The sequence below is a fragment of the Nelumbo nucifera genome, chromosome 3 (genome assembly GCF_055504915.1).
Source record: "Nelumbo nucifera cultivar China Antique chromosome 3, China Antique-T2T, whole genome shotgun sequence".
NCBI lineage: Eukaryota > Viridiplantae > Streptophyta > Magnoliopsida > Proteales > Nelumbonaceae > Nelumbo > Nelumbo nucifera.
Window position 1 is genome coordinate 81,070,369 of NC_142651.1, and position 144,179 is coordinate 81,214,547.

A 144,179-nucleotide genomic window follows, 5' to 3' on the forward strand; every position below is an offset into this window, starting at 1 on the left:
TGCGGAACACTAACCATTTAGGAACCATTTAAATCTAGCTTTGAGAAAGTCAGTGGGAGAGCCACTTTGGTTTGACCTAAATAAAATTAGGGCTTAATTATTCGTTCATCATTAGCATGAAGATGGGTCCTTGAGTAATGAGGAGATGCATCATAAAATTGGGCTATCCATTTGCTGTTGGATCTGTTGGATTGTTTCATAAGATGATAGGGGCGTCATAGACCGATGTGCGAGGGGCCTATCCTAAAATGGAAGACTCTCTCACAGTACCTTGGCATTCACGAATATGATGGGTAAGCACTTACTGGACAGAAAGGTTTAACCTAAAATGGCAATGAACCTTGTCTGACAGAGGCCAAAGGGAAAGCACATAAGATGAGTGGATATGATCCTTCATAGAAGGTGGTGGGGTTATGCAGATAAAACAGTTTGCTCCATGCACTATACGTGGTTTCCCACATTTCTAGAGACATATTTCGCAGTTTTCGTTATTGAGATAGGAGGGAAATCTCAAATATGAACAAATGGAAATGGAACATAGATTAAAAGCCATATCTATGTAGATAACATGAATCAAATAAGGTTATGGACTTATATTTGCTTTGCCTTTTATCAGAAATGGCAAACAGACAATTCACCAAATTGTTAGACAATAATAAGCTTAAGGGCCCAAACTATGCTGAGTGGTTTCGTAACCTTATGCTGGTTCTGATGCCCGAGAAATTGGAAAAAGTTGCTAAGAACCTTGCTTTGGATCATCCGGGTGATAGGGCTTTTGAGGCCCACAAGAGGGAATATCAAGAATGAGAGGAGAAAAACTCTCTTGCCCAGTGCTACATCATAGCCTCCTTAGACAATAAGATACAGTGATAGTTTGATCAGATCGAAGTGTCCAAGGATATCTTGGATAGTCTAAGGACCATGTACAAAGAGCATAATCGTTCTTCTCGTCAAAAAGTCTTAAACCAGTTTATGACCACTCAAATGTCCAAAAACCAGCTAGTTCATGACCATTGTCTTAAGATGATGGGATACATTAATGAATTGGAGGCTCTTGGATCTGGGCTAGATCATATCACCAAAGTTGATGCCATCTTGAACTCTTTGCCTTATTCCTTCAATCAGTTCATAATGAATTATAATATGAATAAGCTAAATGTTAACTTTCAGGAACTCAACAATATGTTGTAGAGGGCCGAAGAACTGATAAAGAAAGATGAGCCCATGACCATGCTTGTTAGAGGTGGTAAATCGGACAAGAAGAAGAGGAAGGAAAAGAAGAAACCTTAGAAGAAGGACAAGGCATTAGATGCCTGTCACTTCTGCAAGCAAACCGGCAACTAGAAGAGGAATTGTCCTCAATACCTAGAGACCAAGAAACAAGGTAATTTTGAATCCTTTGTCATAGAGACCAATATATTGGTCACTTCTACTTCTTGGTGTATTGACTCTAGGGCTTCTACTCATGCATGTAATACATTGCAGGGGTTCAGGACAAGTAGAAGACTGAGTAACGGAGAATTGATTCTTTACTTAGGGACTTCTGCAAGTGTTGCAGCTACAACCATAGGAACAATAGAATTGTACTTTAGAAAAAGAACTATTACATTAAAAGAATGTCTTTATGTACCCAATTTGAGAAGGAATTTGATTTCTGTTTCAAAACTGTGTGTGTATGGTCATTCTGTTCTTTTTAGTAATGTGGTTACTATCAAAAGGAATAACAAATTCCTCGTATGTGGAGAACTTGAGAATGGTCTCTATGTTCTCCATCCTTCTCTGGAAACAAATGTAACTGAAACTACGTCGGATAATATCCCCAAGAAAAGAACTCGTGATACAATTAATCCCACGTGCATGTGGCATTACCGACTTAGCCACATTAACATAGGTCATATAACAAGGTTGGTAAAGGATGGTCCTTTGGATTTTCTAACTATAGAACATCTTTTAACCTGTGAACCTTACCTTCAAGGTAAGATGACGAAACGACCATTCACCAGTAAGCCTGAAAGATCAACAGGCACGCTTGACCTTATACATACTGATGTATGTGGTCCCATGAATGTTAGGACACGTAACCAACATGTTTATTTCATAACATTTACCGATGATTACTCACGGTATGGTTACATGTACCTAATAAGACACAAGTCTGAATCTTTTGAAAAGTTCAAAGAGTTTAGACAAGAGGTCGATAAATAGTTAGGGAGACACATTAAGGCCCTGTGATCAGATCGATGAGGCGAATATCTCTCTAACAAATTCAGGGACTACTTAAAGAAAAATGGGATAGTATTACAACTGGCTCCCCCTGCTACACCACAATAAAACTGTGTGTTAGAGAGGAGGAACCAGACTTTATTGGATATGGTCCAATCACTTCTCGTCTACTTAGAATTACCTACATCCTTTTGGGGATACGCATTAGAGACTGCGATATACATGCTGAATCAGGTTCCAACCAAATACGTTCTGAAGACTCCCTATGAGCTTTGGACCGGTAAGAAACCAAGCGTGAGACACTTGAAGATTTGGGGTTGTCTAGCACATGTTAAAAGAACAAGTGCTAACAAATTGGAATCTAAGACCAACCATTGCCTATTTGTAGGTTACCCTAAAGGCTTTGTAGGGTATTTATTCTATGACCCAAGAGACCAGAAAGTGTTCTATAGTCGAAATGCCCATTTCTTGGAGGAAGATTACATCTTGAACAATCACCGTCAGGAAGTTGTTCTTGATGAGGAGAGCTCAAGGGTAGTGGGAGATGTCCCACAAGCTCTAGTTAATAACCAAATTAGGAGATCTACCCAGGTATCCAGGCCTCTAGTTCATTACGGCTATGACCAAGAAAGTTACTTGGTGGAAGCCACGACAAGTGAGGAGGACCCCGTGACTTATACGGAAGCTATGTTGGACATAGATTCCTTGAAATGGGTAGATTCCATGAGAGCTGAGATGGACTCAATGGAGGCTAATGGAGTCTAGACTCTAGTAGATCCGCCCCGTAGGGTTAAAGCAATTGGTTGCAAATGGATTTATAAGAGGAAGAAGGGCTCCGATGGTAAGGTTGAGACCTACAAGGCTCAGAAAGAGGCAATCGACTATGAAAAAACCTTTTCGTCCGTGGCCATGTTTAAATCCATTAAGATCCTGCTAGCTGTAGTAGCATACCATGACTATGAGATTTCGCAAATGGATGTCAAAACTGTATTCCTGAATGGAGATCTTACTGATGATATCTATATGCAGCAACCACAAGGTCTCATAGTTGCAGGTCAAGAATACATGGTATGTAAACTTAATCGATCCATATATTGATTTAAGCAAGCTTCTAGGAGTTGGAACATCCGGTTTGACTCTACTGTCAAACAATTTGACTTTGAGAAGAATCCAGATGAACCCTGTGTTTACAGGAAGACCAGTGGAGATAAGGTGATGTTCTTAGTTCTGTATGTAGATGACATTCTACTCATTGGGAATGATGTAGGAATGTTGACTACGGTGGAATTATGGCTTTCACAGCAATTCTCCATGAAAGATCTTGGAGAAGCCTCTTATATCTTGGGACTTTGACTCTATAGAGATAGATCAAAGAGGATAATAAGATTATCCCAGTCTACTTACATTGACAAGATTGTCAAAAGGTATAGTGTGGAGAACTCCAAAAAAAGAAATGTTCCTTTAAGGAACGGAGTCACTCTCTCCAATGGTATGTCTCCCAAGACTCCCCAAGGAGATTGAGGGCATGAGAAAGGGTCCCCATGCCTCAGCCGTAGGTAACATCATGTATGCCATGTTGTGCACTCATCCTGACATTGCTCAGGTAGTGAGTGCGGTAAGAAGATAATAATATAACCCAGGTCAAGAGCACTAGACAGTTGTGAAAACATACTGAGATACCTTTAAAGGTCAAAAGGAGTTTTGTCTAGTATTCGATGGTAGTTCACTGCAGATCATCGGGTATACTGATACCGACTGGCAGTCAGATCTAGTTGGTAGAATGTCTACATCTGGTTACATCTTCACGATGGGATCCTGAGTAATAAAAATAGCAGATTCCACAACCCAAGACGGGCACATTGCTGTAAGTGAGGTTGCCTAATGAATAAAGGGTTTCATTCTAGAATTTGGAATGCAGCACATCACCCAATCCATTGTAGTGTGACAACACTGGATCTACGGGAGATTGATGTTAAAAGGTAGCAACAACGGAGAATGTGGCAAACCCATTGACTAAGGCACTGACATAGAAAGTGTTTGAGACACACGTGGAAAGTCTGGGACTCCAGCTTATACCCGATTGGACGGAAGTGCAAGTGGGAGCTGTTAGACAGTATTTGCCCTTAGCTCCAATTAGCATGATGTACATTATGACATTTATTGTAAAAGAATAAAGTACATATTTGATTCATGTTATTGTGGTGTGTTTCTGTGTACTACCCTTAAACTAGACACTTATGAGACTCGTGTTTGTTTAGAATCTTTATCTTGCCAAGGATGGCATTGATGTGCCACCAAGTTGGTTGGGGTGGATTGTCTCAACTATCAGGGTGAGACCTGAGGTACATGCAGTGTGGGTTTCTTGAAACCCTGAACCGGACCAAATTCTAGAAGTACCCTGGACCTTAGAGACAGATAGGCAAAACTGGAATGTTACACCTAACCCCTAGACTCGATTATGATACTACACTAGGTGTCGAATTGGGTTGTCTTTGATGTGCCAATCAGTGAGATCCTTAAAGGGGGTCAACACTTGGGTATGTTGGGACAGCCTGAGAATTCTTCTGAATGGGTGATCATAGTGACAAGATCAGCCCCTTTGTCAGACAAAGTGAATGATCAGGGAAATGCACTCTCTCTGATGGAAACCTAAACTGCCGGAAGTGGATTTCAAATGTGTTTAAAATTTGGCTTTGCAAAATTTATTTATATAGAGATATATATTATGGTTTCAAAAATTGTTGGCAAAAGGTTTTAATTCCCGGGATCCATGTGAGTAGAGAATGTAGCACTGTACCTTGCAGCCGAGGGAGAGGTCCTCTCTTATCAGGCAATGTTTGATCATTAAGGGTTGAGAGGTTAAGTGTAAGAACATTGACGGTTATACCTGATGGGTTAATCTTGCATCTACCCACAGTCCTTGGGCCTTCATAAAATGGCTGGACTCAAGAACCATTTAGTGTAAATGTTGGGCCCGTTTAGAGCCCATGGTGATGGACTCGGGGGTTCTTTGTATTCAGCAGTGAATTTGGCCAAGCCTTGTAACAGAGACTAGGTTGAACCCATGTGGCTGATGTGTATATCAATGATTGAGTCTCATGCCATACAAAGAGGGCCAAGCTAGCCAACATTAAAAGCAAGTGAGCATGAAAGCTTAATGGGCCTAAAGCCCATTTCGAACTAGGTTAATTGGATTAATTAATTAAATATGAGGTGAATATGGGTGTGGATCAGCAGATAAGGATAAGAGGGTAACTCTTATCCACTTAAAGAGTTCAAATCCAAATAGAGATTTGGATCAGGGAACTCCTAATTTGATTAGGAGATCATCTCTTTAAGGCAAAAAATAGAAGGTAGGGCGGATATGAAAAAGACAGACATACACAACACAGAAGACAATTCAGTTTGACTATTTCTGCCATCAGTTCTTTTTCTCCCTGCTCTTGCTGCCCTACCCTGTTCAATCTCCATTTTCTTGGAACTGATCAAGATTAGATCTTGATATTGTTTCTTGTTAGAAGAAATAATTCTAAAGTTGTGCCCACTATCCCATTTGATTCTTGCTGAAGAATCAGAGGTTCTTGTGAATAACTACCTACTGATCCTGCCTCATCCTAAGTTGTGTCATCTTCAGTGGAGGGAGGATTTGGTACACTCTTTGGGCGTGAACACCTGCGTTGGGAAGAACTTATTGCGTGGAATCCGTATCAGGTATATCCCTCCCTAATCTTGGTTTAAGATTTGGTTTGGTTTGGTTATAAGAATGAACCTTGAAAATGCAGTTTTCTAAATTGGGAATACGATTTTCGGATGTGAGTAAAGAAATTGTTTGAAATTTCGCCCAACCTTCATGTAGGGTTCGGCCATCCATATGATGGATCTCCCATCCCTTTAAAATAACAATCTCCATCAGATTAATCTCTTTCCAAAGATATTTCAACATAAAGAAGTAGACTATTAAGGGCTTTTCTCCCTGTCTAACATTATTCACATCATGTTTCAATTTGTAGGCCCAAGCAACATTAAATTTTTGGGAATAGCTCTCTATGACACTATCCCACACTTCTTTTATAGTTTCCATCCACAAGTAATGCTGACTAATGTGTGGTTTCATAGAATCCACTAACTAACCCATTACTATGTAGTTTTCCTACATCCACCTTTCATAAGTAAGATCGTCATCCTTCAGTTTCTTCTTACTCCTAGTAATATAACCCAATTTTTCTCTACTACACACATGTATCTTAATATATTGAGACCAAGCTAAATAATTGGTCCCATCTAGCTTCATAGTAGTCACAACCCCAAAAAGATTCTCCACTAACCCCCCATGTCTAAACCTAGAATCTATGGAATATTTGTTTTTTCCTCCAATTTGCTCCATTGAGTAAACGGATGCAAACAAAAATCAAATTAGGGCTTTACCTGGCTAGATTTATTGTTCTAAGCAAAGAACAACCTTTCAACCCCCCAATATTAGGGTTTCACAGGGTCCTACAAGATAGGGAGAAAGTGAGAAACTTCAATTGCCCCTTCCAGAGGTTCTAGAATTAAATCCAACAAAAACTGCCCCTAATAGAAATCAAAAGGCTTACCTCTGATCTCCAAGTGCCTGGTTCGAACTGTCTCTATGACCTGTAACAATGTTTCTCTAGTTATCTAGAGTTTTTGGTAAAAATCTCCAAGAACCTACCCTGGGCTTCAACTAAGGATGAAAAACCTCCACAAAAGTCTCCAAAAACCTTCCTAATTGGGATGCATAAGTAGCTGATAGATCAATTGATCAGTTCTCCATACACACCATGTATGGGCAAAGAAAGGAGAAAAAAGTTGAAAGTGAGAACGTTCTTTGATACCAAGTTGAAAATTACACATACAATAATTTAGATAATGCAAGAAAAGAAGAAAAGAGAGAAAGTGAAAGAAGAAGAAAGAAGTTTCAGCAATAGGTTGTGGAAGAAGAAAAGAAGGGAAGAGAGGAAATAGGAATTTGAACCTCTCTCTAGCCTCCTTTCATCACTTTTATTAATAATTTTAAGTCTGGGTACAATTACTTGGATACCCTTAATGGGGCGGCCAACACTAAAGAAATAATTAAAGAAAATAAAATAAGGTCCATAACTAAGGCTCATAACTAAGAAACATAAATTTTAAATACTACTTAGAAGAAATAAAGAACACTAAGGCCTATTTGGCCCATTCTCACTACAGCTCGTTGCTAGAGGAGGGTCATGTGCAAGCACCTTGAAATAGCCGTTTCCATAGAGCAATATGGTCCCTTTAATGCCGAGGTGCTGCCAGCTACACAGTCAGCCCTGAACGACATTGTGGCTACTCCCAAGGAGGTGAACCCTATGGATAGCATAGCTGGCCTGGATTAATGCTCTTTTCTTCTTCTAAGTTGCTCCGCTTTAGAATTAGGTTGGTCAGCAGGGTCCATAGGTCGTGCTTCTATACTTGTTCTTAGGCTAGTTTGGGTTTCGGACTTGATAATGTGGTTGGGGTCCTTGACTCTATGGCCTTAGTCTCATGTTGGCCGAGGTCTTGAGCTTGATGCTAGATGGTCAGGGTCTTCAACTTCATGGCCTTGGTCTCAATTGGCTGAGATCTTGGGTTTGTCAAGGTCTTTGGCTTCGTCGTTTCTGTTTTATGCTAGCTGAGGTCTTTGGCTTTGTGGTCGCGGTTTTACATTGGCCAAGGTCTTTGGCTCTGATTCTCGTCGGATGAGGTTTTTGGCTTTGATTCTCGTCAGACGAGGTCTTTGTCTTAGTGCCCTCGGTCTTATGCTGGCTGAGGTGCTTCCAAGCTCTCGACGTTGTTGGGGAGCTCGATGCCACCTGGTCTTGGAGAGGGTTACGCTCTTCGATTGGTCTAGCTGTGGTCCTCGGTTAGCTCTACTTTGACTGCAAGTTGAGAGGGAGCACGAAGTTCGATGGTCATCCTCTTGCCATTTTGTGGCGTGGATGTCGTTTTCAAGGTGCCCATCGAGGGCTTGTTTTGGCTTCAATCAGGTCTTTCATGTGATGGCTATCGAGCCTTAGCCATTATAGGTCGGTCGGGTCTTTGACGAGGTTGCCATGTGTTGTGACCGTTGGTCAGCGTAGAGTTTGGCCAAACTCTATGCGGTGTTTGGTCATTTGTGCTTGAAGAAAATTCTTTATTTGTTGAGTTTGTACAGCCCAGTTGCCATTAGTGCTAAGCGCCAATCGTCATCAGTGCATCTTAGTCCTGGCACTCCAGCTCCTTGGAGTAGGTCTTCCCCACCTAGTTTCACTCCCTTTAAGGGTTATCTCACTCGAGATGACGACAATGACCCCGACTTCTAGGTGCGTGCAGCTCTTTTCTAGGTTTATGCTCTTTGATATCGATGAACCCATAGAGGTGTCCACATCAGACGAGGTCTTCTAGGTGGTGGCGAATGCTGTGGCAGCTTTTAGTGTTATGGCCGTGGTTTTGGTGGAAATCACAATACATGTCTTGATTCCTCTTATTGCCTTGAGTTTTCATCTTTTCGGGCTACTTGATGAAGTTGCAGTCGCAGATCTACATTTAGGGGAGTAAAGTTCCTATACATCGGTGGTGGGGTCCTCAGTCTACAGTTAGGTCGGTGATCTTTTCTCTTGCTATCTCTATTTGATTTGCACTCATCATGGTCCTTCCACTTCCGATCATGTTGGTCCTCTTCATTCCTTCATAGTGCCTGGGCTTCCTCAACATTCATGTACTTCTGTGCATGCTTCATGAGCGCAGTCAGGTTGGGTGGAGGGTTCTTTTGTAGCGAGAAGCTGAACATTGAGGACCGCAACCCACTCATTATGGTTATCACACTGGTATAGAGCTTGATAGGGGTGTAAACGAATCAAATTCGAATTGGATTATGCAATATCCGAATTTGAATCCGATTAGAAAATCCAATATCTGATTTCGATTCGATATCCGACGGATATTGAAAATTAATATCCGAGTTTGAATTCAATTAAATATTTGAATATTTGATTCGATTAGTTAATTATTTTAGATAAATAATAAATATATAAAATAAATATTTTATTAATATAAAGTATATAAATATATAACTATTCAGTATGAATAGGATATCCGAATTCGATCGATTAGATATTTGAATTATCTGAATTTGATTCAATTATATCGAATATCGAATTCGAAATCGGATGTTCAAATATCGTTGTCACCCCTAGTGCTCAGACACGAAGGGCTTCAGCATTGAACCTTACCAAGTATTCCCTCAAGGTTTCTCCTTTCCTCTATTGTACTTGCATGAGGTTGGCTGACGTCTTCTAGTGCCTTTGGCTAGTAGTGAACTACGCTAGGAACTATGTCTCCAATTGTTCCCAAGAGGATATGGAATGTGGTGGAAGGGAGGCTTACCAAGTTTTGAAGACTCCATGGATGGTGGCGAGAAAGGCCTCGCACATGAGACCCTTAAGGGAGCCGTGCAACATCATTGTCGCCTTGAACCCCTCAATGTGATGGTCGGGGTCTAAGGCTCCATCGTACTTCTCGAACTGAGGGGGTCACCAGTCGGATGGGGGAAGTTCATCAATGATCTCCTAGATGAAGATGGGTTCCTTTGCGAGCTGGTTGTGGTGCTGCTCTGAGGGCCGAGTTGTCGGAGGAGCTGTGCTTCTATCTACTTGGCTACATTCTAGTTTGGCCAAGCGCTTTATTAGTTCTTTGATTTTGACGTCTTTGTTGGCTAGGACCATGTTTATGGACTTTTCTCCTTTCGGGATTGCAGGTCAGTCTTGGATTGAGATGGATTTGACTATCGAGATCAGTGACTACAGACATTGGTTGAGTTGTGCATGCGAGGCCGGGCTGAGGAGTTCGATCTTCTGGATGGATGCGGTCGTTCGCATTCGGATTGGGCCTTGTTCTTGTCTGCGTAGCGCTTTTTACAGTCCTTGGTGCGAGGATCGGCTATAGTAGGCACCTATATGGCAACTTAAGTAGATTGGGGGGCATGTGTCGATTGCCCCAGCATCTCCATCATGGCTAGGACATGATTGATCTTCTATTGCATGGCTTGGAACTACGTAGGGTCGACTGTTGCCAAATACTGGGGCTCCCAAGGTAAGGAGCTAAGAAGTGAACGGGATCCCCGAGATAGAGAACAAGCTCCGAAGTGGTCGGATGTGTTCTTAGGCATGGTTTCTTTTAGTGCACGAAAAGGGATTTGGGAAATGAATTTTTTGTATGTTTCCTACAGATAACTCCAATTTGATGTTGTCTGATCCGAGGTGTTCCGAACTGATGACATAATCAGATAGTCTTGCCAACCGGACGAGGCCGAGGTGGAAGGATGAAGCCACGCATCGAGATTTGCAACCAAGAGAAAGGTCAAAGGCCCAAGGAGTTGTTGCTCGGGTAGGTACTCCGACACTCAAGTCAATAGGATCGAGAAGGATGTGGTCAGGGCGAGCAGGATGAAATAGTGTTGGTCTGTGCCGAAGAGATAGTGCAAAGAGGTATTCAAAGAGTGCAGTTCCAAAAGTCCCTTACCTTGAGCGGGAAATACCTATTTATACTTGGGTGTTCGTCTCCCAGATGAATAGGGCTTCCGGGTTTATCGAGATGAGAGCATCCACTGAGATTTTTGGGAGTTTTCCTCTTCCCCGGTAGAATTCGCTTCCTTGTTCGTGAGGGACACTCCTTCTTAGTCATTCTCTTCCATTATGCATGGCATCAACCTGTCCTGAGAGGGGTGCGGCCGCGAAGATAGCCACGTGGCATCCTTGACCAACTCAACCATCACCCGAGCAAATAGTTCTATAGATTTATTAGTAATGTGGTTAGACTAGAGCCCCCTATTGATTCAGGAAATAGCATTTCAGAAGTGGTTTGTTCTCATTTTTAAATAGAACTCAAAAAACTCTAAAAAAGTTGAGTGGTTTACTCCATTTTCAATTAGGAGGCTTCAAGTAGTCACGTGTCATACCGTTCTCTCAAAAGTAAGGTTAATTAAATAAAAATAACTAAATTTCCATTTCTCATCTCTATAAAATAAAACTTAATTTAATCTCTTAAATTAAATAATAAAAATGGGTGTTAAACAAAAATGATAAGCATAAATGAGTAAAAATATGTCAGAATACTAGCCCGTAGTAAGGGGTCATGCCTAGTATACTATCAATTGATGGAAAAAAGACAAGGTAATTCGTGTCAGATTTTCAAGCTTAATTATTTTTAAATTTTCAGAAGAAGGATATAAATAATCAATTAAAATCTCTTCTTGAAATAAACCAGTATTTTATTTTTTTTCTTGGGCATGAAAAGCTTTAAAACGTTATAGGACTCCTTTGTCTATTTCATTTAACAAAGCCTGTGCATCGCACTAGTCCAACTAATATTCTCTTGAGGCTTAGTTTGGAAGGAGTGGAAATACAAATATCTACAGTGCAAAACCTTGTATTTTTTATTATTTTATATGTATATGCGCTGTACATATTTGTATTTGTATCCTTTCCAAATTGAGCCTAAAGAAAATAACATAAACAAAATAGGGTAAATTACTTATACTTCATATTCTTATGGGGTTTAAATAATTACTTACTCCCTTATTGCGTGGTTTGGAGTTAATTATTCTACCCCTCCCCTAAACATTCTTTCAGTTTTAATGACTCAAAGTGTTTACATGATGATAATATCATCTAAGCCTTGTCCCAACCATATGGGGTTGGTTACATTAATTCTTTTCACCATTTCATGCTATCTAGTGTCCTATTCATCATTAAATTATTGGTGCTTGAATCATTTCTTATTATTTTTAACTAAATTCTTTTAGGTCTGATCTTAGATCTTTTAGCCCCTTCAACTTATAACAAATCTCTTGAAAAATATACCTTTATTTATATTTCTTGAAGCGATAAACCTTTTTTTTTTTACATAACTTTAAGTTAGGGATGAAACATTTAAATCGGGATTAAAAAATAAAAATTTGAGATGAGAAAACTTTTATCCATTTCAAAATGTGTTTTGGAGGTAAAATTAATGGCAATGTTTGGCTTTATAGAAAATAAGAGAGAGAAAAACCATAAACAAAGAAGAATGACACTTCATGAGATAAGAACACTAACAACCTATTTAGTTGGTGCAACCGAGAAGAGAAAATGGGAATATTCTCCTTAGATTCCCATTTTCATTCGTTTGTTTTGTAAGACAGAACGGGAAATAGTGAGACGTGGTTTTCCAGAACTTGGAACACGGGGTTTCACTGAAATGGTGCAACCCCAGTGAGAAAGGAAACTATACGTGAAAAATACAAGTCAAGTTGATCGAGATCCAGTGAAGGCGCACTGAAACGGTCGCACTGAAATAGTAGTGGCGTCGTCAAAGATGGAGACAGGTCCGATGGAGGCGCAAGTGATGATAGTCCGGTAGAGGCACAAGTGATGAGGTGGCGAACACACGAAAAATACAAGTCAAGCCGATCGATATCCGGTGGAGGCGCACTGAAACGGTTGCACTGAAATAGTAGTGGCGTCGTCAGAGATGTAGAGAGGTCCAGTGGAGGTGCAAGTGATGAAAGTCTGGTAGAGGCGCAAGCGATGAGGCGGCGAACAGGGTAAAACAGGGGTGGCTGAAATCAAGGAAAACGGGAGGGATAGAGGTCTTGCTATCGTTACTAGTTCAAGTAGCAGAGGCAAGCGAAGAAAAAGATGAAGAAGAGGAAAAAAAAAAGAAAGAGGGAGAGGAGGAAAAAGACGATATATATATATATATATATATGTGTGTGTGTGGGGAGACTGGAACTCACCTCATCGGTGCCACTAGTTTTGAGTTCGAAGGGAGGAAGACGATGAACAGTATGATAAATCGAAAAATAAGAGGAGAGAGAGAGAAATTAGGGGAGATTGGAACTCATCTTGTCCACGCCACTGGTTTGAGTTTAAAGGAAGATGATGCACAGTATAATAAATCAAATGAAAAACTTAGTTTCGTAAATAAGGGTATTTTTGTGAAAATATAAAAAAACAAGCAAAAAGTTTTCTCAGCAATCAAACACCAGAATGCAAAATAAATTTTCCCTTCTCAGCAACCAAAGAACAAGAGAAAATAAGAAGATATCTGTTATAAATATCTTGTCAAGAATATCATTTTGCAAAGAGAGAGGGGGAAGAAGAAATCAAGAAATATCATAGCAAAGACGATATATGTTCAAAGAAAAAGATCTAGGGTTTGGACAATCCTTATTATTGCATGCATGCATGTTCGATATAATCATAATGCATATGTTTATAGCTAGATGCAAAAAAATAAAATAAAATAAAAAGAAAGAAAGAGAGAAAGAAAGAAAGAAGAAACAAATTTCAAACAAGTTGGATGTCTCATCTGTCAAAGTTCTTTTTCTTGGCTAGAACCTTTTGGGCTTTTCCTTAACCTCTTCCCATCGAACATTAAATTCTCCATGTTCTGAGATAGACAAGTGACATACAAAAGGTCAAGCTTCACATGTGAAGGCAATCAAAAATCAGTGGTTAAAAGTTGTATTTTGTCCTCTATCTTATAGATATTTTATTTTTCTTATAGATAGATCATGGGATTTGTTGATAACCTATTTCCTCTGGAAGTAGTGGAGTTTGGTTTCGGTCAGTGCAAAGTCCATTTGAGCAGCTTGTGGAAACGGTGTAGACACAGGTTTGCCCTGATGTAAGTTTTACCTCCTGGAAGTGGAGGTGCGGAGTCATGTGATTTGTGGTAAGGTTAATGGACCTCACGTACATTCTCTTTTGTGTCCACTTGAATCTCTTGTAATATGCGTTATATTGGGTAAATTACAAAAAACCACTCTGTACTTGGGGTGGGTGGGTAGTCATACTTAGCCTCTCAAACTTCTTCGTTTTGCCATAAAGACCTTTAGATTTTTGGGTTCCAGCATTTTTTCCTTTTCCATCATTCCATCGATTAACTTTACTAAATATTCCATTAAACATTTCTAAGCCCCCAAACCATCCTTTTAACTCTTATTTTCTGAAATCCTAACTTTAACATATTTCTCTCAACTTTCTTTCAACAAAGATCATCTTGAAACACCTTGCGTTTGTTTGGCATCATTGCCATTTCTCCAGAAAACGGCACCACATCAGTGTCATGTCGGAAAAAACGGTGTTTCAGGAAATGGGCGTTTGTTTGAAACTGTTTTTTCATAAAAACGATGCTCCAGCATTTTTTCTATTTCCATCATTCCATCAATTAACTTTATTAAATATTCCATTAAACATTACTAAACCCCAAACCACCCTTTTAATCTTTATTTTCTGAAACCCTAACTTTCACATATTTCTCTCAACTTTCTTTCAACAAAGATCATCTTGAAACACCTTGCGTCTGTTTGGCATCGTTGCCGTTGCTCCAAAAAATGGCACCACATCAGCATCATGTCGGAAAAAACGGTGCTCCAGGAAATGGGCGTTTATTTGGAACTGTTTTTCCATAAAAACGATGCTCCAAGCCACGTCTTGAAAATCAAGAAGGCATGGCTTGGAGCAATGCCAAATTTGGTATTTCCTAGAGAAGCCGCTCGTTGCTGCTAATAGGGATGTGAGGTGGCAGTGATGTGGCACTGGATAATGGGTACCAGTGTTGAAAACGTTTCCTAGAGCATTGGTACCAAACAAAAAAAAGTTGTTGTTGCTCCAAAAAAAGGTATTACCTAGCAGCAACGATTCCAAAAAAAAAAGACACCGTTTTCTGAAAATTATGCTTCCAACCCACACATCAGCAACACCATTTTCTCATCTGCAGCATCGATGCCAAACATATACCTTGAGAATGATTGATTCATCAATACCTTGTAATGATTTATACTTTAATGGTTATACATATTTACTAAAACCCACCCTCTATTTTGTGTATTTTACTTTCACTGTTAACCCGTTAGTGGGTAGGAGGTAAAGTGTAGGAATCTAGAAGTTCAGGGGTATTTGTCACAAAACAAAGTTTAGGGGGGCGAATATTATCACCTCTAAGTACAGGATGGTTTATCCGTAATTACCCTATTATATAACACCCAAAATAATTGGATTTTGAAATTTCTTGTGAAGATTAATTGTTCCTCGAAATTAACCAGCTAAAAACCCTATCTTACATTTCTTTAATGATATCAAATCAGAATTCATTGCCTCAAACAATCAGTGTGTCTAGTCGTTTTAATATTTTTGTTTTTGGACTCACTCTTCAACTATTTAGCTACTTGGTCTAGTAAATTTAGGGCCAGGGGTTTGGAATTGGAATGGAATGATTCATTCCGATTCCAAGGGTGGAATGGGAATCCCATTCCTATTGCTGTTGGAATAGCATTCTCCCATCTGAGGGAATGGCCATTCCCTACCCCTAGGGGTGTTAATGGACTGGTTTTGGGTTGGACTCTGTCCAAATCAAAATTCATTTGGATGGATTGGACAGACCAATAAGACATATTGAATTTGGACGGACTGGAAGGACCAATATGACATATTGGATTGGACTTGGTCCATCCATAATGAATTTATATTGGATTGAGCCAATCTGATCCATTGATAGAAGATAAGAACATAGGTGTCAATGGACCAAGTTTGAATTGAAACCAATCTAAATTAACAGAAATTTGAACAGATTAGACAATCTCTGGACCGATCCAAAATAGTCCAAACAAATTAGACAATCTCTGGACAATCTCCAAGCCATCAGTAGGGTTGCCTGTGCATTTGTTGATCTGTTCTAGCTTCATCACTTGCTAAAATTATCTCTATAAATCAGCAACGGCCAGTACTATTTTCATGCCTATGCTTAGGGGTGCAACTTGGTTGGCTCAAGTTAGAATTTTACGCTGCTTTGGCTTGGGCCTTCGGACTGGGCCTATTCAAATTTCAACAAAAGTCCAATCTGTCCGCCCAAATCTGGCGTGCAAGTCCGATGCTTAATTTCTAATAATATGTATCTTTAGTTTGTTGAGTCATGCATTGAACATTCTCAAATCTCATGCATTTAATCGGTAGTTGCATTAATTCTTGCTCAATAAGTTAACCAACCAATGGCTCTTTTGTAGTATAATGGGTTAGAGGTTGATCGAACTGAAATTGTGACCAAATTATTGGTTCAACTGGCCAAATCAATGACGGGTTGATAACATTGAATTTCTAGCTTGTAAGGTCTTTAAATAGTTTAATCTTCAATGGGATCTCTTGAAAGAAAAAAAAAAAAAAAAAAAAAAAATCATGCAGACACCCTGAGAGCACTTCATCTAATCGTACATCAGGAATATCTCCTGTAACTTATATGTTAAATTCATAAGGAAATATTACCAATGTGTGACTGGATGTTATGCTTGTACACAAGTTTTGCTTTAAGGAGATCCAAGTCTCCCATTTGACTCCCTTTTAAAGAGGATGGCTACCTTATGTTAGTATTGTCGTAATTAACCCTTAATCTGATTTAATCATTTAAGTGGTGATAGGTTTGCTAATAAATCACACACCTAGCCAAAATAGAGGGCATGTATATGATCCCGGCCCTCTCTGCCCTCGATTCATAAGAAAAGTTCTAGCCAAACAGCCCCCACAAAAACAAGAGCTAGCTTTCCCCTACAATTTTCTTCCCTCCTTTTCGATGTTGGTTAATTAATAAAATTTTAAGATGGCCACCCCTTCACTTGGAAGTATTAGTGCTAGCTAGCTTGGAAAAAGGCCCCACACATTGGAGAACAAATTGGCTGTGGGACCAATTATTTTGCTCAATACACCAGCCATAAATGTAAAGTGAGAGTGATTGCATATGTACTCTTTCTGACCTGAGCCTAATGAATTTGATGATGTGGAGCAAAATGATTGATCCTACAACTAGTAAAACAGCTATCAAATTCAACTAATCCTTCTCCACACATGGTGCAGTATGTAATTGAAGAAGCAAATGCATCTCCTATCTAATGGATGGTCTGAATTGAACATTTCATCTCTTTCTCTCCATACTGCTCAGACAGGAAGCTAGAAGAACTGCCACCAATTTGTTTGGAATTATTAAATCAAACAACCAAATTATCTGCACTCTTATTAGCTATTTAATTCTCTACTTTTTTTCTTTCTATCTGTATATTGTTCAAAATAGTAACTCTTACCAAACTGATTCAAAACACTTTAAGCAAAACATTAAAAAGAAATGCAGCATAAGCCCATAATTAGGGGACGGGATTTAGTTGACACAATAAAGTAAACATTTTAAATGAGCATTCGATAAATATTTTGACAACTGTTAAAAGTGGGTATTAATCTTTTTCTAAGCGCTCATTTATCGTTGTGCCTAGTGCTTAGGATTAACATCATATTGTTAGGCTTACACAGAAGATCTGTTTGGCACATGTGTGCACACATAACAACAATAAAAGCTTTTTTAACTTTATGAATTTGGACATATATATATATATATAGGAGCTGCATCTGCATGCGTACGTGAATCTCCGGTGAAAATGACAACTCTTCTTCCAACTTGTAAGGCGTAGTAGGGTAGCTGATGGATGGTCCCCTTCCAAAACCTCTGTGTCTCATTAATCATTATTGCACAAACTCGGTGGGTTCCCACGTTGTAGACAAGGTACTTTTTGGCTCCTAGCGTCGCAAAAAATGACTTTGGCGACTGCCTAGAAGCCAGATTGGAATAAGTGTGCTTGTGAGCCCCATTATTTATTGCTATCCAAAGGTTGTGGATTAAGTTTTCACATGGGCCAATCAGCAATCACCCGTGGGTTAATGTCCCTGAGGTGATCACGAGGACTGGGCAAACAATTTTTTTCAAAATCTAACCCGGAAACAAAACTGCTTTGTCCACTAGTTTTTTTAGGTTGACTGTTCGATTTAAATGGATGAGCCCCTGATATTATAATCGACTTAAGTGCATTTTTACTATCCCTATTATTTTTTACAATTAACTAACTCTACCCTTATCGTTAGATTTTGTTAACGTTCGTATACAATTTTTTCCTCCACCTCCCACCTCTCCCCTTTTCTCTCTCCAATACCCAATGTTACCCTCGTCCCTTTCCTCCTCTGACTGCTCTCTATCTTCCTTTGACCGTTTCTGTCAATACCAGATCATCATCGGTTTTGAACCTTGCAAATCATCAAATCATGGCCTGACTCTAAGCTCTCTTCGACCCAACAGCGGAAGTCATTGATGTCTAAGCAGTGCCATCAGAGAGACCAACGGAAACGGTGTTCTCTGTCTCTCTCTCTCTTTCTCCTTCTCAAGTAAAATCAACGCTAAACATGGCTCTGATACCAGTGATGAACCACCCAATGAATCACCCATTTCGATCCGCTCGTCAGCCGTTCCAATCTTCAATCTGCAAGAATAAAGAAATCCTCCAATAATCCAGATAAGCTCAATCTGCGCCAGACGATTCCTCCGATAATCCATTGATTGAGAGAGACCCCTATTCAACCTTGATCTGTGCCAGACGACTCCTCCGATAATCTTTGATTTGATAAATGGGATCTCCATTATCGAAAACAAGGTTCGCACAACTAAGGTAGGTTCTGTTTCTTCACCAAAAAAAGGTAAGTTCACATAATATTGGGAGGCGCGTATTTAGGAAGCCATGCATGAATTTAGGAATGTATTTAGATTCTTTCGCTAGCTGTAATTAGGAGTTCTCTAGATTTCTTTGGCCAGCTGTAATTAGTAGTTTCCCACTACAACTGAATCTCCTAAATTCAGACGTAGGAGTTGTATATATATACAATGTAATATAGACAGAATCTTCCACAAATTTTTTCATGGTATCATAGTCACCATAGCCCGTCGACCAGCGAACCAGAAGGCATATCGACAAATTTTTCACCATGTCCGGTGGAGATGAAGACAGCAGAAAAGGTGCAGGGAAGGACATGGCCATCTTCTCGCCATACTACTTGCATCCGTCTAACAACCCTGGAATGATCATCTCACCTGTCCAATTGAAAGGTGAGAACTATGAGGAATGGGCGAGATCTATGAGGAACGCCCTTAGAGCAAAGAGAAAGCTCGAGTTCGTTGACAGAAAGTTGGGTAAACCAACAGATGACTCGACCGATATCGAAGATTGGTGGATGGTGAATTCAATGCTAGTTGTATGGATTTTTAATACTATCGAACCAACCTTGCGATCTACTATATCATATACGGAGAGCGTGAGAGACTTGTGGGAGGACCTCCAACAGAAATTTTCTATCGGAAATGGACCTCGGGTCCATCAATTGAAGGCTGACTTGGCTACTTGTAAACAACAAGGACAAGCAGTGATGGTTTACTACGGGAAGCTGAAGATCATGTGGGACGAACTGGTAGATTATGATCCAGTACCCGCATGTCGTTGTGGCAATTGCAAATGCAATATTGCGACCGTACTTGAAAAGAAGTGTGAAGATGAGAGGGTACATCAATTCTTGATGGGACTTGACGATACAAAGTATGGCACCGTGCGTTCGAATATTTTGAGCATGGAGCCGTTGTCGAGTTTGAACCGTGTCTATGCAATTGTCATTCAAGAGGAAAGGCATCAGAATATAGCCAAGAGCAAAGAAGAACGGAGTGATGCCGTGGGATTTGCAGTACATATGGGTGCTGGTGCGAAAGCAGCTGCTGCACGTACGAATGATAAAAACGTGAGTTGTACACACTGTGGAAAATCTGGACATGAAGCAAAGGACTGCTTTCAGGTCATCGGATATCCGGAATGATGGGGTGATAGACCACGCTCAACCAGGAAAGGAGCAGGTCATGGGCGAGGTGGTTCGAGCACAAGTACCGGTGGACATGGACGAGGGAACAATGCAAGAGCAAATGTTGCCCAAGCAGCGATGAGTGAGACTGGAGGACAGAAGGCTGGAACCATGAATGATCATGATCGTAGCGGATTTTCTGAGCTGAGTGGAGATCAATGGATAACACTTCTTGATATTCAAAATTCTCAAAAATCTGGTGGAGTAGAAAGACTTTCTGGTAAGAAAAATTCTACCGATTGGATAATTGATTCCGGGGCGTCGCACCATATGACTGGAGAAATTAACTTATTGATTGATGTTCGGAATATTACACTGTGTCCAGTGGGACTTTCCAATGGAAAGCAAACCACTGCAGTGAAGGAAGGGACTTTACATTTGGGTGGAAATATTTATTTACATCATGTGCTTTTCGTACCAAGGATGAACTGCACCCTTATTTCTGTAGCAAAATTATTGAAGGAGATAAATTGTACTGTCACTTTTACTGACAAGCTGTGTGTGATACAGGATCGAACCTCGAGGATTTTGATTGGAACGGGTGAGCAGTGTGATGGGGTCTATCATTTTAGAGGAGCAGCACTGGTTCGGGCAAATAGAACAAGTGGTATGAATGAATGGGAGTTATGGCATCACAGATTAGGGCATCTGTCTAGACAGATATTATCTTTTCTTCCTAAAGTAGATAAAGTAAATAGTAGAACTGAAGGAGATAAGCCATGTGATATTTGTTATAGAGCAAAACAAACTCAGGAAATTTTTCCTGAAACTAAACACAGAGCTGGTGATTGTTTTTCTCTAATCCATTGTGATACATGGGGTGCTCATAAAGTACCTGCCTCTTGTGGTGCTGTTTACTTTCTAACCATTGTTGATGATTATTCTCGTGCTGTGTGGGTTTACTTGTTACTTGAAAAAAGTGAATTAGCACATATTATTGAGAAATTTTGTGCCATGGTAGAACGCCAATTTGGCAAGCAAGTCAAGACTGTTCGAAGTGATAATGGAACAAAATTTAAAAGCTTGAAATCATACTTTAAGACTTATGGCATTCTGCATCAAATTTCGTGTGTTGAAACACCTCAACAAAATTGTCGGGTGGAGAGAAAACACAGGCATATCTTGAATGTTGCGAGAGCATTGAGATTTCAAGCAGGTTTGCCCATTTGTTTTTGGGGGGAGTGTGTCTTAATTGTCAGATACTTAATAAACAGGACACCTTCTTCTGTACTTGGCGGAAAGACTCCGTATGAGGTACTATTTGGGACGCCACCTCAATATGAGCAAATGAAAGTATTTGGTTGTCTTTGCTATGCTCATTGGAATCCTCGAGACAAGGATAAGTTTGGAGAGAGGAGTAGGAAGTGTATTTTTGTAAGTTATCCCTACGGAAAGAAAGGTTGGCACGTATATGATGTTGAAAGAGGTGAATATTTCGTCTCCCATGATGTAGTCTTCCATGAAAATGTATTTCCATATGTCGCTAATTTAGAAGTAACTCTGGAAAAACAACCCTAGCCCAACCATTCCTAACAGGGGGAGTGACGAAGATGATATTTGTGTGAATGATAGGGGGAGCCTTGAAAATATTGATGATGGACAAGAGGAGGAGCAAGGAGATGGAGGGGGTGTGTAGGAAGTGGAAATTAATGGCGGTGAGAATCCAGCACCACAAACAGCACCAGAGAAGCAACTTGGCAAGGGACATCGACATCGCACATCGTCTGTTTTGTTAAAGCCCTACGTGACCTGCACTGCTCGATGTTTGAAAGACCCCATTCACGCTCAAGCCAACTCTGAATCAAAGTCCTCAGGTACGACTCCCTATCCCATAGCGTATTATGTGACATGTACTAACTTCTTTGCTAGACATCAAGCTTTCTTAGCTGCAGTTACTGCAGGAGCCGAACCCACCAGCTTTTCTGAGGCAATAAAAAGTGAGAAATGGAGAGAAGCTATGAGGAAGGAAGTCCAGGCTTTAGAGGATAATGGTACTTGGACATTGGAGAATCTACCTCCCGGGAAAAAGGCAATAGGGAGTAAATGGGTTTATAAGATCAAATATAATTCAGATGGGACGGTTGAATGGCATAAGGCGCGCCTAGTTATTCTCGGGAATAGACAGGTTGAGGGGTTAGATTACAATGAGACTTTTGCTCCTGTGGCCAAAATGATGACAGTTCGAACCTTCTTAGCCATGGCAGCCGCTAGGAACTGGGAGTTGCATCAGATGGATGTACATAATGCATTCTTGCATGGGGATTTGAATGAGGAGGTATACATGCAGTTGCCTCCAGGCTTTACATCTAAGGATCGAACAAGAGTGTGCAAACTGAAGAAATCTCTCTATGGATTACGTCAAGCTCCTAGATGTTGGTTCTCGAAGTTAACAGCAGCATTGATACAATTCGGGTTTGTTCAATCGTATCCTGGCTACTCCTTGTTCACCTATTGCAAACACAATGTTCATTTGCATGTGCTGATATATGTTGATGACTTGATTGTTGGGGGAAATGATACTGTAGCCATTATGAAATTCAAAGAGTATCTAAATCAATGCTTCCATATGAAAGATCTGGGTCCTCTCAAATATTTCCTAAGTATTGAAGTGGCTCGTGGCCCTGAGGGAATATTATGGTCTCAACGGAATTATGCCCTGGACATCATCTCGGAATGTGGACTATTGGAAGCCAAACCAACACCCGTGCCCATTGAACAGAATCATCATCTTGCGTTGGCAGAGGGCGCTCTAATGGAAAATCCGAATCAATATCGACGATTAGTGGGACGGTTGATATACTTAACCATCACACAACCCGAACTATGTTATTGTGTTCATATTCTAGCTCAGTTCATGCAAAGTCCATGGCAAGAACATGGGGAGGCCGCTCTGCGAGTAATGCGATATATGAAAGAATATCCTGGACAAGGTATATTGTTACGTTCTGATAGCGAGTTGCGTCTGTATGCTTATTGCGACTGATTGGGCAAGCTGCCCGCTAACGCGGTGTTCATTGATTGGCTATTTTGCCCTGCTGGGGCAGTCACTGGTTGGAAAACGAAAAAAGAACATACTGTGTCGCGCTCCTCTGCAGAAGCAGAATATCGTTCGATGGCCGCGACAAGCTGTGAGTTGAAGTGGATGAAGAAACTTCTATTGTCCCTAGGAGTAGCGCATGATGAACTATTGTGATAATTAGGCAGCTCTGCATGTAGCCGCAAATCCAGTGTTTCACGAGAGAACAAAGCATATTGAAGTCGACTGTCATTTTGTGCGAGATGAGATACGGCGTGGGAACATTGCTACTCGCCATGTTCGAACCACATAACAGTTGGCTGACATCTTGAAAAAGGCACTTGGAAAAGAGAAATTCACATATTTCCTTGACAAATTGAGCATTTGAAATCTTCATGCGCCAATTTGAGGGGGAGTATTGGGAGGCGTGTATTTAGGAAGCCATGCATGTATTTAGGAATGTATTTAGTTTCTTTTGCTAGCTGTAATTAGGAGTTCTCTAGATTTCTTTGGACGGCTGTAATTAGTAGTTTTGTATATATATACGATGTATCTTGCATAATATAGACACAGAATTTTCCACAAATTTTCTCACATAACTAATGGGAACTCCGTCAGCTTTGCTATCGTCCATCTCTGTAAAGGGAAGAAGAAATGGAACAAACAACCATGTTGCCAGGATTGAGTCAGTGCCGCTCGAATATCTCTTACTAGTCACCCCCGTTCAAGTCTATGACCAGACCCGCAATCCATTCCTTTTGTATTTCCTTCTATATTTAGTATTCGAGATTAGGGAAGAAGGCTGACGGAGATGGTTCTATCGAAATGGAACAACAAATCATGTTGCTGGTGTCGAGTCAAGTGCTACTCGAACATCTCCTTACCGGTCACCGCCGTCCAAGTCTGCGACCAAATCCACTCAGGTTCGCTATTGTTCAAAGCTCCTTCGAATCCATTCAAAGGTCCCGCCCATCCAAGTTTGTGATCAGATCCGCTCATATTTGCTACTGTTCAAAGCTCCTCCGAATCTGTTCATAGGTCTTGCCCCGTCCAAGTCTCCTTCTTCCCATTCATTTTGTTACTCTGCCAAATCCGCTCAGATATGCTATTGATCAAACCTCCTCCATAGCTGCCCACCTAATCTCAGATAAGGAACTTGAGATGGAATTGTATACAGGGGAGGTGGAGGGGGAAAATGAAGAGGGGAAGGGAGTGGAGGAAAAAGATCACAAGCAGAAGTTGCAGGGCGGCGGTGATTTTGATCGATGAAGACCAAATTGGACCTGGGTGGTGAAGACCAAACTGAAGAATAATTGGAAGAGCTCTCAAGGGTAAAAAAGACATTTAAGCCTTTTGTTAATATTTTATTAACAAATGCAAACAATAAGGGTAGAGCTAGTCAATTGTTAGAAATAGTAGGGGTAATGTCAATCAATTTTCAAATAGTAGGGGTACACTTATTAATTAGCTAAACCATAAAGGGAGTTTAAGAAATTTACCCTATTTTAAAAATTAAAAATAAAAAATTGGCCCAAAAATTATGAACTAGTTGATGATTTGACTGCGTAAGTAGGGGTGTCAATTGGACTAGATTTGGTCCAGTCCTATGTGACAGGTCTAATCCAATCCAATGACTATTTTGGACCAGTCTAATTCAATGTTTGGATTGTCCAATCTGTTCAAATTTGTTTTGATTTAGATTGGTTTCAACCCAAACCTAGTCCATCACACCTGTATTCTTATCTTATATCAATGGGTTAGATATTGGCTTAATCCAATCCAATCCAATATAAATTTATTATGGACGGACCAGGTCCAATCCAATCTAATAAATATTTTGGACTAGATTGGTCCAATCCAACATGTATCGTTGGTCTGTCCAATCCGTCCAAACTGATTTTGGACTAGGCGGGGTCCAATCTAAAACCGATCCATTGACACCCTTATGCCCAAGTCAATAAATTGTTGATCAATTCAATAATTTTTGGGAAAATAATGATTCGGGGCTTAAACGAAATTGGTACCCTGGTCAAATTTTGGGCTCAATAGTTTGAACTATGGTTTTAAAGCCTTGGTCTGCATAGGAGTGTCAATTGGACTAGATTTGGTCCAATGCCATCCAATTCAATGTGAATCTATTACAAATGGACTAAGGTCCAATTCAATCCAATCCAATAAATATTTTGAACCATTTTGGCTGGTTCAATTCAATGTCTGGACCATTCGGTCTGTTCAAATTCGTTTTAATTTAAATTGGTTTCAACCCAGACCAGGTCATTGACACCTATATTCTTATCTTATATCAATAGATCAGATATTGGCTCAATCTAACCCAATCCATTATAAATTCATTATGGACCGACCAGGTCCAATCCAGACCTATAAATACCTTGGACCATTAAGTCTGGATTGGTTTTGATTTGGATGGGATCCTATCCAAAAATCGATCCATTGACACCATTGGGTTCTGCCCATAAATTCAATAATATATAGCTGATGAGGAGATGTTCCCATTATATGGCTGAATGTCATGTTGTTGGTATGTTAACATTCTTTTTTCTACCATCACTATGGGTCTGGGCTTGAAAACTTAGGCTTGATTAAAATATGGAAGGTTGGCCAATGGTAACATTGAGAACATCTCCCTATGAATGGTAACAGGTAAATAGAAAAGATATTCCCATTGTACAGCTGTAATGTCCTATGGGTAGGAGATCCAAGCTCGTGAAACCTAACTTGGAAGGTATATTGAATTGAGACATATAAGGTTATCATTACTCAATGTTGTCTCAATTATTTGGGGATCCTGGAACTGGTAGGGTAGACTAGATATTCGCTCCTACTTTTGTCCAAAATATTAACACTATTGTCCATGTCTTTTATTTGTCATGTCAGATTAATGAATGATGATTATACTTTACAAACAGTGTTATGAAAGACTTCAGATTTGCTACTAACAGATGCTCCCAACAAGGAATTACAATCACAGATCAGGAACATCTCCCCATGAATGACAAGGGAACGCTTCCATGTATGGATTCAGTGGACCATTATTATAGTGTTGGGAGCATTGCAGATCCCTTCATGTTAGGAGTTCATATCTGCTACCAACAAATGCTCCCAATACTGTCCCAACAAGCAATTTCAATCACACATTGGGAACATCTCCCCATGAATGAAAAGGGAACCCCATAAGCCTTCCTCTTCTCTTCCCATCTCTTTTCTCATTAATCAACATGACTAGGGTATAATCAGCTCTTCTCACCGATAAACACTTGGGGGCTCCTCTTCATTTTCTTCTATCGCTCTCTTCTCCCTTTCACCGATGTGATAATCCAAGGTTTTGCATCACTAACTCAGAACTTGCTTCTAGATCTCATCACCAATTGCAATCATGAAACAAATACTTAAACACAATCCTCCCTCTTTGATTCTATTGAAGGAGAACCTGCAATCCTCCCTTTGGTAACGCCTTTTCTTTTATTTTGTACTAGTAAATGTGTTTGTCTGTGTGTGTTGCAAGTGATAATTTTAGATAATAATAATAATAATAAATAGTCCTCCCTCTTGTGATGCTTACATTAGATCTTGTCAATCAGTGTTCTATCCCATATATGTGTTATTCCAGTGTTTGATGGAAAATAGCGTACGCCTTCAGCTACTCGTACTCAACCTCCCATGACTCAAAGGCGTCGGAGTGCACAAAGACAATCGAAAAGACTGACGATCGAGTAGACAGACTGCAAAACACCAAGTCATCAATACGGGGAAAGAAAAGCAATAAACGACAACAAAAGAAGTAAAACTCACCACAATGGCCTGGTGCATTGTCGCACCCTCCAAGAAGTCACTGGTATAAACTGCCAACCTCCTGCCTAATGTCGGGGAGCATCAGACCCGAGCAAGTTTCTCGGACACCCCCTCTAACTCCAAGGTGTCCTACAGCCGAACAGACCATTGCGACACTTATACTCTGGCCGAACTCTTCACAGTGGCATGTTCCAGCGACAAACGATTGAACTGAGCTGCAGCTTCCTCAATTCTGACGACAATGACTTCCTCTAGGAACCTCAACCTCTTCCCCTGCCGAGGTGTGTGCTCAGTCGAACTCCCCTACTGCTCCAAACCCTAGGCTGCGCACTCGGAACCTTAGCTGCTTGCATTCTCCTCTCTGTTGTGGCCCTCATGTGCCTAGTCAATTCCTCAGCACCAGCCATGTCCACTCCTGCACAGTTCGTCACAAAGTCAGTACAAAGTAAAGAGTTCAAAGAATAAAGAAAAGGAAGACCGCATAACCCATGGATCAGACAGGTAGTGCTCGGCTGTATTGCTCATTAGAATGGATCAGCATCGAGAGCTACGTGTATTCCTGCACATCAATCCTCTCTACCCTCCATATGGTCGTCGACTCCTCCCTTGACAGCTCGGCCTCAGTCGGTGCGTTAACCTTGGTCCTTAGGACGTACAGCTGCATAGGGAAGGGCCAACCCCCCGACGAGCACCTTATTGTGCTACCAAGCCGAGAAATAATAGTAACCCCGCTGGTGCTTCTTCAACTGCAGGAAGTAGGCAAGCATCAGTAGGGTGATGTCGATATCATGGACCGAACAGTAGCACAAAAGGCCAACTAGGTACCTAAAGGAATTGGGCATTAGTTGAACCGACTTGATGTGGTACCACCCCAGCACCACAACAATACCATCACTTAAAGGAAATCATAGCCTGACCATCAGGCTGTGCTCATAAATATAGAGGTCATCAGACCAAGCCGAGGTAGCTCGCTCACCAGCGCTTGGGCACCTCATCTCATACTCTGCGGGAATGTAGTATAGGGCCTTGATTCGAGCCAAGCCCCTCGAAGTCAAATAGCAAGGAGTGGATGCAAAGTGACAGCCGAGCCGCACAAGGGCATTGGGCCCCTCATCTGACCCAATCTCTACTTCGGCGTCGTCGACCTCGGTCCCCCAAACTGTGGCCTCCTCCACTGCTTCAACCTCACCACCAAGTTTGTCGACCTCGGCCCTGTGGCCATCGGTCTCACAAATCATGAGTGCAGTAGCCTCGGCATGAAATCCCAGCTCGGACTCACTACTCGACAAACCAGATGAAGAGGAGGAACAAGAAGAACAAGAAAATGAAGAAGATGAAGACATCTTACTAGGAAGAATGAAGGGATTACATCGTGGAATTACCAAAGCACCAACTAAGGACTATTTCTTGCCAAACTTTAGAGAGAAAACTCTTTGCAAATGACAAAGAGAAATGGCTCTTCACCCCCCCCCCCCCCCCCCCCCCCCCGCTTCTTTATAAGACCAACCAATGGCCTAGATCAAGTCAAATCAACAGTGTCAATTCAGCGCCACACTCTGCACTGCGTGACCTCGAGAAGACAAAACGATGCATCTGCCAACCTGCCTCAGAAATGGCATAAGCACTGAATTAGAATTCCTCAACCACTCAACCCAAGGAAAATTTTTTTAAGTTCCTCAACCAAAAACTACAGAGCTCTTCCACGCCTAACCGCGGCCAAGCACTACACTCCTCAACTTCGGAACTAGGGGAGTGGTGTTTGGGTTATAGTTGAACTGGATTAGAATTCCACATAGCGGCCTCCGCGACCATAGTCTCTCTCCATCCACGTCAGTGCCATGCATGACAGATAATCATAACTAAGGAGTGTCCTGCACGGACCGTGAACTTAACTCTGCTAAGGAAGAGGAGTTATCCTGAAGACCTTGGCGGAGGACCTCATCCCAACAACCCTAAAAGGCTCATCTAACTAAAAAAACAAACATCCAGCTATAAATAAGGAATCTCCACTCAAGGTAAAGGACTTTTGGACTTAGTATTCTGGCACTCATCTCTTTTGCTCGAACCAACACTATTCTCACTTGCTTGACCCGACCATATACCCTTCCATTCAACTAACTTAAGCGTCGGAGTGCCTATGCAGGGAACAACTCCTCAGGCCTCTAGCTTTCCCTCTTGGTTGCAGATCCCAGTGCGCGATTTCATCATTCCACCTCAACCTCGTCCAGTTGGCAGGATTATCTGACCGGGTCCTCGGTTCGAAACACCTCGGATTGAATAACATCAAGATTCTATGCAAGAGCTTCACTATGATTGTATGCAAACATTTAGTTTGTTTTCAGGTTAGCAAATTAATTTCATGAAATCTTCAATTTTATTCAGTACCAATGTGCATGAAGAATCAGAAGAATTCTCTCTTCCAATTTGGGAGTGAAAGAGATGGGAAAGAAAGAGAAGTACTTGAGCTCATATTTTGACTCCTTTCACTCTAATAGAGTAGAGTGAAGGAAGAGTTCTGAAAAAAAAAAACAAAGAAAATGCAAAATCGGTGTGCTCTTGCAATGAGAAATATCAATTTGGACAATATTCAAGGTTCAAAGTATTGATACACCTTAGGTGTATCGGAGTGTATCGATAGTTGTTTCTTTATTTTTTTTGTTTTTTTTTTTTCAAATCTGATTCAGAGGGGTCAGTTTAAGGGGGCGCCCCACAATGCCCCCTTAATAAAGTGAGTTCAGATCTGTGCCCCATAATGCCCCATAGCACATCCTGACCTTGTATTGGGAACATCTCTCAATAACAAGTACGGGAGATGATGAGACATCATTGAGAGATGTTCCCAATACAAGGTTGGGATGTGCTGTGGGGCAACCCCTTGTGAGGCGCAGATGTGAACTCTAATAAAGTAAAATTTAATTGAAAACTCAATAAATTTATAACACTCTCACCTTGTGAACTCCCTATAAAGCAGGGCCCCTTTATTAGTTGTAACAGCAATAATCATATCTAAGATGTGCAGTCCTTTTTTAATTTCTTCTATAATCTTTTATATCTAATTTGAAAACTTTATTAGTCAATTATGACACTTATTTTTGTATAATATGATCAATGTATATTAGTAAAGATGTCTCCTAATTTTTCTATAAACATTTTCTATTTTTTTCTATAGATTTTAGTATTTTTATCTATTTTGTATTATTTACTTGTTACATCGAAAACTAGAATATTGAATTCTTGAACCATTCCTTAAATAGAAAACATTTTCCTTTTTGAGACAATTTTAAATTTTGTATTCTATTTCAACCATCAATTTAAATATTATTTTTTCCAATAAAAATAATTCTTATAAGCTGTAGGGCTTGATAATGTGTTGTTTACATAGCATTTCATTTTTTTTTATTATTATTCAAGAGCACAAAGCAAAATATCAAAGTGGTTCAAGATTGTTTTGCCTATAGAGAGGTACTCTATATAATCATAGAACAATGAAATACCAATACATATAAAATAGGTCGAGTAGCCATGACCTTCTTTCTGCCTACTTTCTTGGATGTATTATTGATTGGATATTATTCATCTCCACAAAGCATGAGATCTTCTGCTACATGTTATGTTATTGTGCTGATCATTTAAATGAACATATTCCACTAAACTCTAGAGTATCTAATTGGTCTGCTGATCAAATTTCGATAATAGAACCCAAAATAAATAGTTAGTAGTCTCTCTGCATACCACATTTTGATTTATCTTAATATCCTTAGGCCCAAATTCTAATATGCTAAACAGTTAAAATATCCAAATGGGTCTATTCTTATTGGAGGCCATCATGCTTAGTTATCTTAGTTTCCTTGAGGTAAGACCAACTAAATTGGTTGTATACATTATTCTACTTTTTGGGTGTTAATTTTACAACCATGCAATAAGTTGGTGAGTTTGGCATAGTAATCTAATTTTTTTCCATTAGTTGTTTTTGTTGCATATAGAGTCAAATAGTTTCTCACCACTTGGTTGCTATTTTTCTTTTTTTTTTTTTGCAGATTAATAAAGGTAGAGTACTCAGAGAGGGAATTAGTCATAAAGGCAACAACAAACAACTTCTATTTACTCTACATGCAACTTCACCATGCCTATGAAAATTGTATGTTATTTGTAAACGTTTTGTCCAAATACAAATCTTGCACCAACCAAGCTAATTTTTAATTTTATTTGATCATTTCTTAGTTTCAACCTCACTAGTTTCAATTAATTGTGCATTTATTAGTCTTCGAAATAGCGATTGGATCGGATGCTGAAAGTTGCGAGATCTTCAGGTGAGTCCATTTGTTGGCATATAGAGCTGTGGTACCAGAGCTATACAAGATCAAGTGTAAGTGTACCGGCTGCATGCACCCAAGAAAATTTTCATCAGGTAAGTTTTATTTTGAAAATATGAGAAATAGTGGAGGATAAATTCAACATTTCATTTTTTTCATTAGTATTTAACGGCGATATCAATTATCAAAAAATTTGGAGATATTTTAAGATAATATGTAAACGGTAAAGATAGAATTAGTCAAATCCCAAACCATACAGGTGCTTTCTAGATTTAAAACTTATCACTAAAGATTCAACAAGGATCTCCCGAATGGCCTCAGATTTTCAATCTCTTATCAAAGCTTCAATATAGAAGCATGAGCATGGCAGATGTATGGTTGTTCACGTTTCCAATCTGAAAGGTTTTCAATATGTTTTCCTTCATGGAAATGGAAACATGAGACATGATTCTATTCCAAAGCTAAAGCTTCATGAGATGCATATTTGTGGGTCGGGTTCAGCATAGGTTTATATATTAATGCATAATATATCATGCATTAATCAAAACCTGATCAAAGCCAAGTGTTACCACTTAACCCAACTCAATAACATCATGTATATATAATATATCTCTTATCTGTTATAGGGTCTACATGTTCCCCCTTCTACATTCTATTCATAGAGATTAAATCATCTAAAGTTCCCCCTCCACCCTCTCCACCACATTAGTTTGACATATGCGGGTTCCATATATCAGGTTGACATGGCATATCATGATTGGCCAAATATCACCCAGGAATTGTAGAGGATTCTGTGTCCTGGCAACTTTGGAGTAACATGGTAAAGTTACTAAAGTATATATTTAATGTGGGTTGGTAATGAAGTAAAGACATCCCCTACACAATGGATGGTCTGAGTTGAACTTGGACCCTGGTTGAGCCAGTGATGTGGCCCGATGATCTCTCTGTATCCTGGTTAAATGATGCTTTTATTTATGCTTTGAATGGGTTAATTAGTAAGATCATGACCACAGTGACCATTTTGGTTTTTTAATCTAACAGAGAGAGAGATTGTGGTGGTGGTGGTAAAAAAACTAACCACATGCTTGATTAGCTGCTTTAACTGTAGCCACGGTTTTTTTTGAGTCGTGAGATAAATGCCTTAAAACAAGGTACACAGATTTTGATCTAATGCTCGGGTCTTTGTCAGGCATAAGTCTCATGGTTTCGCTTATAATTTAATGAATTAGGATCTGTTTCTCACAGAATGCATCTCACACCGGCCTCACAGGAACATCCAATCATGTTTTGGGAACATAAGCACGGGAAATATTTCCAATACATGGTGGGATGTACCTACCTACTATAATCATATATTGTATTTTAAGTGTGTTGATATGCCTACTCTAGAAGGCCCCAAATTGTCCGAACTTTTGTTGATTCAAGCATCAAATACAAGTATAAACATGGTAGATAGATGGTTGTTCACGTGCTCAAACTAAAAGGTTGTCAATTAGTTTTCCCTCACGGCTGGGGAAGCATGAGATGAGATAGGAGTAAGACTGTCCACTGAAGCTTCGAGGAAAGGTTTTGGTTAATTTGCACAGGGGTTTTGATTAATGCATAAGTTGATTGAGGGAGGCATCTTAATTATGAAAACCTACATATTATTTTGTTGTACCAGCAGAACCCAAACCAAATCAAAACTAAAACTCAAAACATGGATATCTTTGTAGACTTGGAAGAGTCTCTTGATTGAGACCTTGCAGAGTTAAATTTTTTTGGATAAATTACAGGGGTGGTAACATTTAGCCCCCCTGTACTTTGTTATGCAACAAAGACTGAAAGACCCCCCTCCAGAATTTGTTAGATTTCAGCACTTTACCCCCTGATGAAAATAAAATTACAAATTGTCCAATTGAGATTCTATGGATTCACAAAAACAAATATTAAAATGAAGAAAGTTGAGAAAACCATGCCAGTTAGAATTTTAGAAAAACTATTAGGGCTCGTTTGGTAAGTCTTTCCGCGTCGTCTTCATCTGTTTAAAAGTCTAGAAGACCATTTTTCGATCTATTTCCATTTGGTTCACGAAAGATCTAACCGTCAAAAGCCAGAGCGCCAAAAAGACACGAAAAGCCCATTTTGGGCTGATTTCGGGAAGCTCCAAATGGAGATTTTCATGTTTTTTTCACTTTATTCTCGCACAGAAAAATGCAGTAGCCAAACTAGCTTCGAGCTTCTCAGATCTTCAAGCAAAAGCTCAATGCGTCTTTTGACCAAATCTAAAGTGCAAAACCTTACAGCAGTGGCAAAGTGCTGGAATCTAGAAGGTGAGGGGGGTCTACACTCTCATTGCAAAACAAAGCTTGAGGAGCTGTGTCACTAGGGCCCCTAAATACAGGGTGGCTGTCTGAATCAATGTTTTCAAAACCAGACCAGACTGGATGGTCCGATCAGAAAAACTGGGAACCGATCACCTGATCAGTTTCATTTCAGCCTAGAACTGCTTTTTGGTGAAAAACCACTGATTTGGTCAGTAAACCGCTGACCCAGGCGGTTGAACTGTCAACTCATCAAGCCGGACAACAGTTTTTTTGCCACTCTTTACATTTTTTTATTTTTTATTTTTTTGTCAGAACAGGCTGTCCGTTCGATTTGAACGGTCAGACTGTTCAACCCAGGAACCAGACCCTAGAACGGTTCCCTATCTGATTCGGTTTTAAAAATCTTGGTCGGATTTTATCCTTTTTAATTTTCTTTTTTAATAAAAAATAAAAACACAGATCTTTTGACAAAGTTGATAGTAGATCTGCATTGATTCCACACCGTCACATAAAGTTAAGGCTATGTTCGGTTTGAAGGAAAATGTAGAGAAAGGAAGGGAAATACAAAACCATTATATGGTTTGCAAAGGTTTCCTACATTTCCTTCAAACCAAACATAACTAAGGAAAATTGTATTGGAATGTTGACAGAACCCAAAATCAATGAATGAAAAAAAAGAACACCCATGAAATCAGAACAGAGAATAGTGATTACTCTTTCTATATGTAGTGAAAAAAAGAACACCACGGATGTGGTGTCCACAGTCCACACCAACCTTGCATAGGCTGCACAAAAACTTGGAAAGCAAGGAACCAGAGACAAAAGTAGATCACTCTATGAAAAGAAATGTTTCTAATCTCATCACAACATGTGGCTCCCTAGAGTTTCCCTCAAATGGACGGCAATTTCAAGCAATAAATGCAAAAAGTGAAAGGAAAGCGTCTAAATAGAATTCAACTTTTAATATGTGTGAGCAAGTATAGACCGCCCGTAATAAATTGTGTGGAGGAACGCACAAGTCTATAAATTGTGTGGAAAAATAACTCCTTGCAATTCATTCTCTCTCTCTGAGTTCTTTCCTTCTCCTTGGAAATACTTTGTGCTGTTAGTTTTCTATCCTATCTTCATCTTTCAATCTAAACACAGACGAGAAAATGGCAAATTCAAGAATTACAAGGTTCGTAACAGAGGTTGCACCACCACAATTTCTCTATAATGAGGCATCGACTATCAAAGATGTTAGATACGATCGTTGAAGTGGAGAGGGATGTTGACATCAGCGAAAGCCTCTCATCCTTCAACTTCAAGGGTTTTTCTTCCCCAAAAAGCTGATGATGTGTTCTCGACCAACAGCTGGGAACAGTTTTCAGCCCAACAGTACAACTTCGTAATTCATATACTTGTCTTTCACGACAAGATCGAGATCGGCTTCAGTCAGTGCAACGTCCATTCCAACAGCTTTTACAGCCTTGCATTGGGAATATCTCCATACTGACGTGTTTTATTTCATGGGGAGATATTCCCAATGCAATGCTGCAGGAGGCTGTTCGAAGGGTGTGAGCATGGACTAGCACTGACTGAAGCCGAACTAGACAAGATCAGAGCAGTGAATTCCTTCCAGGGAGAGGAGCCAGCTTAAGGCTTAAGCACATGTAAAATCCGGTTTTGGCTGTAGTCTATAGCTGTAAATTTTTCATTTTTGCTGATGCAATAAAAGTTAAAGCCTGACATTTTCCCTACCAAACCAAAAAAACAATGTCAGCTCCTCACGGAAACTGGATAAGTTAACAATTTTAATTGAACTGAAACCAACTGAATTTTCACTTTTGTGGGCAACATTAATCCTGACTCAACTAAAGCAAACTTAATTCAATGCAAATAATCTGTTTATTTATTTAAACTAAATGCCCACCATTGTAAGATCATTAATCCTAATATAACACTTCCTCACCATGGTCTGACAAAACATCATCCTTAATGAAGATTCACAAAGATAAAACAAAGCAAATTTCCTGCAATTTCATTGATCCATCAAACACTCTTTACAGAATACAGGGTTCAGATTTTATGTGTTATAAAGGGTTAATACCCCTCCTAAACAAAATCGTAACTGACCAGTTATTACTATAATAAGGATACATGGAAGCTTAAAAACTCGGACACTTGAGTAAACTTCCCTGAATACATAGAAAATGAAAATAAAAGAAATAAAAATGGACATCACCTGGCTTAAAAAAAATAAATAAAAAAAAAAAGAAAACCATCACCCAATGCTGGTCGCATGCATCTGGAAAATAAAAGCAACCGACTAACAAAGTGGTGTTGGACCCATAGAAATAAGTTCCAAAAATTCACCCAGTAAAGGATCCATGAGAACCTAGAAACCAGGCTTGCACGACCAAGAGAGATTTGACCCAGGCTGGCACACTATATATGCCACTCAGGCTTTGTGAAACTTCACTTAGATCCTTCTCGGTTTTACATTGACTTCTAGAACTTATTTCTCTCTTCAGTTTAGTTCCTGCATCAGTCAGTGAGCCTATTATCCCACAAACTCTAGTTAAAACAAAGTACGAAGAAGAAACCCACTGACAATAAGAATCAGCAAGATAATCAGAAGATATGGAGAACAATGTCAGCCTTGTCAATAACGAGTCAACTCAGCTCAAATGCAGAACCATAGCCAAGCTAAAGGAAGTTCAAGAGCAAGCTGACCAAAGAAAAATAAAGTGAAATAGATGTTTCTTATGTATGAGGATGGGCCTTGGCACAATGGTTGGATTGCTCCATTGCAACCTGGGTGACCAGGGTTCAAATCTGGGAAACAGCCTCTCTGTATGTGCAGGGGTAAGGCAGCACACATCTGTCCCTCCCCAGACCCCACATTGGAAGGGGCCTCGTGCACTGGGCTGCCTCTTTTTTATACTTCTTTTGTATACCCTACACCTCTACACCTCTGATGTTTTCATAATAATTATGATCATTTTGTTTCTTTAATGCATATCCTGTTCCTACAATCCAGACTGAAAAAAAGAAAATACTATTATACTCTTGGAAATATTTTCTGTACATTTCTCGTATGTTAAGACCCAGAATGACCTCCCAAGACACAATAGAAAATAGAGGAAGGCTTGAGGTTATAGAGCTTGAATTGTAAGGTCCTGAGACAAAATGGGGGAAGGTTTCGTCACAAGGATCATGTTGTTCAAGCAACAGTGCAAGTAGGTGGAATATTTTACGATAGACTGAAGATCTAGTAGGAAGATCTGTTAGTTCTAATCCATATATGCCAGTAAGGTGGAGGAATGGGCGGCATCTGAATAGGATAAGGAAAGAGTTTTTGGGGTTCAAAGCTTAAATGGTGGTTTGTTCTGTTCATGTTCCATAACAGGGATGCAACAGATTGGGTTCTTCAATTGGAAAGAGAACAAAGTCAAAAGCCTGAAGTAACATTGAGCAAATGGCTTCCTGATTTAGGGGCAGTTCATGAGGCAGAAGAGTGATCTGGGTAGGAGTTCAAGGCACTCCCCTTCATGCCTGGTGTTCAAATACATTCAAGATAGTGGGTTGGCGATGTGGGAAATTTTCAAAATTTGACTACATGAACAGAAACTGGGAGAAGATAGATGTAGCTAGGATCTGATTCAAGTGTAGAATACTTTCTGTATTCCACATTTTTTTATTTGGGACTTATGGCATAAACTTTTGGGTCATATACATGCTGAGAAATTAAAATTTTTGTTTGATTCAGGCCTTATTAAGAATAGAGTTCCTTCATTGCAGACCTTTGATACATCTTGTGTTTCCTGTTGTTTAAGTAAGAGTCATACTTAACCATCTCCTCATGTGTCTGAGCATGCTACCTCTCCCTTTGAGCTTATACATAGTGATGTCTATAGACTGCATCCGTCAATTCTCGTCTTGGATACAAATATTTTGTGTCGTTCATTAATGATTGTACTAGGTACACGTGTATATACTTTCTCCACCACAAGTCAGAGGTGTTCCCAACATTTAACTAAGTACAGGTTCAGTTTCAATCCCAAGTGCGTATTCTCCATTCGGATTCAAGGGGAGAATACATTAATGGAGATTTTTTGTTCTATTTGATAAATCATGGAATACAAGTGCAACGAAGTTGTCCAGATACTCCTCAGCAGAATGGTGTGGTTGAGTGCAAGAATGGACATATCCTTAGTGTTGTGAGGATATTATTACAGGAGTCCCATACTCCACCTTTTTGGGTAAAGGCAGCCAATACAGCTGTGTTTTTAATCAACTATATACCTTCCTTTGTTCTTGGTAATATGTCTCCCTTTCAAAAGTTGTTTGGTTGTTCTCCAGATTTATCTATGCTTCATGTTTTTGGGTGTGTGTGCTTTGTTCATCTTCCCCCTCGTGAACGTTCTAAATTGTCTGCACAGTTTGTCATGTGTGCCTTTGTGGGTTACAGTCCTAACCACAAAGGATTTCTTTGTTATGATCCCTTTATTCATCGCATTTGTACATCACATAGTGTTGTTTTCCTTGAGCACATTTCTTTTTTTGCCAGAATTGCTAGACTGTTTGCACCGTTTGTTTCTGTTTTGCCAGACTTTGACTCATAGGATGCTCCATCTCCTTCTACTAAGAAGGGCCTTCTCGTCTTCTCTCACAAGCGGTTACATGCTCCAGCCCTTGTGCCTATGACTCTCCTTCCTCCCGGTTCAGATCATCATCTTACCACTTCTCCTATAAGTGATACCTCTATTTCAGATACTCATCATACTTTTGTTCCCCTTCATCGTTCTACTCGTAAATCTTGACCTCCTGACTGTTATGATTTCCCTTTAAACCATAACTCTTTGTCTACTGTTCTATCTTCCACAGATATTCCTCACTCTTACTAGGAAGCCAATAGTAGTCCTAATTGGAAGGAAGCCATGGATGCAGAGATTCATGCTTTACATGAAAATGACACCTGGGACCTTGGGCCTACTCCAGATGCCTCCATTGTTGGGAGTCGTTGGGTTTAACAACATTAAGCTAAAATTTGATGGATCTCTTGCTCGATACAAGGCCCGTTTAGTTGCCCGATGATATAGTCAAGAGTATGGCATCGACTACGAAGAAATCTTTGCTCCTGTTTCAAAGATCACCATTGTCCGTGTTATGTTAGCTTTGTTTACTACCCAATCTTTGACCATATGCCAGTTTAATGTGAAGAATGACTTTCTTCATGGTCAGTTGAAGGAGATGGTATACATGAAGCCCCCTCCTGGATACTGCAGTGATTCTTCTTTCGTATGTCGCCTCAAAAAATTTCTATATGGTCTAAAACAGGCTCCCCAGGCATGATTCAAACGCTTTCGAGATGTTGTAGTTGCTACTGGATATAGCCAGAGTTCCTCTTATCACTCTCTCATTGTTAGGCGACAACCTCAGGATATTACCATTCTCCCACTGTATGTTGATTACATGTTGTTGACTAGGAGAAGGTATTCGTGAATTGAAATTGTTACTTCATAATTCCTTTCACATGAAGGACTTGGGTCCTCTCACCTATTTCCTGGGATTGGAAGTTCATCGTAGTGATCAAGGGAATTTTATTTGTCAGCAAAAATATGCATCTAACCTTGTTAAACTTGCTGGTAAAAGCGCAAGGCGCAAAAAAGGCACAGGGATTAATTTGCGCCTGAGGCGCAAGGCGAAAGGCAAGGCGTGCGCCTTTTTGAAGCAAGGTGCAAAAATATAAAATAAAATGCTAAAAGTAAAAAAAAATGCGAAAAAATCAAAAAAAATATTGAACATAATATTACTAAAAAATATAAACTTAAATTTTAAAATAATGTTTTAAAAACCTATTATTTAAAATTAAAATACATAAACATAAGATGTAAAGCATATTCAAATGAGAATTTAAAAATAAAATCATATAAAACATTTTCAAGCATGTAAAACCTCTAATCTCTTTTTTCACTCAATTGCGGTACTTCACATAGCTAATGTAATGTAATGTAACTTGGATAGGTCTGTCTCTAACTTCTTCCTTGGTACAGCCTTGGTGAGGATATCCGCGAGCTGCATATTAGATGTGATGTACGGAAGACACTTCTTGTGATGTGACCCTCTCTCGCACAAAATGTCGATCAACTTCGATATGTTTAGTTCTGTCATGCTGCACTGGGTTGTGGGCTATATTAATAGCTGCCTGATTATCACAATACAGCATTAAGGGCTTTTCATAGTCAATACCCAACTCTTCAAGTAGTGATCTCAGCCATAAGATTTCAGCCACTCCGTTAGCCATTGACCTGTATTCCACTTCAGCACTGGAGCAGGAAACAACACTCTGCTTCTTACTCCTCCAAGAGACAAGGTTACCTCCCACAAGGGCACAATATCCAAAGGTAGACCTTCTGTCATCAACACTCCCAGCCCAATCGGCATCTGTATAAACTTCCACCCTCATGTGATTATTGTTCTTGAGCAGTATACCTCTACCCGGGCATCTCTTCAAGTATGCTAATATTCTCTCTGCCGCAAGAAGATGAGAAGTTCTAGGGGAGTGCATGTACTGGCTAACAACACTAACTGTATAGCTGATATCTAGCCGAGTGAGGCAGAGATAAAGGAGCTTTCCAACCAACCGTTGGAACATAACTTTGTCTTCAAGAGGCTCCCCGCCCTCTGCACTAATCTTGTGATTTTGTTCGATGGGTGTATCAATCAGATTAACACCCAACTTTTCAGTTTCCGCCAACAGATCTAGAACATATTCTCTGAGAGATAAAAATCCCCTGCTTGGATCTAACAACCTCAATACCCAAAAAGTACCGTAGTGCACCAAGATCTTTCACCTCAAACTCTTGATGAAGGAGCTGTTTGAGGGACTCAATCTCATGGCTGTCATTTCCTGTCACCACAATATCATCAACATATACTGCAAGTAGTGTCAGAGAGGACTCCACCCTCTTGATGAATAGTGTATGATCTGACTGGGCCTGTACATAGCCAAACTTTCCAAGAGCTAATCTGAACCTATCAAACCAGGCTCTAGGTGGCTGCTTCAAACCATACAATGCCTTGTTCAGTCGGCAAACCTTCTTACCTGTCTCTGTATCATAGAATCCAGGAGGCAACTGCATGTAGACCTCTTCCTGTAAGTCTCCATTCAAAAAGGCATTTTTAACATCCATCTGAAACAAGGGCCAAGAATGATTTGCTGCAAGGGATAACAGAACTCGGATGGTGGTCATCTTGGCTACTGGGGCAAAGGTCTCCAAGTAGTCTATACCATAGGTCTGAGTGAACCCCTTTGCAAGCAGCCGGGCTTTGTACCTTTCAATAGAGCCATCAGCATTATGCTTCACAGTGAACACCCATCTGCATCCCACCGGTTTCTTTCCTTTTGGTGGGTCAACCAGTGCCCAAGTATTATTCTTCAACAGGGCATCCATTTCGACTTGCATTGCATCTTTCCATTCTGGAACTGATAAGGCTTCTTGCACTGTTCTTGGGAGAGGGACATCAGCAATGGAAGTGAGATAGGACTGGTAAGATGGAGATAGACGATCATAGGATAAGAACTGTGAGATGCTGTGAGCTGTAGAAGTGGTGCAATGTCGTTTCCCTTTGCGAATGGCAATAGGGAGATCAAGGTCATCCACAAGAGGGGAAGTGGCAACAGTGGGAGGTGTCTCAGTAGGCTCTGGATCTGGAGACGTAGAAGGAACTGGAGCTGGCCGGGACTGCCGATGACTAGGATCAACCTGCCTGCATCGCCTGTGATAGACTCTCAACTCCGGCTCCCTCTAACCACCCTCACCACTACAGCCTTCATTACCCAGTGGAATAGGTAAAGGAACAGCCCCACTCAAAACAGCCCCACTTCCACTCTCACTGCTCTCCCCCTGAGGAGAAACCCTAGGATAATAGGGTGTCTCCTCAAAGAAGGTGACATCCATGGAGACAAACCTTTTCCCTAAAACCGGATCATAGCAGCAATAACCCTTTTGAGTTTGTGCATAACCGAGGAAAATGCATTTGGAGGCCTTAGGTTCAAACTTGGAATGATGAGGCCCGAGAAGCTGAACGAAACAGGTACAACCAAAGGTTTTAAGGGGAACAACGAACAACTCCTCGTCGGAGTATAGAAGGGAAAAAGGGGTTTTCATATCAAGAACCCGGGAAGGAACTCGATTAATGAGATAAACTACCGTGAGGATAGCATCACCCCAGAAGCGAATAGGTACATTGGAGGTAAACATAATGCTTCTAGCCACCTCCAAGATATGCCTATTCTTCCTTTCGGCAACGCCGTTCTGCTGTGGTGTATAAGGGCAAGTGCTCTGGTGAATAACTCCATGGCTAAGAAGGTAGGAGGTCAATGGTTGAGCAAAGTATTCCTTTGCATTATCAGATCTAAGGACTTTGATTTTGGCCCCAAACTGAATGAGAATCATCTGATGGAAGTTTTGGGTCAGAGCATGAACCTCATCCCGAAAACGCATAAGATAGACCCAAGAAAAGCAAGTATGGTCATCAACAAACAGTAGAAAATATCTGTACCCACCCATAGAAGAGATATGATATGGCCCCCAAACATCAGTATGCACAATATCAAAAGAGGAATTACTCCTTTTATAACTTAAAGAATAAGAGGTTCTACAATGTTTGGCAAACTCACAACTCTCACACCTCAACTTTGATAACTCAACAGACTCAAATAAAGCAGGAAACAGACTCTTCAAAGACTTAAAAGACAAATGACCTAATCGGTTATGCCAAAGCATAACCGAACTCACAGATTGGGAAACAAAAGACTTCTTATCCACTGACTCCTCCCAACGAGAACTCTCTCCAAGCAGATAGATACCGTTCGTCTCACGGCCAGTCCCAATCACCTTCCTCGTCTCCAAATCCTGAAAAACACATCGGTCAGGGAAAAAGGTTACTAAACAGTTCATGTGTTTGGTAATACTACTAACTGAAAGCAGGTTAGTATCAAGCTTAGGAACATGCAAGACAGAAGATAAAGAGATAGTATCCGAGAGCTTGATGTCCCCCTTGCCCGAAATGGGAACAAGAGAGCCATCAGCAATGGATACTCTATCTCGGCCAGAGGACAAGTGATAAGAGGTGAACAATGATGGCAAGCTAGTCATATGGTCGGATGCACCTGAATCTATTACCCAGCAGTGGTCAGTATTACCTGGAGCTGAAGCATGGTAAGCTGAGGCTCGAGTACCTGAATGTGCAAATGCAGATGTGGCAGGAGCTGATGGTGACTAAGATGGCTGAGCTGAACTCCCAACTTCCTTTTCCAACTGTATGAGGGCAGCCCGAACAACAGCTAAAGTCTCTAGGAATGTGCCTGATGAGGATGCTGAATTAGTGTTCACGGCCACATGAGCATTACCCTTCTTATTTCTTAGTTTTGCTGGGACCAAGTGAGGATGTAGCTTCCAACAAGTATCTTTTGTGTACTTGGGTTTCTTGCAATGTTCACATACCAGATCCCGTTTATCTTCCTTCTTCCGGTCCCTTTCTGGATCACCCCCTGGCTTAGGTTTAATAGCTGTCAAGGCTGGGAAAGGGGGCTGAGGCTACATCATGACTTTCCTCCTAGTCTCTTCACTATGCACCAGGGAGTATGCTTGAGAAAGGGTCATACTATCTCTTGTCAATATTTGTTGTCACACAATGTCATATTCTGGATTCAAACCAGCCAAAAACTCAAATACCCTATTCGTCTCGACTTGCTTTCTGTGAGTCTATGCATCTTTGGGACTCTCCCACTCAAGGGTCTCTAGATGGTCAATCTCATGCCACAAGGATTTCAAGGTAGAGAAGTAGACAGAAACTGGATTCTCTCCTTGTTTAAGGCTGTTCACCTCACACTTCAGTTCATAGGCTCTGGCAACATTAAGGGGTTGGGAATAGGTTTCTTTCACAACATCCCATATCTCTTTGGCTGTCTTTGCCCACAAGTAATTTCGACTTATATGTGGCTGCATAGAATTACACAGCCATGCCATAACCAAATAGTTCTCTTGAACCCACTTGGTGTATGTTGGGTCCTCCTTGGAAGGTTCTTTCACATCTCCCAAGAGGTAACCCAGTTTTCCCCTTCCTCCAATAGCCATCATGGCTGATTGAACCCACTCCAAGTAATTTGACCCATCAAATCTCATAGTTGTAATCTGAAACCCGGTTTCAGATACACTACCATAACTGTTGTTTCCAAAACTACTTTCTCCCTGACCCTTAAACTCCATCTTTGATCAAGAATCAGTGGCTACAAACTGGTAGAGCCACTAAACCAGAAAACAGAGTAAAACAAGCAGGTCTAAAATCTGATCTGAAACCAACACAAATCGGATCTGAAATCTGATCTGATCTGATCTGAAACCAACCCAAATCTGATCTGAAATCAATCGCCTATCACAGTATATGCAAGAAATCAACTCAAATCTGATCTGAAATCAATCGGCATGCACAGTACCAGGCAGCCTGTCAATCTGAGATGCTATTTTTCTGAAATCACTGCTGTGGGGCCCACTGCTGCGAGAGCAAAATTAGGGTTTCAATTGTAGGTCTGAAATAAGTGCTTAGCTGCACTCTCCAAGCAGTCCGCACAAGTGGGACTTGTCATAGGGCAATATGAAACCCTAAAAACTGATCACCTCAAAGAGGGGGGGGGGGGGGGGGGGGGTTCGGCCCAACAGTTAAACCCTAGAAACAAACTTAAAAACAGTTCGGCCTCTCCTTCTAGATAGGTCCAACCTATCTCGACTGATTGCAGTCTCTGGAACTCAATAATAAAAAAAACTTACTTATGGATTTCGGTTTACTACCTTCCAGGGTTACCTGAACCCTAACCTTCGCTGCTGCTTCCTGATTACCAGCTCTCTGCAAGCCACGGCAAGTCTTCAACTACTACGAACCTCTTCTGGTAATTTCCAAGATTCAGGCACCGAATACTTCTTCATAAGCTTCCAGCCCTAGCTAGTCCTCATGTGGTCAGCTGGACTAGACACACATGAGAAGCCCTAGATAGGCTCTGATACCAAGTAGAAGATCAAGACTATAATTAGTCTTGAATCCTAATAGGTTTTAGGTTTACAAAACAGAAGAAAAGTGAGAGAAAGGAGAAGGAATAGAAGAGAAACAGGAGAACACAAGGGGTTGAAAGGAGGGACAGATTCTAACAGATCTGCCGCCGCCACTCTCTTATTATTTATAGGTTATGTTCAGTACATAATGGAAAGGACACATCTGCCCTTAGTACTTACATGATAAATAAAGTAAATAAAAACTGAAATAAATAACAACTGACTTAAAACTGAGACTACTATAACTGAAACAAATAACTACACATGCTGTCCTACAAACACAGTGGGGACCACTGCAGTGAGGCCCACATCAGTGTTCTCTACACAATGAGATTGTTTGGTTACGATCTCTCTTTATGGATCTTGGCATTCAACTTCCTACTCCTATTCTTCTCTATGCAGACAACACGAGTGCTATCAAGGTTGCATCTAAGCCTGTCTTCCATGAGAGGACCAAGCACATCGAGGTGGACTGCCACTTAATCCGAGATCTTTTCACTACTGGGTCTATATCGCTTCCTTATGTAGCCTCAGACATGCAGATTGCTGATATTTTCACCAAGGCTATGACTAGAGTTTGACATCTCTTTCTTATAAGACCATAGTTGTCAAGGCGACGCCTAGCCGGGCACCTAGGCAAATAGGCGGTTTTTCATGGTCGTCTCGCCCAAACGCCACAAGTTTTGCACATTAGGCGCCCACTCAGAGACTTAAGAGGGTGCCTACATTCATCTAAAAAATTATTTCTTTTTAATTTATTGATATTTTTATTGGATGTTTTATTCTTTTAACATAAATCTGGTTACATGATATCATATTAGTATTAAGACCACATATACAGCCTTTTTTTTCTTTATGTCATAAAGGTGTTTTTGGTTCGATTGGAGAGGGAAGACAACCGAAGACTTCAAGCCCCAGCCCAACTCCATCGCACCTCAGATCCAGCAGGTAAGTTCTTCTTCTTCTTCTTCTTCTTCTTCTCTTTTCCAGATTTCAGTCAAATCAGTCCTGAGTTCTCTCTTCTCAGCTCAGACATTTTTTCATTTTTTCGAAAAAACAGGGGCTCCGCCCCTATACTCCTCAGTCCTCCCTTTCTCCACTCATCATCATCATCTTCCGCCCCATGAGTCCATGATTGTTCGCAGTCGTCAGTAGTCACTCTAAGTCGTCAGTCGTCCACCCCATGAGTCCATTTTTTTGCTTTTTTTTTTTTTTGAAAAAACAGGGGCTCCGCCCTATACTCCTCTCCTCCCTTCACTAATTCAGTCATTGTTCTCACTTCTCACTTCAGTTTTTAACAGCCGAACCTATCATTAATATATATATATGAATATGATTATATGGTTGAAATCTATAGATTTAATATTTATAGATTCCATCACCTAGGCACCTAGGTGCCGGGCGCCCCATGGTCGCCTAGCCTCGCCTAGTCGCCTTGACAACTATGTTATAGACAAACTAATGCTTATGTCTAGGCATCAGTTTGAGGGGGAGTGTGGAGATTTTGTGACTTGATGTATCTTATTAGTATAGTCCCTGTTGTATATTACTTATATATCTTATTCTTTTTCTCTTTCAGCCCTATATGGGCATTCTTCTAATTGTATATATCTATAAGATTATTTTTGTTTCAGCCAAGGGTGTTGATACAAGCAAGGCCAGCTGAGAAAAAGGTTGCCGACTTGGAAGGCTGCAGATGTTGATGTACAGAAGATTGAAGATAGTCGTGGTCTAGGGGGCTATTCTGGTTTTTAGAGAATATGTTTTGCTGTGGTTTTGCAGGAGTTTGGGTCTGGGGTTTGTTTCAGTTGATGTTTTTGTATTTTGTGGGGGACTTTCTGCTTGGTTCCCTTGAGACGGTGATTTGTTTTTGATCTGTTTTTTCTCTAGATGATATCTTCCATGGTTCCACCTTGTAATGTTTTTCTTTCTTAATAAATTTTCTTTTAGCTATTAAAAAAAGAGTTTTAAACCTCTAAATGCCAGCTTTCTTGTGGAAGCAATTACGTGGTTGTATTTATAAGCCCCCAGTGATTTAGCAACTAATTTTACTATCGCAAACAAGATACATATATGAAATTAGAAGTTTAGAACAGTTATTAAAATAATAAAACTCACCATTTGTACATGGTATAAAGAACCCATGCATGTTGAAGGGAAGAAGTACCACCTGCTTGGACATCTCTATTGCTTTTGGTTGTTCACTCCACTCACTTTGCCTGCCCGTGAGGACTTAGAAATAGTTCTATGATGCTTTGATTTCTCAGATTCGATACACTCTTTCAGTTTCCCCAAAGCTGATACAAATTGAAAGAACAATGAGCTCCAAGTCCATTGAAAACCTAATTAGTTCATTATGGAAGAAAACCAAGGTACTAATTCATCAGGCAGATCATAATAGTAATCTGCCAATTGATTGGCAACAAAGGAGGTTCACATGCAACATGGAGAAATCCATCATTTAATGGGTCTCGTCTATGAGATAAACAAAGCCAAAAAAAATCAGCTTGATTAGGTGATCTTTTACCTTTGCTTTCAACAATCTTTTTCCTCCCAGACAAACAAAAAATAGAAGTTTCAAAATGAAGGGCAAGAAAAAACAGGGACCATCTGATGTTCAGAGAAAGTTTGCTAGATGAAAAAAGTTTTTAAAGTTTTTTCTCATTTTCTAAAATTAGAACAATTAGTGGATCATTATTAGCAAGAATGTGGCATGGCAGAAAATGGTGCTACTGTGCTGGACATAATCTGAATCCAAAAATAAGACAGACAAGAAAAAGGTAAGAAAATATGAAAAAGGTTTTACAAGAAAAAGATAAGAAAATATGACAAAGGTTTAACAAGAAAAACAGTGAAGAAACTAGGAATCCTATAGATTTAGTACAATTTGCAAAATGTCAGCATGATCATAGCAAACATTCTTTCAACAAAATAGGCTAAAAAGTATGGTTTAATTAGGAAAAGGAGAATTACATCTACCATCTTTCTTATGTATCACAAAACATTGGGGGAAGGGAAGATTTTATTTAGAAAAGCTAGATGTATTTTTTATTTCTCCTAGAAACACTTTAGCTTTTTAATGAATAGATAAACACTTCTGTTTCAAAACATTACCATTTAAATTGATCAAAAAATTTTTCCATTTTCTATTTAGAAAATAAAATTTTGAGTTTACATAGTGTTGTTGACAAAGATATGGATAAACCAATTAGGAATTTAGGACAAACTATCTAAAAGACATCCCTAGTGAGACCCATCCAAAACACCTCCATTGATACTGGAAAACCTCATCAACAGTCTATTAAAAGGATACCTTGGGCTTTCCCTTTTACAAGGATAAGACGGCATATTACCAGAAGAATAGAATGGGCGAAGTGATTCAATTGATTCAGAGGGTAGACAGTGAAGAGGACACGAGTTGTTATCAGCTTTCTGTAGAAGTTTCTTGAACCGTTTGACCTGACACATAAAAAGTAAGCATTATAGTCTATACAAGCTAGATATGGATGAATACTAGTATGCCCAAAATAAATGTTTTCAAAGTAACAGTAAGAAAATTTAAAAAAAAAAGAATCTCTTGAAGACATATTATAAGAAACTTATTTATGCCTTTTCTTTTCCTTGCTTCAAACTGATTATTGCTTTTTCATTTCAATTTGTCAAAGAGAAACACAGTATAAAAGAATGAATGTAAATTGTAACATAAGAAACCTCTACTGCAGTACTGCTCAAAATAAGATTCATTAATTTCATTTGCACCACCTCCAGTTGGTAAACCTTTAAAGTTCACAATACTGAGTGACTTAGTGAATACAGGCTAGTCATTCATTGCAAGTTTATTGATTCATAGATAGCAAGTTGTAGTGAAATAATTATCCCTAGCACAAAGAATCACGAAGCTCAGCACGAATAGGGTTTTTTTTTAACTTCAGGGAATTCAGGGCCATTGAGAATAGGTGCAAGATTAACATACAGGTGAGATTACCATAGTATGCTCAGGGCAAAAAGACCATGGAGATGCTCTAATAAAGATCATGTGTTACTTCAGTAAGTCAGATTGATGTGCTTATTTGGATTTGAGAAGAGATCAAGAAGAAGGGTACTTCCAAATAACCATTAGATGGATGTGAGGCTGGAGCCTCAAGGCAAGAACCTACCAAAATCCACCAATTTAATGGCACTTGGTCACACTAGGGAAGGGTTTCTGAAGAGTGAGTTGTATCAGGAATGATGTGAGCTGCACTATTCTCGCTTCTTTGTTGACCAGTATGATCATTTCCTGGGAGCTACTGTTGACAACTCAACCTAGATAGCACTCCAATTACTTATTTTAGTGGAGGAGATGTGCACTCTGTGAAAAAAGACAATACATAGATTACCTACCATAATGTTTTCTCTATTGTGTTTAATGCAGCTTACTTATTGCATAGTTTTTTTTTTTTTTGATAAATGAGTAAAAGTTTTATTAATCCAACAGATAAGATACAGGAAACCCAATGAAAGGCACGGAATGCGACCTTTCCTTTAAAATTCATCACAGAATTACAATTTCCGAATGAACAGAAGTTACAAGGTACCCCAAAATAAAGAATCCCGAGAGACCCCCTATTTAGCAAACGAGTCAGCCATCGAGTTTGCTGATCTGCCTAACTACTGGACTCTAACTGTCATATTCCTTGTTAGCCATTTGGCTTTCTTAAGGAGATCTCTATAGCCCCAGACCACATAATCCAGATTTGGCAACCATCCCACAACCACCTGAGAGTCCCCTTCAATAAGCAAATGCTCTATCCCTAGCTGGTTTGCAAGCTGGATTCCTTGTATAGCAGCAAGAAGTTCAGCCCTTGTAGAGTCTCCCAGACCCACCAGACCTGAATATAAAGAGATGATACTACTGTCTTTAGTTCTCAGAACTCCTCCCATGCCCGAAGATCCAGGGTTACCTTGCTTAATAAAATCCTCCCCAAGTGGCATCCATTCTACCAAATATTTGTTCTTCCTGGTAGAAGTATTAGCCACTACTAACCAACTCCTCCAAAGATCATCAAAGGAATAGGTATCAAAAAGGTTTAATGTTTTCATCCACTGAATTGCCCTTGTTAGAATACAATCTTTAACTTCCAAAAAGCTTCTTTCCTTTTCTGAAACAATTCTGGTGTTCCTTTCTTCCCAAACAATCCACAAGATAGCTGCTCCGATGCACTCCCACATGATTCTCCCTCTCTTTGTGTGCCATTCAAAGGTAGACGGACTAAACAAGCTAATATCAGATGGCAGATTCCACCTACACTCAAACAACATAAAAATCCAATTCCATAAAGCTGCAGCAAACGAACAAGATATCAGTAAGTGGTAACAATCCTTATTTTGAGCTTTACAAAGAACAAGCCAACTAGGGGATAAACACCAACTAGGTCTCTTCCTTTGCAAGTTTTCAAAGGTATTAGTCTTACCATAGTAGACTTCCCAACAGAAAACAGCAACCTTTGGGGGAATGGATCTAGTCCAGACTTCTTTAACTAGGAAACCCTGGGGTGCAGGAGTAGAGCAAAGGGATTTGAAAAAAAAAGGAGCAAGTAAAGTAGCCTGTCGGAGTAGGGGTCCAAATTCTTAAGTCAGGTTTGAGAGGATCCAAGAAAGCAGACTCAAATGATAGCAATAGCTCCAAGACACAAGTAAACTCATCATCACATAGCCCTATTCAGAAACCAAAATCCCAATTTAATGCCAAGAGAGAAATCGAGGAAGAAATAAACATGGAAATCGGCTCATTTTTATAAAGGTAAAGAGAGTAAATGGGGGTTGGTCACCCACCAAAATGTCTTCCCAAAAAAGAACATTATTTCCAAAGTAGACATCATACCTCACCAATCTGAGGAATTGAGGAAGGATCCCATGTATACCCTTCCAGGGTGTTACAAGAGTCGCCCATTGAGATACCCCAACATCCCAATCATTCTCCAAACCAGTGTTTTAAAAGGTGTGGGAGGTGTATGCCTGGAGGCATGCCTCCAAGCAAGGCACCCCCAAAATTCCTTGAGGCGTACGCTAGAGGCGTTGACACCTCTGAGGCATACGCCTCATGTAAAACGACAGAAACAAAAAAAAAAAAGAAAAGAAAAAGAAAGAAGAGGGAAGGGAAGGAAAGATAAGGGGAAGAATGTGGGTCGGGGGGACCCCTTGGCTAGGGGGCTTACCCCCCCCCCCCCAACTAATGTTATGCATCTTCATTTTTATTAAAAATAAAGAAAAATGAGATTTTTCTTCCTCTTCTTCCTCCTCATACCCCCATCCTTAAGGAGGCTTGCGCCTCCTTGTGTTCGGGGAGGCTTATGCCTCTTACATTATGAACCAACTATGCCTCACACCTCTAGGTAGTGGAACGCCTCGTGTCACACCTTCGCGTTATAAAGCATTGCTCCAAACAGCCATGAATTTCACCACCTTGTGCCACAACCTCTCGCTCTCTCTCTCTCCAAAGGTCATCTCCATAACCACTTCCCTAGTATAGCTTCATTCTTAAGAAATAGGTTACCTAATCCTAATCCCCCTTCTTCCTTTTTTCTGCTAACTATCCCCCACTTAATCATATGATCCTTCTTTGCTTCCCCTGGCTCCTACAAAAAGTCCCTCATCACCTTTTCTAACTTCTTAGCTTCCCTTGAGGGTATCCTGAACACCAAGAGAAAATTAATCAAAAGACTAGCAAGTGTAGCCCTAATTAAGGTCACTCTACCCCCTAATGAAATGTAACTTTTCTTCCAAGTCACCAACCTCTTTTCAAACTTTTCCACAATTGGATACCAGAAACGGCTCTATTGGGTTAGCATCTAGAGGAAGATCCAGGTAGGTTAAGGGCCAAGAGGACATGGAATACTCTAAGCAACCTGTAATAGCCTCTATCTCCCAATTCTCTAAATTGATTCCAACCACGCAACTTTTATCAAAGTTAATTGTCAAACTAGAGGCAGCTAGAAGGATTTTATAAGATTCTTGATATTTCTCACTTCCTTAGGTCTCTCCCCACACAGAAAATGATAATATCATCAACAAACTGAAGATGGGTCACCGGGACATAATTCTTGCCTATCCTCCAACTGCTTATTAGCTCCTCCCTGCCTCCTTTAGAAATCATTCTACTAAACACATCTGCCACAAGTGTAAACAGGAAAAGTTTAAGTGAATCGCCTTGTTTTAACCCTCTACATTATGGGAAAAAAATCCTTAACCCTTCCATTAACTAGAACTGAAAAATGACAAGGGGTTATACATCCACTCACCCAACTGCACCACCTATTCCCAATTCCAGTCCACCAAGTCATAGGCCTTCTCAATATCCAACTTACGAACAAAACCTTGATTGGTGGATGTCCTCACCTCCTCCACACATTCATTTGCTATAAGGATCTTATTTGTAATTTATCTACCCTATACAAAGGCTCCTTAAGCTTGCGTAATGAGAAAGGGAAGAACCTTTTTAATCCTTAGTGATGGTACTTTTTCCACAATCTTATAGATGCTAGTCACCTAACCAATGTTTTAAAACATGGAGGCGTGACGCGAGGCGTTCCACTACCTAGAGGCGTGAAGCGTAGTTCAGAACGTAAGAGGCATAAACCTCCTTAAGAGGAGGGGGTTAGGAGGAGGATGAAGAGGAAGGGGAGATCTCATTTTTTCTTTATTTTTAATAAAAATCTTTTATTCTAAGAAGAATAAACATATACATATACATATAAATATACAAATATATATATAATATACATATACATACATACATATACATATACATATACTTATAAACATACAAATATATAATAAATCATTTTTATTATTTAATAATATTTTATATATAATATTTTTATTTTTTATGTATAGTGGTAAATAATTTTATAATGCTTATTTTTTGTATGTAAAATAAAAACATTATTTATATGTATATTTTTTATTTTTTATATGTTTAATAATAAATGATTTTTATAATTCTTAATTTGTTGTAAGTAAAATAAAAAATATTTTTATATGTATACTTTTTTATTTTTTAGAAAAAAACTTGGCTTGCAGTTGAGCTCGAGCCAAGCCGAGCTCGAACTTGCGAGTTTTGAATCGAGTCAAGCTCAAGCTCAAATCTCTAGCTCGAATCAAGTTCGAGCTCGAGCTCGAGCCTAACACAATTTCAGCGAGCCGAGCTAAAATAGCCATGTATTCAGCTTGAATCGGCTTAAATCCACCCCTAGCCTTGAGGGAACAACTATTTTGGGCAGCTCTGTAACTTTTTGCTTTTTAGTCTAATGTAATACTATTTTGTTATTTAGGAAAGGTACCAGCTATTGCCTCTCCATGGGCAGCCTGTATTGATTTATCATCTTGAACCATCTTCAATAAAATCGTAATTCATTTATCAAAAAAAAAATATTTCCATCAACACCAACATTTTGAACCTTGGTTGCACCCCTTGTAGTACTACCATTAATTCATCCCTTATAGGCCTTGAATTCATTGATTTCATCATTCCTTCATCCATTAAAACTCCTCCCACCCTAGGACCCAGATTCCCCATGCTACTTCCATCAAAATTCAGCTTTATATAGCCCTTCTTTGGAGGTTCCAATTTCCTAATCACCTTAGCCTTTTTAGTAGAAGAAACAACCACCTCCCCCCCATTTTCTTGAAATATCATCAAATGAAAAGGAATTAAACATCTCCAAAGATTTTAATCAAATCAACTATTGCCTTCCTAGTTTTGTTTTGTCCTTTGAATATTCTTGCATTCCTTTCTTCCCAAACAGTCCATAAAGCAGCTTCCTTTGTGCACCACCACATAGCTCATCCCCTTCTACTCTATCTCATTGTTACTGGAGGAAACAGGTCTACCATACTATCCAAAGAGGCCCACTACAACCAGAGAGAGGGAATACCCACTCCAAAATACCAATAACAAATAGACAAGAGATTAGTATGATTGTTTCATCACAAGCATTATACAAAACACACCAATTAGTAGATAAGCACCAATAAAATCTTCTTTTCTGTAGAATATCCACTTTACTAACACTCTAGAACCACTTCCTAGCAAAAACCCTGAGTTCTAGGTGGAATAGGCTTACACCAACCCCTTTTAACAGGGAAGAGCTGACTAGGGAGAAGGGAAAGGGATAAAACCCCGAAGAAAGAAGAACAAGAAAAAGACCCAAAAGTAGGAGTTCCAATTTGACCATCCAACCTTAAGGGATCTACAAACACCCTTTCCAAAACATTTCAACAAGTTAATGACACTAGCAAACACAAAATCCCAAATTCCCCTTCTAAAACCAAAATTCTAATTAGGCCCATTTGAAGGAGTGAAAAACGTTGAGACTAGCTCACTTTTAAATGAAGAAAAGATTCAAAAGGAATTTGATTTTTGAGAGGAGACTACCCCACTCACAAATGTTCCCAAAATTCTAGATGAGCTTTAACCAAATCAATAGGGATGGCAGTTTTCCCCATAAACCAGGGTCCCTCCCAACATTGGGTGGGTTTTCCCCGATCTTAAACGGGGATAGGGAAAATACTTTTGCCTTGAACCGGGGACGAGGCGGGGATAGGGTTTACATATAATTCCCCAAACCCGATGGTCATTACAAAAATATGCCTATGTTTAATACTAACTTCTAAATTATCCTTAAATTTCCCCCAAATTCCTTAAAACCTTTAGGATCCCATAATCTGATTTTTAAAATACCCCCAAATTCCCATAATCCTATTTCTAAAATACCCCCAAATAAGATTTATTTTTATGTGGTAGTCTCAGGGCAGGGGAAAATACAGGGTTTCACCATCCCCGATAGGGAGAAGGTGCCCCACTCCGCCACCGGGGCAGGGTAGGAGATTTTGGCTACAAGGTGGGGACAAAGTGGGGGTGCCTGGCCCTGAACCCACCCGCTGCCATTCCTACAAATCAATAATCATGTTTGCAATCTCCAAGCAACATTGTTCACAACTTCACCAAGAGTCTTCAATAATCCTCCTACTCCTCTCCTATATATCCCAACAGACGACAAATGGCACACAACTCCTCATTTTAACTCTTAAGTCCTAATCATTGTAATCAGGCTGGGACAAATTTATCAAAATAAAACAATAGGGCAAAAGCCATAGGTGTTGAGGGCGGACCTAAGCATAATCAGGAATTCAGGATGAAGTGATCAGAAGGTTGCAAATTTGCAATGAAAAGATTGATGAAAGGATTCAGCTTTTAATGAATGGTGGCAACGAAAAAGGAGATTGAGGGTCATGAACAATGGCAAGAAGAGGACATTCGAACCAATGATAGAAGAAGACAACAGTAGTGACATTGATCGAGGCGATGGTGGAAATGGATGGGTGGCATCGGATTTAGAAGTTGAAAAGGAGCTGATTGACATAATTTTAGAAAGTCCTTCCCCACTCCCGGTTTCTACTTACTACAAAGGTGAGTGTTTCCAACTTTATAATTTTTGGAACTAAAAACAGACAAAAATCATGAGAGGGGGAGGTTGGAAATACTACAAAACACGATCAAGAAGTGTTGTTGGTTGTGGTGATGCCAATAGAGAAAACCCAAACTTTACTAAAGCAGAAGAAAGAAATGAAGATGAAGATGAAGTGGATAGGAATGGTTTTACCATATTAGGGTGATTGACGAAATTGAAGGAAGAACAACAGTGGGTAATAGTGGGTTTGAAGAAGGGGTGGGGAGCAATGATGATAGAATAGAAGAAAGGGATGAGGAACATATAGAAAGTGGGAAAGGTGATGGTAGGAGTAGAGAAGATAGAAATGGGAGGGGAGGAGACTGGAAAAGGGAGTGGAAGGTCCAAGGGTGTACAAAAGAAACTATACGACAAAGCAATGTTTTCAAAACCAGACCGGACCGAACGGTCATACCGGAAAAACTGGGAACCGGTTACCTAATCGGTTCCGTTTAACGCCAAAACCACTTTTTGGCCAAAAACCGTTGATTTGGCAAACAAACCGCTGACCTGGGTGGTCAGACCGTCGAACTTTTCGACCTAGGAACGGTTTATGGCCGTATTTTGGGTTTTTTAAATTTTTTTATTTTTCTTTCAGACTAGGCTGTCAATTTGGATCGGACGGTCGGACCGTTCGACCTGGGCATCGGACCCCAGAACGGTTCCCCTTCCAGTCTGATTTTAAAAACCTTGCGACAAAGCCGCTATATGACAATGATAAAGCAGGATCAGATGGTGAAACACTGGAAGGGGAAGATGTTTCAAGCAAATTGAGTGAAGATCAATTTGGGAGGACAAGACGCACTTGGTTAAAAGAACAGTAGATCTAGAAAAGATTATGAATTCTGAAATGGTAGTGAGTTAAGTGTTGGGACTTCGATTTATGGGAGGAGCGGAATTCAATGGGAAGACTTTTAAGAATTGTAAGAAAAAATTGCATTGCCTTTGAGGAATCTATTGAGGTTCTAAAGAAAATAATTCAAAGGTTGAAGAGAGTCATGAAGCACAGGGATCAGCTGGACTTGAAGGGACTGTCAATGAAATTGGTAAAGATTTGGGTGCAAGCCAACTGTTTGAGAAGAACATGGTGTTGAGTTGGAAAGAACTAATAAGAAAACTATGATTTTGTTGGAGTTCAGGAAGGTTACTCTTGTTGTTAGAAGAATCAGAAGTCAAAGAAAGCACAAAAATATTTTTTGATAATTAAGAAAGCACAAAAATATTTTGGTATCAAAAGTTTTCACTTTATTAAAAGGGGGGTCTATTGGGGATTGGGAAAAACAAGTGTTGAAACCTCGGAAAGTATTAAAGAAGTAGAGAGTTTTGGTTCGTGAGGGACGTTGGGGGTAATAGTGACTCTGTGGAAGGATGAAGTGTTGGAATCAATAGAGGAGTTAAACTGGCTGATTTTCAGTATCAGTAAAGTTCAAGAATGTGGAGGATGGATTTACTTGGGTATTAACGAATGTATATGGACCAAACAATTATAGAGAGGAATGAAATGTGGGAAGAACTATATGCAATTTGGGCTCTGTGGGAGGGTGCATGGTGTTTGGGAGGGGACTTCAATGTGATAAGGTTTTCCAATGAAACTTCTAACCTCCGGCAATCAAACACCACCAGTATGAAAAGATTCAATGAATTCATAGACTTGTGTGAATTGAAGGAAACTCCTCTCTTGCAAGCCAGGTTCACTTGGTCCAACTTTTAGGAAAATCCATTGTGTTCAAAACTGGATAGCTTTGTTTTCAACAGAGGATAGGAAAATCACTAGAAAAGTGTGGATTCTAGAGCTTTGCCTAGAGTCACCTCATACCACCACCCCATCAGATTAGGTTCAGAATCTTTCTTGCGTGGACTTTCACCCTTTAGATTTGAAAATATGTGGCTAACAGACCCAGAATTTGTTCGCAAAGTGGAGAAATGGTGGAAGGAGAATTTAAGGGGGGTAAGATGAGGAGGGAATAAAAGCTCACAAAAAAATTGCAAAGATTGAGATCTAAAATAAAGGAGTGGAATAGGGAACAATTTGGAAGGATAGAAGAAACGAAATTGACCCTAATCGCTAAGATTGAAAAAGTGGATGAAATGGAGAGGGAGAGAAACCTTACTATGGACGATAGGGAGCTGAGAGGAAAGTTGAAAAAGGAATTGGAAGAAGTCATCAATAGGGAGGAAATCTGTTGGAGACAAAAGTCAAGGCATAAATGGATCAAGAAAGGGGATGGAAACACAAAATTTTTTCATGCGATGGCCAACGGCAGAAGGCACAAGAATTTTGTGGCTAGGCTGGAAGTAAATGGGGAAGCGACCTCAAACCAAGATGAGATAGCCAGGATCTTTGTGGAATGTGGACCATTCCAAATCCTTGTATAGAAGGACATTGGGACTTAGAAGGGTTAGAGTGGCCTTTATTAGAAGAGGAGGCAGCAAGGTGGCTAGAAAGGGATTTTGAGGAAGAAGAAATAAAAAGGGCTGTTTTTTCTATGGGCAGATCTAAAGTACCAAGTCCAGATGGTTTTATAATGGCTCTTTATTAGGATTGTTGGGAAGTGGTGAAAGATGAATTATTTTATGTCTTCAAAGAATTCTCGAATACACATGTTGTTAGTCCTAGAGTTAATGCAACTTTTTTGGCCATAATTCCAAAAAAGAAACTTATGTGAGCCAACCAAAGCATTTTCGACCCATTAGGTGACCAATATCTACAAAATAATTGCTAAGGTCTTATCTTTGAGGATTAAAGTGGTACTGCCCTCTCTCATAAGTCAGTTTGAAGGAGCTTTTGTTCAAGGGAGACAAATAATCGACCAAATCCTAATAGCCAATGAACGTGTAGAGGAATTGAAGAAATCAGGGAAGGAAGGTTTTGTGTGCAAACTGGACCTAGAAAAAACTTATGATTATTGATCAAAAAAAAAAAAAAGCTTATGATCTAGTGGACTGGAATTTCTTATTAGAGGTGATGCATCAACGTGGGTTTAGGGAGAGAAAGTGTCATTGGGTGTTTGATTGTATTCGATCTTATCACTTCTCTATCATTGTTAATGGAGTGGTGAAAGACTTCTTCCCAGCTTATAGAGGACTAAGGCAAGAGGATCCTCTCTCACCCTTCCGTTTTACTTTAGTGGTCGATGTGTTTAGTAGACTCCTCTCCAGTGTTTTAAAAGCGTAAGGCACAAAAAAGGTGCAGGGGCCAATTTGCGCCCGAGGCTCAAGGCGCAAGTGAGGCGCACGCATTTTTCAAAAAGGCGCACAGAATTTTCAGAAAATGTAAAAAAAATTGAAAAATACATAAAAATTAAAAAAAAGAATCAGAAAAAATACAAAAACTGTGTTGTTTGTTCACCTGAACAAGTTATTTAAAAGAAGAATCAAGTTCTTGTGAAGCCCACAGTGCTTTGTGAAATAGGAAATCAAAAACTCAAAAAGATTAGGGTATATTTGCTGTTCATAATGATTGCAAAAATAGGCCCTGTTTTTCGTGCAAAACTGAAAACACAGTGAAGAAGATGAATTTTTTGGTGCAAACACAGTGAAGAAGATGAAGGGGCAGAGCCCCTGTTTTTTGGTACAAACACAGTGAAGAAGATGAAGGGGCAGAGCCCCTCTTTTCAGTTTAAAACAGTGATGGAAAAAAAAAATGAACAATAAGGAAGGAGGAGGAGGAGGAGGAGGAGGGGCAGAGCCCCTGTTTTTGGTGCAAACACAGTGAAAAAGAAGAAGGGGGCGGGGCCCCTGTTTTTTGGTACAAACACAGTGAAGAAGAAGGGGCAGAGCCCCTGTTTTTGGTGCAAACACAGTGAAAAAGAAGTAGGGGCGGAGCCCCTGTTTTTTGGTGCAAACACAGTGAAAAAGAAGGGGCGGGAGCCCCTGTTTTTTGGTGCAAACACAGTGAAAAAGAAGAAGGGGTGGAGCCCCTGTTTTTTGGTGCAAACACAGTGAAGAAGGGACGGAGCCCCTGTTTTCGGTTTAAAACAGCAATGAAAAAAAAAACAATGAATAAGGAAGGAGGAGGAGGGGCGGAACCCCTGTTTTTGGCACAAACCAGAGACGAGAGCAAAAAAGAAAAAATAAATAAACAGTGAAGAAGACGAAGGGATGGAGCCTCTGTTTTCGGTGCAAACCAGAGGAAAATAAAAACAGAAATGAACCTGGAAGAAGAAGAAGACTAGGGCGGAGCCCCTGTTTCACAATCCAAAACAGTTCTGGAAGAAGAAGAAGAAGAAGAAGAAGAAGAGAAAAACTATTTTCGATTGAATATGGCAATATGCTGCTGTTCCTGCTGGAGTTCGAACATGCAATTGCTGTTCTTCCTTCCTCTTCAGCCTTTCGAAGAAAACTGTTCGTCTCCCTCTTTGTTTTCTTGTTTTAGGAAGTTTTTTTATACTTTCCCCCTCTATTTTCTAGTATTTTTACTATATGATATGCAATACGTATAAAAAAATAAAAGAAAAACACTTTTTATAGAAGCTAACAATTATCTATTAAAAAAAATATACACTCAGTCCAAATTTTCAAAAACCTTGATAAGGCGCTCGCATGGGCCACCTGGCACCTGGCCTAAGGCGCACGCCTAGGCACCAAGGCGAGCACCTTCCTGAGGTGCATGCGCCTTAGCCTGGGCGAGGCGTATGGCCTGGAATGCACCTCGCCTCTGTGCCTAGGCACGACTTTTAAAACATTGCTCCTCTCTAAAGCTGATAGGGAAGATGAGATTAGGGATTGGAGAGTGAGGAGATTAAAAGAATTGATCAAGAAGTTTAAAGGGATCTCAAACCTGAAAATCAACTTAGGTAAGAGTTGCATGGCAGGGGTTAACATGGAGGATGATGATTTAAACTTATTTAGGTCTTCCTTTAGGCGCCAACCCTAAGAATAGTAGATTCTAGAACCCAATTGTAGAAAGATGTGGGAAGAGATTGGTGGCTTGGAAAAGGAATTATATTTCGTTGGGAGGTAAGATCACTCTAATAAGATCAACTTTGGCTAACCTACCAATCTACTTCCTCTCTGTGTTTACGATTCCACCGAACGAAGCGAAGAAGTTAGAAAAAATCATGAGGGATTTTCTTTGGGAGCCGAGAGAGACTAAAAAATATCACCTAGTTAAATGGGAAATTGTGTGTAAAAAAGCAAGAAAGAGGGTGGCTTAAGAATTGGGAATGTGAGAAAGAATATGGCTGTAATGCTCTATTAGGGAAGTGGTTAGGGAGATGGCCTTTAGAGAGGGATAGCTTATGGCATGAGGTGGTGGGCAGTATCCAATGGGAGATTGGAGAGTGGATGGGATGCTGGTGTATCACTTCGGACTACTTTGGTAGCACCTTGGAAAGCAATCCACAACATTATTCCTCATTTCCTCCAGTTTATCAAGTATGATGTTTGTTCAAGTAACTTAATTCGCTTCTGGGAAGACATCTAGTTGGGGGACCAGCCTCTAAAGGACTTGTTTCCTTCTTTGTAATCCATCTCCTTGTATAAAAATGAGAGCATCTCTTCTTTTTTTTTTTTTGATGAATGCATCTCTTTTTTTTCTAGCACCTCCTATTTTGCCTCTGGGTCATAATTGGGACTTTGGGTTTCGAAGGGGATTGAGGGTTGAAGAATTCACCTCTCTGTTAGAGTTGTTGTTGCTTCTTGGAAGAGTATGCTTAGATCCTCCAAAACTGAACAGAAGGGTTTGGTGTCCAAGTCCTAAAGGTCTCTTTCCCTGTGCCTCATTTTTTAGTGCTCTTTGCCAGTCCCCTATCCCTCTTTCCTTTCCTTCTAAGGAAGTTTGGTGTCAACCGATTCCTCCAAAAATTAAGGTTTTTTGTTGGGAAGTGGCTTACGGTAAAGTTAACACTCGGGATTACCTACAAAAGAAGAGGCCATTTCTGTGTATTTCCTCGCACTGGTGCATTTTATGTAAATCAGATGGTGAATCTTGTTACCACTTACTAATCTCCTGCTCCTTTGCTGCAAATATTTGGGAGTGGTTTTTCTCTTTGTTTGGGTGCAGATGGAACATGGCAATGGAGATGAAGATGTTGTTTGATCCGACTACCTTTGCGTGGCCAAAAAGAAGGGGAAGAATAATGTGGAGATGCACCAGAGCAGCAGTGATTTGGACCTTACGGGAGGAAAGAAATGCTAGGATCTTCCAAGAGAAGCAGAGAAGAAAACAAGAAATTATGGATTATAACTTGACCAGAGATATACATTGGCTACTAACTTTGGATCTCTTTGGACAGTTCTCCTTCAATGATATTTGGAGGAACTGGTTATCAGTGGCTTCTAGTTCAGTACAGAAGACAAAAACAAGGTTGTTAGGGGAACCTCCCAGTGAAGGATTTTTGAAATTAAATTTGGATGGAAGTAGCCAAGGCAATCCAGGTCCGTCTGGAATTGGAGTCATAAGAGATAGGGAAGGAAATCTGATGGCACTTTTTTTAGGACCGGTGGGGAATGGAGACTTTATAAGGGATGAACTGTTTGCAGTCCTACAAGGTATTCAGATTGAAGGGGATTCCAAAGTGGTGGTGGGCTGGTTAAAAGGCCCGAATTTAGTGATATGGCGCTGTCTAGACAAAATGAAATTCAAATGGTTAACACAACAGATGAGCTTAATTATACAATGGGTGGGAAGGGAGGCAAATGCTATGATTGATTCATTAGCTAAGCAAGGGGTAACTAGGGATCAATTGTTTTGGGCTCAGTTGTAATTTTTGTGCTGTCTTTTCTTTACGATTAAGGCTGCATCTCGTATCTCCTTTGGGGAAGCTTGTAACAGTTGCTTATTTTTTCTGATTTAATGAAATTTTAAAGAATCTTTTACTTATCGAAAAAAAATGTTATCCATATTTTGGTGTTCTGTTGATTATTATCAGTGATTAGAGAGTTTGGTTTTTGGGTTTTTTCTCATGATGGGTTGTTTTTTGGTTAGGAGGTATGGGTGGGGGAGATGTAGTGTTTTTCTTTTTCTCTCTTGGGTAACTTCTGGTCACCTTGTAATTTTCTTTTTTATTTTATTACCAAAAAATTGTAATTACATTCCTATTTTCATTTGTTTGTTACCAATATTGGAGAAAATGATCATCATCAACTAATCCTTGTCACAACTATATGAGATTGGCAACATGAATCCTGTTTCACCATTCAGTTCTGTGTCAGCTACATGAATTCTTAATATAGATTATAGCATGGAGAATATTGAAAGCCGTTAACCTCATACCTCATGTTTACGCAGAAAGGTGAAGCAACAACCAGTCTTGCCAGCCCTTGCAGTCCGGCCCGCCCTGTGAATATATGTCTTAATGTAAGCAGGCATGTCATAATTAATAACATTCATCACACCTTCGACGTCCATCCCACGAGTCATTGCATCTGAAGAAACAAGTACTTGTACTTCCCCATTCCTAAATGCATTCAATGTCTTGCTGCAATGCATAATTTCATTTTTAGTGCACCGAAGTCCAATTAAAACTAATAAACTGGTAATCTGGCAAATCTGTTATTGTAATAAGTGAAAACCATATTAGCAAGCTTGGAATGATAAATCTATATGCTCATCAGATTGATGAAAGATGAAGTCCTTTTTATGTATTTTTTTATCCGTGGTATGACCAGTGATTTTTTTTTGAAGATTATTCCATTTCTTCCAGATATATAAATATTAGCGAAATGGGCTGATCACCCATATTTCCCTCCCTCTCCCAACATGGTTTTCTTTCTGTCTTTTAATCCCCTCTGTTCTCTCTTTCTTCCTTTAGTTGTGTACTATTTTGCCCTAAATAAAATAACTCCAGTGCTAGGTCTAGTTTCACCAATTTACTGCCCTACTTATGACCTGCTGAATGGATTTGCCACTATGTTTCCAAGATACAGCAAGGACAGAGCAGGATATGGTATAGGATACAAAATTTTCAACATGATACAGCACCCTTGTACAGGTATCCACCATCAAGTCATCATGGGTTTTCCTTGGATATTCCATTGTGTGTTATGGACACACCGCCCAGCAGCACGCACCGCCGGGCAGCGCCGCACAGCCGCCCGGCAGCGCACCGCACGCACCGCCTGGCAGAGCGCAGCACGCACCGCCCGGCAGCGCACAGTACGCGCCGCACAGCAGAACGCACCGCCCGACAGCGCGCAGCACGCACCGCACGGCAGCAGCATCGCGAGACGCGCACACCGCCCGGGCAGCAGCAGTAAGGCGGGGCTCACATGACAGCTCATCAAGCTGGGTCCACACTTATCTTACCACATCAGCTATGCTCGCCAACTCGCCGCCAGCTACACCATTCCTTATCCCTTATCCCTATCTTATCCCTTATCCCTTATCTTATCTTATCCTTATCCTTATCTTAAGTAAGAGTTGTGTTACCATTAGGAGTAGGTAATTGAGAGTTTGAGTTCAAGTTGGAGTTTGAGTTTAATTGGGAATTTCCTTCTGTAATCTCCTATTTAAGGAGCCACAAATTGAAATAAAGGCATTCAGTTTTCCAGTCAAGAAAAGAGTGAGGAGAGTTCGGGTGGTCTCTTGGACAAATCACCCCAAGGGAGAGTTCGGGTGGTCTCTTGGACAAATCACCCATTCAGTTTCCTCAATAAGGTATGCACGCAAGGGAAGGCACAAGGGAAAGCAGGGCTTTCTCACCGTGGACCGACCCGTGACGAGATCCTACGCGCGGGACCATAACATTTGGTATCAGAGCCAAACGTCACGGGCGATATGGAGCAGCTATCATTCAAGGTCAACGAACTGGAACATAGGCTAGCAGAAACCAGCATGGAGGTTCGTGAAGTCAGGGAAGATGTCCGGGAGATGCGACGCCTGCTGGAAGCATTCCTCTCCAACAAAGAAAGAAGTTCTGAGGGAATCGCCAACACAAACAGTCGCCGTCCGGACTGGGCAGAGGCATCCAGCGAACAGCAAATCGCTGCCCCTACAGCCGCAGTTATTACCAAGGATCAACGCACAGAGGATGAGACTGTAAAGTCTCCTCCTTTGGTCGGGGACAATGTCACGAACATTATATTGGTACCTACAGAATGCGCTCCTTTGTCGAAGACAGGTGGACTTGGCGATGTTGCTGGGACTTTACCGAAGGCTTTGGCTCGGCGTGAACATAGAGTTATGATTGTGGCACCACGGTATGGTAACTATGCAGAAGCCCAAGAAACAGGAGTGCGCAAAAGATATAAGGTAGATGGGCAGGATATGGAGGTAACTTTCTTTCAAGCTTACATTGCTGGCATGGATTTTGTGTTCATGGACAGCCCTATGTTTCGCAATATTGAGAAAAATATATATGGGGGAGGCCGAGAGGATATTTAAAAATGCATGTTTCGCTTCGGTAAGGTTGCTCTTAAGGTTCTCTTCTGTAAGCATACCCGGTGCGTTCCTGTGATCCACAACATAGCACACCGGGGTCGTGGTCCAGTACGCGATTTTTGTTATGTGGATCTTCCACAAAACTACTTCAAATTATATGACCCAGGAGGTGGGGAACACTTCCTTGCAGCTGGCCTGAGAGCAGCAGATCGTGTAGTCACTGTAAGCCATGGTTACGCCTGGGAGCTGGAAACTAAAGAAGGTGGTTGGGGTCTGCATCAAATAATAAATGAGTTTGATTGGAAGCTGAAGGGCATCGTGAATGTGATTTGATGCAAACGAAGGGAACCCACGGTTAGATGTTTACCTGGCATCGGATGGCTACACCAATTACCCTGCGGAGACTCTTCAGACTGGCAAGCCCCAATGCAAAGCAGCTCTACAAAGGGAGCTTGGTCTTCCTCTTCGGAAGAATGTTCCTCTGATTGGGTTCATTGGAAGGCTTGACCATCAGAAAGGTGTTGATCTCGTTGTTGAGTCCATTCCTTGGATGGTGGACCAGGATGTGCAACTAGTCATGTTGGGCACTGGGAGACCTGACCGGGAACAGCTTCTCAAACATCTTGAGAGTCGAAACCATGGCAAAATCAGGGGTTGGGTTGCTTCCTCTATGCAAATGGACCATCGAATAACTGCTGACATCCTACTCATGCCTTCTCGATTTGAGCCATGTGGACTGAACCAGCGTTATGCACTGAGCTACGAGGCAGTCCCTGTTGTTCATACTGTTGGTGGACTAAGAAATAGTGTGCAGCCGTTTGATCCATCCGCAGAGTTCCAAGCCACGTATCCAGAAATCGAGCTTGAGGACAAGCTCGCAGTCCAGGAGGGGTGTGATGTTATGGACACACCGCCCAGCAACACGCACCGCCCAGCAGCGCCGCACAGCAGCACGCACCGCCCGACAGCGCACAGCACACACCGCCTGGTAGCACGCAGCACACACCGCCCGACAGCAGCACGCACCTCACGGCAGCAGCATCGCGAGACACACGCACCACCCGGGCAGCAACAGTAGGGCGGGACCCACATGACAGCTCATCAAGGTGGGTCCACACTTATCTTACCACATCAGCTATGCTCGCCAACTCGCCGCCAGCTACACCATTCCTTATCCCTTATCCCTATCTTATTCCTTATCCCTTATCCCTATCTTATCCCTTATCCCTTATCCCTTATCCCTTATCTTATCTTATCCTTATCCTTATCTTAAGTAAGAGTTGTGTTACCATTAGGAGTAGGTAATTGAGAGTTTGAGTTCAAGTTGGAGTTTGAGTTTAATTAGGAATTTCCTTCTGTAATCTCCTATTTAAGGAGCCACGAATTGAAATAAAGGCATTCAGTAAAAGAATGAGGAGAGTTCGGGTGATCTCTTGGACAAATCACCCCAAGGGAGAGTTCGGGTGGTCTCTTGGACAAATCACCCATTCAGTTACCGCAATAGGGTCTACACGCAAGGGAAGGCGCAAGGAAAAGCAGGGCTTTCTCACCATGGACCAACCCGTGACGAGATCCTACGCGCGGGACCATAACATTGTGCAACATTGAAAATTTCCATATAACATCAGATATAACAAAGTAAATACTCACCTGTTTCTGTATGAATGAATTATCCAGTAAATGGGCTTTCTGAAATGTTATTAGACATAGTTGTTTTGATTGTCTAATAAGCAGTCATGGAAGCAGCAAATATGCATGGGGCAGAACCCAGCAGGGACCACATGCCAAAACTCAACCAGTAACAGTTGGATATTTCTAAATGTTTGAAACTATGAGCCTTTTCCTTGCCTCCTTGTGGCATCTCTGACCACCCACAAGAGTATGATAGATTGGAGAATAATACTAATCCAATAAGTTTGGAATTAGAACTAGGAATGTATGTCTATTTGAATAAGATATGGGTAATGTCTGGGTTCAATCTGGTTACACATTTAATATATTAGATCCACTTCAAATCTGGTCAGAGAGAGATATCCTTATAAGATTAAATAAAAGTGTCATCCAAAACAGAACACCAAGGCATGGATGTTAAGATGCTAAAATATTTATCTACTATGCATCTAAACAAATATATTTAACTAAACCCTGTCAACTGGATCAGATTACATATATCCAAAAATAATCCAATTATAAATGGGTCTATCATTTAGAACTGGAATCCAGATTATGATAAGATCCAGATCAATGGCCCTCGACAGCATTTGATGGCATTAACTGGCATCTATATCTCCTAATTTGAACCAGTGAGATGGTAAGAATTGGTCATGCATGTCTACCAAGTGCAACTTAATGCAGATAAACTGGAATGCACTTGACAACTTCCTATTTTTCTACAAGTACATTTTGTGACATACCTTCGTACTGATTGACGTTGAAGACCTGAATATTCCTTTATTTGTAATTGTAAATCACCAAAAGCATTCAACAAGGTACTAAGTCTGTGAGTTGACTCTACAGATGATGTGAAAACAATACACTTCTCCCCCTTTAACTCTTGTAGAAGGGCAACCAAATACAGTGGTTTAAGCTTAGATTCACATATCTGTACAAAGCATAAAAAACAATGAGAAACCCACAGAATGTCAATGCAGGAAGAAAAAATCAATCTAAGGAGAGAGTTACAAATAGTTATTATTTAATATTACTGAAAAAAATGCACCCTTTAAAGAGTAAACTCAGTATTTGCTAATACTGAATAGAAGAATTTGATGTTTTGTTTATCCCTATTCACAAGGAAAAAGTGTGTGAAGGGAGTTTGACCTTTCACTAGTGACTTCATGTTTCATTGGTTGATAAATCCTAAAAAATGGAAATTCTACTCCTTCCTTTTTGGAATGACACTTTTTCAGCCATCATCTCCTGAAGAGATTTTCTCTAGGTGGCTGAAAATTAGAGGAAGCAAGAAAGCCAGAATTATGTGGAGTTGCATTCCCTTTGCAGACTGCTGATCATTGTGGATAGAAAGGAATAGAAGAGAATTTGAAAACAAATCTAAGAATATTGAGTTAATAGTAGCTGCTGTGGGAAAATTGGTAACTGATTGGGTGTTGTTTCTACCAGAGTTAGATCAAGTTAGAAGAGCTGATTTGATAGAGAATTTCTGGGGTATTCTTGATTTACAGTCATTTAACGATGAATCTTTTTTCAGTTTGATCAGTTTTTTAATTTTGGTGTGTCTCCTTAACAACCAAATAGTCTGTAACTTCTTTTTCATTTTAATAAAATTTCTTTTCCTTTATCTTTCAAAAAAAAATCCTAAAAACGACAACTGGTCAACCCTAATTATTCAATAAAGATATGACCCACTTAGTGGTTTTAGTTCGTTTGATAGGAAAAGATTTTTCAAATCAAGGAATCCACTTAGTCGCATTTTTAGGCTATTTTATAACTTATGAGTAAAGTTTGCAATTCTAGACTACAACTGGAGATGGCAACATAGCTTAGGCATGATGATTATGGTCTTATTAGGCAAATTGTTGACTATGGAGATAACAAACAATGGAATTCATAGAGTATGCAAAGTGATTTTTGTGGACGCCATGGTAAATTTTAACATAAATAAATCATCTTACTTTATATTGAGTAGCTTAATGCATTTTACAAGATCATTTTTAATTAATTAAATCCTTGCTACATTTGCAAGGGGATAATGTTGAAGTGAAAATGTTCGATGAAATAATAAAAATTTTTAGAGATATACTACAAGAGGGCGTGTTATATTATATATCAAGATTAAGCATTTATTGTGCCCATTCCAAGTATACCAGGACTCAAACAAATATACATTTACACTTCACTAAAGATATAAAAATTATATGTAGCATAGACAATTGCATAGAAATCCCATTGTATAAGTATAATTTTGTTCCATTTGACAAGATTGCAGAATATGCAGAGAAAAATGTATACATAGTTATGTTCTAATGTGTTATTTTCCGAATAAAATGTATTATAAAAATTTATATTCTTCTAAACATTTATATCCATTGTAGATGTCATTGAAACAATTATCTATGTGGATCACATTTTTCCAATATATCTGAGCTCCAAAAAAAACGAAATTAATTTATTGGATATATAGTAAGTATTATTAACTTACATGCTCTTGGATTCTAAGTATATTTTGCATTTTTTATTTATTACATTACTTATTATTAATGACAAGATGGTTCCAATACGTTTGACCATATGGGATAGATTTGTATATACAATGTTTTCACAAATTATAGAAATAAAAGAAAAACTCCGCAATTGTCATTGGTAGATGCGTAAATGTTACACACTACAAAGGTAGCATTAAATTATCTTTATTTAATACTAAGTTTCAATTTCACATGAGAAATGGTGACAAGACACACCATACCACTACAAAAATACACAATTATTTTTTAATTCTAGTATTGTTGAGGAAGAACCGCTAAAATCATGGTCAGTAAAAATTATTATATATTAATTCATAATTTAATTAAATATTTCTTCGAACAATTTACAAAGTAATGCTTTTATGATTAGCCAATACTACTATTAAAAGTGTTAATGAGAATGAGGAACTTTTGTCTGACCAAAATCCCCAATTTTTGTTTTGGTTACTCTCTAATTATAAGGACAAAATTGCAATTTGAACAACCACTTTTCTCCTCATTCAAATTTATCTCATTTAGTCTTTAGATTTAAGGTATTAATTCCCATTAACATTCATTAAATCTTATTATTGACTAGAATACCCCCTACTTTTGAATTTGGTCCCTCTCTAACTATGAGAACACAATGTAATCTTAACTACAACATTTCTCCCCATTTAATTCCCTCTCATTAAATCTTATATTTAGGGTATTAACTATCATTCTTTCATTGAATCTTATATTAATTAACCATATTAAAGAAAAATAACTGTAACAAAGAATAATTGTTTTTATTGATGATAAAAAGAAAATACAAATTTAAAAACAACACAAAAATGGAAATGTTTTCCTATTTGGTGGTGAGTCAACAATTCAACCTTTTTTGGTCAAATGTGTAAACCCTTAATGTCATAATTAAATAATAATTAAAAAGACAAAAAACACATAAGTATAAAAATACAAAAAAAAGTAAAAAAAAAAATCATTTAGGCACCTTTCTAATATCGTATATTCATCATATTAAACAAAAATATGTGTGACAAATAAGAATAATTTTTATAGACAAATATTAAAAAAAATTGTAAAAAAATTTCAAAACAATATTTACTATCCTCATCATCAAAAATTGCCACGTGCAAAGCACGTGCACACTTTCTAGTAATAAAAAATGAGTGAAGATAGTTCAACATTATCATAAGTTATAGAGAATTCCAACTAAATATACTTTGCTTACATGAATATACATAGTTACACTATTTGTTTTGTTACACTTAATACATAGGTTTTTTATATACATCAGTGTTTTAAAAGCGCAAGGTGCAAAAAAAGCGCAAGGCAAGGTGCACGCCTTTTTAAGCAAGGTGCAAAATTACAAAAAGAAAATCTAAATATTCAAAAAAATTTAAAAATGCAAAAAAACAAAAATATTAAACATAATGTTAATAAAAATATAAAATTAGATTTTAAAATAAATGTTTTAAAAAACCTATTATCTAAAATTAAAATACATATACATAACATGTAAAATGTATTCAAATGAAAATTTAAAAGAATAAAAGCAAACATATAAAGGATTTTCAAGCATGTAAAACCCACAATCTCTTTTTTTCCTTAATTGCATTGCTTCAAGTAGCTAATGTGATGTAAAACATATTGCATACTTGATTCTATAAGTCACCATTGTACCACGCCCCTCGAGGCAAGCCCGAACAAGTCTACGTTAGAGTCTGAAATTCTTATTTCTCACATAAAAAATAATGATTTTATAACTTTCATTGCCTTTTAAGAAGATATTTTATCGCAATGAATGAATGAACAACATTAGCAAATAGGGGTGTGCCTAGGACCTAGGCGTGGTCTTAGTCCAGGGGCGAAGCCCCTAACCCACTCATTAGACTCAAAAAAAAAGCAAAAAAACACAAAATTTTAAAAAGGCACACACCTAGGTGCACCAGGCATGCGCCTTTTGAAAGGGGTGCGCCTAGAACCTAGGAGAGGCGCATACCCCAAAATACGCCTCGCATGTGCACCTAGGCACACCTCAAGCGTGCCTTTTAAATAACTGATATACATATTTGTAATTGAATCAACATTTTTCCATTATTCATTTAATGAGTTGGATATGGTTAGCCCTATCACTCTTCAATATATCACTTAGATAAATTTATCATATGGTTAATGCTTAATATATCCTTTTGATCTTTTTTGTCATCAAATTGGATATTGGGTTTTCCAATGCACCGCACAGATCCTACTAATTACTCACTAAAGATATGACCCACTTAGTGGTTTTAATTCCTTTGATATGAAAAAATCATTCAAATCAAGGAATCCACATAGAGTGAGTGTTAAACAATAAGAAAAAATCACCTTTTGGGGCTATTTTACATCTTGTAATAAAGTTTGCAATTCTAGATTACAGTTAGAGATGCCAACATAGCTCAGGCATGATGAATATGGTCTTAGTAGGCAAAATGTTATCGACTATGGAGATGTTTAAAGAAGAAAACATGATACAGCGACGAGTAATAGCTAGCAAATATGGAAGCCAATTCTTTAACGTGAGCATAGTCTTTTCTATCTCACCCCCTCCCCAAGATTAAATTTGAGCCCAAAACAATTGTTGTCTACTTGCCCCTTGTTTTGCCAAAGCATCTGCCAAACTATTTGCTGACCTTTGCACCCATTGAGTTTCAACTAGCAAATCTCTTGAATACCATTCAAACTTTCTGACTTCATTTCTAAAGCTCCACGCTGATTCTTCGCTATCCAACTGATCACCACTTTCGAGTCACCTTCAATAACCATAACCCCCCCAACCCTGATCAAGGCAGGATTCAGTCCCAAGTCTCCACTACAACCAGCCAAAGACCTTACCAGCTTAGCCAATTGGCACCTTCCTTCTTGTGTAGGTTAAAGAACCATTATAATTAAGGGCCCGTTTGGTTTGCAGGAATAGAGGTCTGGAATGGCAACTTTTGGTTGCACGGAATCGGAATCCCATTCCCATTCCTAGTGGAATGGCACTCCCCCATTTGAGGGAATGGGTATTCCCTCCCCCTCGGGAATGAAATCCCATTCCATCTGATTCCAATTCTTCTCTGATCCAAACAGACTATGGGGATAGACCATTCCAATTCTAATTCTGAGGAATTTTGATTCCAATTCCGACTGCAAACAAAATGGACCCTAACTTAATTAAGTCAGACTTGATTATATAATTTTACTCCTCTAGTGTAGATATATAATTCAATTCGATCCATCCTCTCTATGATTTTTTATAAGCTTATAATTTTAACTAGAGTGTTACAATTAGAACCACTAGATCTTGAATGTAATTCTTTTCCATGCACAATGATGCACAGCCAACCCTTGCACCATGTGCAATCGGGCATGTGGTCTGCTGCATCAGTCAAGCACAATGATGCACAGCCCACCTCATGCACAATGATGCATAGCCAACCCCTTGCACAATGTGCAGTTGACTATGCATGTAAACCATAGTGCACAGCCCACCCCATGCATCATTTGGAGTGGGGCATACGCACTGCTGCATTGGCCATGCACAATGATGAGGGAAAGAATTAAGGGATGTGCACTTGCACCATGGTGCACAGACCACCCCATGCACCATATGCAGTCAGGTGTACATGCCACTAGGACCCAATTTGAAATTGATGAGGGAAAGATTCAACGGCACAAAATTTACTATTAAGATAGCTCATCAAGACATACCAATTTGTAAGATTTCAACTTTTCAGGTAGTTGATAACGTCGTGGCCCAGTTGTCAACAACAAAGGGTGATGCAAATCAAGCTGAGCAAGCTTGCTAGGATCTTGGGTCAGGGTAGCCGATAAGATCATCTTTACAACTCTAGGGTAAGTTTTATCCTTGAAACCCCTTTCAACACCACTGCAACAGAAAAGTAATGAACAATAATATAGACAAAAGTTTTAAAGAAACAGCTTGAATAGATTCTAAAATGAATTAAAAGATTTCTCAGATGGAGTAACTAGGCCTTCTTTAAGAATTTCCCCTGTACTGCTGAACATAGCCTGAACAAGGAAGTGTTATACAAGTTGCCAAACAATCCAAACATAATCCTCACATCTATTTCAGTTATGGTAGGGTATCCATGGAAGCAATGGTTGGACCTATCCATTGCAACATGGGTGACCAGGGTCCAAATCTTGGAAACTCTTTGTATGTGCAGAGGTAAGGTTGCATAAATCTGTCCCTCCCCAGACCCCACATTCGCAGGAGCCTCATACACTGGGCTGCTCTTTATTAATGGAAGCAATGCAAGATAGGATACTTTTAGTTAAAATTGTTTTAAGAGAGAATATAATTAAATTACCTAATTAGCATGTATTCTTAAATAGGTACAAAGAGGTGATATTAGATAAATATGATCATATTCATCTAAGAGTTCTGGATGGACTTTTTCAGTTGGATGTAGTAGAGAAAATTCATGGGAAACATAAATCAAACTATTTTGAGAATGCATGGAATACATTAATTTGGATAAAGCAATGGAAATCTTAAATTTTAGAAGGAAAAATGAACAAAGAAGCAACAGTAAAATATGCTTTGAAAATGAAATTAATAAAACCTAAAAGGTCTATTTTCTTACTACCATGTACGAGTGATTGCTGTTTGACGAATGGGGCTGATCAAGGTTCTCAGGACCCACAAGACCAGTGTGAAGGATGGCAGAACTCTACCATGAGGTTGGATGAAGGTACTCCAGGACCGGGAATATTGGGAAAGTGTCCTCAAGCAGGTAGGCTAGGCGGTGGTGTTTACTGTGCCATTACCACTCCCCGACAATCTCCAGTTAAGGAGAAGGCTTCAGAACCAAATGTAAAAGCTCAGCATATCAGCCCCATTGTTCCGTGTGCCCCTTCTGTCCACCCAAGTACAGTTGTCAATTCGGTTTTAGTCACTAACTCGTGTGGTGTGCCTGTAATAGATGCACCAACATCCCACCCAGAAGCAGAAAACAGTGCAAGGGAGAGGTTGTTTGGGGAAGATAGAGAGGAGATTATAGAAGAATTTAGCAAGGGGTCGAGTCAGGAGGCGGATAGAATTTGGAATATGACCTGTACTGAATTTGAGGATCTGAAACAGAGGGAAGGTATTGAGGAAAGGAGTGGCCAACATGAGAAAACATCTAGCAAGGACCCCGCTGCTACTGAGAGGGAAGAAACTAAAGGAACAGACCTTTGTTCAAAAAATGGTACGATAGAGCAAAAGGCCAAAAAGCTTGGAGGGAAGGAAAAGGTGAAAATTTTTGCTAGGAAGAATGAGGGGTAAAGGAAAAGAAAAAGAAAAAAAAAAAAAGAAGTGAGGTGGAAAGGTTAATTTCTGATACTGAGGGAGATATAGAATTTAGTGGTAGGAAAGACAGGAGGAAGGGCACCCAAGTGAGGGGAGCGAGGCAAGAGCATCGGGGTCTGTAGTCTGTTATAAATCGTTACTATGAAAATCATTAGCTGGAATTTGAGAGGCTTATGAAGTGCAAGAAAAAGAAGGGTGATTAAGGATTGACTGAAAAAGGAAAAGCCTGACAATGTGCTACTACAAGAAACAAAACAGTCAGAATTGGATGGAAGGTGGGTGGAGCTTTTGGAGATCTAGGGATGTAGGTTGGACCTCGGCTCCCTCCAAGGGAGCCTCAGGGGGAATCATCACACTCTGGAAGGACAATGTAGTGGAACCAATGGAGGAATTGATAGGTAGATTCTCAGTTTCCATCATGTTCAAGAATGTGGTGGATGGTTTCGTTTGGGTTTTAACCAATGTTTACGGCCCGAATAATTACAGAGAAAGGAATGTAATGTGGGAGGAGTTGTACACAATTCAAGGGCTATGGGATGGCCCCTGGTGCTTGGGAAGGATTTTAATGTATACGTTTCACCGTAGAAATCCCTAGTATGAGGAAGTTCAATGTCTTTATTGAAGATTGTGAGCTAAAGAAAATCCCTCTGTTGCAATCCAGATTCACTCGGTCCAATCTTGTTTGAAATTGGATAGATTCCTTTTTAATCTAGCTTGGGAGAATTACTAGGAAGACTTGGTTTCCAGAGCCTTCCCTAGGGTAACTTCTGATCACCATCCTATCAAAATAGGTGTGGAGTCTTTTGTTACTGGATCTAGCCCTTTTAGATTCGAAAATATGTGGCTAACTCGCCCAGATTTTGTAAATAAAGTGGAGTGGTGGAATGAGGAGTTAAGTGGGGTAAAATAGAAGGGTGTCAAATTCCATAAGAAATTGCAAAGATTAAGATTTGAAATAAAATTTTGGAATAGGGATCACTTTGGGAGAATTGAGGAGCAAAAAATGAGCTTTTGTATTAGTAAATCAGAAACCTTTTATTAATTAAAGGGACTTTGAAAATACAATGCAAGTTATCTTTTCATGACCCAGTTACAACATATTACAGACATGCCCAAAATAAAGTGGGTTTATCAGTTCTCTGTTTTACTAGAGCATCCGCCATACTATTTGCTTACCTTTTGACCCAATCGAAGGTGGAACTGAATTTTCTTGCTAATGAGCCAATTTTTCTAAAGATGAACCTAAGATTCCAAGGTGCTAGGTCAATTTGTTTAGCCCAGTTTATAACTAATAGTGAATCCCCCTCAATGTCCACCTCTCTTACTCCCAACTGCTCAGCTAGTTTTAGACCTCGTAGGAGAGCCTGACTTTCAGCCTGAATTGAGTCTTCAAAGCCAATTGGTCCAATGAACAATGCCACAACTTCTCCTTGATGATTCCAAATAACTCCTCCTATCCAGCCCTCCCTGGATTGCTATAAGGAACGGCCATCAAAGTTCAGTTTTAGCTTGTTTGGTCCTGGTGGTTTCCAACTCATTCTTGCCTTCTCTTTATGCATTTCTGATTGCGCTACTTCCCTCCAATTCCTTAGTACATTATTGTCTGTAGATATATTTCTGAAAAGGTCCAATGTTTTAACCCAATGTGGGGTTCTGATCTTTATGGTTTCAATCATTTCCTCCCTTGATTTGAATTTCTCATTGAATATCCATTGGTTCTGTTTTCTTTCTAGAAAAGAGTGAGGAGAGAGAGGAGAGGAGAAAATAGATAAGAAAAGAGAGGGAAAACAGTTTAAGAGTCAAAAAATGCTACTGGCGGCGCACAACTTCTCATTTATAATAACATAACATAAAATAAAAAAAAAAGAGATTACACTTATACCCCTGGCGGCACACCCTAATAATAATCTAATTAAAAGAAGAAAAGAACAAGCTGACAGCATCCTAGGCTAACAGCACACTAACCGTATAGATAAAGAATAACACTAACAACACTCCCCCTCAAGTTGGGCTGAACACGTCTATCATGCCCAACTTGTCACACACTCATTGTGTCGCGAGTATGGAAGCCCTTTTGTGAGAACATCAGCTAGTTGTTCCTTGGAGTTGACATAAGGAACACAAATTTCTCTTTTTTTCCAATTTTTCCCTTATGAAGTGTTTGTCCACTTCAATGTGCTTGGTTCTCTCATATAGGACAGGATTGTTGGCAATGTTTATGGTTGCCTTATTGTCATAGTAAAGAGACATAGGATTATGAACAGTAACTCCAAGTTCCCCTAAAAGATTTTTTAGCCGAAGTACTTCAGCTACCTGCCATAGCCCTATACTCTACTTCAGCACTTGACCTTGATACCACACTTTGCTATTTATCAATCCATGTCATTAGATTTCCTCCCACAAATCTACAGTACCCACTTGTGGCCTTTCTATCATCCACAGCACCTGCCCAATCAGCATCTATATAGAACTTCCACGTTCAGATGATTATGTTTATAAATAGCAGAACTGTTCCTGGATACTTTTTCAAATACCTAAGAATCCTCTCTATTGCCTCCATAGTATGGTCTCTTAGGGAATTCATGAATTGACTCAGGACCCCAACTGAATAAGCAATGTTTTGACGGGTCATGGACAAATAAAGCAACCTTCCCACTAACTTTTGAAATTGTTTTACATCTTTCAAAGGTTCACCATCACAATTACCCAGTTTATGGTCAACATCCATGGGAGTATCAACTGGCTTTGCCCCTAACTTGCTTGTGTCTTGTAACAAATCAAGGGTGTACTTCCTTTGAGAAATGAAGATACCCCTTTTTGAGCGGGCTACTTCAATTCCAAGAAAGTATTTTAGTGGATGTTTACCACTAAAGTACCCTAAATTGACAGATGCTATGAAAAAGGAGATTAAAGCCCTACATAAGAATCAAACTTGGGAGTTGATGGATCTTCTAAGAGGGAAAGACCCACTTACACCCCATTGGGTCTTTCCCTCTTGGAAAATCCACCAACTCCCAAGTTGGATTCTTATGTAGGGCATTAATCTCCTCCTTCATAGCATCTATCCATTCAGGGAATTTTAAGGCCTCTACAACATTTTTAGGTACTGGGATGCAATCAACTATAAATAGGAAGGCCCGGTACGAGGGGGAAATGTGATTATAGGAGACATTGGGTAATAGGGTGTTTAGTAGTGCATGCCCTGACTCTTTCTTTGAGCAATAGGAATGTCAAGCTCATCCACAACCAAAATGGGAGTAGGGGTATCAACAGGTGCAGTAGGAATGCCTAGTTCATTTGGACTTACCTTCTAGGAGTCAGAAGGTGTCAATTGCTCAATGTTTGGTGGCTCCACATCTTTGTCACATTGTTGATATCTACGGAGCTTACATGGGAAGATACAAAAGGGAGCAGGATCTAGAATAGAAAGAAGAGAGATTTGACGGACCTTCTTCTCCTCTTCCATGCTCCTCTCCCCCTAAGAAGAAGTAGGGAAGAATGGTTCAAACTCAAAGAAGGAAACATCCATAAAGAAAAAAAAAAAAAAAAAAAAAACTTATGACCAATGGGATCAAAGAGCACCAGTAACCCTTTTAAGAGGAGAGATAGCCTAGAAAGATATATTGAATAGACCAAGGATCTAACTTACCACGAAACGGAGATAAATCATGGACAAAGGCACAAGAACCAAACACTCTCATGGGAATGGAAAATAAAGGAGATTGAGAGAACAACAACTTATGAGGGGCCATGTAGTTCAATACTCTGGAAGGAACACGATTGATGACATAAGCAGCAACAAGTATAGCATCCATCCAAAATCTTCTTGGTGCATTCATGTGTAACATCATCCCTCATGCTACCTCAAGGAGGTGTCTATTCTTTCTTTCTGCAACACCATTTTGTTGCGGTGTTCTTGCACATGAGCTACTATGAATAGATCCATGAGAAGCAAAGAACTCATTGAGCTCACCATGGAAATATTACTTTGCATTATCGGATTGAAAGATCTGGATTTCAACAAGAAACTATGTAAACACCTTCCTCTGGAAGACTTTCACAATCTTTGGAACCTCGTCTCTGCCACGCATGGGAAATACCCATGTATAGCGGGAGAAGTCATCAATCAATGTGATTACCCACCCACAAAAGTTATAGTATTAGGCCCCTACACATCAGAATACACAATATGGAAAGGAAAACTTGATCTTTTATTACTTGAATGGAAAGTTGTTCTACATTGCTTGCTCAACTAACATGTTTGACACTGGAAATCTGACACTAAACATGACTTAAATAAAAAAGGAAACAATGACTTCACTATTTCAAAAAAAACATGACCTAACCGACTATGCCACAAAAAATTTTGACTCTTATTTGACTGACTATGACACCGAGAGATCAGCCTTGTTATCGAGAATGTAGAGGCGATCCACTAAGCTTCCTCTACCAATCGTCTTCCCAAAGGTTAGATCTTGAAAAACACATGAACCAAGAAAAAAGGGCACGCTGCAGTTTAAAGAGTTTGTGATACTACTAATGGAAAACAAATTGATGGGAAGTTGAGGAGGGACATGCAACACATTATTCAGGTTCAGTCCATGAGGAAGGGACATTCATCCCTGGCCTGCAATGGAGGGGAATGATCCATTTGTAAGCCTCATTTATCCCTTCCTGACAAAAGGTTATAAGTCTGAAAAATATTTGGTTTACCGGTCATGTGGCTAGAGGCCCCTAAGTCAATGATCCAACATCCAAGGGGAATCAATGGCAGTGGTGGCATGGAAGGCGGAGGCCGCATTACCTGATGTAGACGCAAATGAAGAAGTACCAATAACTAAACCGCCCATCTGTCACAAAGCCCTACCATATGATTCCAAATGATTATGGAAGGAGTTCATGATATCTTCCTTGGGGTCAACTAGTGAAGTGGTCCCGAGCAGTACAGCAGACTGAGTATCTTGGGTTGCCACATTTCGTGCATTATGTGCTGTATTAGGCTTCTTCTAACCCTACACTTTAACTTGTTCTTGATTCTTTACAGCCCACTTTGGCCTCCCATAGATCTCCCAGCATGTGTCACGTGAATGTCTTGAACGCCAGCAATGGGTACAAAAAACTTGTCCTTATCATCAACCTTCTTGAAGTCACTCTTCTTTCCCATATTGTTACCACCCATTGCAACTAATGCCACCTATTGCTCCCCCTCGTTGTAACCATTACACTCTGCCTACCTTCCTCAGATTGAACAAAGGCATACATCTCTTGAACTAAAGGCAACTCTTAACTACCTAAAATCTGAACTCTAAGAGGTTCATATACGGGGTTTAGTCCCAACAAGAAGGCAAAAACCTGTTGCTGAGAAACCAGCTTCGTATAGGCTTTAGCATCATCATCATGTTTCCATTCTAAAGCCTAATGGTGGTCCAACTCCTTCCATACTGAAGTAAGGGATGAGTAATAAGCTGACAAACTATGGTTCCCCTGTTCATAGGTTGAGGATTCAGCTTGCAACTAGTAAATCTTGGCATAGTGCATTTGCTCAGAATAAGTGGTTTTGGCCTGTTCCCATATTTCACTAGCAATATCTGCCCACATAAAGTTCTTCACATCAGGTTCCATGGCTACAAGAAGCCAAGACATCACCATACTGTTCTCTTGGTCCCACCTATCATAATCAGCAATCCCACTCTTGGATTCTTTCACCCTTCCATTTATGTAATCAGCTTTTCCCCTCGTTGTTACATAAAGTTTTACACCCTTAGCCCACTCCAGGTAGTTCAGGTCATTTAAAGGGGTAATTGGTACAGGAAACATCGTGTTTTCACCTCCCATACTAGTTGAACCATGGTTGATGTAAACCCCGGATGAGGTAGAATCATCATTTTCCATTTAGAGCAACACAAACTACAAAATAAAGCCCAATCTACAGATGCACACAACCAGTCCCCACTGAACCCGTACTTCTCACAGTCTTAGTCTGGGCACTAAACACCAAACCAATCACTGCTGAAATCCACAACAACAACAAGGCAGTCCAGGAACAATCAAACAGTCCAGAAAGAAAATAAGACACCACTGAATGTCACTGGCATCAATCAAACAGTCCAGAGATTTAAATCTCAGTCCCCATTGGGCTACACACTACACGCACCAACCAATCACAGCACATACCTGTGTCGAAGGGGATCACATACCCCTGTACAGAACCTGTTCGAAGGTGCAAATCCAAAGAACAAGCCTTCACAGCATTGGCCAAAGAAAAAACAGGGTCTTCACAGCATCGGCCCTCTCCTACTAGGGTTACCTTGGTGCTACGACCAAGGAAGAACCCAAAAGAAACAGAAACAGGTGGTTCTCAACAATCCTATTAGAGTTTCTTGCCTTCACTTGTCTAAAAAAATCAGAAAACTGGGTGGATGAGTGTGATTCAGAGGAGAAAAAAGACTCCTATCGCCTAGAGCCTTGCTCTGATACCATGTTTTCTTTCTACAAAAGAGTGAGGAGAGAGAGGAAAGAAGAGAAGAGAAGACGAGAAGGAAAAAAGTTTGAGAGTCAAAAAATGTTGCTGGCGGCGCCCAACTTCTCATTTAAAATAACACAACATAAAATAAAAGAAAGGAGATTACACTTATACCCCTGGTGGCACACCCTAATAATAATCTAATTAAAAGAAGAAAAGAACAAGCTGGCAGCATCCTCTGACAACAAACTAACAACAAAGATAAAGAATAACACTAACAACAGGCTTCTTTCTTCCCCATATGGACCAAAGCACAGCTGCCCTTACCACCTTCCACATACATCCTCCCCTCTTTTTATGCTTCCTTAGGAAATTTGAGATGAACAAATTCACTGCGCCTTGTGGTGCAGCCCATCTGCAACCAAAGAGAAAGCAGAAATATTCCCAAATATATGAAACAAAGGAGCAAAAAATGAGCTTGATCTCTCGGATTGGAGAATTGGATGACAAAGAACCTCAAAATATCTTAAATGAGGTTGATAGAGATTTGAGAAGACAGCTGAAGTAAGACCTCAAAGATGTGCTCTTGAGAAAGGAAATAAGAGGCAGAAATCAAGACAAATAAGACCTCAAAGATGTGCTCTTGAGAAAGGAAATAAGAGGCAGAAATCAAGACAAATATGGAATAAGGTGATGGAAATACTAGGTTCTTTCATGATTTGCCAAATGGAAGGAGGAAGAATTTTGTGACCAAACTAGAGGTAGAAGAGGAGGTGATTACCAATCAAAGATGAGATAGCCAGGATCTTTGTGGACCACTTCAAATCCATCTTTAGAATGCCCCTGAATGAGAAATCATTAGTGGAAGGGGTGGATTGGCCAAGATTGGTTGAGGAAAAGGCTAGGTGGCTAGGAAGGAATTTTGAGGAAGAAGACATTAAACAAACAGTATTTTTAATGGGCGGAGATAAAGCTCCAGGTCTAGATGGCTACACAATGGCTTTCTAAGAAGCTTGATGCTATCCACCCAAAAGGTTTTAGGCCGATTAGTTTGGTGACAAGTATTTATAAAATTCTGGCTAAAGTGCTCTCATTGAGGATTAAAGAAGTTACCCCCTCTATAATCAGCCAAGATAAAGGGGTGTTCATTCAAGGGCAACACATAACCGATCAAATCTTGATTGCTAATGAATGTGTGGAGGAGACGAAAAGGTCAGGGAAAAGAGGTTTTGTTTGTAAATTGGATCTCGAAAAGGCTATATACTTGGTGGATTGGCAGTTTCTTTTAGAAGTGTTGAAGAAATTTGGGTTTGGAGAGAGATGTTGTAGGTGGATGTTTGGGTGTGTTAGTACCTGCCATTACTCAATCTTGGTTAATGGAGTGGTGAAGGATTCCTTTCCAACTTGTCGAGGCGATAGGCAAGGGGACCCACTTTCACCTATCCTTTTTACCCCAGTAACTGATGTTCTCAATAGAATCATCACTAGGGCCAATAGGGAAGATATTATATGGGGTTAGAGTAGTCTTGATCTGGACAATCTGAGAAGAAAGGAGCGCTAGAATATTCCAAGAGAAGGAGAAGAATAGTCAGGACTTAAAGGATTGTGTTGAATAGGGCAATACATTGGTTAAAGACCATAGAACTATTCCATCAATTCTACTTTACAGATTTATGGAGAATTGGTCAGCAGTAACAAGGTGTTCATCCAATAAAGCTAGGACACTACAAGATGGACCCCACCGCATGAAGGCTCACTAAAGCTGAATTTTAATGGGAGCAGTCAAGGTAATCCAGGACACTTTGGATTGGGAGCGTGCTGAGAAACGAGCTTGGAGAGATTGTACTCCTCTACTCGGGTCCTTTGGGATTTGGGGATTAAGTCAGGACAGAATTACTAGCAACCCTACAAGGAGTGCAATTTGTAAATCAACTGGGTGTAGGGCAGCTACTGATTGAAGGGGAATCCAAGGTGGTGGTGGGGTGGTTGAAGAATCCCGAGGATATTATATGGTTCTACAAGAATGAAATCAAAAAATTTCAGTGGCTGGCAAGGAATATGTCTGTTCTTATACAATGGATGGGGAGATCAGCAAACACTTCGGCTAATGGTTTAGCTAAGCAAGGGCCAATTAGGGAATTCTTGTTTTGGGCTCAGCTGTAATGCCTATATTTTCTTCTTTCTTCTTTCTAATTTCCTTGTAATCGATTGGGAAAGGCTACAGCTCGCACCTCACCAAGGGCTGTTGTATGAGCTTAAAGCTTTCTATTAAGTTATGAAGTAATTTCTTTATTCATCAAAAAAAAAAAAAACCTTACAAACAAGACCAAAACAAAGCCATCCAGTAAAGGATCATATTTAAGGTCTGAATTGCTACAAATCCCCCAAGGATTAAAGATACCCTTTTCTATGGGGGGAATAATTTGTCAGTGGAAGTTGACTATTAAGTGGTTAGTGGCTAGTTTTTGTATATTCTTTGGGCCTTAAGATTCTCTAGTAGAGAAGCAAAGGAATTTTCAAGAAGCCTGAATTGATCATTCAGGTTGGTACCTAAGGCAGAAAATAGCATGTGGATTCTCTTGCAAGAAAAGGGATAACCAGGAGTTATCCGGTGTAGTTACACCGGTCTGGTGTAGTGATCTGGTGTAGTTGGGAACTTTTTTTTATCATCAACATAAAAATCAATTCATTAAATCAGAAAGAGATACAACAAGAAGTTGTGAAAAGAAACACCAATAGGGCTCTTTTTTTTTCTATATCAATAAACTGACAAAAACTGGTCAAAAAATATACCTATAGGAATTTCCCACAACTTTTATTTTCCCACTCGTTTTCCAAGTAATGAAATACAGCCTAAGGTATCTGACAAGTAAAAAAGTATATCTGCGATATGCCACCAGGATAGTCCAATCTCTTTAGCCCAAAAGATGTTCTTAATGGGAACCAACCACCTTGGAGCCGTAATAACAATTATCAAATAAATAAAGGAAACACTGCACAAACAGATTTCAACAAATATCAAATAAATGCCACCCTCTGATCAGGTGGCATTTGAAAAAAGGAAGGATCATGCGGAGGTGCCTAAGGGCTGCTGTTTGTTGGACATTGTGAGAAGAAAGGAATTCAAGGATCTTCTCAGATAGGGAAAGGAGTATTGAAACTGTAATAGAACTAATCCACTTAAGGGCAGCACAATGGTTAAAGACCTCAGATTTATTTACTGATTTTACTCTGGATGACTTGCTGAGAAAGTGGAAGGAGATTGCTAGTGCTGCTCAGATTAGAACTGGGACTAGTCCTTCTTGGACCCCTCCCCCTACGGGTTAATACAGTTGAACTTTGATGGCAGCAGTAGAGGGAACCTAGGTCAATCTGGTATTGGGGGAGTTTTCAGGGATGAGAAAGGGGTTACTTCAGCTATGTTTTCAGGCCCTATTGGGGTAGATGACTCCCTCAGAGCTGAGATCCTTGCGGTTCTAGAAGGAATCCGAAGGGCAAAGGAGTTGAATAAAAGGAGACTTGTGGTTGAAGGTGATTCGGAGGTGGTAGTAGGATGGTTAAAAGAGGATAAGGCGGGGTTGTGGAACTTTAGCGATGAAAAGAAAAATTACAAGTGGCTGGCAAAAGATATGGAAGTGAAGTACAGTTAGGTGAAGAGAACTGCTAACTCTTTTGCTGATGGGTTAGCTAAGAAAGGGGTGGCTCGGGAATCTTTATTTTGGGCTATGTTGTAATTCTACTTTATTGCTTTTTGGGGGGCTCTTGCCTAACCCGGGGAGCTAAGAAAGTACGTCTCCCCTTCCTTGTAATTAATTTTGTTTCATTTTGATGAACAGCTGTTGTTATTGATCAAAAAAAAAAGAGAGATTACTTACTTTCTCCTTATGGTTTGTAAGGAACCAAGTGTAGGAGTTACAGTTCTGGCACTAGGAAACAGGCCATCCTCATTCGAACAAGTTAGTTGAAGCACAGTAGGCAACCAGGATTGGTATGCCTCTCTTAGTAACCGGTCTGTTTCATCAACTACCTGAAAATTGTCAACCACATCATTTGCTGCTCCAAAAAAATTAAGAACATGTAAAATTTTTTTAACAGAGATTATAATTAACCTAAGATTAAGGCCTTCTATTGGGAGGTGGTACATGAAAAAATTAACATGTCATCATCTTCAAAAGAAAAGGTTCAATGAGTGTTATCTGTCTCAAATGGACCCTCCAAAATGGATTAAGCGTGTGTGTTGGAGACACATTGGACTCCAACATACACTCCATAAATTCTTGAAGGACACTTCCAATGCAATGTTTCTTTCTCCTAACAGCTAATCTACACAATGAATGCCATTTTCCCAATAAAATTTTAGCAAAGATAATCTTTTGGACCATTTTCTATAGGTCAAAAATGTTAAAATTCAACAAAATATAGACTATTTTGGTACCAGATGTATCTATGAGACCTTGTTTCTTTGTCTTGCCAAATCAGACCCCTGGAGATGAGTCAGATTCTGACTCTCATGTATGTGTCCATGCAACACTGTCTGTCAGACTAACTTTAACACACTAATCTCCTTTCTGCTTGTTTTTGGCTGCTAGTGAACTCCCCCTACCATATTTGGTAAGCTTATTCCAAACACTTTCTCTCCAACAAAGAAAAGGAGTAAAATCTTGTGGAGATGTACAAGGGCAGCTATCTTATGGATAGTTTGGAAAGAACGAAATGTGTGGATATTTAAAGACGAGACAAATTAAGGAAGAATTGATGAAAACTATTATGATGAGGGTGGCAAATTGGGTGAAATCTATGCCCATCTTTGATAACTTTATCTACTGGTGACATTATTAGCAACTGGCAAGCCATTGTTGCATCCTATTCCATTGATGTCTCCTATTCAACCTGTTTCAAATTGAATTTTGAGATTGCAGCTTAGGGAATTCTGGGATATCTGGGATCAAGGACTATTTAGGTGACATGATGGACCTACAATGGTTCTCTCCTTGTGCAGTGTTTTAAAAGCGCAAGGACCAATTTGCACCTGAGGCGCAAGGTGCAAGGTGAGGTGCACACCTTTTTAAGCAAGGCGCAAAATTACATAAAAAAAATCTACAAAAAAAAGTCAAAAAAATTCAAAAAAAATGCCAAAAAGTTTTAAATAAATGCAAGAAATTCAAAAAATATTAAACATAATGTTAATAAAAAATATAGACTTAAATTTTAAAATAAATGTTTTAAAAAACCTATTATCTAACATTAAAATACATAAACATAACATGTAAAGCGTATTCAAATGAAAATTTAAAAATAAAAGCAAACATATAAAGCATTTTCAAGCATGTAAAACCCACAATCTCTTTTTTTTCCTTAATTGCATTGCTTCAAGTAGCTAATGTGATGTAAAACAATATGGCATTATTGATTCTATGAGTCACCTTTGTACCACTCCCCTCGAGGCAAGCCCGAACAAGTATATGTTAGGGTCTGAAGTTCTTATTTCTCACATAAAAAATTATGATTTTATAACTTTCATTGCTTTTTAAGAAGATATTTTATTGCAATGAATGAATGAACAACATTAGCAAATAGGGGGTTCTCGGAGCTTCGGTGAGCGAGCGAAGTGAGCGAACCAAAGGGAGTTCATTCATTCATTCATTGCAATAAAATATCTTCTTAAAAACCAATGAAAGTTATAAAATAATTATTTTTTATGTGAGAAATAAGAATTTCAGACCCTAACATATACTTGTTCAGGCTTGCCTCGTGGGGAGTGGTCGGGGGTCGAAGGGCGGAGCCCCCAGCCCAGTCCTTAGACTCAAAAAAAAATAGCAAAAAGCGCAAAATTTTAAAAAGGTGCACGCCTGGGCTGAGGCGCAAGGCGCATCAAGCGCACCAGGCATGCGCCTTTTGAAAGGGTGCGCCTAGGACCTGGGCGAGGCGCATACCCCAAAATGCGCCTCGCCTGTGCACCTAAATCATTGTTCTTGGGTTCCATTGGAAATGGAGACTCTACGGTTAGAACTCGAGGCAGTTCTACAAGGACTAAAGACGTGTCAAAACCTCAATTACAGAAAAATTATGGTGGAAGGTGACTCCAGAGTAGTGGTGGACTGGTTTAGAAAAAATACATGGGAACTTGGAAATACAGATATATAATGAAATCAAAAAATTGGCAGATGATCTGGATGCAACATTCCATTTGACTCCTATATATGTGAAAAATATGGCTGATACCTTATCCAAACAAGGAGTAAGCAGGATGCAACCTATGAAAACTGGATACTTGTATATACCTAGTATGCCAATATCACATCCAATATTTATTGGATAATAAGATACTGCATGGACACTTCTAGATGTATGTTATAGCACTAACACTTTTAAAATACGTAAAATTGATATACTTTAACAAATTATACTATAAAATATTTCTACATGTTATAAATTTAATTAATTTTGGCAAGACATAAGTCTTGAGAAATGATATTTAGTTTCAAAAGCTAGATATAAACGCATGATATAAGCATATCACATGGTATACCCATACTCGTATCCATGTCCAGCATTTTAGGACATCAAGAGTTGTATCCCCATTTTTTTCATTTTTGAGAAAGGTAAAGCATATTGTACTCTTTCATCCTCTGAATTAATGTAAATTGGCAAATTTTGGTAGTCTTAGAATGCAAGTCACGTAGACATCTACACATAACTCATCATTTAAAAGCTTTGTCCCAACTACATGGGGTCGACTACATGAATCCTGTTTCACCATTACTATGTATATTTTATCAATATAAACATATATAGATGTATGTGGTTTTTTTATCAATATACACTGATAAGCATATGTCTTATGCATATAGTTATATTCATATAACTCATCTTGCATAAAACAAAACAGAAAATACTAAACCTAGCATGAGATTTCTCAGACACCAGACTTGCTACTTTGCTAGGAAAATGGGTGAAGTTCTAAAGTGAATTTTCAATAAGTTTCAAACAAAGCAAAGTAGCCTATTTGTTGGAACTACCATCAAAACTCCCATATATTGGACCAGCCATTAATAATTTGTATTTAATCTCAGGGATATCCACAATTAAGGTATTCATTATAAGCATAAATTATGTATTCAAATGAAATACATCATACTTCAGTTGAATGCAATAAATAGAAAGTCTTAGCAAGAGATTAAAGTTACTGACAAGATAAGAAAGATGCTCCAGAGTAAAACCCTTTGTTGTATTAATATGGTCCATCAGCCTTCCGGGGGTTGCAACCAAAATGTCTACATTAGTTTGGAACTCTACCCTAATCTCTTCTGGGTCATAACAGATGCCTGCCTCAAGCTTAGGTCTTTTGATAAGCTGTGAAATTTCATCAGCAATTGATGTTTGACCAACTGCCAAACCCACAGATAAACCCACTGCTGGTGCAATTGCAGAAAAGACTTCCTTAACCTGAACAGGAAAAAAGAAAAAGAAAGAATTAAAAAGGAGACTCGTAAGCAAAAAGTTCAAGAACACCCAGAAGGAAAGACATGGTATTCTTCACTTAACCTCTAATGGTCCTTTAACATGCAAAAATCTCCACTATTATCACTGGACAAATAAACTGTCCTGTCACAACTCTATCTAGAAATACCATTATTTATTCCAAGTTTTTTGTAGTTTCAACATTTATAAATAGCCAGGTTAGGATATTTAGCATAAAATAAAAGCAATTTGGAATTCTGTCACTTAAACTTAATAGCTCAATTATAGGCATAAGATCAATAAAGCAAACAAATTAAAATTTCATAAACATTAAAAAATCCCTTTTCTTTACAAGATATGGAAAATTTTCTATTCTGTATTTCAATTATGAATCTGAACAATCTCATCATCATCCATGCCTTATCCCAACTATATGGGGTCGGCTACATGAATCCTGTTTCATCAATCCGTTCTATTTAAAGCCATATCCACTGTTAAATTATTAGTGCTTAAATCATTCCTTACTACTTCTGCCCATGTCCTTTTTGGTATATCCCGAGCTCTTCTAGCCCCTTCAATGTGTAACAAATCACTTTTTCTAATCGATGCAGCTGGTGGTCTTCTATACACATGTCCAAACCATCTTAGTCTACTCTCCCATTTTATCACCTATTGGAGATTCTCTAAGGTTCCTACAGATAACTTCATTCCTAATCCTATACTTTCTAGTTTTTCCACTCATCCATCTTGGCATTAGCATTTCTGCCACATCCATTTTCTGGACATGTTATTTCTTGGCTGTCCAACACTCTGTGCTCCATACAACAGCTGGCTCACAACTGTTTTATAGAATTTTCCTTTTAATCTAAGTGGCATTTGCATTTCACAAAAAAGTCCATATGCACCCCTCCATTTCTCCCATCATGCTCTAATTCTTTGGGTAAAATCCTCCTCAATCTCTCTCTTGTTATGAATTATCTTCTGGTCTTGAATCTGAAGTATCTATATTTACACTCCTATTACTACTAAATTTACATGTCATATTTTTTTGTCCTATTTATTTCAAAACCTCTTGTTTCTAAGGCACTTGTCCATAAGCTTAATTTTGCATTTAATCCTTCAATAGTTTCATCAATTAAAACAATGTCAACAACAAACAGCATGCACCATAGAACTTCCTCCTGAATATGTTTTGTCAATTCATTTATGATTACTACAAATAGATAAGGATTAAGTGTTGAACCTTGGTGAAGACCCATAGTAACTGTAAAATTTGAAGTCTCTCCCACCAATATTCTAACAATGGTTGTTGCCCCCCATACATATCCTTAATTAGGTCTATATATCTATCTTGAACCATTTTCTTTTCCAAGACCCACCATATCATCTCTCTAGGAACTCTATCATATGCCTTTTCTAGATCAATGAACATCGTATGAAGATCTTTCTTCTTTTTTTTGATAAATGAGTGAAAATTTTTTATGAGTAATAATGCAATTTTATTAAAACAGAAATTGCTTCAGAATTACAGCCTCATACAAGATCCCATAGAGAGGCGTGAGCTGCAGCCTCTCATGACAATAATACAAAGAAGTTAGGAAAAGTTTACTGGAATCACAACTGAACCCAAAACAATTCTTCCCTGTTTGCCCCTTGCTTGGCTAACACATCAGCCAAAGCGTTTGCTGATCGCCCCACCCACTGAATAGACACTGACATATTCCTTGTCAGCCATTTAATCTTCTTAACTTCGTTCTTATAGCACCAAACAGTCTCATCAGGTTTCCTTAGCCAGCCCACCACCACCTTTGAGTCACCCTCAATAATTAGTCGTTGTACCCCCATTTGGTTTGCAAACTCTACCCATTGTACAGCAGCTAGAATTTCTGCCCTAACAGAGTCACCAAGTCCCAAAGGACCTGGATTACCCAAGCTGCTACCATCGAAATTCAGTTTCAGTGAGCCGTCAGCCGGACACCATCTTGAGACTACCCTGTTCTTGATGGAAGAGTACCTCACTATTGGAACAAAGTTCTCCAGAAGTCATTAAAGGAGAACTGATAGAACATGTCTAAAGTCTTCAACCATTGTATTGCCCTATTCATTAGTCTTTTAGTTGCTGATTATTACTTTCCTTCTCTTGAAATATTCTATCATTCCTTTCTTCCCATATTGTCCAAATCAAGGCTGCTCTCGCACATCTCGACATTGATCTTCCTCTTTTTGTAGGCCAGTTGAAGGTAAATTTATCAAAAAAAAAAGATCAACCGTACTTCTGCTGGCAAGCTCCAATTACACCCAAACAAAGAGAGAAGCCAAACCCACAATTCTGTAGAGAGTGGACAGGAAATGAATAGATGGTAACAGTCCTCCCCATGAGCTCTACAGAGGGTACACCAGTTGGGACTGGGAGAAATACAAAGGAGGAGTCTTCTCTTTTGTAGGTTTTCGAAAGTGTTTACTTTCTCATAGTACACTTCCCAGCAGAAGGCCATAACCTTTGGGGAATTGGCGTGAACCAAATTTCCTTCGAGGGAAAACCTGTTGAATAAGAGATGGACAAGGACTTAAAGAATGAGGCACAAGTAAACATCCCTTTGGGACTAGGGACCCACACACCCTTTTGTCTGGTTTGGAAGGATCTAGACAAATTTGATTTAGTAAGCCAAGCAAATGAGATAAATAATCAATTTCAGCATTCCTTAACCCCCTACAAAACAAAATCCCAATTTGGCTGCAAGGGTGTTCCTGAAGATGGACCCTTCCTCAATTTTTCCGTTTTCTGACTACCCTCGTCATTCCCCACGGTAAAGGTTTGTGCATTTTCCCCAAACTTCTGTACTTCCTTGGAATTTGGGTCAACCCTCTCAATGAAGGGGAACATAGCCTGCACAGCTTCGGTGCAATGACCTTGTCGCTACAGCCATCCCTTCGGTCTTCAACTTCAGAAACTTCGTCTAAGAACAGAACTTCCATATGAAGACTTTCAACCTCTAGAAGATTGTCGTTGCCTTTCAAAGCCACACTTCCCAAACTTACCATATCATCACCATCAGAATCTTCACAGCTAGTCTTCATCTGAACAAGCATCAACCTCTAGATTTTTTAGATCACTTCACTTATAACTAGGGGTGGCAACGAGCCGAGCTTTTCACGAGCTGCTCGAGCTCGGCTCGTGAAAAGCTCAAATCGGCTCGATTTCAACCGAGCTCGAGCTCGAGCTTGAGACCAATTCAGTGGCTCGATTATTAAACGAGTCGAGCTCGAGCCTATTAGAGCTCGGCTCATGAGGCTCGCGAACCGGCTCGAATATATATATATATATAGAAAATAATATATTTGATATTTAATATATGTTATATATAATAATTATATAATAAAATTATAGAAAATAATATATATAATAAAAATATTATAATTATTAATTATTATAATTCTTAAATTTAAAATAAAAAATTATATATAATTTTTATTTTTATAAAATATTTTTTCTCAAAATCGAGTCGAGCTTATGAACTTTTGACTCAAGCCGAGCTCGAGCTCGAGCTCAAGGTTCTAGCTCGAACCGAGCTCGAGCTCGAGCCTTGTAGAACAGTCTTGAGCCCGGTACTATTCGGCTCGACTCGGCTCAAATCCACCCCTACTTATAACACCTTGGATTGCACCTATCTGGGGTGGAGGGAATCCACTGTAGAGAGCATCAGGACTGAGAGTTGCCGCCTAGCTTACATAACAAAGAGTGATTGCTCAATGGGGAAGAAGGTAGACAATTACTATTGTCTAGCAACTAGTCATCCCTCTCAATCAGTGTTTAAAAAGTGCAAGGTACAAAAAAGGCACAGGGACCAACTTGCACCTGAGGTGCAAGGCGAGGTGTGTGCCATTTTGAAGCAAGTCGCAAAAATACAAAAAATTCTAAAAATCAAAAAAATCAAAAAATGTTGAGAAATCAAAAAACAATATATTAAACATAATATTAATAAAAATATAAACTTAAATTTTAAAATAAATGTTTTGAAAAACCTATTATCTAAAATTAAAATACATAAACATAACATGTAAAGCATATTCAAATGAGAATTTAAAAATAAAATCAAACATATAAAACGTTTTCAAGCATGTAAAACCCACAATCTCTTTTCTTCCTCAATTAAATTATTTCAAATAGCTAATGTGATGTAAAACATATTACATTCCTGATTCTACAAGTCACCTTTGTGCCGTCCCTCGAGGCAAGCCCAAACAAGTCCATGTTAGGGTCATAAATTCTTAATTCTCATATAAGATGATTTTATAATTTTAATTGCTTTTAAGAAGATACTTTATAAAGACGAATGAATGAACAACATTAGAAAATAAAGGGTTCTCAAAGCCTAATATGCACTTGTTTGGGCTTTTCTCGAGGGGCATGGCATGGGGGTCCGGGGACGATGCCCCCGGCCAAGCCACTAGGTTCATAAAAAAGTAAAAAAGCATCAAATTTTCAAAAAGTGCACTCCTGGGCTAAGGTGCAAGGCGCATCAAGCGTGCGCCTTTTAAAAGGGTTGCGCCTAGGACCTAGGCGAGGTGCATACACTGAAATGCGCTTCACCTGTGCGCCTAAGCATGCCTTTTAAATCACTGCTCTCGATCACATGGGCGGTCACGTGACTACTTAGTAGGTTAGTCCAGTAGAAATGGGTTAGACCTTGGGCTTTAAAATTTTAACTGGATTGTCGGAGGGATTTAAATGGGCTGAATTTTCGGCCCACCTATATTGGCCTCCACGCTTTAAATGGGCCTACTCCCCTGTGGAATTTTATTAATCATAGAAAAAGTGTACAATCAACCTAAGAGGAGGAACGAGATGTTACCTCCCCTTGGAATTGAGCACTAAGCAAACAATCACACACTAGTCTGAATTACAATTATAAGGTAGCCCAAAACAGATTCCCTTGATACCCCTTGTTTAGCCAAAGAGTCAGTCATGGCATTTGTCGATCTGCTGACCACTGAAACCTAACTTCCATATTTCTTGTCAGCTTAACTTTCTTCAAAAGATCCCTGTAACCCCAAAAGACTGTTTCTGAATTTGTCAGCCAACCCACTACCACCGGTCCCCCTCAACTATCAAGTTTTCTACTCCAAGTTGATTAGCAACCTATATACCTTGTATCGCTACTAGTATCTCAGCCCTTGTAGAATCGCCAACACCCAATGGTCCTGAGAATAAAGAAGGGATGTTGTTGTCCTTATCTCTCTGAACTTTTCTATCAATCGTCTCGAAAAGAAATATAGTTTCCATGGTTATCTCCTTGGAAATAAATCCAAATTGATTCTTTGATATACTTTTTTTATGAATAAAGAAAATTTTTATTACTTCATAACTTAATAGAAAGCTTTAAGCTCATACAACAACCCTAGGTGAGACGCGAGTTGTAGCCTCTCCCAATTGATTACAAGGAAATTAGAAAGAAGAAAGAAGAAAATATAAGCATTACAACTGAGCCCAAAACAAGAATTCCCTAATTGCCCCTTGCTTAGCTAAACCATCAGCCAAAGTGTTTGTTGATCTCCCAACCCATTGTATAAGAACAGAAATATTCCTTGTCAGTAGACTTGTTCATGGGCCGGGTAGCCCAATGCCCCAGCCCGGTCCGGCCCACACTCCGGTCGGGCTTGGTCATGTAATTAGGCCCACAGGCCTGACCTTGGGCCCAACACAATAAGCCCGACTGTGTTACGGGCCGAGCTCGGGATTTGTCAAAAAAGCCCAGCCCGAGCCCAACTCAGCATTATATATATTTTATAAAATACATAAATGTATTTTATATATTATATAAAATATATAAATAATATAATATTTATTGAAATATATATATTTATAATTTAATATATACATTTTTTTATTTTTTTCTTTATAATTTCTCTCTCTCTCTCTATTCAGTCGCTTCAGCAGTAGTAACAACATAGGATAAATTTTGGGCTCGGGCCCAGGCCCGGGCTTCGGGCTTTTTAAGAGGGTCGGGCTCGGGCCCAAGTTATAGGCTCGATGGTCGGGCAGGCTCGGGCTCGGGCCTTAGAAAAATCTGTTAATACAGAGTGAAAGCCCGGCCCAGCCCGGCCCAGCCTGGCCCATGAACAAGTCTACTTGTCAACCACTGAAATTTTTTTATTTCATTCTTCTTGTGCCATATAGATTCTTCAACCACCCACCACCACCTTGGAGTCCCCTTCAATCAGTAGCTTCCCTACACCCAGTTGATTTGCAAATTGCACTCCTTGTAGGCTTGCTAGTAATTCTGCCTTGACTGAACCCCCGAATCCCAAAGGGCCTGAGTAAAGGAGTACATTCTCTCCAAACTCGTTTCTCAGCACGCTCCCCATCCAGAGCGTCCTGGATTACCTTGATTGCTCCCATCAAAAGTCGGCTTCAGTGAGCCTTCATGCAGTGGGATCTATCTTGTAGTGCCCTAGCCTTACTGGATGAACACGTTGCTACTGCTAACCAATTTCTCCATAAATCTGTAAAGGAGAATTGATGGAATAGTTCCATGGCCTTTAACCAATGTATTGATTCAACACACAATCAATACTGACTATTCTTCTCTTTCTCTTGGAATATTCTATCATTTCTTTCTTCCCAGACTGTCCATATCAAGGCTGCTCCACATCTTCACATAATTTTTCCTCTTTTTTGGCAAAATGAATGTAGAGGGGTTAAAAATCATGCTTACTTCTGCTGGAAAATTCCACATGCACCCAAAAGATTATAGGCCTATTAGTCTGGTGACAAGCATCTATAAAATTCTGGCTAAAGTGCTTTCTTTGAGGATCAAAACAGTTCTCCCTTCTATCATTAGTGAAACTCGGGGGGCCTTCATTCAAGGGCAACAAATAACAAATCAGATCCTAATTGCGAATGAGTGTGTGGAGGAAATGAAAAGGTCTAGGCAAAGAGGTTTTATTTGTAAATTGGATCTTGAAAAGGCCTATGACTTGGTGGACTAGGAGTTTTTATTAGAGGTGATCAGAAACTGTAGATTTGGGGACAAGTGGTGTAGCTGGATATTTGGGTGTATCAGTACATGTCACTACTCTATTCTGGTAAATGGTGTGGTGAGGGGCTTTTTTCCAGCTTGCAGGGGTGTCAAGCAAGGGGATCCACTCTCACCCTTCCTTTTTACCTTATTAGCTGATGTGATTAGTAGGATCATTATTAAGGCCGATAGAGAAGATGCCATTAGGGGTTGGAGAATAGGGAGACACCAAATCCCAGTCACCCACCTTCAGTTTGCAGATGACTTAATGATCTTTTGTGAAGGAGGTTTTAGCGAGAAGGTAGCAAACCTAAAGAAGCTAATCAAAGGATTTGAAAGGGTTTCTAATCTGAAAATAAATTTGGAAAAGAGTTGCATAACAAGTATAAACTTTGAGGATGGGGAGATTGAGGTTATAGTAGAATGTCTTGAGTGTTCCATCTCTTCTTGGCCTATGTCCTAATTAGGGCTTCCATTAGAGGCAAATCCTAGGGAGAGCAGATTTTGGACCCTAGTGCTAGAAAAGTTTGAGAAGAGATTAGCCTCATGGAAGAAGAATTATATCTCTTTAAGAGGGAGAATTACCTTAATAAGAGCTACTTTGGCTAACTTACCTACTTACTTTTTGTCTGTCTTTAGGTTACCAACTAGAAAGCTAGAGAATTTGAAGAGAGACTTCCTGTGGGAGCCGGGACAAGAAAAAAATGATCATTTGGTTAATTGGGAAATTGTTTGCAAAAGTAAAGAAGAGGGGGGTTTGGGACTTGGGAGGGTGATTGAAAAAAATCAAGCTCTGTTAGGGAAATGATTGTGGCGATGGCCATTGGAAAGTGAGAGGTTGTGGCATGAGGTGGTGGGAAGCATTCATGGGAGTTCAGAGAATGGATGGGATGTTCGTGTATCAAGGCAAGCTAACCTAGCAGCACCTTGGAAGGCCAATCACAACACCCTTCCTCAATTCTCGATTTTATCAGGTATGAAGTTTGTTTTGACAATGATGCTTGCTTTTGGAAGGATATCTGGGTAGGAGACACCCCTTTAAAGGACCTTTTTACCTTTGTTATTTTCCCTTTTTCCCTTTAGGAAGTTGAAAGAATTTAATTCTGCTCTTCTCAGTAAATGGTTATGGAGATTTGCTTCGGAGAGGAATGCATGGTGGAGAAGTCTTATTGCAGCAAAGTATGGAGTGGTATGGGGTGATTGGAGAACACTAGATCCCAATCAAATTGGGGGTAAATCTCTTTGGGCAGGCATCTCAAAGTACATCAATCTCTTTCTGAATGGGATCAAGTTTAAGGTCGGTAAGAGGGACAGAATCAAGTTTTGGAAGGATCCCTGGTGTGTGGAGGGTCCCTTGGCTGAAGCTTTTCCTCGTCTGTTCCAAATTGCTGTGAATCAAGACTCTTTTGTTGGTGATAACATTTGCATTTCTGGTGATTCAATCATCTGGACTCCTCTATGTAGGAGGAATTTGTTGGATTGGGAAGTGGAAGAGTACGTGGATCTGTTTGGGCTGCTTTAAAATCAGAGGATCGACTTGAGTTTGGAAGATGAATGGTCTTGGAAGTGGAATGCAGATGGTAGCTTCTCTGTGAAATCCCTTTTTCTTAAGGTGTGCAGTTCAGGTCAGGAGAACTTCCCTGCTAGGCAGATTTGGAACCCATCCAGCCCCTCCAAGATTTACTTCCTAGTCTGGACAATGGCTCTTGACAAATGTTTGACTAGGGCTAACTTGGTGCGAAGGGGTATTCAGATTTTGGACCCCTCCTGTGTTCTATGTGGTAACTGTGTAGAATCTACAGAGCAATTGTGCATCCACTGCCCGGTCTCCTCCTCAATCTGGGGACATTTTTTCAAGAAGTTGGAGATTAGCTGGTCTATGCCAAGATCTGTGAAGGAGCTACTAATGTGTTGGAGAATGGAGGGTCTCAGTAAGAAAGGAAAGATTGTTTGGAATACCATTCCGCAAGCTGTTCTTTGGTCCATTTGGACTGAAAGAAATAACAGAATTTTCTGTGGTCACCTCAGAAGCTCAAAAGAAGTTGTGCAGAAAGCGGTGGGCAAGATTTGTTCCTGGGTGTCGATGAATGAGGAATTTAAAAATCAGAATGTATCTCAGTTGTTTTGCACAAAATCATGGATGAGATTGTAATCTGTTTTGGGCCCAGGCAGATCTAGTGGTATGGGCCTTGTTGTATTCTTGTTTGATTGAATAAAATACTTTACCTTTTTCAAAAAAATAAAATAAAAAAGAGGTAATCTCAAAATTTGTTTCACCATTGGGAACACCCTTGGCTCCTAATTGGGATTTTGGGTTTCGTAGGGGACTAAGGGATGATGAAATTGAATCTCTCTCTGACTTGCTATGTTGCCTTAATCAGGTTTGCTTGGATCCCTCCAAGCCAGATAAAAGGGTGTGGGCTCCTAGACCCAAAGGAACCTTTACTTGTGCTTCTTACTTCAAGTCCATCTCTCAACATTCTACTCAACAACCCTTTCCGTCAAAGGAAATTTGGTGTAGGCCAGTTCCCCCAAAGATTATGGCATTTTGTTGGGAAGTATTCTATGGGAAAGTAAACACTCTAGATAACCTACAAAAGAGAACACCTTTCCTCTGCATTTCTCCCAATTGGTGTATCCCTGTACACTTTTCCTCTGCATTTCTCCCAATTGGTGTATCCCTGTAGAGCTCACGGGGATGATTGTTACCATCTACTAATATCATGTCCTTTTTCTGAAGACCTTTGGGCTTGGCTACTGTCGTAGTTTGGGAGTAGTTGGAATCTACCAACAAAAGTCCGCATGATCTTTAACCATTCTATTTTCTCTTGGCCTACAAATAGAGGGAAACTTATGTGGAGATGTGCTCACACTGCCCTGATTTGGACTCTTTGGGAAGAAAGGAATGCTAGAATTTTTCAAGAAAAGGAAAAGAGCAGCCAGGAATTGAAAGATTGTGTGTTGCATAGGACAATACTTTGGCTGAAGACTTTGGAAATCTTTCATCAATTCTCTTTTAATGACCTTTAGAGAAACTGGTCAACAGTAGCAAGGTGTTCACCCTTAAAGGACAAGTTAATTACGAGTTGGTCTCCTCCATCTGAAGGCTCACTGAAGCTGAACTTTGATGGAAGTAGCATGGGTAATCCAGGATTATCCGGAATGAGGGGTGTATTGAGAAATGAGAAGGGAGAAATTGTGTTGCTCTACTCGGGTCCTTTAGGAGTCGGAGACTCTATCAGGGCAGAGCTACTAGCTATTGTACAAAGGGTGCAATTTGCAAACCAGCTGGGATAAATATGTTGGTCTCTTTACAGTGGATGGGGAGATCAGCAAATACTTAGTCCAATGTGTTATCCAAGCAAGGGGTAAATAGGGAAGAATTGTTTTGGGCTCAGCTATGATTCTTGTATTTCTTTCCTAGTTTACTTGTAAGATTCAAGGAGGGGCTGCAGCTCGCACCTCTCCCTAGGATGTTGTATGAATTCACAACTCTAAATCAGCTTTTGAATTAATAAAATTTACTATTATTCATCAAAAAAACGGAAAAATACGGACAGGCCCAATGCAGATTTCTGATTTCCACTGCAGAGTTATAAACATTCAAAATGTCAACAACCCACACTCTATGCACCAACGCCACCCATGAATTGGCATCAATTCCGAGCTGGCACCTACCCCAACAGTACTTTGGGCCTACAAATTCTAACCCTGGGCTGAACCGTCATTCTCCCAAAAAAAAGATCAAGAGTACAATGGTTAAGAGAGGGAGACAACAATACAACTTTTTCCACAAGGTGGCAAGCACTAGAAGGAGACTTAATACCATCAATCAAATCAACATTGGGGAGAATCACTACAAAGGTGACAAGGAAGTCGCAGAGGCTATTGTGAAATTCTACAAAGAGCTCTTTTCAACAAAAGAATTGGAAAAACTCAGCTTGGATGGTTTGGAATTCCCCCAGATTTCTAATCATAGAAGCTCCATTTACTGAAGAGGAAATTTGGCAGGCTATAAATGACCTATTTGGAGACAAAGCTCCGGGACCAGATGGATTCCCAATTGAATTTTACAAGAAATGATGGCCCTTCCTTAAACTTGATGTGATAGCAGTGTTTTCAGAATTTCACTCATCAGCTGAAATAATGGATGTAGTGAAAGCCACCTTTGTGACCCTTGCCCCCAAGAAAAATGGTGTGGAGGACCTGAAAGATTATAGACCGATAAGCCTAATCAGCAGCATATACAAACTGATAGCCAAGGTATTAGCCAACAGATTGAGGCTCACCCTCTCTCAGTTAATATCCCCTCTCGAGGGGCATTTGTGGATGGTAGACAGATCCTAGATGGGGCTCTAATTGCAAATGAATGTATTGATTCTAGAATCAAATCAGGTATTCCAGGGGTAATTTGTAAACTGGACTTAGAGAAGGCGTACGACCATGTACATTGGGACTTTGTGGAGTATTTTCTTAGAAGAATGGGCTACAACGCTAAATGGAGAGCTTGGGTTAGAAGCTGTATGAAGGTGGCTAAAATATCAATTTTGGTAAATGGAAGACTGAGAGGCTTCTTCCCCGTGAGTAGAAGTTTACGACAAGGGGATCCCCTATCCCCCTTTTTATTCATTCTGGTGGTAGAAGCCTTAAGTAGAATGGTCGAAAGGGCAGTGCCAGGAAGCCACTTGGAAGGTTTTACAATCTCGGAGAGTAGTAATCAAATTACTCTCCTACAACTTGCAGATGACTCTAATTTTCTCAAGGGCTAGCTGTAGAGACCTGTATTTCCTAAGATGCCTACTGATTTGCTTTGAAGCAGTGTCTGGGTTGAAAGTCAATTTGCAAAAACAAAAAGACAACCATCATTCCAGTTGGTGAAGTCCCACACATTTCTGAATTAGCTGTTGTTCTGGGCTGTGGAATAGCTCAGCTGCCTTCAAAATTTGTTGGGCTTCCCCATGGAGCTCACTATAAGGCAAAAGAGATCTGGGATCCAATCATTGAAAGAATTAATCATAAGTTGGCTAGCTGGAAAAAGGTGTATTTATCAAAAGGAGGAAGAATCACGATGATCAAGAGTGTTCTATCAAGTCTGCCCACGTATGTCATGCCCATTTATAAGGCTCCAACATCAGTGACTAATTGCATTGAGAGGTTAAAGAGAGATTTTCTCTGGGGTGATTCAGAATAAAAGAGAAAACTTCACTTGGTGGCGTGGTCCGAAGTAATGTAAACCCAAGAAGAAAGGTGGTTTAGGTATCAAACCTTTCTCTCAAACAAATACAGCCTTGTTAACCAAGTGGCTTTGGATATTTGCCACAGAAAGGAATTAGCTATGGAAAACTGTTGTCAAGGACAAATACGAGGAAGCCTCTTTAGGTAGAGGTGTAAATCGGGTCGTGCCGCCCGCGCCGTGCCAGACCCAGCACGATCATGCGGGCCGTGCTAGGCCTGGGGTTTTAGGTCCACGGGCCCGCACGGCACGACTGAGCGAGCTGTGCCGCCCGCGGCCTGCGGGCCAGCACGGCCCACATATATATTTTATACATATTTTATATATATTTATATATTATATATTTATATAATATTATATAAATTATAATTATATTATAATATACTAATAAAATAAATAATTTTTAAAATTTTATTATACTAATTTATTTAACTATTTTATATATATGCAATTGTATACACAAAATTCATATAAAAATAAAATTTTAAGCTTTTTATCATTTTTTTAAATAAATAGCTTTGGCCCAATGCACGGCTCGACCTGGCCCAAGGCTCGGCCCACGGGCCAGCCCGGCCCACGACACGGCATTGCATGGCACAGGCCTGGGCCTGGGCCTGGGCCGTGGGCCGTGCTGGGCCGACCCCCAAATTTTTCACTGGGGAGGGTGGCACGGCCCGCGGGCTAGCACGACACGGCGCGCACTTTGCACGGGCCACCCACGAGCTGTGTCGTGCCAACCCGGCATGGCCCACTTTACACAATTACACCTCTATCATTAGGGTGGGAATCTGGAAGTTCCAATGTGCCCACTTTACACAATTACACCTCTATCTTTAGGGTGGGAATCTGGAAGTCCCAATGCTCCCTATGGGACTAGTATTTGGAGAAGTATCATGCAGAATAGAGATGAGTTTTTCAAACACATATTTTTCGAACTTGGGTCAGGTGAAAGAATTTGTTTCTAGAAGGATAACTGGTGTAGCAGTAACCCCCTCAGCTTGGAATTCCCCTCTATCTTCAAGCTGGCAGTCAACAAAGGAGCAAGGGTGTGTGACTATCTTGAATATTCTAATAACCATCCAATCTGGGTACCAAGGCTTAGGAGGGAAGTTAACGATTGGGAGATGGAATCCCTTTTAGGCCTGTTGACTACATTGGTCAAAGCCAAGGCTAATCCTTTGGAGACAGACAAAATCAGATGGAAGAAAGAAAATTCAGGGACCTTCACTGTGAAGTCAATGCTAAAAACTTCACTATCAACTGAAGAACCTAACCCTCCTTGGATATGGATGTGGAAAACATCAACTCCATAAAAAGTGCAGTTTTTTATGTGAGTGGATATAAAAGAAAAAAAAAAAATCCCCACTTTGGATGTTCTGAGTGGAAAGGGCATGATTGTGGTGAACCGCTGCTGCTTGTGTGAAGCAGATGAGGAGACTGTGAACCACTTGCTAATTCTTTGCAGCTTCTTTCACAAAATTGGACCCATGTTCTAAAGTTGTTTGGCCTGAATTGGGTCACACCTCCGGATCTGGCTTCCCTTATGGCTCGTTGGCAATCTCAGGCCTTTTCTAAAAAAAGGAAAAGTGTTATGGAAAGCAATACCGTTGGTGGTTAGTTGGTGTCTATGGAAAGAAAGAAACATCCACATTTTTTAAGATAGGGCCAATCCCCCTGAGAAAGTATGTGCAATGGTGGAGAGAACTCTGATGAAATGGGCTTCCATCAACAGCCTATTTAAGGGATGCAACTTTTAAGGTTTTCGTAGAACAATGGAACTCGATAATATGGGATGAAAATTATGTATTGTAGAAGGAGCCTTTTGGCTATTCTCTGTGTTGCTGTTTGAGGAAATCTCTCCCTCAACAGCTTCTCTTTCTGTATATTATTAATATACATTTCACCATTTCTCAAAAAGCAATCTAAGTACCTAAAATAGAAGACAAAGTAAATATGAAATAATAAATTACAATAAGAATTGAATATGAACCTGCAAGGCCAAATCACGAGTGGGCAGCACCACCAAAGCACGTAAGCATTTTACTGTACGAGCAGAGAGCATCTGGACTATAGGCAAAGCATAAGCAAGAGTCTTTCCACTTCCCGTCGGTGAATTTATACAAAGGTCTCGCTCAAAAGCACCAGGTCCTATCGTCTCTTGCCAAACTGCGACCTGGACTGGGAAAAGTGAACTAACACCCATTTTCAGCAAGGCCTCCTCAAGCCTGAAGAAACAAACACATACACAAATCATAGCATCAGAGGGATTGCTGACCTGAGACTGGTGTAATGAGTAAACAAAATACCTGGGATCGAGACATGGCAGGAGGTTCAGAGGGCATTCTTCAAAGAGACTGACGTCGATAGGGCTTCTCATCCATGGCAAAACCGGCACCGATTTCTGTTTCGAGTTCTCCATTCTCTTCAAAATTCTGAAGCTCTGACGGTTTGCGTCTTTGCGAGGGTTTATGAGGTTTTTACGGCTAGGGGGTGATTATGGGCCGGGGCCAGGACCTGGCCGGGGATATCACCTATATTATAATATTAAGCGCTGTAGCCCGGGCCCGGTCTATGACATTAGTATGGATTCGACTTTAAAGTTTAAAGTATAAATTGGGGTCCGAATCCGATCGGATCATATTCACATATGATGATTCGAATCTGAATCCATTAAGAAAAATTGGATATCCTAATTTAATCAAATTTAAATAGACAAAACTTTTTACAAAAAATTAATAAAATTTAATAAATTTAGAAAAGAAGATATATGTTGTACGGAAAAGATATAATATGGGAATAATTTTGACCGATGTGAATTTTGATAAATACAACCGATTGATTAATAAATTTAAGGTCTCATTTGGTTCACGGGAATAAGGATCTATTTGATCGGGTAGAATGGAAATTCCTACTGGAATGACATTCTCCCGTTCAAGAGAATGGCCATCCCCTCGCTATCTAAGAGGTAATATTAAGAGCTTTAACTTGGGTGGAATGGAGATGCAATTCTGGGGTGATCACCATTGACTTGGCTAAGGACATGCTCCAGATTCACAGCAACACCTGAGAACACCGAGAACTGGTACTTCTTCGGAAACAAAGAAATCAATGCTGATACTTAACTGTCTGTTTTGTGTGTGGATCTGCGGCTCTACTGTCGAACAAGTCCTCAGAGTCTTAGACAGGCGCCAGGCGAAATACAAGCTCCTCCATGTCGTGAGGACCCACTGCAGAGCCGACGACATGGCGTTCCGTTGTGTGTACCAGGACAGGAGCAAGACGACCAAGGTAAAACCGGGGTCTCCCTGTCAAATGATCTCATGTCCATCGTAGAAAAAGCATTTAAAGACCAGCAATACTTGTTCCTATAAGACAGCATCTAATTTATATCAATAGAGAAAGAAACCAGATAAGACAATAAGATGGGTTAGCGACGTTAGGTCATCCACCAGAGCTCCTCCATCAAATGATGCAGCTACATGTCCTGATTTTGTGCTTTCAGTAGACTTGGCTCCGTGAGGAAGACAATGTACGGTAACTTATCGTCTATTTCAAGAAGGGTCAATTTGGCCAAAAAAATTGCTTTATCTACTGATGAATGTTTTCGCAGTATGTTTTAAATCGTATCGATTTTGTAAATTCATCCAACTTTATTAATTTTTTTTTGTAAAAAGCCCTAAATTATAAAACAACAAATTTCTTAATCGTTTTAATTAACGTTTTAAGGAAACTAAATTTCTAAACTTTTATCAATTATCATAAGATAAATCTATTTTAATTATTACTAAGTTTTATTAATAATTATTAGGATAAACTCCTTATTAAATTAAATATTAGTACTTTATAAGGGGTTTGTCCCAACCCAAACTTTAAAACGTGCCACTACAAATTTAGTCCAAAATTGCTAAATGCCATTTGAATGTAGTCTAATTTTCTTTATAAAAGATCATGAGAAAAGAATCCATAGTACAAGGTAATATTTTGGAATAGAACGTATTATGGTTATCCAGCATTGGAAGCCCTGGTTAGGACGCCATTGAACTTCTTGCGGATTCCCCCGATTTAGTGGGACTACTGCAGCATAAGAAGAAAAGGAGAAGAGTTCTTTGTATTTGGAATGTTTCTTGACCTCATCATCATCGTCTTGACCCATGTTGGCGTCATTTTGGGTTGCATAATTTGTTTCTTGGCATCATCGCTTTTTGAATTGCAAAACACAATCTAATGATCCATGGCCTCCGATTTCCAAGATGCAAATCTCATGTACTAATTAAGCACATGCATTGCACATGAGAAATTTTTCTTCATATTAATTACTTGAATTTTAGATATATCATAGTTAAGATAGAAATTGAAAATTTAAAAAAAAGTAACAATATGATTAAAAATAAACTTAAATATTTATTATTCAATTATGACATCATGCATTTTTTTTAAAAGTTGGATCGTTGACCCACCATCTAGATAAGAAATAACATTGCTTTTGGATTAGTTTTAAATTAGGGAAAATTATAGTCGGAGCCGGTTGTGCATTTAAAATTTGGTTACAAATTGGTTCATAAACCAACAAAACGGCTCTATATTTCAAGTTATAAAAATCATCGTCATGTCATCGGAGGGTTATGTGGCTATTGCCAAGATGGGGCTCTTAATCCATATTGGACATAATAAAAAGCTTATACTGAAATTGTCCCTTAATGTTGGGTGATTGGAAAATTAAAAAAAAAGGGTTTTTAGTTTCTCTCTTTATCTCTCGCAATCTCCCTTACACTCTTTCGCTCATAGTCATCTTTATCTGCTCAACGACTATGTGATTTGAAAATAAATAAAAATGGTTTTTGGTTTTTGTATTTACGTTCTCTATATCAATTTCTCTCATTCTCTCTCTCTCTCTCTCTCTCTTTACCTATCGTTCTCCCTCAATCTCTTTCATTCTCTTTCTCGGTCGATCTCTCATTCTCCCTTATTTTCTATCATTCTCCCTCAGTTTTTCTCCCTCTCCCTCTCTCGTTTTTTATTTTCTTACACACTTATATGGTATTAATCAGATCATATAAAAGAACATGAGACCAACTTGGTATGGTTCAAAAATTATTACACCAATTTGATAAATTTCACAAGAAACTCTTGGCTATGAAATTCACACTAATTGGATAACAATAGAGATTGAGGGAGAAGGAGATTTTGACTGAGAGGGAGAGTGAGGGAGAAGAATAAAAAAGATTGAGGGAGAACAATAGAGAGGTTTTGATTTGGCTACAGACCGAAGCAGAAAGAGTGGGAGAGACAAAGGGAGTGGGAGATCGAGAGATCACTATGAGAGTGAGAGAGAAGGGAGGGAGATCGAGATATCACTATGAGAGTGAGAGAGAAGGGAGGGAGGTCGAGAAATCATTGTGAGAGTGGGAGAGAAACTAAAAATCTACTTTTGATATAGGTTTTCTGTTGTGTCCAACATGGAATAAAAGTCCCATGTTGGCAACAGCCACATCAGTCTCTAATGACATTGTGGGGGTTTTTATAATTTGAAATGTATAGCCGATTTTCAAAGTTTGGTTGGTTTCTGGACCAACCTGCAACCTAATTTTTAATGTACAACCGACTTTGACTATAATTTTCCCTTTAAATTATATATTTCATTTATATTATATAAAATATTTTTTTACTTATCACACTTAATTTTTATTTGTCTATGATATCATTTTACTCAAATCACTAACCCACCATCTAAAAATAAAAATTGTTTGATTTCTAGGTTGACATTAAATTTTGTATTACATTTCCATTATTGATAAAATTATTTCTTATGTATAAATTTTTTTTTGTTCAATATAATGAGTGCACAATATTAGAGATGTACCCATTATTTTATTTTTTATAAATATATAACATTAGATATGTACCCAAAAATTTCATTTATCTTTTTTTTTTGTGATTCTTTGTATTTTCTATTATTAAAAATTTCATTATTTGACTATATATGACATCATTTAATTTCTAGGTATATTTTGAAATTGGCTTTCCATTTTCATCATTAATAAAAATATTTCTTACATTTCATAGTTATTTATTTTAATTTTTTATTATTTAATTATGACATTAATTATTAATCCATTTGACCCCAAATGGTCAAATTGCTTGCCCACCACCGGGAGGGAAGAAAATGGTTTTGTTTTCAAATTACTTTTCAAAATATTTATTTTAATACTATTAAAATTAATATTATAGATTTAATTACACGAATTTAATGATGAAAAAAAATATATTTTAAATATAGGATTTAATGAGAGAAAATAGGAAAATATTTTTATTTCCAATTGGTTTTAAATTTTATATTCCATTTTCATCATTAATAAAAACATTTCTTATTTAACATACTTATTATTGTTTAATATGTATGTTAAAAATGTTCCAACTTTTTTTAATTTCTATTTTTTTATTTTAATATTTAATCATGGAAGCATGGATTTACCCATTTGACCCAAAATGATTTAATTTCTTACCACCACTTAGATGAAAACACTATTTTGTTATGTAGATTTTAAAGGTATAAGCTTTTATGTTATTGGAATTATTAATTTATTAATTATGAATTTAATTAATAGAACTTAATGATGAGAAGAAATAAAAATGACTTAAATATATGATTCAATGAACATGAATACAAGTTAATAACTTAAATGCTAGATCTAATGAGAGAGGATTGAATGCATTAAATATCTTTAAATTACCTCTTTTCAACCCATTTAATATCAAGAACCAATTACCCTATTTGCCCTCATTTTTTATCATTAAATTTAAATATAGAGGGGTAAATATTGTCCTTAGAAAATTCCAAAAATATTCTTGAGGCCATTCGTACTTTTTAAAGTAGTATAGATTTATGTAAATGGATGTATTGTTGGAGGAAGATTTAAAATTTCAAGAATCTCTCCTCACTCCCTTGTGTTCTCTATTTTTGTCACTTTCTCTCCCCTCCTTTGAATGCAGACTCCTTGTCCCACATTGCTTGAAAAGGGCGCCGAGTTAGAGTATAATTATAGACTTGCTCTCTCTATAGGTGGAACCCATAGGAGGAAAGCACTATAGATGTTCATATGCATGTGAGGGGGGCTCGGCTTGAACCGTTTTGGTTTTGACCGATTTAAACAGTTTGACTTCTGAATTTCAAAGTTCATTTTTAAACGTTCTTTTCTTCCTTTTTTTTTCGTGTCCCTTCTTCTCTGTGTCGACACTTTTGTGTCTTTTCAGGTGACCAACAACACTCTATAAAGAGAGTGTTGGTCGACCCAAAAATACATAATAGTGTGCAATATAGGTCAACTCAGAAATACAATATAGTTTGCTTTCTTTGTCGAATATCTTCTTTCTGAGCATCATTCTTAGTGATTCACGGAGGTCTAGTAAACGAGTGCACATCTACCAGTGGGTTGTGGGCTGTTTTATCTTGGCAACTGATTTGCAATCACCCGGTTGCACCATAGGGGGCAAATGCGGTTTTAAGGAGAGTGACCAAGTGGCACGACTCAGCCCTCCTTCTCTCTACGATTTCTCAGATTCACAATTCTACAACACTACAGTTCTGCAACTTCTCGGTTTGGAAAGCGATTATCAATAAGTTCCATTGTGCCTTCTATTATTATTATTTTCCAAAATCTTAAAACTGCATTTATGAAACCTATCTCTGCTAACCCCATTATGAGGACCTGGATATTGTCAATAGTTCTTGATTTATCTAAGATTGAACCTTTAAATGGAACCAACTATAAGCATTGGAGACAACGCCTTTTGTTTGCCTTAGAGCAGTTAGGAGTATCCTCTGCTTTAACTAAACCAAGCCCACTAAACATGGAGGAACCAACCCGTTCTATTGTTGCAAAACATTGGATTACAGCTGACCTCCTCTGCAAAACCATATCCTCAATTGCTTGTCCAATGAATTGTACAATGTCTACTCTTCCTATAACTTTGCCTATGAAATTTGGAATGCATTGGACAACAAGTGTGCTCTGGAAAATGCTAGGAATAAAAAATATGTGATTGTCAATTTCCTGCATTTTACCATGAAATAAGACATGAACGTGTCTACCCAAAGAGATGAGTTTTAGGTGCTTATGGGGAATTAGCAAAGGAAGACATGATACTGCCAGAGATGAATTTATTGTTGATTCTCTCATAGAGAAATTTCCACATAAATGGAATGATTTCAAAACAAGTATGAAGCATAAGAAAAAGGTCACTACTTTGGACCAAGTGGTGGTCCAAATTAAAATAGAAGAAAAGAATATAAAGAAATATGGAAATTAGAAAAACCAGATTTCTAAAACCAATTTAATGGAAGAAATGACTACAAAATTAAAAAAGAATCTAAATGTGAAAAATGATTAAAAATTCAAGAAGCGACAAAATAAAGGAAAGTCCTTGTATGTGGCAAACCCGGGTATTACAAGAAAGATTGTCGGTACCGAAAGAAGAAAGACTTTAAGAAACCAAAGGTCGAATTGACTAAATATGTTATTGTAGTCATGGTAATAGAGGCAAACTTAGTTGATAAACCAAATGAGTGGGTATTGGACACTGGTGCTACTAAGCACATATGTGGGGACCACAACTCCTTCTATGAGAGTACACAACTCAGTATGAGGGAGAGAATAAGTCTTTATGGAAAACTCACAAACTTTGAAAGTCATCGGCAAAGGAAATGTGCTCCTGAAACTGATTTGGGAAAAATCCTAAAATTTCATGAAGGTAGAGAAGGAAAAATATATTATATAACTTTCATAAACGAATTTTCTAGATATGCAAAAGTAATCTTACTTAGATCAAAAGATGAGGTTGAAAAAGCTTTTATAACTTACAAGATTGAAGTAGAAAATCAGTTAGGAAAGAAAATAAAAAGACTTAGAATAGATAGAAGGACTGAATATGATGGACAAACCATCAGGAAAATCTTTAAAGAAAACAGAATCATACATGAAACCACATCCCCTTACCAACTTTAATATAATGGAGTTGTAGAAAAACTTATCAGAACATTAAAAAAAATGATGAATGCTATGCTTATTTGTTCAAGTGCACCTCTGAACTTGTGGGGGGAAGCAATCCTAACGGCTTGTCACTTATATAATAAAATACTTCTCAAGAAAAAAGGATAAATACCATTTGAACTATAGCATAACAAGAAAACTAGTTTAAACTATCTAGAAGTTTGGGGTTGTTTAACAAAGATTGGAATATCTGAACCTAAAAGAAAGAAATTGGGACTGAAAACTTGTGACTGTGTGTTCATTGGATATGCACAAAATAGTGTGGTTTATCGGTTCCTTGTAATTAAAATAATTGATAATGTTGTAGAGAATAACACAATAATTGAGTCCCGAGAAGCGGAATTCTTTGAGCACATTTTTCCATAGAGAAAAGAAACAATAAATAGAAAACCTTCCCAAGTACATAACTAAAGCCAAGAACAACGGTTGAATGCTTCACTTGGTAAAAAAAATATTGATTATAGGAATCAAGAATTAAACTTAATGAGAAGTAAAGACAAAGGAAAGAAATAAACTTGGGTGACGGAATGTTCACATTTCTAGTGGACAATGACCCAATAACCTATAAGGAAACAGTAACCTCACATGATACATCATTTTGGAAAGAAACCATAAAAAGTGAATAGACTTCTTAGTCACTAATCACACTTAGGAACTTGTAGATTTCCTTCCTAAACTGAGGCACAGGACCATAAGTGGATTTTTATGAAAAATTTGAAACTAAATGGTATAATAGATAAATTCATGGTCAGATTAATTGCTAAAGGTTCTAAACAAAAGAAAGATGTAGATTTCTTGTTCCCTGGTTGCAATGTTAACTACAATTAGAGTCTTGTTTGCTATAGCATTCATATACAAACCGATAGTTTATCAAATGGATGTAAAAACAACTTTATTAAATGGGGAATTAGGGGAAAAAATATATATTAAGCAACCTGAAGGGTTCATAATGCCAGGACAAGAAAATAAAGTATGCATTCTAATTAAGTCTATGTATGACTTAAAACAAGCTCTCAAATAATGGCATGAAAATTTTGATAATGTATTAGTAACAAATGGATATAATAGAAATGATTCCAATAGATGCATCTATAGCAAGTTTATAAATGATAAAGGAGTCATGATCTGTTTAGATGTTGATGATATGGTAATAATGGGAACAAGTTTGGAGGTAGTAAAAGAAACAAAACAATTTATAATGTCTAAATTTAATACCAAATACTTGGGTGAGGCTGATGTAAACTTAAGAAATAAAATCCATAAACAACAAGGAAATTTTAATCTCCCAAATACACTATGTAGAAAGTATTCTTAGAAAATTTGGACACTATGACTGTAAACATGTTAAAACACCTCTTAAATATGGTATTTACTTAAGGAAACATGTAGGAGAACCTGTTTCACAAAATGAGCATACAAGTATAATTGAATTTGTGTATTACTTAATGAATTGCACAATATCAGATATAGAGATAGTTATTGGAAAATTAAATCAACATACTCATAACCTCGAAAATGAACATTGGAAAACTCTAGTGAGTTATTAAAATATTTAAAATGAACTATAAATTTTGGTTTACACTATTCATGTTTTCCTCCTGTTTTAAAGGGTTTTACTGATGCAAATTGAATTTTGGATTCAAATGATAGTACTTCCACCAATGGAAATGTTTTTATTTAGGTGGTGGAGCAATATCGTGGAAATCAATAAAGCAATCATGTGATACTAGCTCAACAATGAAGGCCGAATTCATTGCATTAGAATTGGCAAAGTTCAAGGTAGAGTGGCTAAGGAACTTATTGGCAAATATACCACTTTAGCCATTGCCGGTTCCATGGATCTATATTTCTCCATTGCAATAACCAAGCAGTGATAGCTAGAGCTAAGAACAAAACTTACAATGGTAAAAGAAGGCACATCCGCCTAAGGCATAGCTTGGTAAGATAATACCTCAATGAAGGTACAACCGCTTTGGATTTTTTAAGGTCCAAAAAGAACTTTGCATATTCGCTAATCAAATCACAAACTTCTAAAGTGGTTTATAAGGCATTGGTAGAAATGGGGCTGAAGCCTGTTACTTAAGTCATTAGTAATGGACACCCAACCTATGTAAAAGGAGATCCATATAATTATATTGAATTAGTAAAAACGAATCACTAGATGACTTGGAAAAGCACTATCAATTTGTGCCCCATTTCAGATGCCGAAATAAGATAGTGCTACTACAATTTGAGGAGGTTGAGTGTAAGGCTCTTAATCAGTTAAGAATAGTGTGTGTAGTGCATGCTAAATAATTGACCTAAGTGAGTGTGAAGTGTGGCCACTTCTAAGAGAGATCTAAGGGCTAACTCTCTAAAATAGTTATGATTCCAAGAGGATAACAAGGCTGAAATGTTCTAAAATAAAAGAACTATAAAGAATTGGTGAGTTGAGTTGGTTGGTAAGTTAGCTAGTTACGACAAAGAGGAAAAGTTGAAGGAGTTTGACTCCACTCGTACTTTGTAACATAGTTTGTCATATCTAAGCGATGATTGAAGTCTAAAAGACATCACCATGAATACTTTTCTCACCATGATGCTTGGATTGTTCGATCTTCTTGTAATTTTGAATCTTTTGAGGGATTGGTGGAGGGAGATTCAAAATTTCAAGAATATCTTCTCCCTCCCTTGTGTTATTTGGTTTTTATCTCTTTCTCTTCCCTCATTTGAATGCATGGGAAGACTCCTTGTCCTATATTGCTTGGGAAGGGAGTTGAGTTTGAGTATATTTGTAGACTTTCTCTTTCTATGGGTAGGGATCAACATGAGGAAAGCACTATAGATTTTCGCATGCATGTGAGGGAGAGTTAGGGGTGCTTTTCACACGTGTGCACCGAGCTGAGCCAAGTCGGGCCAAGATGGGACATGGGCACGGGCGCGGGTGTGTGTCTGTGTATGTGTATACACACACTACACCGTTCTATAAAGAAAGTGTTTGTTAACAATAATGTGCAGTACAGGTCAACCCAAAAATACAATACAGTCTGCTTTCTTTGTTGAATATCTTCTTTCTAAGCATCATTCTTGGTGGTTCATGGAGGTCTGGTAAGCAAATGTATGTCTACTAGTGGCATATGGGTTGTTTTATCTTGGCGACTGATTTGCAATCATGTAGCTGCATCATAGGGGGCAAATTCGGTTTTAAGGAGAGTAACCAAGTCACACAAATCAACCCTCCTTCTGTCTTTGATTTCTCAAATTCACAGTTCTACAACACTACAATTCTGCAACTTATTGGTTTGGAAAGCGATTATCAATAAGTTTCATTTTGCCTTCCATTATTATTTTCCAACATGTCTTCATTTAAAAGAATAACACATAAATTTGATATCAAAAGTTATGTTTTTCTCTTTTCTTTGACATGGGTTTATGGAATGGATTGTTGGCTCTATTTGTATATCTTTATTCCCCTGCTTTTAAAGGACATTAAAGATGGGTTCATGAAATTTAATGGTGGGTAGTGTTTAAAATTTTCCAAACTAGATGTTTGCTTGTTTGTTAGACTTGGGTTTCGATTTTTCCCATAGATTTCTTGTTCACATTACTTTGTTTGGGGATTTGGGTTAGTAGATTGGTTTATAAAGATGCTTCTGAAATGGGTTCTTTCACATAACCAAGTTTCAACCTAGTTTCTGAAATGTTGAATTTGGAAGTGATTTGTCATTTCTTGATGATATATCTGAAGAGTGGGGCTTGTACAAATGTTACTGAGACAGATGAAGAGAATGGAGAAAGGTTTGGTCTCTATTGAAGGCGTAGACGCCATTGTTGCAAAAGGAAGTACTTCTATGATGGACACTTAGAGGAAGAGAAAGATTGTGGTTATTCCTATTTTCGATTCATGAGTTCCTACCTCTGGGGGCAAAGTGGGAAATGCAAATGAGCAGGGAGAGGATGGAGAGTGGTGGCAAATTTGTAAATGTGGTCCAACAATAGTTGATGCTTCCTTCTCTGATGGCCGAATATAAATCTTCCTAGTTCCCCGTGGATAAGTCAGAACGAAAATTTCTTAAACTAAGGAAGTCGGTACAACCTTCAAGTGTATTCCCTTCTACTGTTGTGTGTGTGTTCTCTCTCGTATCAGGACCCTTAACTTTCTTTTGGGCAAATTTCTTAAACTATTCTTATGGTTTAGCTAATTGACTAACTCTACCCTTACTACTTACATCTTGTCTTAAAGTATCATTGAGTTTTTTAACAATTGACATCACATTAAGTGTTAATGAAAAAAATGAAATGTCGAATTTGCCCTCCACTATTCCTTAAATTTTCAAAATAAAACCCAACTGATGAAAATTTTGAAAAACTAAAATCTCTTTCCCGTTTCATCCTCAACTTGTCTTTCTCACTCCCTCTTCTTTCTTCTTACCCCTCACCACCACTATCGCCACCACCACCATTATTGGCGAAGGGGTTGAAAGCCGTAGCAACAAAGGTTAGATGAGTTCCGGAGGTGGTAGAAAAATTAAAACCCACCACTTTCTTCTTGATGACAAGCTTTGTGATCTCAAGAAGCTCGAAGACGAGGCTTTGTCCTTCCACAATGACAGTCCCCACCCCTGCAATTTGGCACTCAAGAAGATGCAAACTTTGCTAGAAAAATTAGAGCATGGAGTGTCCTTCACACATCGTCGTGTTTGACGCTCGGTTGTTGAACAAAGGACTGCCACGGGTGTAGACACCCTATTTTTGCGCTCTTCAGTTCTTCTGCAGCACTTTGAGCTTCAAGCATGCTTCAACTAATCCCGCGGTCAATTTGAGGGTATTTTTGGAATTTTACAAAAGTTGGGGCCTCAAGGATTCAAAACCATAGGTACGTAGAGCCCAAAAAACCAAACTCAATGACACCAATATCACCCAAATCCGACATTGTTTACCCCTTCATCTTTAGACCCAAAGTCAGAACTGATTTTGATCGTCCGATCAGTCATTTTGACCAAAACCACATTTCACACCAAATCATAAATCCAAAACCATAGGTACGTAGAACCCAAAAAACCAAACCCAATGACACCAATATCACCCAAATCCGACACTGTTTACCCCTTCATCTTTAGACCAAAAGCCGGAACTGATTCTGATCGTCCGATCGGAGTCATTTTGACCCAAAACCACATTTCACACCAAATCAGAAATCCAAAACTATAGGTACGTAGAGCTTGAAAATCCAAATGCAACGACACCAAGATCACCCAAATCCAACACCGTTTACCCCTTCATCTTGAGACCCAAAGCCGGAACCGTTTCCGATCGTCCGATCAGAGTCATTTTGACCCTAAACCACATTTCACACCAAATTAGCAATCCAAAACTATAGGTACATAGATCTTGAAAATCCAAATCCAACGACACCAATATCACCCAAATCCAACACCGTTTACCACTTCGTCTTGAGACCCGAAGCCAAAACCGATTTTGATCGTCCGATCGGAATCATTTTAAACCTAATCCTCATTTCACATCAAATCCAAAATCCAAGACCATAGGTACGTAAAGCCCAAAAATCCAAATCCAACGACACCAAGATCACCCGAATTCGATACTGCTTACCCCTTCATCTCAAGACTCGAAACTAGAACCGATTCCGATCGTCCGATCGGGATCATTTCTGATCCTAAATCTTAACCCCCATAAAATCTGAAATCCAACCTTATAGATGGATAGAGCTCAAAATTCCGAGTCCGTACCAAGATCGTCCAATTCCGACACCGTTAGCCCCTCCATCTTGAGACTCGAAGCTAGACTCGATCTGGGCCCTCTATTTAGAATCCTCTTCACAATAACTTCAAACCTAGGGCATTCCACGACGCAAACTTCCCCTCAGCCTCTTAACACATCTTAAAAATCTAAGATTTGACCAATTATGGCTTTCAATTAATCAAGCCAATCACCTAAACTTGGAATGTCCGGTTTAGGTAAATTGGTGAAATGTTTCACTCTTTGTCTTGATTGATTGAGAGAATCTCTCACAAAGCTATCTTGATAGCCCATTATCTCAATCAATCTCCCTCCAAAAACCATTCAAATATTAGCCATTGATCTCCCTTATCTTCCATCTCAGCCCTCTATTCCCCTCTCAAAAAATCTATAAACACCACCCATTTTTCACATCCAAAACACACAAGAAAGTCTAGAGCAATTACTTTATACTCATTTGTATAGAGAATACCCGCTTTACGTCCAAGAATTCCCCCATTCACATTCCCCACATCCTTTTATCCCACCACATTAATCTTAAGTATAAAAACCCCCTAGGTCAAGCCACATTGAAGAAGAAAGCTGAAGCATTCTTGAGGACTGAAGTTGTTGCAGAAATGTTGAAGGCGTCCAACATCGTTTATTGGTCTACATAAACAACACTTTCTCATTCCTCGGGCCAAACATATATATGCTGCTAAATGCATTTCTCTTACCTCTGGATCGATCATATTCAAGGTGAGTTTACGATATTGGGTTGATTTGTTTGATCTGTTCATTGTTGCTAGTAATTGTTAAGGGTTTATTTTGTCGGCTTGATCAAATAGTCGTATGTTTCTTTCAAGGATTTCTACAACGTCTTCGTTATTGGTTTGACCGATGATGGATTGTTTTCACTACTAGCTATTTATTATTAGTCCCAAGTGTTAAAAATGGCTTAATTAATTGATTTGTTTATAATATGTTCAATTATTATACTTCTCATGTGGTTAACCGATTGTTTATATCTTTTCCACCATTCCCATTATATGCATTAATTAGGCCTGACCTCCTTTAACATTTACTTCATTTAATTTTTAATTTTTATTTTTTTTGCCATCAGCATTTTTAGTTTAATACACTTGTTAGTTTCTAGGCTAGATCATTTGTTTACGTACCCATCCATCTTTTCTTCTTTTTTATTTTCAGCATGCAAGGTAGGAAATATCTTTAGGAATTTTCCATTAAGATTTGATAGATCACATTCTTAAAGGTTGCATTTAGAATTTTTTTATAAATAGGATATTTAGTAGATAGGTTTGTGTTTCTAGTTTGCTGGTCATTTAATCCTCTAACTAGTATTATCTTTCTATTTTGAGTTTTCTTCTTGTATATATTTGATTCATGGATTTACTACATCTTTCACAAAATCGTCAATCTCCTAGTTTTCATAGCTCCTTTTCCTATTTTGTTTACTAATAAATTCCTTTACATGTAATACTATATCTTTTTCTCTTATTTGTGCTATGTTTGTTAATTTTAATTAGTCTCCTTTAGAAATTTTCTTTCCTAATGCCCAAAAATCATAAAATTAACCTTGGAACATTGGTGAAGTAGAGGCCGGTTCAACCGGGCATGTGTGGGGTGCTTAACACCTTCCCACACCGTACCTTGGTCCCCAGACCCTAAGAATCTCATTGGGCAACGAGTCACCAAGAAAACAAAAATGTTTTTCTTGAAAAAATCCCAGGTTTTTCTGAATTCCCAATTCCCAACAATTTAGGTGGTGACTCCAAACTCCATATCCACAAATCGTCCCTCCCTCAGGGTCAGGTAGCCACAACGGGAATTGCTCCACCAGTTGCCCTTGAACTAAGAACACCACAATGGAACCATGCCCTATATGACTTTCTTCTTTGATCGCTTGCCCACTTTAGCCGCGACTGTCTTCCTCTTTGTTTTCATTTGTGGAGACGTGTCCACCACAATAGCTTTACACCTCCCCTCTTGCTCCCTGCAATCGCCACTAGAGGCAACAAAATCCATGGCCTCAACACCAATCGCAATCCTTAGCTCCACAACTTTCCTGGACTGCAACTTCTTTACCAATGGTTTTTCATCAACCGCCTCCTTGAGTGGTTCCTCTTCATGTATGACAACGTCAAGATCAAGGCTGACACCAATTTCATTTTGTCCCTTATTAGCATCGGAAGAGACTTGGAAGTGTGATAAACACGACCCTTCTACTAATTGTTAACATGTTGCTTCTAGCAATGGATCTGTTCAACCTAGAAATTATAGTAACTAGAAGAAAGACGAGGACACCCATAGAGTGCCCTTTGATCCCAATACTGAAGACTGAATCCTAATCCCCTAATCGTGAACTTAGATGATGTCCACTTGGCTACTGTATAAGAAACCAACCCATGGCTTTCGAAGACCCGGTCATAATTCAATTTGGAACCCCAACAATTACTAAATTCACCCTCCCATTTTCGCTCACGCTAACACATTCAAACCTAGAACCATGTAAATCAATTCCTAAAATGGGTCCAGCATGGAATGGCTTCTCAGTTCTCACCGTGTAAGAGCATTGATTCAAGAGAAGCATCATCGTGCTAGAAACAGGGTACAAAGCAAAGATTACAAAGAGGGGAAGGAGAGAAGAGGGGTAGAGCAAGGTGCATAGTAGAGATGATGGATGAAATGTATGGACTACATCTAATGGTGGAATACTTAGAGCAAGCTTCATTGTTACCCGATAATATGAGAAAATGGGGCTTTGCACTTCAATACCATGGAAATATTCCATTCGTCCACCGGAACTCTAAGTCGTGAACCAGTGATTCCTTGCAAGATTTAGGCAAGGCAGAGCTTCAAACCAAAGCTCATGCATTGTGAATTAGTGATGTTATAAAGTCTCAAATGAAGGTATAGCTTCTTCACTTCATAGGTTTAGACTATCGACGAGCAATGACATCGGAATATCAATGGAGATTTTGAATACATAAGCCCTCTATTGATTGCTGCAACATCTCGAGTTCAAGGGTACCGTACAAGTCTAATGTTTCAACTGGCAAGCATCTTCATCAAGGGTGAAGATAAGGGTATTATTGTCATTTTTAAAAATATAATAGTCACATGGTGTGGCATGCGAGTTGATTATGACGGATTGTAATGGTACCCTAATGGTAACAGAATAATTAGTCAATTGTCAGAAAACTTAAGGGTACTTTAAGACAATATGTAAACAGTAAAGGTAGAGTTAGTCAATTAGCTAAACCATAAGGGTAGTTTAAGAAATTTGCCATTTTCTTTTTGGTATTTTATTCTCATTCGATTTTATCTTATTCTCCTTTCATACTTTTGTGATTTCATATGTTTTTTCTATATCAGGTAGAAGACAATGAACAATATTTTTTAAAGGGTAATTTAGATATTTTAAAAAAATTAAGTCGCACATGTCATCACGTGATACAAATAATTGACGGAATGTTAACAATAGGGATTAAACTAGTAGTTCTCAAGAATTCGGGGATTGCAGTGGCATGTTTTAAAGTTCAGGTATTAACTTGCAACAACCTCTGAAGTATGGGGTACTAATCTGAAATTTACCCGACTTATTATTTTTAAGTGGAATTTAAATTAATAATTTTTTAGAATAATATTTTTTGTTGTTTTATGTTTTATTGTTTAACTTCAACGTTCAACCTATTTAAATTAATTGATTTATTAATATTTTAGGGTTTGTTTGATTTACACATAGGATCAGAATTGAAATTGGAATCACCCATTCCTGTAAGCCAACGGTTTAAAAAGCACCGGCCTAGATGTGTCTATGATGGTGGTTTTAACAACACCGTCGACATTGAGTTAAATTAAGCAAAAAGCCAAATGTACCGGTAGTTTTATAAATTAAATTGGTCATTAACCAATACCGAACCGGTTCAAGATTACAAAAAAAAAATTGAAAAGTGGCACCGCTAATATCGTCTTAGTGACTTGCTAGACGTAGAGTTCGCGTGGAGTCTCCCCTTTCCTTATTTAGTTTGCGTTTGCGTCTCCCCTTTGGAAGTCTTTGACTTGGAGTATCCCTTCTTCTTCAATTTGGAATTTCCCCTTAATCTCAAAGCTTAGGTTTACACTTTCCCGAGTTCGTCTCTCCCCTTCCTGTACAAGCACAAAGTTTGAGTTTCTCCTTAATCCCAAAGGTTTAAGGTTTTGGTTCTTTTGAGAATAAATGGGTCAGCTCTTATCGAAGATAGACAAGAAAAGGATTCAGCATTATCCTCATTCATCTGCTCGATTGATACACTTCAACCGAGTTCATTGGAGGGAACAACCGATTGGACGTGATTTTATTGAAGGAAAACGCTGCTCCATTTGTTTCACTTGAATGGCACAACAAAGTATGTTTTCAAGTCTTTACCTCTCTTAAAAAAGTCTGAATACCTAATCTTTCAATAGTGAGTGCATTCAATATTTTATTTATTTTTTCTGTTTGTTTCATAATCTTATATATTTTTTCTGTTTTTTATTTTTTTGCCTCTCCAAATGTATTTGATGTTTTATCAAAGCCATTGAATGGACAGGCCCATGTTCTCAAATGGTGAATTCGTTGGAAGTCTTTTTTTTTTTAAATGTGTATAATCAAATCAGGCTTTGGAGAAAAAAAACTTTAGAACCCAATGCTAAGATGAAAGTTCTAAAACTCTTCTCACTAGGGCTGCTAACAGGCCACCGTGTCATAAAGGAAAAGTTTGAATTGCTAACACTTTTCAATGTGTAGAAGCAGAAGTATTTTAATGTATGAAAAGGATCGTACCGGTGAGAGATGGGTTACACTCTTATTCCTGTATCTGTTTTTCAGTTCTAAGTGACGAGGCAAAAATGATTGCTCTTTGTAATTAACATCTCTGCAACGTCTTCGACAAAAAAGTTGAATATTATCTGAGTACCCAATTTGGATCTCTCTAAAATAGGGGAAGAGTCTCAGTTCTCCAATTTCCCTAAAGGGTAGGGAAGGGAAAAAGCAAATCATATATTGGGTAAGTTTTCTATCTATATACAGTTGTTTGGAGAAATTTCCCTCTCTAACATGAATTTGACTTCATGGGAGGGCTTGACACATGGCTTGATGGGAGGCTTAGGTAAGGGAAAGGAAGGAGAGAGAGAGAGAGAGATAATGAAATAACCAGGATAATGGAAGCAAGGAGAGACACTTTAAGGAGAATCTGGGAAAGGGAGAATGGAAGCAAGGGAGGGTATATGATGTGGACAACCTTGCATTGTATATATATATATATATATATAGTAAGTATAAATGTGCAACTGTTCTAGCTCGCACAACAGAATTGTAGCAGAGACTTGAAATTGAATCCTGACTTCACCTGGGTTGGAGTGTCTAAGGATTAGTAACTCATTACTTGGGTTGTGTAGCTCATTACCAAAAAAGATGATATTTTGTGTAGAGAGAGCAAAAGGATTAGTAGCTCAAGGTCCGCCAATTGTAAATGGGTCTAATTGGATTGGTTGTGGGTCTGTTCCTTGTAAACTCTAGAGATTTGTGTATTTTCTTATCAGTTCTAGGGGTGAAACTTGAGTCAAGTTGGGCTGAGCATTTGTCAAATTTTAAATGAGCCTCTTCCATAATGCAAGCCCAATGTAGTTGAAATTCTTCAACTCTGGCAACCTACCTCACACTCCTGCTGCAATGCTTAACAATTTGAAAAGGGCCATTACTCAATGGTGGCCCTAATTATCTAGAGTCTTGGGAGGGGTAGATTGGATATGGACCTATCATTTGGCCTTATTTGGCTCAAAGTGGCTGCCTTCGTATTCAAGCCCATGTTCTCATGTTTAGCTTGAGATTTTACCATTACACCAAGAATAATCAGTCCTTTACAATGATTAACAGTCTACAAGTGTTAAATCACAAAAAGGGAAAATAATAATACAATTATTAAATTTCCCTATTAAAATAAATAATTATCTATTTTGTTTTCTTTCTAATGGTTTATAGCCATGTATAATTAGGGATTATAGCTAGCATATGTCTGAGTATCAAATGGGCATGCATGTTTTGAGGTCAGCCTTGATCTAGGACATGATTATACTAAGATTTAAGACCATACCACATTAATTGCTCTTTAGGGCTGAGCCTATTCAAATAATTGTTTTGATGTCTAACACAACAGAAGTTAAACCATCATTTTATTGTGACATCTAAACTTTAAAGTCAAGAAATATGTTTCTGATTTTTGCTAATTCAATATATCATACTAGTTGAAGAGACTATAAGTCATCAGTTACAAGTCCAAACAATTATAAGTTCTTTTGGGTATGTTACCTACTCCAAATTGGAGTCTGTAAAGAAACATTCTAGTTCACATGGTGAGTCTATAAGGCTGCGTTTGGAAGGAGAATGAATACAACTATGTAGAGTACAAAACAAAAATGTCCAGTTCATGTGAGTGCAAAGTGGTTCAAGATTTACACACCCACTTTGCACTCAGCTCATTTGTTTTGACTGATGCAAATAACAATACAATTTGTGTTGATGTTTAGCACTTCCATCAATGCAAATATAACTATCTTGCTACCCAATGGTGTTCCAACTACTCCCACCATTGAACAAATATAAAAAATAACAAATTAATTAATAAATTATAGAAAATAAAAAAACCAAGAAGTTTTATTAGAAATTTCAGAAAAAATAAGAAATAGAAAATAAAAACTTTTTCTGTGCTGGTTCTTGGCATGAGAATGTGATGCAGTATGGAAACGACATGTAAGAAAAGCTTCAAAGAAAAGAGCATAAATCAAATTTTAGGAAGAAGAATTCTTCACTAAATAATTAAGAGAAAATTGATAACAAGAGAACTGCCTTAGCCTTCGCTTAGCTACTCTATATATAGGCATACACCCTTATGGCTCCTATTCCTAATATGAAAACACTCATAACAGAATCCTACTAAAACTCCTTAGAAAAGAAAATCCTAATCTAAGAAAATACTCCAAAATAGAATCCTACTAAAATCCTTCAAAAGGAAAGTCCTAATTGAATATAAATCCAAAATAATGCTAATTTGGTAAAAACGAACTAAGATAGAAATCTTGTGACGATGCTATATCGGTAAATATTTACTAAGCTGGGTCGGTGGCATCATCTCTGCTTCTTATGTGTCTTGGAATGGTCCCAACTTATTGACCTTCTCCTATACTGCATCATCCTCCTTGGGTTGGGGAGAATCCGTCCTTGGATTCAAATCATCATTTAATTGATCGCCAAAATAAGGTACCAAGTGTTTGATATTGAAAAATCAGGGGTACATAAATGGCTAGGTAGCTTTAGTCTATACACATTCTCATTGATGACTTTGACTATCTCGCATGGTCCAACCTTCTTTGGCGCTAGCTTTCCACGTTGCCCAATCGGTAGGCAGAGTCCTCTATTAAAATGACCTAAACATAGTCTCCCGTATCAAATAGTACTTTCCTCCTTTTTCCATCAACATATTGTTTGTACTTAGAATTGGCTACCTCCAGCTTGTTGTGGACTTCTTCTTGGAGCTTCTTAATCTTTTGTACCATATCATCAGCCTTGTCATGAATTAAGCCTGGCCAAGTACTAGTAGCAAGGTCAAGGATGCTACGTGGGTTGGCCCCATATACTACCTCAAATGGGTTGTATCCGGTACTCCTGTTTTTGGACCTATTGAAGGTGAACTCAGCTTGTGCTAATAGGAGATCCCATTAGCCTCTAAAGATTTCTCCAAAAGTGTGATATGAACTCGGAGTATCTATTTGAAGTAATCGAAGATGGTAAGCCATGGAGTTTGACAATCTCTTTGAGGAATAAACCAACAATAAGTAAGGCATCCATTGTCTTCATACATGCCACGAGGTGCGCCATTTTTGAAATCGGTCTACGACCACCATTATAGAATCTATCTGTCACTGGGTACGTGGCAACTCAAGAACGAAGTCCATAGATATATTTACCTAAGATCCTTTAGGAACTGGGAGGGGCATGTATAATCCAACATTGGTTACCGTTCCCTTAGAAGCTTGGCATATGTGAGAACACTCCACAAACCTTGTGATGCCTCTCGTCATCTTGGTTCAAAAGTAACTTGCTAAGATGAGATTAATTGTTTTGTCTCGCCCAAAATGACCTTCATTGTGAAGCTCTTTGATGATTTTCAGTTGCCATGAGCAATCAAGTATACATAGGCGGGTCCCCTTGAATAGGAAGCCATCATATATCAGAAAGTCCGTCCTAGTACTTGCTTGCACTTCCTCTATGATACTAACAAAATAAGGGTCAATGAAAAATAATTCACGAAAAGTATCAAACCTCAATACCTGTGCTTGGAATGTGGATAACATGGCTCTCCTTCAGCTGAACGCATCCGCTACTTGATTGTGCACACCTTACTTGTGTTTGAGCACAAACGAATATTCTTGGAGGTATGCGGCTCATTTAGTATGGCTTGCATTCAAATTATGTTGGGCCCCAATATGCTTAAATGCCTCATGATTTGAATATAGAATGAACTCTTTATAGATGAGATAATGTCGCCAACACCGGAGCGCTTGTACCACAACATAGAATTCCACATCATAGGTTGAGTGGTTGAGGCGTGATCCATTCAATTTCTCACTATAGTAGGCTATGGGCCAATCACCTTGGTTGAGAACAACACCAATTCCAACCTTAAAGGCATCACAATCAACCTCAAAGGGTTGCTCGAAGTTGGGCATGGCTAGCACGAGTGTAGCTATCAACCATGCCTTAATCTCAATGAAGGCTCTCTTTGCTTCAGTGGTGAACACAAAATTAGTTGTAGCTTTCATACAATCTGTATATGGTGCCATAATAGTGCTGAAGTTGCTAATGAATCGCCAATAGAAGCTTGCAAGACCATGAAAACTTCGTGCTTTGGTAAGTGTTTTGGGGATGGGCCACTCAACAATGGCACGAACCTTCTCTAGGTCTACAGAAACTCTTTCCCTTGAGATGACATACCCAAGGAATAACACCCGATCTGTGGCAATAATACACTTCCTCATATCAGTGTTATATATGAGAACATCATCAATGTATACCACAACACACTGACTAATAAAAGGCTTGAGAACCTGGTTCATGACCCTCATGAATGTGCTCGGTGCATTGGACAAACCGAATGGCATTACTAGCCATTCATACAAACCATTCCGCGTCTTGAGTGCTGTCTTCCACTCATCACCCAGATGAATTCTGATTTAATGGTAGATTGATTTCAAGTTCAACTTAGTGAACACCTTGGCCCCATAAAGCTGATCCAGCATGTCATCCAAGCGTGGAATCGGAAATTGGTATTTGACGGTTATCTTATTAATTGCTCGGATGTCAATGCACATCCTCCAAGTACCATCCTTTTTGGGTACTAATAAAGCGGGAACTGCACATGGACTCATACTGTCTTGTATGAACCTTTTAGCAATCAGTTCATCTACTTGCTTTTGCAATTCCTCATGTTTAGTGGGACTCATTTTGTAATGGGCCTTGTTGGGGAGACTGGCACCCGACGTTAAATTTATGCAATGTTAGATATTCCTTAATGGTGGTAATCCTGTTGGTAAGTCCTCAGAAAATACATCACTAAATTCATCAAGCAAAGGCCTCATTTCCTCTAGAGCCTCCACACCTTTCAGCTCAAGCCCCTTGTTTACTAAAGCATATGCAACACTAGTCTCTTTTAAGGCACTTGTGAATTCAGTCATGGCAAAAAGGCTAGAACCCTCATCGGGTTTCAGTTTAGTCTCTTGTGATGAACAAAAGGTCAGCCTTTTCCCTTTAAACTCAAAAGACTAGGTATTCTTTCGTCCGTCATGGACTACGTAGTGGTCAAATTGCCATGGGTGCCCAAGTAGCAAATGCCAGGCATCCATGCATACAACATCACATCACACACGATTACTATAATTGCTGCCAATGGAAAAGCTCACTAGACACCATTGTGTGATTGAAACTTCATTCTTTCTTTTTATCCATGCAAGCTTGTAGGGGTGAGGGTGTTGTTGAGTTTTTAGGTTCAACTTGTGGATGGCTACTTCCGCTATAACATTCTCACAACTCCCGTTATCAATTACACAACTTGCAACTTTCCCACCCATAGTACATGTGGTGTGAAAAATATTATTTCTTAGCCAATTCGATGATTCATCCCTAGGAGATAGGAATGACTACTTCAACACCAAGGTCTCTCCCACATCCCCATACATCATTTCTCCTTCAAAGGTTTCTTCATTATAAGAGTCAAACACGAGTGGGGCTGAATAGTCAAATGCTTATAATTGGGTTTCACTCTCATCTTCTACAAACATCGCCCCTTTTCTTTTACCACCCCTCACACATTCAACAGATTTATGGCCTAGTTCACCACACTTAAAACACCTCAGTCCAGGTGGACCCACTTGGTTTTGATTAGGTCCATGCCCTTGGTTTTGGTTCAACCCACGGGGATGTGGCTGAAGTAGAGGCGGGTTAGGATTATTACGTGGGGGGTGGTCTGGCCACATTAGTTTGGGTTCAACCCAATTAATTAGGTCAACTGCTTTGTTTTTCTATGGTTAGAGCATGTTGATGTGCCATAGAAACATCATAGCAGTCAAATAGGTCTAATATATCATGAATATTTGGTCTCAACCCACCTATATACCTAGCCACCAATTGGTCTTCGATTTTAGCTAACTCATTCCGAGCCACTAACAGATGAAACTTCTTTGTATATTCATCTACTGTATCAGTTCCTTGCTTTAGATTTTGCAATTCTTGATAAAGTAAATGAATATAATTATGGGGTAAAAATTCTGACCTCATCTTTGCCTTGAGTTTCTCCTATGTCTTAATATTTTCCTTGCCTCTTCTCTATTGCATGACCTTCAATTGATGCCACTTCTCTATTGCATGACCTTCAATTGCATGCCTCTTCTCTATTGCATGACCTTCAATTGATGCCACTATGCTGCTGCTCGTCCTCTAAACTGAGTGGTTATTAAGGACCCAATTTTATTTTCCAGAACTTCCTTGAATTCAAGGACTTCTTCTACTATGAAGAGCCAATCCATGAACTCTTCTGGAGTCATGCTTTCCTGGAATTCCGTGATCTCAACCTTGAGACCTGTTTCCCACCGTCTTTGATCACTACCTACAACTACAGCTGATCTAGTTGCTTGCCTTGACGATGAAAGGGAACTTGTGGAGATACTTGCGTTGGAGTCGCTGACCCCTATTTCCAATCAGGAACACAACGATTTCACCTCCTGAGCAAGTGCCTCGACTTGTTTTCTCAACTCTGCCATCTCTTTTTGTGTTTTGTTGTTAAGTTCCTTCCCCATGATGTGAGTTATTGATTTCTTCTTAGGAGCCATAATCCGAAGAAGGATCAACTTGAGCTCTGATACCAACTGACGCAGTATGAAAATGAAACACATAAGAAAAGATTCAAAGAAAAGAGCATAAGTCAAATTTTAGGAAGAAGAATTCTTCACTAAATAACTAAGAGAAAATTGATAACAAGAGAACTGCCTTAGCCTTCCCCTAGCTACTTTTTATATAGGCATACACCCTTATGGCTCCTATTCTTAATATGAAAACACTCATAATAGAATCCTACTAAAACTCCTTAGAAAAGAAAATCCTAATCTAAGAAAACACTCCAAAATAGAATTCTACTTAAATCTTTCAAAAGGAAAGTCCTAATTGAATATAAATTCGAAATAATGCTAACTTGGTAAAAACGAACTAAGATAGAAACTTAGTGATGGTGCCAACTTGGTAAAAACGAAATAAGATAGAAATCTTGTGACGATGCTATATCAGTAAATATTTACTAAGCTGGGATGGTGGCATCATCTTTGCTTCTTATGTGTCTTGGAATGGTTCCAACTTGCATAGAACTTATTGGCCTTCTCCTATACTACATCAGAATGCAAATGCTGGAATCAAACACTACATTTTGAATCTCTGCTTTATAGTCTTGAATTAGATGGAAATGAAGGTGTCAGAGACACCTTCACTTTAATAACAGAAAAATAGGGAAAAAAAGAAGCCAGTGAATGGGAACTGTGAAATTTGAGCTTGAGAACCAAGTTGTTGAGCTCCAAACCCAAGTTGAAGCTCTAAAACTTGAGGCTGCTTTTGTTTTTGATATCCAGTTGAAGCTTGAGGCCGCAAAGAAAGGAAATGTTGCCTTAAAGCTTCACCTTCTTGCTCAAGTCGAGGAACTTGAAATTAGGACTTTGAAAAGGGACCTAAGTACACAAACAGCTAAATCAGCTAACAAGCAACATTTGGAAAGGAAAAATTTAAGACATTTTATTTTCAACAAGACTATTTATGGATACTATATATGCATCATATTCATGAAAAGGAGAAAAATGATGCATCTAGGACAATAAACATGAAGGTAACTATATTCCAAAATCCAAATATTTAGGTGGGTCAAAAAAGAGATTTATCAGCTGCCCATTACTTTTCAAGAATTCAAAGCTCAGACTTAGAGCATATATCCAACAAGATGGAAGCATTTACAACTTGAGAAGTGTGTTAATACTTTCTCTTTCTTTATCTCTTTAGTTTATTTATTTCTATTTAATAATCAGCAGAATGATTTCTATCATTTTACTTATGAAAAAAATTTGAAGTCATTTTTTTGGGACAAGGTAAAGTAAAATTTGCAGTCATTTTAAGGGAAGCCTTGCCGTCCAAAGTTGGATAACAAGTGCAATACAAATACAACAACATGATGACAAGTCTTTCTTAAGTAAAGTTCGTAACCATCTGATTAATGGGATGCATAGTTGGACATTCTATTACATCTTTATGTCGATAATGAATGCTTTATATCCATACATCAAATCATGGGTTAATCAACATGGCTTAGAGAGCTGATAAGTTGTTTTTCTATGAATTTCTCAGCATCCTTGTTGATGGATGGATGTGATCCTTTTTCATTAGATTTGCAAACTAAAATCAAAATAAGCACAAGTTGACATTTAATGGTGTCAACCTATTTTCACGCTGCAGTGTAGAAAGTTATCCTTACCACTTATTTAATATATTCCTTTTTAAGATCAACATCGTTTTGAAATGACGTTGAACATACAGTGTATTAATGTTGTGCTTGGTGAGGATCACAAGATTCTAATATTACAACTGAACAAATAAAATTCTTATTTTCATCAGGTACCCACAATCAATCAAGAAAATGGCATTGTAGGACCTGAGCCAACAGAAACACTTATGAAATTCCAGTCAGACATAGTCTTGCTTCCAGGCCGAAAGCATCAGGACAAGGTAAGAGAATTGACTTGAGTTGTGCAAGAATGTATATCTAATTTAAATGCTAATGTGTTTTTAGGTTATTAAATGGTTAAGGTGTTTGTAGGTTTTCTTTGGCCAGAATTAATTTAGTATGCAAGGAATCACTCACTCAAGGGAAGGGGAAAAGTTATTAAGGTGGGAGATCTTGTTTATATTACTAAGAAGGTTTCCTCTTTTGCAGATGTAGTAGCTTAAGAAATCATAAACCTTGCAGTTGTGTTAATGGCCTTTTGGGCCTCCAATGACAATAATTTTGTAATAATACCTCTGTATTTGATGTAATTGGAAGAAGATATATCTCCATGGAAACACCATGTGCCCACTTGGGTTCTCTTACATTAGATGGTTTCGGGATTCTCTCACCAATTTGAATCCTATGTTTTGACCTGAGAGACTCTTATACTATGATGTCGCATGTAACATAAACTGTCTAAACTCTAGGTTCCAAAGTTCCTTCTCCTGATTGAAATCTAATCAGGAAAGGTGTTACCAATCGGAACCGAACCATCCAATACTAATCTAAATTACCAAATTAGAATGAATGATTTGTGGGAAAGGAAATCATCAAAACATATATTACACCTTTCATTGCCTTCAGGGCAAAGAATTTTTGGTCAATGAAGCCTGTAATTTATTATCATTGAACATATAACCAACAATAAAATTCCACCTAGATTCATATGCTATATCTTTAGATTCACAAAGAATATTTATTGCTACAAAAGAAACTTGTTAATTCCTCATGTGGAGCAGCAACTTTTTCTACATATGTCTCCTATGGGAGTTTTAACACTAGTACACTAGAAAACAAGATGATACAATCAAGTTTACTTGCATGTGATTGAAGGTTCCAAAACTAGATGTCTTCTATTATTTGTATAGCATTTTGGCAAGGCTCTTTTCCTCTCTTTATACATCAATGCAATTTTATTTTCATATTTAATTTTTAAGCATAATCGTTCATCAAATTAAATAAATAAAAAGAATCCATTAAATAGTAATCCTAATAATGATTAGTAAATTAAATCCGCACTGACCAACATCACCCATCATCCACTACATGGTACTAATAAAAAAATAAAGGATGAAAATAAGAAAAGAAACTAATAAGTGAAATAATTCTGGCCAAGGAGATAGAGTGCATGTTGACAATGAAAAAGAACTATAGTAAGAGCACAGTGGTGAGCACTCCAACCATAGCAGATCCGCTGATGGTAATTCTATTCAACCGTTATAAAGCTATGGGTTATCAACCATAGAAAACTAGCAATTTGAAGAAAAAAAAATCTCCTGCTTGAACCTACGCACTCACATGTTCTTTGGTTTTAACCACTTGAGGATATGGATTTTCTAGGCAACATGCAACAACAATTTCAGATCCTACTTCGAGCTTTCTGAGACTAAAGAAAACTCGCATGTTCTACTTTTCTGCTTCAACAGTTCAATTCAAAGCTCAAATTATCCCTAAACCCTAATAGCTTCTATTGTTTTTTTTACTCATTTCACTGATTCTACCCCGTCTTAAAGAATCTATTTCCCTTGAAAAGTACAGTGGCTTGAGGCGCCTGCCTCTAACAATTTGTGGTGCAAAGTGAAAGGTGTTGGCTCTTAACACTTCAAAACCAAAAGCACTTGGAGCAAAACATAGCATCTTTCCTTTAATTTCAGTTTATTTATTTCTTGATAACACAAACACTTAGAGCAAAACCAATGCGCAAAGCTCATTAGAGAGTAGTCCCGAGGATAATGAGTAATACTAAACAGGAGAGAAAAAGATTGAGAAATTACTAGGCATTAACAGATAATGAGATGAAAACTGAAGATCGGTGCCATTTTCATTTTCACAAAATATATTATCACTATTTATTGGCAAAGATAAATGGTTTCTGAACAAGAAATCATGTCAAAAAGCTAGAACATTGATAAGAAATCAAAAGCAAATGATAGAACTCATTGAACTAATTATAAGGAGAGAAGAAATTCAGCAGTGTTCAACGATCAAACTTACCTCTCTGAAAATAAAGGTAGATCAGTGAATTTGGATAATAAGGTAGATCAGTGAATTCGAAGTAAGAATAGAGTTACTTCTCTCATTTACAGAAATCAAAGGCAGAGATCGTTACCTCTATCGTATCTCAGAATCATTCTCTTCTCTCTCAAACTCTTGAAGAGGGCTTTTGAGAAAATAGTCGAAATCAATGCAATGGGTATGCCTATTTACTTAGACAGACGACGAGAGCAAAATTTTCTTTGGTTTTTAAGAAGCAATATTATCACTTATTTGCGATGCAAATCTTAGTCCATACACATTTTTGCGTAAAAAATTGATGTATTTTTGAACCCTTACCAAACAAATGCAAATCTGAACCATAGTGAAAATTTGCAATGGTTCAGCATTTGCATTCCAACCGAACGCAACCTAAATAAAAAACGTTCTAGTTCACATAGTGAGTCATTGGGAGCAATATTATTCCTTGCCAACCACGACAGAATAGACACCATAGCTTGTGTTCTCATGCTGATATACTGCTTTGCATCAGGATTGTTTTGCACTAGGAATACTTGTTTTCCCATACTCCACCCCTCTATTCAATTCCAGCAGCCATGGGAGTTACAGAGCAGCAAAAGATAGGATCTTTCCATTTTCTATCAGAAGAGAATCCCAATTTGTCCATTCCTTAATAGGCAACTCCTTTGCAATAGTAGAAAGCATGTTTTTGATGCTTCTAGAATGAACTTCATTTCAATATGTTCTTCTACCACTCCAGAGCAGTTTCTTAGGCCCACTTTGTCCTCAGTATTATGGGCTGAAGCTGAAATGATTGAAGAATCTTGAATAGAGACATCTTGAGGGAGATTAGATAACATTCATCATCATCACATCATCATCATCATCATCCATGCCTTATCCCAACAGTTAGATAACGGTCACTATATATATATATATATATATATATATATATATATATATATATATATATATATATATATATATATATATGACTCCTCATGTGTTCTTTGTATACACACAGCAAGCTGGTTCATATGGTGCATACAAATAAATAATCCCATCTTGTATGTCTCTTACATTCCTAGGCTTCCCTTCATACCTTCCATATGGTGCCATTAGCTGCATTCTTATGATCAAGTAACTTGGTGAATTTTGGACAAAGGAATTTTCCAGAGAATAATTGTGCCATCCATGCATGAATTCCACCTTATCATTATGCTTTGGTCTACCAAACCATACCATAAAGTTCACTTGAAAATTAAAAGCTAGCTACAACATATACAAAATGAAACAACCATGTCCTCCACAAACTTGAACTCCACAAAATGAAAATTGCTTGTTACCTTTCTTTGTTTAAACATTGAAAAAGCAAAAGAAATAATTACAGATCCCAAAAATCCCATTACAATGTCACCAGCTCCAGGATTAGATGATACTTTTGTGAGGTAGTATCCTACTCAAACGATGGTACTACTTTAACTACAGGAGGAAGAAGGATACAGCTGATGTACAGAACATATGGAAGCAAACCACAATTCTTCTAAAAAAATAAGATTTTTCCAATTTGGGAACTTCAGAAAATAATATTTGTGTCCCATTGAAAATCATTTATATGTTATTTTATTTGAACAACATTTGAATGAGATACTATAAGCTCTTATTACCCGAATCTCATGCATCATCACTAGCCATAGACCATTTATCATTAAGAAGATATTAGGAATATTCCTGGTAGACCTGACAATGACTCATAACTAGCATTCCTGTAGACTTGTTTATCAGGTAAATCTAAGATCCTAATCATTCTATGGTTAGAAGTAGGAAAGATATGATTCCTACATTTGGTGATCATAAATTTTACTAGAAACAACTTTGGCATTTCAGGAGCAGAGGACTTATCTATTTTAAATTGAGAAAAGAAGATGCAGGGGGTTTTGGTAAAAAAAAAAATAGAATCATTATGGTATTTAGGATTCTAAAAAAGGAAAAAGATGTATGTAAGAATGTAGGATAATTATGCCCCGACACAATAAAGAAATAACATATAATGAAACTAGGTAAAAACCCAACAGTTCTCAAGCTGAGCATAGATATTTATTATGCCCAGCTTGATGAAAATATTATCTTTTAGTACCTTCACAACTCCTTTTCTAAGAATCATCGAATTGATCTTCTGATTTACAAATGGCAAAAAAATATCACCAAACATAACCTTTTCCCAGATGAAATGAAGACCAACCTCAATATACTTAGTGCTAGTCACAACTTGATTGCCACAATACAAAATTAGAGGTGTTTCAAAGTCAACTCCTAATTATCTAGAGTCTTGGGAGGGATAGATTGGATATGGTCCTATCCTTTGGCCTTATTTGGCTCAAAGTGGCTGCCTTCATATTCAAGCCCATGTTCTCACGTTTAGCCTGAGATTTTACCTTTACACCAAGAATAGCTGGTCCTATACAATGTTCTTCTACCACTCCAGAGCAGTTTCTTAGGTTCACTTTGTCCTCGATATTATGGGCTGGAACTGAAATGATTGAATAGAAGTGTACAATGATGCATGTGTGGAATACATAGAGAGACACCAAGCCGTGCAGAGGAGACCATGAACAGAAATGTACAATGTTGTTGGAAACCAGCCCTTTTTAACCTTCATAGTTGATACAGGCTTTGATTTACATTGCAAGTCAAGTGTTTCAGTTATGCACTAATCTAGAAAATTCATAATGGGGGCAGGGCAAAACACCTTTACAGTAGCAACCACAAAAACCAAATGTCATTCTTTTTAAAAATAAAATTCATCCTATGAAGACCTACAGTCCTTGAGAGGTGAAGGAGCACTATCTTGGTTGATTATTTGGTCATACTTTCCTTGCATTTGAAGATCATTGAATGAGTTGGCAGAATCCTTGACCAGAAGATGCATGGGGAATGAATTGTATTCAGATATGATCCTCTCTTTATAACTTTTCTGTTTTTCTTTAGTGCTATCATTTTTTGGGGGGATGAATAGTGACTAGCCAGGGTATGTTTTTCTCTGTCTTCCATCTTTTTGTACTTTATCTCATTAAATTTCTTCTGACCCATTTGTTTTTATTAGAAGACCATTATGCAATACTAGTTCCAGCAATCTGGTGTGGTGTCTTGTGAGGGATAAACAGCATATGGACTTTTGCCATTTTTGCACAAAGTAGCTGCTCTTGGACTCAATCCCATGTTCTCATACTCGAAAACTAATTTTTTTTACCACTGCACCAGTTTGTTTTTATCAAGAAACAAATTGTATGGTCCTAGTTACTTTCCATATGGAGTGTATACAAATCCATTGGGTGATTTAAGTTTTTGTCTCATTAACCAAAAAACATGACTAAGGCATAAATGGTTAAAGGATTCCAAATTTAAAATGCTTACATTTTAGAATTATTAGGTCTGGAACCTATGGCCATAAATTCAAGTTCCTTTCAGACCATAAAATCTAGCAGATGGCAAAATGGAACAGAAACCATAGAAAATTTCCTCCTACTGAAACACTTAGTTCGCCATGCATTGAAAAAGCTTTGAAGGTCCCTTGGGTTCGACCTTGAAGAAAAAGGCACAAAACCTTAGACCTAATTCCCCCCTCTTGGGTAAAAAATCTGGGCAATACTTTACAGATTACATTGAACCTAAACTTAGGAGTAAGAGAACTGGATTATCACTTTAATTGTGTTTCACTAGTAGCAATTAAGTAAGTCTCAAATTACTAAAATGTCGAATGCCACGTTTTTAACTTCGGAATGTTTTCAACATTCTATTTTCAGGTCCTATTTTGGAAATTATCAAACACCATTCTAAGGTTTAGTTGGCCTTTGGCAACTTCCATCTTAAATCCCTGAAGCTTCTAGGGACCTTTGGCAAGGCTCTCCAGTGCAAATCAAAATTGGGTATTCCAAGCTTCACTTGGAAAGCAATCTGATTATTGCTTTTTTGATCAAACAAAACCTAATATCTTGTGTCAGAGATGGAATGTTTGTTGATCTCTAAATCGAAGCTTCCGTTGGCTCTATGTTTCTCAAAATGAAATTGCTTTTGTTTCTTCTTCCTCTTCTCATAAAAAATCCAACCTGTTATGAGTAAAATATGGAAATAGGTATCATTGAAATCTAGTTTTTGAAGACATAGTTCTCCTTTTAGCTTTTGAGACTATTGCCAGGATATATTTATATGATAGACAATGAAGTTAACTGTGTTGCATGCTTTGTGTGAGATATTAGAGAAGGTTTATTTAATTGCATTACTTGATATAATAGTTACACCATATTTATAGGCTGACAGATCAGTCTTATTGAAACTCAAAGTCATAGACTCTAAGACTCTATATAGTCTATCTCAATCCATCTTAAACTCTATCATAACATAACAAACTCAACCATAGCTCACACATTCAAAAATTTAAAAAAGATGGAAAAAACTAACCATAAAGGTGTAGGTTGCATTAATAAAAATAAATATTTATTAATAAAGTAGTGGAGTAAATTGATGGTGTGCAATCTGGCTGGTCCTAGCTGCCAACGACCTTGCCTCTGAACGGAGCTACAGGGGGCCTGAAACAGAGAAGATGGGGAAGCTCCGGGGGGAACCCGGACAAGATGGCGCAAAGTTCACGTACCTTGTTCTTGGGGGTAGGGAGCCTTTTATAGCCACCTCGTGCACTCACTCCTAAGCTTCTGTCAGGTCGGGTATGATTACCTCTGGGCTCCTGCCAGTTCGGGTGTCATCCCCTCTACAGGACAGAACCGCCACTGCTCCCTTTTGTCGGAGCCGTCTCTGCGACTGGCGATGACGGTGGTAGGTGGCGGTGGTAGGTGATCGTTGAAGTGCGACTATCAAGCGTCAGATCCCAAGTCAGTCAGGTGCGCCGCCCTTGGATACGGACCTCCTCGGTGTCAGGTATGGTACGTTTGTTCAGTTCGGCGTCCTAGAAGCGAAGTGCTGGAGTGGCGAGCGAGGTGAAGTCTTGAATTCGGATAGGGGAGTGTCTCGAACTGCCATGAGGCGGGCCAGTTCGGGTCACTGCCTTGTGTGGCTCGGGGCCTAAGGGAGAGTTCGGGCTCCTCGTAGGGAGTTTCGAGCTCCTAGTAGGGAGTTCGGGCTCCTCGTAGGGAGTTTGGGCTCTTAGTAGGGAGATCGGGCTCTTAGTAGGGAGTTCGGGTTCCTCGTAGGGAGTTCGGGCTCCTCGTAGGGAGTTCGAACTGCTGGTTTCCTCCCCTTGGTGCTTGCGCCCTGGGTGCGCTGTTGTGCCGAGCTGTTTGCCTTTGCCACGTGTTGAGTGATTACGAGGTCGGGCCAAATCTTCCTTCATCAATTGCCCCCCACTCCTCATGCTAAGGGTCTTGCCTTGGCGCGGGGAGTTTGCAAGGTGGCAGGTGGATTTGTCCCGTACTTCGAATCTCGGTTGACTGATAGCGCGAGGTGCGTTGTCAGGGTTAGTTTATTCGAGTGCCCAAAAGACGGAAAACGCACCGACCTGCCTACAAATGCTGCCAGACGTGACAGCGCGCGCTTTATTTCAAAATAAAAAAAGCGCGCCGCTGAGAGACGTGACAGCAGGCGTCCTTTCAAATTTTGAAAACGTGCCGCTGCCGCTTTTAATGTGAGGAGACATGCACTGTCGTTTTGTCAGTTTTAGAAAGACGTGCGCCGGCGCTCTGTCAGTTTCAGAAAGACGTGTGCCGGTGCTCTGTCAGTTTCAAAAAGACGTAAGCCAATCACGTCTCAGTCTCAGGGGACGTGCGGTTAGCGCGACTGTGGGCCGTCGGATTGGCTTTGATCTGTGCTGTTGCTTCTTGGTCACTGTGGGTATAAATAGTGGGGGACCCCAGTCGCTTTGTCACTTCTGTGCTGCCTCTTGAGCTCACGTCCAAGTTTCAGCTCGCGCCCATGCTTTTAGTTCGCGTTTCAAGGTTTTCGCTCGTTCAAGTTCCCGTAGTTTTGTTCAAGCTTTTTTCCGGGTGAGTACCTTCCTGGAATCCACCTTCTCTTCTCGATGTCTAGCTCGGAATGCTCAGACGGTTCTTCAAGTGGGTTAGATGTAGGTTCTACAAACCGAGTCGCATCCCTTGATAGTCCTAGCGAGCCGGAGGTAGAGCTCGAGGAAGAGTTCGAACTTGTAGGTCGAGTTGCCTCGGGTAGTTTGGTGTCCACCTCTCGTCGGGGTTGGACGTTAGACAAGTTTGGCCCCTCGACCATGATGCCTGAGGGGCTCCAATCCCTTATTACCTATTACAATTTGCATGGGGAGTATGCTTATTTCATACCTTTGGGTAGCTTTCCTTGGGAACACGGTGCTGATGAGATCGTGATATTCCGTGAGCAGCTCACTGCGGGGCTGCGATTGCCTTTCCATCCCCTCTTTGTCGAGGTTTTGAATCACTTTGGCGTTATGGTTGGCCGGCTTCACCCGAACTACATTCGTAATTTGGTGGGGACAATCTCCCTATTTAGCGAACAGGGCTTTCCATTAGACTTGGAGATCTTCTCTTCCATCTTAATGCTTAAGAAGCAAGCGGGTCTCCTCCTCGGGCATAGGCAGGCGTATTACCTGTCTCCTCGCCCGGGTTTTAAGCTTTTACATGATCTTCCTAACAAGGTCCCGGCGTGGAAGCGGGACTACTTTAGGGTGCGAAGTGTGCTGGGGTGGCCATTTCAGACCGGGTGGGGGGTGGCCGCCCCTGACTCTGGTGTTACGCTTGACAAAGAGACGGTGAAGGGCCTCCGACAATGGGCGCGACTTGGGTTAAAGTGCCAACAGTATCTGACGGAGGCCAAGCTCATTGCGGCCGGCCTGAGTTCGGGTAGGTTCCTTACTTGGAGGTTCTATTTTGCTCTGTCTGGCTTTTTTTTCTGATCCCGAACTCTTTTTTGCAGGTGTGATGGACTCAGGAGGGACTCGTGGTGGGCGCTTGTTTCAAGGCATGAAGAGGAGGAAGCGAGTCGCCAACGAACTCGCGCCGAGCTGCCCCGGGATGCGGAGCCCGAGGTACCGGACTACCCGTCAGGGGCTCCGCCCAGGGAGCCCGAGATGGCTTCTCCAATGCAAGAAGCGGCAGGGGGCCCGTATGCTGAGACTGCTTACACGGGGGCTCCCACCTACTTTGGTGCTTCTGCTTACTCTGGGTCTGCTCATACGCGAGTTGGGCCCTCGGGCTCGGGGGCCCCAAGGGAATTCAGGAGTGTGCTGTCGCCGACCTACGCTCTTCAGAAGAGTAAGGAGGCCAGTTTCCCCGAGGAGGTCGCGGCGTGGACTGATCTCCCTCTGCACCAGGTGGCCTGCCGTGCTGTTACTCATGCCATGGTGGTAAGTCAAGACTTTTTATCGAGCTCTTTTGCTTTTATCCTTCTTGCTGTCGTTCTTTTGATCACTCGTTCTTTTTGGTAGGTGAACTCTTCTATCCACGCCTTGGTGGCCCAGGTGGAAAGGAGCTCGAGGTAGGCGCGAGCTGCTGAAGAGGCTCTTCGTGCTGCCGAGACGATTTCCCGAGCTGCTAAGGCGGCTTTCCGAGCTGCTGAGGTGGCTGCTCGTGCTGCAGAGGCCAGGCAGGCGAGGATTTAGAGAGATGCCAAGGCCATGGGAGTCGTAGTGAAGCACATGGCGGACCTGAGGCTGGATTTGCAGCATCAGGTCGAATACCTTCAGGAGGACATTAGGGAGAGGACACAGATCTTTTCTCAAGGTATTGAAGATGCCAAGAAAAAGGCTGTCGATGAGTACATCGCCTCGCCGAGCTTTGACGACCTAATGGTGGATTCGTACCGAAGGGGTTTCAAGCTAAGCCGGTGGATGATCCAGAATACGTACCCTGAGCTCGATATTAGTGCCATATCCACTTCGCGCATAACTCAGGAGATGGCCAATGCTGCTGATGGTGAGCCAGATTCCGAGGGTGAGGCAGGGCCTTCGGGTATCGTTGAAGTGCCTTCTGATAATGAAGAAGTAGCTCCGGGCCTGTAATTTTTTTTTTTATTTTTTTGAAATGTACTACCTTACTTTGAAATGGAATGACTTTTCTTTTGGTTAAGTGTTGGTTGTTCTTTCTCCCGAACTGAATGTATTTGCCGAACTGACCATACGTCCGATCTGTTTCCTGCCCGGGTTACCGCACTTGTGCGGCCTGTTTTGGTGCTCTGAGATGCCGATGTCCCTATTAGTTCGTTGTCTCCGTTTTGCCTTTGGCTTTCTTTGCTTGCCTGTGCCAAGGTTCCTTCGTTAGCTCGGCATCCTAGCCCTTAGGCTTTGGTGGCGATTTTATCCACTTCGCTTGGTGGTCTATAGGTAGTATCGCCTTAAGTTGACGATGTTCCATGCTCAGGGTACTTGCTTACCCTCTAAGGTTTCGATCTCGTATGCTCCCCTGAGTGCTTTCTTTACTCTGTAGGGTCCTTCCCAATTTGGTCCGAGTTTGCCCACGCCGGGTTCGGGTACCATGATCTTACGGAGAACCAGGTCGCCGACGCGGAAGCTCCTCTTCTTTACTCAGGCGTTGTAGTACCGAGCTACTTTTTGCTGGTAGGCCGCTGTTCGGATGTGCGCGATGTCTCTTACCTCATCCAGTAGGTCGTGGTTGGTGCGTAATTCGTCTCCGTTTGTCTGATCGTCATATGCTTCTAGTTGTAGTGTAGGTATTTCGATTTCCGCTGGGATTACCGCTTCGGTGCTGTAGGTGAGGTTAAAGGGGGTCTCTCCCGTGGCGGTTTTTTCCGTAGTTCGGTGAGCCCACAGAAAACTTGGTAGCTCGTCCACCCACAACCCTTTAGCTCGGTCTAGTCGTGCTTTCAGTCCGCAGAGGATGGCTCTGTTCACTACTTCTGTCTGACCGTTTTCCTACGGGTGTGCGACCGATGTGAAGTTCTGGCGAATTCCCATATTTTGGCACCATTCTTGGAACTTGATATCCTCGAACTGTTTGCCGTTGTCGGAGATCAGTACCCGAGGTAGCCCAAAGCGACATACTATGTTCTTCCTAAAGAAGTTCTGTATACTGTTGACAGAGGTTCAACTTATATCCACTTTGTGAAGTAATCTACTGCCACCACTAGGAACTATCTCCCACTTGTTGCTGGCGGGAATGGTCCCAGGAGGTCTATGCCCCATTGTACAAAGGGCCATGGACTGGTGAGGTACTTGAGGTCAGCAGCAGGCTAATGGTTGATATTGGCATGCTTCTAACACTTGTCGCATTTTCTGACGAGCTCGACGACTTTTGCCTTCATTGTTGGCCAGTAGTATCCTTGTCGAAGTGCCTTTTGGGCGAGGGCTCTGCCCCCTAGGTGTCCTCCGCACAGACCTTTATGAGTGTTGCGGAGTACGAGCTCGGCTTCGGCAGGTCGCAAGCAACGCAGGTAGGGGAGCGTATAGGATCGTCGCTACAACCATTCGTTTATTATGACGTATTTGGCTGCCTGGCGCTGCACCCTCTTGGTTGCATTGCGGTTCGCAGGGAGGGTTCCATCTAGCAGGAAGCTCGCGAGTGGGTCGATCGAGCTCGGCTCTGCTTCAAGGACGGGAGCGACCTCTTCTGCCCCATCGAGAATGCTGGGCCGAGGTAAGTCCTCTATGTACACGGTTCTCATGGCGTTGGTGTTGTGACTCGTGCTGGCTAACCGGGACAGGGCGTCGACCTCAGTGTTCTCTGACATCGGGATTTGCCTGATGAAGTGTGACTGGAAGTTGAGCAGAGCCTCCTTTACTTTTGTCAAGTATGCAATCATAGTGAGCTCGCGTGCTTCGTATTCGCCCGTAACCTGGTTGACCACGAGCTGGGAATCACTGCAGATAACTACGTGCTTTGCTCCGACCTTGCGCGCTAGGTTCAGCCCCGCTATCAGTGCCTCGTACTCCGCCTCATTGTTGGATGCCACGAACTCAAAGTGTAGTGCGTATTCCAATTTCGTTCTGCTCGGGCCACGTAGCACTATTCTAGCCCCGCTGCCCTGCTGGTTTGAGGAGCCATCTACGTGAAGGATCCAGGGCTCTTCATCCCAGTTCGCGTTTGGCTTAACCAGGAGAGATGCTACACTGGGGTTCAGACTCTATTGGCTTGGGAGTTCGATGGCCCATTTCGTCAGTCGACCGGAAACCTCGGGCTTGAGTAAAACTTGCCTCAGAGGTTTTTCAGTCAGGACGATGACGGTGTGAGCCTGATAGTACGGGCGGAGTTTCCGAGCTGCTATCACTAGTGCGTATGCTAGCTTTTCTTTCTGCGGGTACCTTGTCTCTGCTCCCTACAAAATTTTACTAACATAATAGATGGGTCGTTGGACCCAGTCTACCTCTTTTATTAGTACCGAACTGACCACTTCGTCGCTTGCCAAGAGGTACAGTTCTAAGACCTCGCCCTCCTCGGGCCGGGCTAAGGTTGGCACACTAGCGAGGTAGCTTTTTAGCTCGTCGAACGTGAGCTGGTAGTCTCGGGTCCACTTGAACCCTTTGCCTTTGATTGCTTTGAAGAAGGGCAGGCTGCGGTCTGCTGATTTGGACATGAAGCGGCTTAGAGTGGCTATGCGGCCATTTAGCCTCTGAACTTCTTTTACTTTCCGGGGTGGTCTCATATCTAGGATGGCCTTTATCTTGTCCGGGTTGGCCTCAATACCACGCCGATTGACAATGTACCCTAGGAACTTGCCCAAGGTGACACCGAAGACACATTTGTTAGGGTTCAGTTTCATGCTAAATTGACGCAGGATTTGGAAGACGGAATCTAAGTCTTGTATTAATTCCTGTGAAAACTGCGTCTTGACGACCATGTCGTCTACATAACATTCTATCTTCGTGCCAATCAAGGGCCGAAACAGCCAATTTACAAGTCTTTGGAAGGTTTCCCCAACATTTTTTAATCCGAAGGGCATGACCTTGTAGCAGTACAGGCCGAACTCGGTTATGAAGCTGGTTTTTTCCTCGTCGGACTGTTCCATCCTGATTTGGTTGTAGCCCGAGTTGGCGTCCAGGAAGCTTATCAACTCATGTCCCGAGGTCGCGTCCACTAGGCGGTCAATTCTGGGGAGGGGGAAGCAATCTTTCGGGCAAGCTTGGTTCAGGTCGGTGTAGTCGACGCACATGCGCCACTTGCCGTTTGCCTTTTTCACCAGCACTGGGTTGGCTACCCAGCTCGGGTAATGGACTTCCCTTATGAAATCTGCTGCGAGGAGCTTTTCGACCACCTCGTCGACCGCCCTCCAGCGCTTTGGGGCTAAGTTGCGTTTCTTCTGTCTAACGGGTCTGACTACAGGGTCTGTATTAAGTTTGTGAGTTATCAGGTTGGGGTTAATACCGAGCATGTTGGCCGTAGACCAGGCAAAAATATCTAAATTTTGAAGTAAAAAACCCACCAGTTCGGTTCGTAGTGGTTCCTCGACGGAAGCACCGATCTGTAGTGTGCGAGCTGGGTTTGTAGCCGAAGTCAGGACTGCGACCGTTTCCTCTGTGGGTGAAGCTCGTTCCTCGCCTTGCTCCGTAGGCCGCTCCAGTTCAAGGTCGTCGGCCACCTTGGTTTTTCCCTTCAGGGCGGCAACATAACACTTGCGAGACTCGAGCTGGTCGCCCCGCGCTACCCCCACACCGAAGTCTGTAGGGAACTTCATTGCCAAATAGTATGTGGAGACCACTGCCCGCAGGATATGCGTAATTGGCCGCCCTATTATTGGCCGCACAAGGCCATGTGCCGACTTCCACAGGTACTGTTATTTTTCCGAGGGGCCTGACTTCCTCTCCGCTGAAACCCACCAGAGGAGTGTTCGCGGGCTTCAGCTCGCTCTTCTGTAACTGTAGCTGGTCAAATGCTGACTTGAAGAGGATGTCCGCCGAGCTGCCCGAATCCACGAGTATGCGCCTGACCTTGAAGTTGCTGATCCTTAGTTTAATGACAGGCGCGTCATCATGGGGGTAGTGGACCCCTCGCGCATCGTCTTCCGTGAAGAAGATCGGTTCTTCACTCTTTGGTCTCTTTGGGGGGTTCTGTTCCTCTTGGGCCGCTTCGCGAACTGATGTCCGGGCCGCTGCCGAAGTACACCCTGCTACCACCGAACCTCCCATAATTACTTGGATGGTTCCCCGAACTGGCCTCTCTTCCGGAGGCTATCGCTGCAACGGTTCGGCTGGTCTGCTGCTAGATTCGGGGGCATCCTTTCCGTGCTCCCCTTGCCAACCTGCCTTATTGTTATTATTATTATCATGCTGTACAAAATTCCTTAAGTATCCACGACGGATGAGTCCCTCTATCTCGTCCCGGAGATTATTAAACTGTTCGGTACTATGACCGTGGTCTCTATGGAAACTACAATACAAATTTTTATTTCTCTCGTTCGGATTTCCCTTTAGGTGAGGTGGCCACTTTACGTATGGGGCGTCCTTGATCGTCATTAAGATCTCGGTCCGCCTCGTGTTTAACGGTGTGTAATCCGTCCAAACTGCTAAGGGAGCTCGGAACGACTGGTTCGACTTCGGCTCCCGGGCCGGGTTTTCTTTGTCAACTGGGTTGGAGGGCCTTCCCTCTTTCTTTTCTCGTTCCCGCTTTCGGTCAGTTGGTTGATTTCTTCCTTTGTTCTCATGAACTTATCCGCGAGCTTGAGGAATTCGGCCACGGTTGCGGGCTGGTTAGCTACCATGTGCCATTTGAACTCTTTGTGCGTTACTCCTCTCTTGGCCGACGCGAGCTGCACCGTGGGGTCTAACCACAGTATCTGTAAGTACGCTTCGTTGAACCGCTTGATGTAGCTCCGGATGGATTCTCCTTCTCTCTAGACTACTCCGAAGATGCTTTCCTCTGTTCTGGGGCACCACTTGCTGGTGACAAAGTGTGCGGTGAAGACCTGCACAAATTGGGCCCATCATCTTATTGACCCGGGGGCCAGGTTCCTGTACCAAGTGCGGGCTACCCCCCTGAAGGTGGTGGTGAAGGCCACGCACATGCACGATTCACTGGCCCTGGCAAGGTGCATTTGGGACTGAAAAACATCAACGTGGTCATTGGGGTCAAAGGACCCATCATACTTGTCCAAAGGTGGGAGCTTGAAATCTCTGGGCAAGGGGACCGCCAGGAGTTCTGATGCGAGGGGGGAAGGAACTGAGAGAATCGGAGCAGCTCTTACCTCGTCCGAGCTCGTCTCTTCCTTACCTCTGAGCTCGGGCAGGACACGGGTGGCAGTTCAGCGACTTCGCCGGCGCCTTCGTTGTTGAGTGGACCTGGTACTGGCGCTGATGGCCTCTGTGTTGCCGAGCTCGATGGGCCCGGAATGCTGGTAGTCTACTGCCAGGGCGCTGAATCGGTTTTCCGTGAGCGGGAACTCGGGCCTGGAGCGCCGAGGTGCTGACCTTGCGGGCGAGGTTCCTGACCTGCCTGCGAGCTGCGAGGCGGGGGTGATTTTTCTCTCTCTTCGGCCTGGGGATGAGGCCTAGCTGTTAGGGGGGTTCTGGGGCCGGGAGGCTTTTCCCTGGTGGGGGCGTCCATCCTGTGGGGAGGCCTTAACCGGCTTCGGAGCAGGGTGCCAAGGTGGAAGTAGTGGTTGGTTCAGCGGCAGTTGGGGGAACTGCTGTTGATAGTGATACTAGGAGATGTTGTGCAGTACTTGGTGCTGCTGGAGCTGGTGTTGCTGGAATTGTTGCATTTGGGCTTGCATTGCCCGCATGCATTGCATCATGTCGTCCAACCGGTTTTGGCTGGTTGCCAGGGGGACAACAGTTGGTTCAGTAAAGGTTGTCTCGATAGGGAGAGGAAAGGGGATGCTCATGGTAGGAAGGTTTACAGGCACCACTGCTTGTGGCGCATTCAAGCTGGGGATCCCATCCACCGAAAGGGGGATGGTGAACTGTCCGACGCGCACCACGGGGACTTGAAGTTGTTCCCTGGTGGTGTTTGTCTCCGTGCCACATCCAACGTTGCTGGAAGAAGCCATGAGTGTTGGGGTTTTTGAAGAAAAGAGGTTATGAGAGTTTAGAGGGAGGCTTTTAGAAGCGTTTCCCACAGACGGCGCCAA

General features: G+C 39.8%; 2 protein-coding genes, 1 long non-coding RNA gene and 1 pseudogene across 4 annotated transcripts; 3 read left to right on the plus strand and 1 right to left on the minus strand.

The window, feature by feature from the left end:
• The first annotated feature begins 19,055 nt into the window (after nucleotides 1–19,055).
• LOC148801407 (uncharacterized) lies at nucleotides 19,056–19,931 on the plus strand. The gene has a single exon (XM_088900401.1). It carries the CDS (start codon nucleotides 19,056–19,058, stop codon nucleotides 19,929–19,931), a length of 876 nt encoding a protein of 291 aa, XP_088756527.1.
• A 15,201-nt stretch (nucleotides 19,932–35,132) lies between these two features.
• RH1 (RNA helicase 1) lies at nucleotides 35,133–102,534 on the minus strand. 2 transcript variants are annotated; one of them, XM_088901721.1, is made up of 10 exons: nucleotides 102,331–102,534; nucleotides 102,015–102,249; nucleotides 87,503–87,757; nucleotides 84,187–84,338; nucleotides 72,243–72,420; nucleotides 66,741–66,928; nucleotides 62,221–62,425; nucleotides 47,868–47,973; nucleotides 46,633–46,811; nucleotides 35,133–35,154 (listed from the first exon to the last, which is right to left on the minus strand). In XM_088901721.1, the coding sequence occupies exons 1-9, from the start codon at nucleotides 102,441–102,443 to the stop codon at nucleotides 46,699–46,701; spliced, it is 1,545 nt and encodes a 514-aa protein (XP_088757847.1). In that variant the 5' UTR covers nucleotides 102,444–102,534; the 3' UTR covers nucleotides 35,133–35,154; nucleotides 46,633–46,698. The 2 variants fall into 2 exon arrangements, with proteins under 2 accessions (XP_088757847.1, XP_010244722.1); XM_010246420.3 differs by lacking the exon at nucleotides 35,133–35,154 and adding an exon at nucleotides 35,413–35,939 and having other exon boundaries at nucleotides 102,331–102,533.
• On the plus strand, nucleotides 63,604–65,544 carry LOC148801408 (granule-bound starch synthase 2, chloroplastic/amyloplastic pseudogene; annotated as a pseudogene).
• A 16,228-nt stretch (nucleotides 102,535–118,762) lies between the features above and the next one.
• LOC104588481 (uncharacterized) lies at nucleotides 118,763–128,497 on the plus strand. The gene is made up of 3 exons (XR_733803.3): nucleotides 118,763–119,195; nucleotides 128,024–128,134; nucleotides 128,226–128,497. It is a non-coding gene; the product is annotated as an uncharacterized LOC104588481 (long non-coding RNA).
• The last annotated feature ends 15,682 nt before the right edge of the window (nucleotides 128,498–144,179 follow it).

What these genes read in the sequence shown, in the direction of transcription:
- LOC148801407 (XM_088900401.1), top strand. Translation starts at nt 19,056, where the DNA reads ATGTCCGGTGGAGATGAAGACAGCAGAAAAGGTGCAGGGAAGGACATG.
- RH1 (XM_088901721.1), bottom strand. Translation starts at nt 102,443, where the DNA reads ATGGAGAACTCGAAACAGAAATCGGTGCCGGTTTTGCCATGGATGAGA. An exon ending in TGGAGCATCTTTCTTATCTT is followed by an intron (nt 84,339 to 87,502) that starts GTCAGTAACTTT and finishes GACAATTTTCAG; the next exon opens with GTAGTTGATGAAACAGACCG. An exon ending in AGTTGAAATCTTACAAATTG is followed by an intron (nt 66,929 to 72,242) that starts GTATGTCTTGAT and finishes TGCTTTGTACAG; the next exon opens with ATATGTGAATCTAAGCTTAA.